We start from the raw sequence: 143,426 nt of genomic DNA on the forward strand, positions 1-143,426 counted from the left end.
CAGTCATTTGGAATGATGTAGTTCCAACCTTGTTACATGCCTCAACCATATCAACAAGGCTGGCATCTCTGGGTAATGCCATCAAAAGCTTTTTACAGTCCACATTTGCATTCTCTACTGCTAATTTTAGCGCCAAGGCATTCTGAGCCTCCACACTCGATACTTGTTTAGTTATTGCATCTCTTATTCTGTCAATGAAGGACATGTACGATTCCTGGGGACCCTGCTTAATCTGCGTGAACGACATAACATTTCTACCCTCTTCTGGCAGAGTCGTCATTGCTTTAAACGCCATTACTGAAGCAGTTCTCAAGGCTTCTATGGGAAACCTTGCCTGTAATCTTGGATCAGTAAATTTGCCAGTCCCAATAAGGTGATCCATTCCTATTGCCTTCATGGGGTCATCATCGGGTCTATCCAAATTTTTTATAGCAACTTCTTCACACAGTCCCCTCCATCTGTCTCTCCACAACATTTTCTGAGTTGGCTTTAATAGCATGCTGGCTAATTGATCGCAATCATAAGGAGTCAAAAGTTGAGCTCCGAAAATATTGTCAAGCAGCGCTTCAGTGAAAGGAGCCGTCAGCCCATAATTATGGGCTGACTTGCGCACTTCTTTTATCAAATCCCATGAAAAGGGATTCCATTCATTTGGATCATTTGCCCTCACTATAACAGGATAAGCATGAGGAACACCCACTCCCTCGCTTGCTGCTTTCTTACGTATTTCTCTCCAGTAACTTCTCGGGTCACAGCCCAAATCTTCAGCTACATCGTAACTTGGTGGCGGTTTTTCTTTTTCTAAAGAAATATCGTCTCGGGGAGGTTCTGACGAATTATCATCATCATCAGGTAAAGGTGGATATAAACCTGTAGATGGCTTAATCGGGTGTATTTCTTTCTCAGGGTTTTGTGGTAGAATAGGTGGCGATGCCTTTTTTGGCTCCAGTGTACCTTTTACTGAACCATCCGGTAATGTCATTTTATGACAAGTACAGTCAGAGGGACAATGTGAACAAGATGACTCATTGGTATCGTGTCTGTCCTCATCGCCATTTACCGACACCGATACTGTTGGATTCAAAATTGAATTTGCCTCTGCTGCCACCTTTTTTTCTGCCCATAAGGATCGTATATTGTCAAAAAGCAACAACCAAGTAGTAACCAGTTCTTCAGCGTGTTGATCCCCTTTAGAGATAGCATCCCATAATTTTGTTCCAATTTCCGCCCAAATACCAGGCTCAAATGCGGTAGCCGTTTCAGCAGGATAGCCCTGAACTCGGCACCATTTCAATAACCTTCTCACAGAGGATTCATTACATTCAATTCTTCTCTTAGAGGGTATATGCAGTAGGAGTCTGACTATTGCCCTTTCCTTCAAGGACATGTTCTGCCCCATACTGCCCCTGGTTGCTCACCTTCCTTTCAGGTGTCTTCTTAGCCTAGGCTCAGCTTCCCTGCTTCAGTCCTGCCGACAGCAGTACCTCCAACCAGGGCTTCTCCTGCCGCGTCTTCTGTGCTCTCAGGATCACGTCGGGGTCACTATTTGCAGGAGGTAGAAATAAACGGACGCCTGTAAAGTTGAAAGCAGACGACCTTTATTGCTAAAACACACACACATATTTATAATCACATATTCTGCAAAGTCACTGTACACGCGCACAAGCATAAAATATGATTGGTTATACCAACTCTGTACATGCGCATAAACATAGGACATAATTGGTTATACCAACTAAAACATGCGAAACTTGTCTCAGTCTAATTGGTCAAGATAAACTGCCGAATTGAGGTTCTTTGTGCCAAGTTCCCTTTATTGTGGAATGCGCACCTGTGTTCTTCTAATTGGCATCTTTCTTTTTTTGTCTTCTTGTTTATTCTGTTCAAGGTCTTCTAAAGGCGTCTGGAATGCTCTTGCGACCGTTAGCTAAATATGTGTCCACAGGGATGTTCTTGTGGAGGGGGACATTAGTACAGAAGCTGTACAAAGCTTTCTTTGCCTAAAGTCATGGTACTAGGCTGGCCACGAGAACAGAAGAACGAGACTGCTTCTCTGCTCCATCCTACCTGTTAGGCATACACAGCTAAAACAGGCAGCCTAGAAGGACGTTGACTGCTTGTGGATGGGTTTTCCAAGAGCTGGCTATATGATACAGGGATTAAGTTGCCAGTACTGGGCATCCACAGATAGCTGATAAGCTTTTAAGGTGAAAATAGCTTACCCTGAGGCACTTGAAGATGCATGGGCATTTTTTAATGAATCTTCAGACCATTTTCTAAGTGGCTCAACACTGAAAATGGTACAGGGGGAAAAGGACACACAAAGAGTGATTCCAAGGCTTTCCACTGCTGCTTGTCATCACTGTATCTGACCTACTGCAAGGAAACTAGGAAGGGAAGGGAGAGAAAGGCTTGGTGAAATTCCCGTCTGAATTAAATAAATCAGATTCACAGCAACATTAAAAGGTTCACAGCCAGCTTCCTTATCTGACCATACCTCATTTAAAGGCAAGCAGTAAACCAGCAATGTACAGGCTAAAAATGCAAACACCAAGTAGTGTCATTGTACAGCAGCAGAACATAAACTGAAAAATCAAAAGGTCCTCTTTCATCAGATGCTGCTTTTCTGATCAAGCATCACAGGCAGCATGTTTCAGTCACTGCATATGAACTGCTCTGAGAGAATGGAAACTTACTTTGTGGATCACTGGTGCTGCATCTGGAACACCATAAACCTCTATCAACTTTGGATTTGTGTGATTCTGGGAATTAATAAGAAGGTGAAGCACCAACTGCCTCCAAATCAATGGGTGGCCAAGAACCATTAATAATGCTGAGTACACGGTGGAAAGATGCCAACATGCTTGCAGTGGCAGTCCAGTTGGCAGTATCACCAAAGATGGCAACACTGGCATGGAAACAGCACAGGGAACAAAACTGGGTGAAATAAACACAAATTACGGCTCCACTTGCACTGTTCCTGTTCTCTTCTGATGAATGGATTCCTCCTAGGCAGATAGACAGATTTTCTCAAGGATTATATCAATAAAAAGCTTATACATTAGAGGAAAAATGCATTGGATCAATTTTTTGATTCCACTGTTTTGTCCAACAGCCTTCAAAATCTGTTGATAAATAAAAAGCAGTTCCTTCACCTGTTTCTCTACAAGACCAGCTCACATACATAGATGTCTGCACAAAGCAATTCAATCCCCCAAAATCCCACAAAGCAAGATCCTGAGATCTGTCAGAGCTCAACATCTGATTGCTTCTAAACTGTCCAGAATTTACAGAGGAAATACCCAGTAGTGCATTAGGAATGAAACCACAGGACACGCTATGTCACTAGCAATTAAAGGAATATGTGAGACAGGAAAACTGGGAAAAAAACCCCCCTTCACCAAAGGGCAAATTTATAGACAAGACTTTTAAGAATCTGACGACAGAGTATCCAAATGGCCCTGCGCAGGCAGGGTAGAGGGGTTTCATTTACATCCTAGTCAATGTTTGACTGAAACAGGATTAGGCAAGTCCAATTTTAAAACATACAGTAGGAGTTGTCAACTGTCTGTCAGCGTGTTTATCTGTGAGGTTTAGCACATGGGCTTTTATTTGTTTTGGAAAGCATGGAGATTGACTTATCAGTCAAGTGTCTGCTGCCCACACGGCAGAAGGCAGCTCATTTAGCAGTTGAAGTCACAGACATGGGTCTCAGAAGCATCATCTTCAATTTCTGGCCCTGACGCAGACAACTTCTACAAAACACTAATAATTCACCTTGTGTTCTCAAGTCTCCCAAATTATCAGCAGATTGTTGGCAAGCAGCACTGCTCAGGAGTTTTGCCTCACTCTTTTTGCTTTATGCATTGATGAGAGGTTGGATCCTCTACAGTAACTTATCTAAGACCCGGCATTTTTTTCTGTGAACACATTAACATTCAGAGTCAAGAAACTGCTGGTGAAAACTACTCAACCTATTCCATAGGAAAAAAAAAATCACCTGGGTAAAGGCAAAGGATATAGCTACAAAGCCTTCCCACCTCCCTGCCTGTGTCACACGCTGCATTTTAAAATGCTGGGTCACCAGCACTTCTCTGAAGTGCATGCAGCCCTGGCTAGCTTGGGCAATTTCCTGCTATTGAAATCTTTTGTTTAAGCAATCTTTACAGAAATTACAGAGCCAAGACAAATGATTTACCATCCAGTCCACCTTGCCACACAGCTTCTGTGGGAGCTGACCATTTGGTAACATCCACAGAGAGAAACAAGTGCTCATTCTGCTCTCCTAGGAAAGCTGGGAAAGAACACAAAGTCTCTTTGCTCTGAATTCTAAGTGTGTAAGAAGGCTGTTGGTCTGAAGAGGCACTAGCAAAGGATTAAACAGACCAAGCCAGAAGCGCTTGTGTGTAGGAAGAGGGCCAGCTGTACCATACTTACTGAACATACCCCTGAGGATCTTGTTGCAGAGGCTAGGACACAATCCTACTTTTTGTTTTTTGGGTTTTTCTCTCTTAGCAAGTTAGAAGGAACAGGAATTTTAAAGTTTGCTGATAAAAGCAAAAAAACCAGACAGGTTGCACAGCAAATAAGAGTCTGTTTCTCTCTCTCTCTCTCACACATGCAGTGGTCCATTTCCAAGCAGACAGGTAGAGCTGCCTGAGCACAGTACTGTTGTGGAAGAAATTATCACAGCTGCTCACATCCTGTTAGTTCAAAACCTCGAAGGGCAGCAGTACAAATTTCAGTACGTAAATGCTGTAAGTCCTAGCCTATTTATTGCTATTCACTCCTAGTTCCTTTACACATGCTTCTGCAGTGAAAGCCAGCTACGTATTCCCATCTCTTGGTTTTACTTTTGTACCTTTCCCACCTATTAAGCAGTGCTCTGGGATTATACTGGGAGAGTCAGGCATTAAATTCCCCATAGGTATTCAACATGAATTAGAAGTCTCAGTAAAACTGTTTGAACAGGCTGAGTTACTGAAACTCACCCTGCACCTGCTCACATCAGCATGACTAAAGAGGCAGTGTGTTTTCCTATGGTGGTGCTGCTTATCCTTCACATGCTGTTATCTATAAGGGATAGAAAGGGCCTGTAAAGTGCTTGACTAAAGCTATAGCAAATAGTTTGCCAAGGATTCCACTGAAGTGCCTGAGAACAGCATGGCAGAGATGACAGTTGTGATCCCACTAACTCAGCATTTTCAACAACTTTAGAGATGCTAGGGAGTTCTTACCACCCCCTCTCAGAGACCTTAAAGCCTAAAGCACAAGGGCTTAGTACCCAGCTTACCAGCTATGGCCTTTACTCTTTATGTACCTATTCAGGTGGGTTTTTTCCAATGTTGGCCACAGCCTTTCTTTAACACCTTTTTCTCATGAGTTTCATATCCCTTTTCCGCATCAGTTTTTAGCTTTCCAAGTTACTGAATGCCCTTCATTATCAGGTAGACAGCAGGAGACAGAAGTTTGGAGTCTGTCTGCTCTGAACCACAACTTCATGCTTTTCTTTGTGCTGCTGCTTCTCTGCCCAAGATTTGGTATGTTTGAAGATTGATACCGCAGAAGTAAACTTTTTGATCAGACATTCAAGCAAGAAGCAGCATAATTTTGTATTACTTTGATTTTTTTTTCTTTTTTTAAAAAGAAACTCCTTATCAAAGCTGACAAGAACAGGAAGACAAGTCAAAGGGGCTGATGTAAATACATCACTGTTCAGTACATCTACAGCCAGGCAGATCACAGTGTGCTGTAAAAGCAGCATAAGAATGGACACAGGACAGACAGGATGCAGGCCATGCTGTCATTTCTTGCAAAGAAAACACAGTTTAGCTCAGGTCAGCACCTCGTTTACTTTCCTTCATAATGAGATTCATTTACAATTTTTCAATTGTAATACTAGGGAAGTTTTAAAACCTTTAGCCAGATCCTCAGCAGATGATACTGAACATAAATAATTGCATGGGTCTTCCTAGGGTAGCACACATCTACATCAGCTGCAAAGCCAGACTGTGGAAGTCTAAGATGGTTTAGGAGATACTTCCCTGAAAAAGGTTTCCCCACCTGTCTATGCATGTATCTGGTCCTAACTTTAGCTACTCAGATATTGTCTTAATGTTGAACAAGGGTTGGAAGCTGTAAAAGATCTAAGTATAAAGGATTACTAAAGAAAGAGAAATATGCGTGCAGGGCTTCACAGCACTCTTGCAAAAAGAGAGGAAGAAATCAAGACTCTTATGTGACCACAACTGCTTACAAAGCTAGTTCATTTCACAGAAATGTAGAAACTAGTTCTTGAAAGCTCTGAGAAATCTTTATGAAATGAAACTGTAAGCCAATTCATAAAGTTCAAGATGATGGATTGTGCATTTAAGGAAAACTCATTTAAATAAAACCCTGTATTTCAAAACAAAAGATTACATTAGAATTAGACAATAAAGGCAACAGGGTGGTGCTGAGGAATGACAGTGAATAAAATTCTTCAGCTTAACATTGCATTAAATGAACAGAAATTTGCACCCACAAAGCACTAACTCCAGCAGGTTTTAACACAGGCAAAAAAGATACCTAGTGGCAGGAGAGAAGGGGATTTCTTGTTTTGGGTTTGGCTGGGTTGTGGTTTGTGGGTTTTCTTTCCAGGTAAAAATGAAAAAGAGCTAAAGTTTCAGGGAAGATACTTCACTTTGCATAGCCCATGCTTTACCCAGCAGAGTATAAAAGATTATTTATTGAAAAAGTGCCTGAAAATAAACAATTCTGATAGCACCATAGACGAGATACTTAATGAAGAATCAAGAAATACTGCAGTACGTACCTAATGAATTATTGAACATTTTGTTCATCTTAAAATGTGATCAGTGTTTACCAAGATCTCAAGGGGGAATTGTACCTGTTTCCTGGATTAATAATCTGATCCAAAGGGACAGATTTAATGTTTTAAACAGCTGTGGACTTAAAAGAATTTCAAGTTTAATCACAGCTGTATTTTTGCTGCAATAAAATCTGAAAAGAGATCTTGACTGCTCAAACCATGTAACAAGCAGGGGATTATCCTTGCTTATTCTAATATGTGATTCTATGATGACATGCACTAGTGTATTAAAATACATTTGAACAATTGGGCTTTACAAAAGATGCTTAGAAACAGAACTCAGGTCTGTCTCAAGCACAAGGCCTCCCCCAGGACAGGCCTTACAAGTAAGATGGAAGCAGGTTTGACTCATCCAGAAACACTGACAAGCATAACCCCTAGTATGAGGTGCAGAGATACCTATTCATGTTGGCTCAAATCCCAGGCAGTTCCAAAGGACTCACTACAGATTCCCTTTGCATTCACTTAAACCATATTGTAAACAATCTGTTCATCTGACAAGTTCTCAAATGCTTGCAGATCAGACTATTTGAGTTGCCACAGGCTCCTCTGAAGCATTACCTATGAGAATTACAAATAAGTTAGAGTTACTTCAGAAAGAACTAATGAAGACCTAAACTTTTAATTATATTATCCCTAGAATTTTTATTTTAGAAATTAGGGGTTTTTTTCTACCTAATGACAATTAGGCTTAAATGAACATAAGTATCCTTGATATTTCAGGGAACAGATGATCTCCAAATACAGGAAAATCTCCAAATACAGGAAAATTTAGTTTTCCCCAAGAGTCTACAGTACCTACCTTAATTGTTCAGTTTGGTCTAAGCTTGAGAGGGGCTAGTTTCCTCTGCTAAACTATGAACAGAGCAGCACTCGAGTAATGCTCCTCACCTCTTTGGTTGCTTAGGGAACTCCACTGAATCCTGCAATACAATTTGACTTTGGCTCCCTGTGTCTGTCATCCTTGCACTGACTGCAACATTTCTGGCATGTGGAGACCAAAGAGCACAGCCAAACTCATCAGCATGAAAAAAAATACTCCATGGAACCACCAAATTCTCAGTGTCACTGTGGACTTGCCATTCTTGGAGAAAACTCAAAACTTGTTTGGACTAGGCCCTGAGCAATCTGAAGTTTGCCCCATTTTGAGCTTGACTGTTAGTCCTCCAGAGGTCTCTTCCAAGCTAAATTTTTCTATGTGTTTTTAAGGAGCATCATTTTTAAGCAACACCAGCTGGCACATATGTATCAAAACTGTTCTTCCCTTCTTAATCCCAGTGGACATAGAACAGTCTTTTTCAAAGTCTCAGTATTTGTCTTCATAATAGTAAGTACAGATTTTGCTGTCATGGGTGAGGCTAAAACTTGCTGGGCACAGTAATATTCAAGTTAAAAGATGACAACTTGGAAAGCAAATCCCTAATATCTGATGGAGAAGCAAAACTACTTGAAATACATCCTCCTTAAATTGCGGTTAGAAGCTGCAGATCCTCAGTTTCCATGACTCAGCTCTATTTCTGGACCAGTACAAACTTGCTATAGTAGAATAAACTATTTTCTTCTTTGATCTTGCTGCATATTTCATACTTTACAATACACTCTAGCAACATAATAGGTGATAAACTGCCATATGGTATCCTGCAAACACAAGATAAACTTGAATAAAGACAAGGCCAAAAGAAAACTGTCAAATTACACTTTATTTGTATTGATAAGATAGGCAAAAGAAAGACTTTGTGTTCAGAGATACGGATTCATTATTTGCTGACAAAATGCTCTATACCCATGTTGGGTATTTCCACTTTCAAGACAATACTGAGTGGATCTTTAACAGGCAATTCTTTATCCTAGGATAAGGAAAAATACCTATGAAAATAATTTCATACGAAAATTTGTCACCTGCTTGTGGCTCCAACTTTACTGCTGAGTTCATGATTGGCAGCAAATAATTACATTTGGCCTCAAAAAACCCATATGTAAAACTAAGATCATTAAATAATAAGCATTAGCAGCATACCCAAAATACTTCTCGTACAAAGAACATTGCACTTGAACATACACAAGCATTTACCCTTATTTACACATTAGAATGTATAGAACAGCAAGACTGATATATACAGAAAAATAGCAGAAACCTTAACAGCCCTAGACAACAGCATATCTAGTGTTGACTCCTTAATTTTTCCATACAGTTTCCCAGGATGTCTCATGATTTTTTTCACTATATACTATTGCATAAAAAATAGACTTTACAAGAAGTTCAGTCCCCAGTTAACACTTCAGAATATGTCTACGTACTATTAAATGTTCACTGCACTAGGGAGCAAGGTAGTCCAGGTCAGCTCCTTATTCAAAAAAACATAACTTGACAGGCGCTATCTATTTAAACACTGTGCTTTGCTTTATAATAGACACTGAAATCACTTAGCTGTGCAGTATCTACCCAGTGAGTTCCAAAGGGAGTTCCCTACCACACAGGATCTCCCACTGCCTTGCAAGCAATGAGATTAACTTCTCCCTGCTTTCTGCGCTTGGAATAAAGATGTACCACTGGATCTCTCTGCTCCTGATGCCTTCTTGATTAGCATTTCCCTTTGGGGCACTATCAGTTTCTCCAAAATGATCCAGAGTTAAATTCTGCATCAGATCCTGATTCTGAACATCATCAAACACAAATGTAAGGGCCTGCGGATATGTCTGATAACCCATAAGTACTCTATCTAAATCCCGGATCCGTCTTCCATCTGCAAGCTGATACTTATCTCTCTTTGGTGGTTCCTTAGCAAATTCAGGTAGTGGGTAACTGATATAATCTTCATCAAAGAGGAACAAATCAGAGCTGGTTAATATAAGTGTTTTAGGTTGAAGTGAACTAGTGTTTTGGGCAGATCCTTCAACATGATTTACTTGAAACGCCAACACATACAGAAGGATGTTGAGGGACTGAAGATTAGTCAAACCATCCATCTTCTCTGCCACTAGAAAAGCAAGGTCCCCAATTTCCTCTTCATTTGGATAAATAAATTTTACTCTGCTAGAGTGAATCAGTTCATAATTCTCCATTTTTCCTGCAAGAAACATATATTATTACACTTCTATTCAGTACTATACAATACTTAATGCATTAGGATAAGCAAAAACCTTTGATAGTTGGCTGCAGCTGGAAGAATTCAAGTTTTGTACTTATTCATTTATGGTTTTACTTATATACAATATTGGAATAATTTTATTTGGATGGCAGATCTCTACTGGAGTCTCTCTTGCATTACCAACATACTTTTCTGCAGTTTCTAACCACATAACTTCTTCTGCCATCACCCTGAACTAAAGGAAATACAGCTGGATTCTCATCAGAGACTATTTACCTCCCTACCAGCTGACCTCCCCTGCCTCCTTCCCACTCCCCAGTTCTGAACTCACTGAAAGCATTATCAGATCACTGAACACAAACTTTTCTTTTGAGCAGAGAGAAAAGGCAGAAATACAATAAAAACAGAAAAAGAAGACTCTTATATCCCTACTAGATGTGGACATTCCTCTGCTCCATGCTACTCTCTGGCAGGAGGTGACACTGCAGTCGCTTACTCCCTCTAAGTGCTGAAATACAACATAGAAAAGCTTGAAGGAAGCATGCCTGCTTTTTTCACATAAACCAATTGGTCAAATAAAAGGTATGACTTCCCATCAAACCTTGCACTTTCTGGGCTTACACAGCTCCTTAAAAAAGTAGCAATAACAATCGTTCTTCACAAAAATGCCATTTTATTTCATGCCTTTAACTGGCTTTCAGAATTCTAAGCAAAAAAGTTTCACCTGATACTGGAATTGAACCTAACACACCTTAAAAAAGTCTAGCTTTCACTTCACTACATTCTCACAGAATGACAGGATTCTTTTATTTGACCAAGTGACAAAAAATGTAACCTTCAGACTTTATCTTCACCGTTCTTTGAAGGCTTACAAAACTTCATAGGTTAGGCTGAAACTTGCAGCGGGAGCTACACTCCCCAAAATACTGTATAGGAAGTGCTCTTTCTGCTGGACTCAAGAAGCCACCACTAACTTCACATGTACAAGACTGACTATATTTAACAATTCTGTTCAGATAAGACACATGCAAGATAACTGAAGTCAGGGATTTTGGTTGAAGTATCAAATAGGAAACAATTGATGCATAAATTTCCCTCGAGAGTTTTTAATCGGTACACTTTAAATGATGCCTTAAGTACGATGCCTAAATAACTCATGACATGCAGAAAAGACCACTTACCTGTATTTTTACTCCCAAATTCAGAGTAGAAGTCTTTATCTACTGGTTCAGGTGAAGGTGTGCGTGCAAGCAATGACAGAACTGCCATAAGCTGCTGTATGAATGTGTGAGTGTTGTAACTGTCTCTTGTCAGGCAGGTGACTATATGATCTGCAGAGTGTCCTGAAGAGAGAAAAGAATATAAACCACTCACAGATCTGTATGTGGCATTATCCTAATTTCTTCAACAAACATGCAACCGTCACCAAAAAAGATTTCATGCTAGGATTATTCCTCCTGAAAACATGCATCATAATTCAGAAAGCTTTCAAATCCTTGGAAAAGAATAATAGAATCCTTACAAATCCCTCAAAAAATAAAGAATATAATTTCTCTTGATTTAAAATGACATACACTTATGATTTAACTGTTCAACTATTGCTGTAGAGGTTCAACTTTATCATCAACTTATGTTTACAGTTTATCTTACAGAAAAAACTGCCCTCAGCTTTCTTTGTGTAAGGTACTTTAAATAATTTCTGCAAGAGAGATTCCCCCCGCATCAAGGTCTCAACACAATTAGAAGACATTTTAGAATACAGGAATGTATGGTTCACATGTAGTGGGACTCAGGCAACGCACCAGCCCAGAAACTTTACCCATGTTATTTACATTAAATTTTAAGTTGACATCATTACCTTTCATAAACTTTAAGGCCTCATTTTCTACCCAAAAAGTCAACCATCAACTACGCACTTTGCAACGTGGGCAGTACCTTGATTTTACTCTTTGTTGCAAGCCAACGCCTCAGAACAACAAGAAAGTCTTTAGAGTTCCCTTTCGATGTGTCCTTAAGACAGGACAATTTTTAAAAGCACTTGTGGGACCAATTAGTTCATTGATATTAAGCTTCCCAGTTACCTCAATTACAAGATGTTGCAAGACAGTATTATCAGCCTGCTAGTAGAGCACCAATGTTACATTAACTTGATTTTTTTAAGCAGCAACAAAATAATATACTCTTCCCTTTCACTAATAAAATAAAGACAGGAATCCATCTAAGACAAGACTAAACAGACAAAATAGAACTGGAAAAACTTAAAGCACAAGATGCACTCACCAGTAATTCGGAAGTATTGGTCAAACAGGCCAACATTTACTGACTGCAGGTCATTAAGTTTTAGCACAAAGCAGCAAGAGAGATGGAAAGAACTATTTTCACAATCCGAGTTTTCTTTGTTCCAAAAATCTGTTGAAAAAGGATATACAATAAAAAAGTAAAAAAAAAATTCTTCTTTCCATAAGCATATTTTTTTATATTAAAATCTTGTACCTATATCACACTTGAAGGAAGAAGTTAGGAAGAAAGTGGGAATACTAGCTAATAATTTCTCAAGCAAATACAACCAAATCCCCTCGTTAGCAGTGTTTCTTGAAGTAGCCATCACATCACAGATTTAAATCAGCAGATTCATTAACACACCACTCGCATGAATTGAAGGCACACCATGAGTTTCATTACCCTTCATTTACCATTTTGGTTATGAAAGAGCCTTTAGCTACCCAGGTGATGCTAGGGACTATGAAATGACATCCAAGAAAAGCACGGATACAATGGCACATGGAAGGGTCTCTTTTGAGAAGCAGCCATGACTCAAGACCCTGGTTTTTGACTATAAAATCCTTGTGCAAGTACTTTGCATACAGCAAACTGTGCCACTCTCTCCCTCAACTAGGATGTCCAAGTAAGAGTATCAACAAAAACTGGTACTTAAACTGAAGACAAACACACAGACAGGGATTAAGTTGGTAACCTTATTAAAGGATCAAAATAGCTATCTTACCTGACTGGTGCTCATCAGCATGAATGAAAGAATCATCCAACAGAAAGTAAATAGCTTTTGTTGAGAGAAGCACACAAGCCATCACTTCCACATTGGGAGTCTTGTAAAACAGAACTGAAGACCACATGAGATGTCTCAACTCTTCATTTTCCACCTAAGATGTAAATTGTATTTCATAAATCACTTGCACACTTTGATATTTCAGATAGTTCATCATCTTAGAGGCAATTTTAGACTACTAGAAAAACAATTTCAAAATCTGAAGCATTTGAACATGCTATAGTCAAAGAGCATAAGTTCACCTCAAAGCTGCTAAACACTGCAGCAGTCTACTGAAAGTCTCTTGTGTTTACATAAGAAAATTATTTTTCTGTTGTGGTCTAATTATTCCAATTATTCCTTGTTTTCTGACCAAAACTAGAAAAAATAAAAACATCTAGTGCACAAGAAAGGCTTTCTAGAATAGATACTGCATCCAAAATTTTAATCAATAGATGAGCAGTGACTCCCAAGCCTCAACTAGTCTATTGAGCCTTCGGATGCCACTGCGGGGTTGGATTCAAAGATCCTTAAGAGAGGACAGAAACAAAGCTTGCCCACTACAGCTGCTGTTCCAACTAGGCATCTTCCCAGCTTCTAGCTTGATGAGCTTACTGCAAATCCTCAAGAGAGTAACCTTTCTTTATCAGCTTCTCCTGGTGTAAGAAGAGAAGCACAACTTTAACTTGTGCTTACTTAAAAGATTTGGAAGCAAGGTAAGGGAATAAAAAGTCTCTATTTCTCAATAAGCTTTTCAATTGACATTTGTACTCAGACCACAATGGTTTATCACTCAAAAAGCCACGCTGTGAATTTAAGGTAAGATTTGTACTTTTAAATTTTATGTTCCCCATACAGACTATAAATCTGTTTTTCATAAATTAGGTTTATCTGCTCATGTTTCTGGAGTACCTACAGCCATGCACATGTGTTGTATTCGTGCACCAATACTACACAAAGGAGTCAGGATGCTTATTTATTGATTTAACTAGATATCATCCCAAAATAATTCCACTCCAGTTACTTCTTTAAAGTGGCAAAAGGAAAGAAAAGAGGAACATTCTTGGAGTAATCATATCTTCAAGATATACACTAATGTACTCTCCTGTTCTGCATTAAGGATCCTGAAGGCAAAATATCCCTGGCAGGATCCCAATCGCTGTAGCAGGGAACCCAAAATGGAGAAACACAAACAGGTTTCTGCCCAAAACACTTCCAGGTTTCACAGAGCTTAACTCTTGTTTTTAAGTTTGATTGGGAAAGTTCTTTTTAAAAGACTGTCTAGTACTGAAAGGCCACAGGCATTTTTTTTATACACCTGGGCTGGGCACAATACCTCTGCAACATTGCCATGGAAAAACTCAACTAGGGCATTTCCTTTCAGCCCAGCCACATACTGCAGAGACACAGAGACATGAAGGTGAACAGGAATCTGGTTATCTTCTGTTATCTTCTGCATGAGAAATTCAGATGGATATAAAGATGACAGCATCAGATGAGGCTTGCAAAAGCTAGAAAAGATCCAGAAAACACATCATCAAAATTTAAGGAAATACACAGCTCTTCCCCTGCAAGAATTAACACTTTATTTTTCATTCAGAAATTAGGAACAGGCAACTTCTATCCTTAATAGTTTACTTTAAATGATTTATCTTGAGCATAGCTGTCAATCTGCCATGATCTCAGCCTGCGAGCACAATAGGAAGTCTCCTTCCACAAGAAAATACATTTTATATTGCAACGATAAAACAAAACAGGAACAAAAAAAGAGGTAGACAGATACAGTCCAGGATAACCATTCACACATGCTACAGACTAGCAGAATGAAAAAGTACTTCCATCAATACTACAGGCCAAAAATAATTACAATGACAACTGCAAACACACTGGCTAGGCCACATTAAGTTCAGCACTGCGCAACAGACCTTTTATGGGAATTGTTACCTTGCTGACTGACCATGTCTGTTTGCCTCCACAACATGATTTCTTACAGCATCTGATTTGCTTGAAGCTTTGAAAATAATAATAGTCTTAACATCCTGCAGGAGTGTCCTTAAAAGACTGTAGATTCTTAGAAAGTGGAATTTCTCATGAGGTAGAACAAAAACTGCTCTAACAAATCTGTATCCAACGAGCAACTCCAGCACATGCCCATCCAAAAATGAACCCTTCTGCTGGATGGAACCATGAGTCGGATGCAACACAAGTGATGCTAACGGAATCCTGTTGAGCTTAAATACGCTTCCCAACTCTTCTGTGCCTACCCATTTACCTGGCAGTAAACTGAAATCCACCTTTACTATATACAAATGCTGGGGTGTTAGAAATATCCAACACGGATGGACCACACAGGGATCCTGGTCAGAAGATTTATACACTGAGGAATAAAGTGCAGAACACAAAACATTTTTTGACCATTCTTTGTTATTGCCAGCTGACTCTGGTTGATGCAAGATTTTCTGAACATTGGTTTTATTCCCATAAACAAGATATGTTGGGAAACAACCTTTTATTTCAACTTCTTCTGCTGAAATGCAATTCAATTCCATAAGCTGACAGAGAAACTCTTGGAGATTTGCTTTTCCACAGTACAATGTGGAGCTTGGTAACACTGATGTGTGGTGTTGACAGCAACAGGTGTGTAAACAGGAATAAAAGTCTTGAAGATTCTGGGAGTCTGAAACAATAAGCAAGCAGTTGTCACTGTTTTTCAGCTTCAGTGTTAAGCAGATTTCTGGCAGGAGGAAGCCAAATTCTATTAGATCAGTATATGGAAAACACAGTGTTAATTTCAAGGCAGAAGGGATGTGCTGGCAATTTCCTCTCAATTCCTGATGAGGAATCTCAAACACAGCTAGCATATCATTGGTCAAAACCAAACATGAAGCAAACTGCCTGAGTCCTTTATGAATGTGAATAGAAAAACTCCAGAGGATTTTGACTACGTCAATACTCTCCGTTATGTTGTCAGATGACCGAGTATCTGAAGTAGTGAACTCAAAAGTCTGATCTCCTTCATGAAGTCCCATTTCAAAATATCCATCTTCTTTGTCTGTGGTTCTGGAATCACTTCCTTTATTCTCTGTAAAGGAGGGGGGTGATCTCTGCACAGTCTGCACTATCAAGGCAGAAAGGTGCTGGATAAAATCTTGGTTTGTGGCAGTGTATGACATACAATTAAAAGGCAAGATGATGGTGTTACAGGGGTCAGGCACCGCACAGTGTTCTTCCTCTGAACAATCAAAACTTCAAAAGAGATAAGCCACAGTAAGTACAAGCTTCAGTTTAAAAACAGTCATAGCTACCTACAATTCATGGTGCTGCTGCTTAGAACTTTGAGGTTTACTCTTTTTAATACAGTTAAGTCAGTGTAATTTTGTAAAACATCTTTGTACTGCACACAGCCATTGATTTTAAAGGCTGGTAGCATGTAATTCTATAGAAAGTAAAAACTGAAATGTTTAACTCATCTTCCATTTCCCATCCCCAATAAGCATATCCTTACAAGTTAAAGCACTTTGTAGTACAGCTATTGCTGGTTTTGAAACTACCAACTGCATTCCATAGTTCAAAGGTTAAAAACACTTTACACCATGAAATTGATTTTGGTTAAAAAAAAAAAACAAAACAAACAGAGGCAGCATGCAATGAGACTGTTTTGCCTTAAAGGCCAGGTTTAAAAATGCAGCATCCACTTTTATTACCCAAAAGCTAACAAGGATTTAAACCAGAACTTAGACATCTAGCTTACCACGTATGATGACCACTTCCATACTCTTTGCATGAATCCAGTAGGGAGGCAGGTGCCTAAGGAGAAGAAAACATCAGGAAGCTATCAACTACTTACAGCTGCTGTCAGACTTCAGCATACATGAAAAGCAAAGTTAACATTGGCTCCCGCTTTTTAAAGCTAGCCGACTCACTGTAAAGTCCTGACTCTTGTACTCATGGGCAGCTGAACAGCTATCCTTTGAGGATCCTGAAACACTGTTTACTTTAGGTTGGGCATTCAATTAAGGCAGGAAAAGAATGAACTCCACTGCTAGCTCGAAAACAGATCCAACCTGTGACCCATAGACATTTCAGCACATGATACATTTTTACTGAAGTGAGGCAAAAAGGTGAAGAAACTTGACAAAGACCAACTATATCAGTAGCAAAGGAAGAGATTCCCCCAAGTCTTGCTGTCTCATTCCTTGAAGCCATGCATATGAAGAGTGTTTCCAATACAACAAATGAAATCACAATACAGAAGTTATCAAACAGCAGGAGTTTGAAGGAGACAAATTAAGGCCATTACCTATTGACAGGGAGAAGATCCTTCCACTCTACTAGCAAGAAAGTAGATATGATAGAAGTCTTACACTCAGTATCTAAGTGGATATTAAATGATGTGATACTAATATTGGGTAAGCATCTCAAAGTCATGACAAAGTGACAACAATTCTCTGCAACTCTGGTAAACTTGGATTATGCATTTAATTTACAAGGTGGACCAACCCCTTGATTCAAATTTGGGGCTACCTCCTTTTACATTATAATAGCTCTGAGAATCAAAAAACTTTGCTATGGATTACTATGATAACAGAAGTTTAATATCAGAAATAAGCTTGCAAAAACACTTTTTAAAGTACCATTAAACAAACAGAAGGATGGCAACTACCTGGTATTTACATCTGGAGTCTGGTATTTCAAAGCATCTCTGGGGAACTGTATGGTCTGTAGGAGTCGAACCACTGGATTGCAAAAAACTGCTGGCTAGGACTGTTTCTTCACAAATTATTTCTAGAACAAATATAAACAGCTCTTAAATCACTGAAGTAAAACCAAAATGAATGTCTAATAGCATTTGCCAAACAAGTGGAATTAAAATTGTATAAGACCTGACTGTAAACCTTTAACTAGACTCAGAAGGTCTGGTCTCTCAAATGCCACTTAAGACAATCATCTCGCCTTATTCGGAAACTTTTTGAAGGGTTCAAAGCTGAATCATCAGTAAAAACTTATAAATGCATATACACCAACATTCTCAGGCACATTTGACTTTTTGCCTGTTTGATGTTCACAGCATTACACTGACACAACAGAGCAAATCAATTTTCAATACTACCCCTGAGCCAGCCAGCTCAATTATATAAACGTGCAAATAAACAACAGAATTAGTGTGGATATGTTTCTGGCTTGAGCATAACAACTCCTGCACATATCTTTCTGGATTGATGGTAAAGTTTAGTAGATTACATCAAACCATCTCACAGAGGAAACACGAGAGTATTTATTATTTGAACAAAATACTGTGTTAGCAAGAAGGAAACTCAGATTGACAGGAAAAACAGAACATGACAGCATTATTTCTGGGTTTCTGTTTCCTGTAAAAATATTTAATCTTTTTCCATAAGCCATTTGCTAGTGACATTTAATTTGAATAATATGTTACGGAAACAGATGGTGTCTAGAAAAACTGCAGAGAAAACAATTCATAGAAATAGCATATCAGGAAATTAATTCCATTATTCATGATTTAAGGTCTAAGTGAAACTAATTGCCTAGCATATTTCCATTTTTAAAAATAGATTTCTCAAAATCAGTATTTTGAAAACAACCCTCAATAGCTAAATATGTAGTAAATAATCAATTTCTATTGTTAAAGCTGAGAAATAGCCTGCCCTAGTCCTCATTTTCCCACTATTTATAAAAGCCTTCCCCAAGATTCTACTAAAGGAACCTTATGGAAAAGGACTACAGTAAATAAACCTTGAATCTTATACCAGTCTTTCTATAAAACTCCCAAGTACTTCAGAAAAAGATCTAGGGGTTTTTTTTTTCTCCCAAGACTCATTTGCTCCTAAACATTTACTGTAACAGAAAAAGACTATTGATGAATAACTTTTAAACAGTCAGTGACTGCTAGTATGCATTTTTACAGCCAGTCTGGTATAAAACTGCATGTTGTTACATAGACAAACTGTCTCAATCCTGTAACTTAAATGCTTAATACTTTAAAGCTAGCATTGACTTCATTTTGGAAAAAAAACCATTTTATCTTCAGATTAAGTGATCTAGAAGGACTACAAAGGCAAATGATGTACATAAATAGCAACTAAATCTGTATCTAACTTGTCTGTCCTTTAATAAAATGCTGTCAGAACAATTCCATTTTTATAGAGTGAACTAAGAAACCTCTACTGATTTTGCAGAAATCACGGCAATGGACTTTTTTCAAAGATGAAGCTTTTCAGCCATGTTTCTCTCCCCCATCCACCAATTTATTGGTAAGAGTAAGCTGTTCCACCCCGTGTTATTGAGAATATAATCCCTGCTCTTTTAAATGGTTACGAAGTCTTCTCCCACTGTTCATATCCTACTGCACTTTAAGTTTTTATTAGGCAAAAGCAAAAAAAAAAAGTATCTTTATCTGTTCTTCTCAGTCACAAATGACTATTCACATAAGTCAGTCTTATGGGCTCCCTGCAAAAGACGAAAGATAAGCCACTCTTCTAAGTTCCTAATGTAACAGGCAACCTTATTTGAAACATACAGTAAAAAATTTTCAGGTAAGGTTAGCAGGTGCTGTAGAGCACAACAGATGTGCTGAAATCACAGGCTCAGCCAGAACACTAATCCCACAACCGTCTTTTACTCATCTCCTTTTCCTATCTTCCTTCTGGTTTGATAGAAATGCAGCTCTTGCAAAAAAGCAATAATGGAACATATGCTGCTTGACCTCATATTTTGCAGACCAAGAACAGGTAGAGAAACAATTTTAAAACATGTCTATACATGCCACAGTTTTCCATTAAGGTGTGTATCTAAACTAGGAAAAGATACATAGTCCTCTGCTGGTGATTTCTGCAGGATGGTGCAGTAAAAGAAGTCCTGTACCCAAACTGCCACTACAGTTAATTAACACTACAGCGAACAACAGGTCAGTTTTGCTGATTCACATACAACTTTCCATTTTCTAAGCCAATACTACCAGGTCTTTCTGCTTTGTCTTGATAAGCCCTATATCCATGCACATAATATTCATGTATATCAATGCAGCTTAGAAAAGCAGAACCAAGAGGCTCAGCCCAGCAGCACGATACATACATGATTACCTTGGCTGGAGCTGACAGGACGAGGCAGAGAGGGAGAGGAAGGACGAACAGTAAGAGAAGAACAGTTTGATTTGGAGCTGGCAGCAGTGAGCCTGGAGTCCTCACTGATCTAATAAAGAAAGTATGCAGTGATTAAAGAAAAAAACCTAAATACACAGGACACATTAGATCCTGAACTAAAGTAAGCCTACACAAGTTCTCAGTTTTACTAAAAGGAAAGTTAATGCCAGCTTTTTTTTTTTTGGGGGGGGGGGGGGGGGGTGGAATAGGCAGGGGGCAGTGCATCACATCCTCTGAAGTTTCTATTTTCACACTAAGTGGAATCCCACTAAGAATTCATTTAGAGAGGTCATTCTGATCACTGACTAATCACTGTATTGACAAAACTAGCAGCGAGTTTCACAAACCATGAGAGAATGAAAACAGGGACACTGTTGGGACAAGATAGGTTCTGATAATAAGTTTATTACTAAAACAAGACTAACCAACTACACAGCACACAGACACACATGAGAGAAGGCAAGGAGGATTCAGAATTCTGATTCTTTCCCACTGCTAAATATCCACAAGAAGAAAGTCTGGGAAAGTCATTTCAGTACTTTGCAACATAAGCAGTAAAATCACACCCCTACAGTACTTGCATAAGACAAAATATGGCTGTTAAGGTCAACTGCATATTCATTGTGTACACCATTAAGTCATTTTATCTTTTCCTCCCACTTCCTCTCTCCTAAGCCAGCACAAAAAGGAAGGTCAGGTAATTACTGAAATTACACTGAAAACTAAATAGGAAAAAGAGGCAACACTAAAAGTTCATACAACTTTAAAGCACGAAAAGTGTAAAAACTTTAACGCTAAGGAAAGTTTAATGAATTCCGTTTAGATCTAATTTGTAGAAGTCTTTTTGTAAGCTTCTGTTGTACACAGTGCATTCTACTCCTCTCACAGCAAACTCACCTTTTTATCAGAGTTGCTCAGTTTGTATTTCACCTCCTTTGCTTTTTGAATAGCTTTTAGCACTTCCACAGTATCTAGTTCCTTTTCTGTGGTAACTATGTTATCCAAACAGACCTAAAAAAATGTGAAAACATCCGAAAAATATTGAAAACAAGGCAGCTCTGCAATTTATTTTTATTAATGTAATAATCAAAAATCACCTCCACTCAATACAAACTATGTGCATCTTTGTAACCATTACACAAAAACAATTATCACATTAGACCTTGCTCCAACATGATAGGAATTCAGTGCAAACTCAGAAACGCTTGGTAAGCTTAACACCCTTCTAGCACAACTCTGTTTCAATATTAACATACTGTTACCCAATGAAGACAAGGTAGACCTTTGTTCAGATCCAGGAGCATAGCTGAATAATGTTAATATGGTTTCATTCTCTAAAGAAAGACCTTCTCCAACATACACTAAAGACTCATCAAGTTTTGGAACATTAACACTACTTTCCTCACCAGGCTTTAAAAAAGATTTTTTCAAGTTCCAGCTTCAAAGGAAGAAGTGCACCATGGCTTACCTCTGAGGCCCTGTCCCCAAACTGAGCAAGTACTTTGGTCCGGTAATCAGGGATGATGCTCAGTGGATTGCTGGATAAGACCACCTTTTCTAAGCACGGGAGGTTTCCTATATTTTTTACTTCATCAATCTGGAAGTTTTTGAATAAGGATGAATACAGATTGGCTAAATGAAAATGAACATACAGACTGAGCATTTCTTGCATAAATTACATACAATAAGCAGGAAAAAAAATCGCTACAGCCACTTTTATTTATTTGCAGTTTCACCCACTGAAAGACATTGCTTGTGATCTAAAGCATAATTCAACACTGAAAATCAAGTTACCTGTTCTATTTTGTTGTTGCTCAGATCCAAGTTGACTAATGAGTACAGTTTGTTAAGACCACACAGCCTTTCCAGCTGATTTCCTGCTAAATTCAGAGTTTTGATGTTTCCCAGTTTTGTGTGAACACCTTCTAGTGATGTAAGCTTATTGTAGGATAAGTCTAGGTGAACAAGGTTGTAAAGATGCTACAAAAGCACAGAAAATCCATGTCATGCACCAATTCATTAAAATTAAACAATATCAAAGACATTGTATTATGGCTTGATCATTTTTTTGTGCAACAGTGTTTTCTTGCTGGACACTGCCTAGCATGAAAAACATGACATGAAATTGTTGATTACACAGGTTCAAGCTTGTAGAAAGGGAACTTCCTCAACTACATTTTTACCAACGCACTAGATACAGCTGGCAGTGAATGAATTTAGTTAAAAACTAAATGTTTTATGTCAATATTGGCAAAGAAATTAAAATATCCAGAGCAAGTAAGAAGCGCACCATTAAAAGATTATTTGATGTTATGGCGGATAAGCTATTTGGGCTTAAACTATTCTCCATGAGAAAGATGAGCAACAAAATTCTAAAGCAAGAAAATCTGTGTTCTAAGGTCCAGGAAGTCTGGGGGGAAAAAAAGTCACCTTTGAAAGCATCACTTGCCTGTAAATTTTCCACCAGAGACACCCCATTGTGACTCAAATCCAGGAATTCAATCTTTGGAATTAATTTCTAGAAGACAAGAAAAAATGCATGTGTTAAATGCATTTTAGCTTATAAATCAGGCCATACTTCCTTCACTATCAGCTGACCAACAAGCAAAGGAAAGGTATCATCTGATGCACAGCCTCTCTTCTCAGCTTTTGGTATTAAAAAAGTATTCTGTATGACCTAGTGCAACAAAAGAGTTTAATCTTGCTTTTAAGAAAACCAGGTTACTTCAAGGAGCATGGTTAAGTTTTAATTTGAAACCTGGTTTCTCACTGAAGACAAGTAAGTTGCTCCCAGTTTAGACCCATTAACTATAGATCAAACACATTAATAGGTGTTTCCGTCTTATCTAACAAGTATATCTATGTTACACAAGAACGTGGATAAAGACGATAGTACCAAAAACCAGAATGAGTGATTTGTTTCCATGTTTTGATTACACTAGCCAAGCATTACAAGGTCACACAAACCTCTCGAAAATGCACTTTAACCCAGAAAGCCTTTTATTTTTGGAGGACTCAAACCTTGAATTTGATGTAGAATTTTGACATCAACGTATCTGCATCCACTTCATTTTGGTTGTAGTTAAGACCTGGACTCAGACCTGAAACACCCTAAGTCTACATCACAAAAAAACCTGAAGAAAACTGCACTCCAAGTCCATGATCTCTAGTCTATGTCTAGACCATGTATGTCTAGCTACAGACATAACTGCTTCCTGCTTCACAAGAGCAGCTCAAGTAAAAAGTCATGTTCATATTTGACACATTTTCTAGTGATGAATGCTAGATTTTTTTTTTAATAACTGATTTACAAAATGTAATTCTAAGGTACTGGCAAAATACTCCAAATTTTGTTTCCATGCTCTTCATATTGTTCTGATGTCAAGGCAGCTGCCAGCAAGCCACAGGTTTTTCAATATGCAGGAAGCTTCAGCCTTGATAACACTCCAAAGTTGAGCTGAAGAGGTGTTTTGCTCTTTTTAAAAAAAAAAAAAAACAAACACCCCCCCAAAAAAACCCCCAACTTTTGTAAGTGGCCTAAGGCCAATGCAAACAGTAAAAGCATGTTTCAAAAAGTCACTATTCATGGAAGTGCTGCTTACAGAGCACAGAATGACAAACTTTGCTCCTTTAGCAAAGAAAATACTGTCATGGTTTAATCCCAGTCAGTAACTAAGCCACTCACTCATCCCCCCCGCCACAGTTGGATGGGAGAGAGAATTGCAAAAAAAAAGTAAAACTCATGGGTTGAGATAAAAAGTTTAATAGTACAGAAAGAAAATAATAATAATGATAGTAGTAAGAATGGAATTACAATAATAATAATAAAAGAATTGGAATATACAAAACAAGTGATGCACAATGCAATTGCTCACCACTCACTGACTGATGCCCAGTTAGTTCCTGAGCAGCAATCACCCTCCCCAGCCAACTCCCCCCAGTATATATACTAGGCATGACATCATATGGTATGGAATATTCCTTTGGCCAGTTTGGGTCAGCTGTCCTGGCTGTGTCCCCTCCCAACTTCTTGTGCCCCTCCAGCCTTCTTGCTGACTGGGCATGAGAAGCTGAAAAATCTTTGACTTAGTATAAACACTACTTAGCAACAACTGAAAACATCAGTGTGTTAACATTATTCTCATACTAAATCCAAAACATAACACCATACCAGCTACTAGAAAGAAAATTAACTCTATCCCAGCCAAAACCAGGACAAATATCAAAGTAGTAAAAGAAAAAAATCTCCTAAGCATTAACTTGTGTAGCTAATAAGCATGAAGTAAGTGCAACTGAAAATCTTCCAGAAAAAAGATACATAAACTAAATGCAAAATACCTGCTGTGTAATGTACCACAGCAGATCAGTCATACTTTTTTCCACAAATTAAAAAATATTTCTTACCACTGAATCATCAATTTGAGATATGCTATTGTGACTCATATCCAAAGTTGTTAAAGTTCTCCAAGTTGGGATAACTGCTGTCACTGGACAACTTGAAGTTGCACCCTCTGGCTCCCACTGATCAAACTCAGAGGCCTCAGGCACAAGGATTTCCTATTTAAGACAAGCACACTAAAATATTATGCTTATATCTTCATTGGAAGCTAATAGTTTTGCAAACAATCCAAACAACCTTATGTAAGTAAGGAAGATTTCTAAGCTTTATAATCACCTAGATTAAAGTTGTAAGTCTTAAAATGTTAGCTGACTGGGTCAATTATTTTAGATCTACAGGCAGGGAGTTCCAACACTAGCAGCCAATCCAAATTGGGGAATGTGATAGAACAGAGGGACTGTGAAAATTATGGTACTGGATATCCCTTGCCAAATCAAAGCCCAGAGAAAAGAATAAGACATATGCATTTGGTTCTGGAGGAGTAACAGAAGCATACATTCCAATAAAAGCATCAGAAATGTCCCTGTGAAGGGACACACACAAACACTGTCTCCACTCAAAGTTGAGATTCTGAAAGGTTAGCAAACCCTTTCAGTTCCATGGTTTTAAAAGCAGAACCTGCAACAGGCAGTACAGAAAAGTATGTGGACTCCAAATGGAATTTCCACAATGGGCACATTATTTTTGCAGGTGCTTTGAACACTCACCAGAAGTAGGAACTCACTCTTACCTTCATTGATGTTGCTGAATATCGAACACTCATTGTGGCCAGAGCATGTTTTGATGAAGTCAGCCCTTTGATAAGCTTTCCCCCACAATGACTGATCTATTTAAAAAAATAGTTATACTACAAAGTCAGAAATGCTAGAACAGACAAATATGAGACATGGAAGAGGCAGCTAAAAGCTTCAATAGCAGATTCTCTACCAATTTGGAAAGTAGTTACAGCACTCCCTTAAAATTTTCTGAGATTATCAGGTCAGAAATACCAACATTTGGTAAAGCTAAAGCAAGAAATTAGAGACACGACCACAGAAAAGTGAAATTCAAACATTTATTTGAACAAAGCTTCTTCTCCATTGCCTTTCTACCCACCCCATGTATTCTTCAAGGTAACACGACCCAGGCAGTTTAACAGGGCACAGTATTTTACTGTTACCAAAAAGAAGTATTTCAAGCTATGGCTTTACCTGCAGACACATTTACTTAGGTATTGTAAGTTCTTTACTGTAAGAAAAAAGAAATGCCTAGGAAGTGAGGATAGTAATCCAAGCATTTAATACACTAGTGAGCTAATTGCACAGACTAAGTTTAAGATCACAAAGTCTTTTTTCTGTAGCTCAATTTGGAACACCACCAAAGGTCTGCTACAGCCTCTGTCCAGCAACCAGGTCCTTCTCTGTAGACGGTCACACACTGTGCAACCACAACTAGCACGTTTGCTGGTGTATCAGGGAAACCACACCAAACTGAGACACAGAGCTCCCGCCACCCTTGAAAAAAATATTCTTTCCAGATTAACACTGTTAATTTTTGGAAGTATTTACTACTAGATGAAAATGTCAGTCTGGTGCCAGTCAATCCAAAACTTTTCACAAACATACAATTACAAAAGTCTTCAAGACTAAAGCCCCTTTTTTTCCCCCCCACATGAAGCAAAGCTACACCTAAAACTATCTATGCTCACAGGAAAGGGGAAAATTGATACTATTCTGCAATATCATCTCTGCAGTATCTTAGACTCTCCCACTCTTCAGCCCACTGTAGTTTCTTTCCCACAATAAAGTGTCAATAAATCACTGACTTCAGAAATCCACTTCAGTTTTTAACCAAGTCAGTCTCATATCAATGAGACAATTGTGTTCATATACTAGAAGAGGTACAGCATCTGGAAATGTGCTGTGCAGCACACCAAAAGTGGACACAGAGTACAGACTGCAAGACAAAATCAGATATTATCTCTCTAGAAAGATCCAAAGTGGTCAGAAAAGTATTTCATAAAATACTCATTGAATAACTTCTACTAGAAACCCTGTCACTCACACTGAAAGCAGACCAATGAAAAAATTCTGCAAATTATCAAGCAAGAAGCACTATACCCAAAAGCATACTTCCACAAGCAAATTTAACATCACATTTTCACAAATATTTGGCACTTTCCAAAAAGTACTTTGTAATAAGAGATCCCATTATAGCCCATTTGTTAGACCTTCAAGGCAATGGAAAGCCACCCTGTTTTAGGTCTTGTGTATATGCTGGAAATCACATTCTTCTTGACACACACAGTACAAGCTATTCTAAACATTTAAATTTGGCATCCTTATTTCCAAGACTTGTGAAAAAAAAAAAACCAAAACCACACCCAAAACATTGTTTCACAAATGAAACAGCCCTTCTAAACATTGCAGTCCCCAACTCTAGCACCAAATCAAAGCATACAATTCTGAGACATGCAGCAGACCTGGCATTCACAGAGCCTCTATAAAATTATGAGCAGTATCTCAGTCATACCTCTATTTGATGAAGTGATTTGAAAATTGACAGATCAAAAGGCAAGAGATGCTCCTGAATGTTACTGGTTCCAAAAGGTCCCCCTGTTCCAGTGACCTAGTAATCAACATTTAAGAACAGAGTCAGTACACATAATCCAGCTTGTCCACATTTCAGATAGTCTTACACAGGCAATAGCAAAAATACAGCATCTTGGAAAGACAGCCAAAGTCCAACCAATTTTTCAAGTGTGGAATTATTCATGAAACTTGCCGATTAACTCTTCAGGAAAAAATTGTAGTTGCTCCAGCTAAGCACACTAATCTTGAAGCACTGAACTTGAACTGCCACCTTGTGCTTGTATTTTGTAGCACATGGGGCATGCAAAAAAAACCCCAAAAAGATACCATAGGCAAGACCGACCAAGGCTTCATTCTCGGCTGACCAAGCCAGAGCAGCATTCACTAAAAACAATTTCCTTGAAATATCTGGATCCTCCAAGACAGAACGGTCTTCAATTCCACTACAGGGGATGAAGTTCAAGGCATTGACAAGATGAGTTTGAAGAAAACATTAGACACTGGTACACATCTAATAAAAATGCATCTAGTATTTCCATGTGGTCATTGGATTCTGGCCCCACAGCATTTCAACAGCATAAGAGACAGGTGGTTTCATTTATGTTTGCTGTGAATATAATTTTGGGAGAAATATCTAAGGTCTTTTTCTGGTCTCATATGTATCTTACAAGGTCTGAAGGTGCCCACTCACAAGCATTCAGAAGTGCCAGAAGTTCTGAAGATTGGTATTTTTCTAAATTATATGCTCTTCTCCAGCCAGAGAATCCTCTGTTCAGAGCATTCTATACACAGAGGATGGCAAAGGCAACTGAAGATCCACAGAAATACGAGCACAGCTGTGGTTTTGCTTTCACAACTTCCTAAGTACTCCAGTGAAGCTTCCCCCAATCCACTACTTTGTTTCCCCTTTGAACACACCACACAGTTAAAAGGAAGCTCTTCTTGTAAGAAAGGGGCTAAAAAGAGTTTGAGCTATAGCAAGCAGTGCTAAAAAAATTACTCAGGAAAAGTCTTTCCAATCCACTTATTTGGTAGGAAAAAAAATTGGCTCCAGACAAAAATGATCTGTTCTGAGGCCATTTTACATTTATTCTGAAATGGTATTTTAGCTAGAAATTCAGGGCCATCTCATCTATGAAACTGAGGTTTTTGAAAGTTAAAAAAACCCAAACTAACAGATACAGTCAAAGGTGAGAAAGGGGACAGGATTTATATGCATGTATGCATATGTATACATATACACTGGCCTACGCACAGTGTCTGCAAAGAATGCAGGGTTGAAGAGAATAGTATTTATCTATCACCCTATTCCTACTAGCACCCACTAAGATTCTGTGACTGCATCTCTACAGAGAGCACTGCTGAAGAGACCACATCAGACAATCAACATCTCTTAGAGAACTATATGCTATTGAAGGTTGACAATAAACACCTGTTTAACATTGACTTCCAAATGCTTGCACTTGTTTACTATCCTTAAAGTTCTTGTGCATTCAAACTAGACTCCAAAAGTATGCTAAGAATCATGTCAGTCTGGTAGAAACAACATCTCCGGTATTTGTGCAAGTATAGCTCACCTTTAAATACTTGAGTCTACAAGTGAAATCTAGAATATGACCTAGATCTGTTTTGGCATCTCCATTAGCACACGTAGGCTTCCCCTGTAGCAACTGTTGAGTGACAGCATATAACTGCAAGGGTCTGATCGTGAAGACTTCTCCAGCCATTAATAACTGCTCTCCTGAAAAACAGAGTATGATGGTATCAAACACAATGCTCCGATGGCTACAAAACAATAAGTGGTACATGGAAGATGTGATGTTAGAGATTAGATGTTTGTCATTTATACTCTAAGCTCATAATTGAGGTACCAAAACAATGTCCTTTTTTGCCACTTTAAACTACAACAGCTGAATTAAGAATTTTTTTTAACACCAAAATAACCTAGGTGTTCAAATGGGCACTCATCATACAAGCCTGAAGCTCCTAACACAACTAATGGCAAATTTCCCTCAACCTTAACAGGACTGGAATCAAGGTTCACTTATATAATGTAAGAGATACTAAACTTTTTCTGAGATATCCCTAAGTTCTATAGCAGTTAGGACTTACTCTATTCAGAAAAAGCAGTGCCTGCCATCTAAAAACCAGGCCTTACATCTTTTGCTACACTGCCTAAATGCAGAACTGTAGCAAATATGTTTTCTTGGAAAGTATGAGGACTTTCACCACACTAATACCAATGCAAACTCCCAGAACAGGAAATGCATTATCTGATAATATTTTTACAATCCCATTTCATTCTAGGAACAGTGGGAAACAGCATCCAAAAGCCTCTCTGAAGGCACCATAAGAGTGAACATGGACTACAGCAGTCAAAACACACACATGTGAAATTAATATCCTTCTCCTCTTCCTTTTAGGGACATCAGTTTGACTTCATAGACAAGAGAGCATCAGCTTTCATGATAAGCAGAGTTCTCAGAAATGCTCTGAGGAGTAAAATTGCCTTTGGCTTCAGTGGGAGCAAGTCCAAGATTCCAGCTGCACATTACTGGAAGGCTACACTAATATACAGCAGTCAGACACCAATGATGCTGGTATCAGTGAGACTGCAGGCACTACAAAGTCAGGGAAGATTTCTTCAGGAGCTTCCTTAAAATTGTTCCAAAATTTGCTGAGCAGACCCTCTGAAATGGCTTCACCTAAAGTTAATTTTGTGCCAGAACAGTTTGAAATGGCATGCTGAAAAATGCATCACCTATCACCTCAGCCAACTGGAATTATACAGTAGCATCTAGCATGTCCTTCAAAACAAAATTAGCATTGGTTACTCATTTCACATGCCTCCTGCTGTTAATGAACCAGTTACAGCTGTTGCAGTTACAGTAAGTGCATGTAATTTTCATCTGCCAGCCTCAGAAAAGGCCATCCTTTAATTAACTGACCAGAAGGTGTCATGTTTCCTGAATTCTGGAAGAACAATATTAATTTAGATATGTAAAGTGGCCTCTTGCATTTAACACACACTGTATCAGGACTCATTGATATAAAACAAATTTCCTTACAGGTTACACTAAAACATACCAAGACAAAAAGCTTAACAAAAGCTTCTGATCACCAGTACCACATCCTATCCTTTAAGGACAGACTAGTAGGCCCTTTCCAAAACCTAAATTCACCAATTTCTCTGTTTTGTTTCCGTTACAGCTCCTCCCAAAATGCAGCTTGAATCAAAGTGTAAACAGCAACAAAAAGGTGAAGAGAAAGAAGGGGAAAAAAAAAATCTCATAGTCTGACATGGAAAATTCATCTCTCATTGCCTGGAGATTCAAAATCACAGGTATATGAATGTATGTACATAGAGGAAACCATTCCCAGTTAAATTCTTGCAGGTTCTTTACCTTTGTGGAATAGCTCTTCAGCCAATGCAGCAGTGATCCCATTGATCTCCTGCAAAGAATAAACTGTTGTAATCAAATGTTATTTACATACTTATGGTTCCAATTTTTCAACACGTACCTTTGCTGAAGTCTCCCTTTTTTGCTGTGGCACAGGACTTTTTTTTTTTTAAAACAGAAATCAACTGTGCTTGTGTCTTATGGATTTCTTTGTAACTTGAAAATACTTCATAAAAATGACCTGAAATTATTTAATTTCATATTATTTTAATTTCCAACCTGGAAGATACTGAACTACATTTAAATAATCACATCCTGAATATATTAGAAAAGGGCAACAGCAACTAGAGCAACTATTACTAGCCATCATTAGCCCAACTTGAAAGAAAGCTCGGTTTTGAAGAAACTATTACAAGTATAGTGTTCTTCAAATGTTAACGTTAAGACTAACCTAATGCATCAATCACTCAACATTTCCTCAGAATATCACTAATGCACAGAAAACTTTAGATTAACAGGTCTACAGGGAAGAAGAGATATATAAAAAGTAATTAGTCTTCTGGACTTCAACTCTATTATGCTTGCTGCAGAGCAATGCAAAAGCCCCTTTTCTCCATCCTACATCTTCACTACCCTCCTGGACCTACCCAGGTGCTCAGTCTCCATTCCAGGCACTGACAGCTCTAGGAGGAAAGAAAAAGGCTGAAAACAATGCAGGGATTTGTCCTTTCTGAATCTGAAGGTGCACAAAGATCAGTACCAGTATTTCCCATACAGGCATACTTCTCTCCACAAAACCCAAATGCTCTGTGGAAGTCCAGAAATAGTTCTGAACATTTCCAACAGTTCTCTCTAAGGCCCACAAAAAGAACAAAATAAAACTATTTGAGATAGTGAAGCTTCCCCTAGACACATGCATCTCATTTTAAGGTAGCCGCAAAGGATAAACGTATTATGGATCATCACAAAATGATTATTTAATGAGTTTACTTTGCTGACAAATCCCTCATGATTCATAACAAGGGAATAAATCCACAGGACATCTGCAGCAGACAGTTCAGCTCATTTGATGAGGCAAGCATTTTAGAAAAGCACATTCTTAGTATAACTGAAACCCCACTCACTGAGGACGAACAAAGCCTCCACACCAGTTTTGAGAACAACAAGCTAGAAGCTCCATTCCGAAAAAAATTCAACAATTCTGAATCATTTGAATAAGCCAATTACATTCATCTGACATGCACAGACTTAATTGAAAAACTATACTCTGTATCTCTTTCATCTTCTGGGACACAGAGCAGAAATTTCTTCTAAATCTATAATTGAAATGAGATTATGACTTGGACTGTTCAGTGACTAGCAGGCAAAAAAAGCAACTCTATTCCTCTGTCTACAAGAGACCTCTGTCTTAGCTCTAACTACTTATATGCATCAAACCCACAGAAGTCCATTGTTTGCAGGTGTCTCTGAACAGCAGTTTGTGGGTACTCAGTTCTTCTCTTGCAAAAGCTTCTCTTTGTAAGTTAACAAACCAAATCTTCTAAAATGACAAAGTATAAGACAGAGCAACAAAACAAGCATCCCCGTATCACTGCAGACATCCTATTCAATGTCAAAGTAACAATAATGTTCTACATTGCTGTCACATGCAACTGTTTCTCCTTGCTAAGATGTACCTGGCTTTTCCCTGTGACATGCAAAGGCTTCAAAGTGGTTTTAATGTATTTATTGTAGGTGTTTCTACTCCAGTTAGTTCTATTAACCTGGGAAGTAAAGTTAAATAATCCCTACTGGAAATACTACAAATAAGCATAGACAAAAAACATTGCAGCCTTCCTATATAAACTAATGAAGCAATATTAGGGACTATAATGGCTCAAGCATGCACATGGGCTGTCTGGTAACAAAAATATTTTAAAATAAGATCAAAGTTCTGCAGGAAGGTTATTTTCCAGTAGAATTGCTGTGGTAAATATTTAGCTTTTCTGCTGAATAACTAACTCTTTTTTGTAAATATTTGAAAGTAGTCTAAAGTTCCAAGCAAAAACAATTGAGTTTATACATCAAGCCAGACTCCCCTAAAGCAAAGAAATGCAGATTAAGCAACAACTTTGCTTGTCATACACAAGCACAGCATAGAAACAGGGAAGCATTCATATCCAAATAATGCTAGCTCTTTGGAAAAGTAAAAAAGGATGGATATTACAGCAAGAGAAAACAAGTCTAACTGAAAAACAAGAGAGGTACTAGGAAGAATTTCTGCCTGCATAAAAACCTTTGTTGAAGGTACAGCACTGAAACGTTAATGAAACAGACATCATTTAAGAGACAGAGTAGCCAGAGAACAGAAAAATGATGCAACTTCTGAATGATCAGGAAGCTTGCTCCATCTGAACGGAATTGTCCCTACATTATTTTTAATACATGTAATTTTTAATACATTTAAAAACTCTAATCCATTTTAGAGGGCTTGATCATGACAAACTAGTGCTTCCCACTCGAATCTGCAGGGCAATAGCAACACTATGAAGTTAACCTTCCACTGTTTAAGTCAAACTCTAAAGTCTCACCAGGATAATTATGTTCATGTAACAACTAAACCAGTTTTTTCTTTGTTGCTAAAACTTAATTAACACACCTAGTGGACTACTTGTGACTCCTTTCTGAAGCCTTTATATGAAACCATGAAGGGCCATCTCAGCACATCCCACCCCAAAGCAATTACTGCTCCTCCTTTCCATTGAGTTCTCCAGTGCATTTTCCTCTATGAAGTTCATTCTCTCCCTTACAACATGATACCATACTGCAAAAAAGCCTAATTATACACAAGAGATGAACAAACAAATTGCAATCTGAACATGAAAGCAAGCCATTGCTTCTCACTTCAAGCACCCTTTACCGTAACATTGTCTGCTGGCTGGAGCTATTTCTCCAGAGGCCACTCCATCAGTGTACTTCTCATGGAGAAGCACCATTTTTCTTCATTTGGGTTACTGGAAACTGTTTCAGTATGAACCACAGCTCTAACCATTAACCACTAAGTAGGAGTGTGTGTGGATCAATTATGCAATGCTCCTTCAGAGAGCCAGCACTATCAACTTCAGCCTAACAACCAATTCAGCTTCAGATTTATTCACAGCTTCCAACTATCCTGCCAGCATTTATTTTCTCCTCTTAGAGTCCCTATCCACATTACACACCAGCACAGTATCTACTGCAATAAAAAGTGGTGTCAAAAATCTCAAGAACATGCTTTGTTTGTTACATTATGCAAAATGCTGAAAAAGAGTAGTTTCACCTATTTTGTGAAGATTCCACACAATTCTCTCCAAGTCAGAGAACTAGGGAAAGACATTTAGGCCTCCATCTCATACGCTAAAAACATAACTTACGTATAAATGAAAGTGTAGGAAGTGTGACAAGACTTTTGGAGTAGTAACAGGGAACTTGAGTAGCAGGGTTTGCAGGTAGACCTCTAATTCCTTTTGTCTTTTCTCCACCAGGCTTTTGGAATTTTTTCCAATAATCTTCTTAGGAGGTAACAGATTTTTATCTATCTTCTTTTCTGAAACAAGCTGAAAGACAAAGACCAGAGTTACTAGCCAACTCGCCATCTGAACATGCACAAAAGATGCAATAGAACACATTAAAAGCTATTGACCTCAAACTATTAGGTATTTTCGGAAATAACTTTTTATCACAAAATGATGAGAAGTTCAACAACAGTGTTTTCTGAAAGAATCATTCACAGTACCACATGGTTGAATGTAACTAAGGTGATAAAACAACAGAATAACTGGTGCTTTTCTGAGAAAGCAGCCCAGTTGAATACAGTGGACTTTCCCTCATTTTCACTTGCTGTTTTTAATCAGCACTGGTTAGTAACTACCCCATGCTACTGTCTAAGGACAGTTTTATCATCCACCTCTCCCAGAAGAGAGTCTTTGCTCCAATCAAGCTTTTGGTTACCAGATCAGCCGATCATAAACATCACTCTTGGCAAAACATTTAACGACTCTAGCCTGAACTCCACTCTTTCTGATACAAGCTCCTAAGGCTAAAGTTGTCCAGGCCAACCTACCCCAGTTCAAGAGAGAAGTGTAACAGGGGCAAGTAATATTGTTCATACAAAAAGGATTTAGTCTGCAGTTCAGATGGTATCTGGCAGATATTCTTGCTCTTTATTGAGGAAAGAATTTACGTCCCATACAACAGAACTATACAAACTGCACAATGTTTTGTAAGAGACCAAGGTCACAGTTTTAATATCTTTACCTTTTCATGCAGGTCATGGAAATCGCTGTAACGATGTTTGACTGTCCACTGATGATTGCCAACACTGACCTGAATAATGTATACCTGAAAAGAAGAAATTAAAGTAAGCGCACTGCAAAGCATTTGTCTTAGAGAAGCTGACTGTGAGACGTGCTGTTAATGTAGCACTATAAGGTGATTCTACATGCTTAAAGTATCATAGTTAACTGAAAGCTAACCCAAACTCTAAGATGAGTTTGCTGATATAGGATGCCTAATCTCGTTTGCAAGGCTGCTCCACATACAAAAACATGCAGATGCTTCTTAATGTAAAGAAATGGCTTTTATTTTTGCAGCCCAAAGGTTAATAACCAAGATCTCTAAGCTACTTCTTTTTCTGAAGATTTCTGCTAGCTATGTTGGTATTCATAGCTATCCACAACCCTGAGACAGCAGCATCCCTTCTTCAATCTACCAAGTTCCACAACAGGCAGAGGAACTTGGCAACCATCCTGCTGTCGCTTCACAGTTAAGCAGAAATCTGGAGGCTTAACCCTTCAGAAATCTAGACAAATCCTTTGGTTGGCTGGATGTTAACTCTTTTATTCCTTTTAGGGTAAAGCACACAAGACAGCTTCCCGAGAGTTACAATCATGGCCAAATAATCACGACAATTATCTAAAGCAACCCAACATTTCTTTACACAAAACTAAGTATTTTTAACCATGCATGTACCAAACAATTCAAGATTTTCATTGTAGGTGACTTTGCAGATTGAACAATACTGGTTCTGCAGGAAACTCACAATCTACCTTTGGATATGCCAGAAGCAAGCCATCCCAAAGAAACTTTAAAGGTACAAAATAAAACAAAGTGGAAAACAAACAAGGCTCAGTAAAACCAGTTCTACAGCTACTTGAAAATAACAAATTAAATAACTTGTGTTATCCAATGCAACTATATTCCTTGAGAAAAAAAAAACAATTCGCAATCAAATCTTGAAAGCATTTAATACAGTTGCGAACTTGCTTACTACCACAGATCGCACAGACCTGACTCATAGCTGCTATGAGAATGATGCACATCTAGTTGCTAAACCCACATGAGGAAACAAAAAGCATCAACAGTTTCAATTCGTTATGTAAAAGGCCAGTTTTCACTTATTGTTAGTACAGACCAGCACAATACCAAATATTAAATAGAATACCACTTGCATTTTAAAAGACGAACTATATCTCATACCAGTTATATTTTTGTAAGCATCTGACACTGGCTTGCTGAACAAAAACCAAGTCCGACAGAGAACTGAATCAAGATGTCTGACTAGTGCATACAGCAAGTGACACGTCAGTGTTCGGATGAGTACTGAAAACACAGATGAATGCCTCCACAGAATTACAGTCTCAATTAAGGCCTGCATCTGCTTTCCCATCATGTTGTATTGGGAAACAGCAGATCATGATTATTCACTGTGCCAGTGACAAATTAGAACAGGAATAACCTGAGCATTCAAGTGTTCCTCATAACCCTGAGGAAAGCAAGGAGAGACTCAAAGAAACCAGAAGATTAAAGTTAGAACTAAAGTAGCACTACATTTATAAGCCATAGTAAGACTACCAGTTCTTTTTAAAAGCTGACTGTGCTAAATTACAGCAGATCAAGCATTACAGCTAAATGCAATGCAGATTGAGTATACAATGCATAAAACCTCAGATTAGACGTTGAAAACACAGTAAACTTCACAGCTCCCAGCCGACAGCTTATAAGACAGGAAGGAATGCCCCTTCTCTCTGTATACGATACAGTCAGAGTAAATATGTAATAAAGGTTTTGTATCCTTTTGCTGAAATGGCAAGCACTGACCACTTCTAAAAACATAGCACCGAGCCAAATGGATAGTCTGGTCAGGAAAATACCTGTTAAAATGAACGTTTACATGCACTGATACAATTCCTCAAAGTAAGTCTTTAAAAAGCCATAGCATTCCCCACGTAGAATGCAGCCAGAGCCAGCAGTACATATTCACCCCTCAAACAGCATCAGTACACAGAATGACAGCAACTGATTTCATAGCAATCCACGAGCTGCCATTATCTCAAAGAATAAATACAAATGCAATACGCTTATGTGCTCCGAAGACCTGCTTCAATAAGTAAAAACCCCTAAGTTTCTAAAAAAGTCAGGTATCTAAGTTCAATTAATTTTGAGTGCACTAATATGACAAGGCTGACAGTTTAAGATTCTTCAGTAACTGCCTACCTGTCAAATCAAATGCTAGAAGGCATACATGGAGAGATGAAATTCTCACACACTGCACTGTCTCCCAGACAAATACACCATGTGAAATCTCCACCCTTATTTACGCCATAAACTGCATCTCTATCAAGCTAAAATGCAAAAGTGTTTACATTCACAGGTTTTCCTCCTCCCTGCATCTCTACCAAACTCTGCTGTGTAATAAATTTTGTACATCTTTCTATAAATCAGTCATTTTGGCTACGCTTACTTTGTAAAGTGTTTTGCATATCTGCAGTGCTGTATATTTTCAGGATTTTCTAACCAGTCACTTACCCACCCATCTGAGTTTACATGGAAAACTTGCATTTCTACAGTATCCCTCATCTAACTTCATACTTCAGTATGACAACAAGCACCTCACTTTACAGATGACAGGCAGAGCTGCCCACAGGAAGCCTGGGACACAGGTGTGACTGCAGCCAGTAGGTCCCAAATTCCAGAGCAGTGATGCAACTGCATCTCCTCCTCTCCACCCTGTCAAGTAGTCAGTTTACACCCATTCAAGGAAGCCACAGTATTTTCCTTAAATATCAAGGCTAGTATTTATATTAAAAACAGCTGCAAAAGACAGGAAAAGCAGGAAGGCAATTTTAGGCCAAACAAATGCATAGCAGGAAACAAACGAAGCACTGGCAGCCTTGAGGCCTTCCAGCAATCAGCCAGTCTTCAGTCAGCATCTAGCTGGACCAGCACATGCAGGAGAAATACCTAGTAAAAGTGCTCATACATTTCTAACCCAACAGAAGAAACATCAACAAGTGCAGTATTTTTTCCTGCTGGACTTACCCATACCTTGCCTTCCACCCTAACAACTCCAACAAGAATCACATTTTCAAAAGTGCCTTCAAAATTACACGATATATTTTAGAGGATTTAATCTCACAACTGTCAAACGGATGTCATTAAAATAAGTCTCCTTCTATTGAGATTATGAGCTCTGAAATACAGAGTACAATGGGAAGCACACACGCAAAAAGAAAAACGACTCTTTCAAAAAACAAAGATGTAAAGACCACTGCCACCTTGACTACTACATGTTAATGGATAAAGATGCAGCTTGGTACTGCTGTATTTCCTTTCTCACCTTTACCAGATTTGACTGACTTTTACACTATCCAATTTCTTCACTTCTGTGCTGGTACAGGTCTTTATGACGTCCCTAGGTGCTGCTAACCTAATTTTGAACACTAAACACAAATGCTAATTTTTGTGAAACATTTCACCTTGTGAATAATTTTGTAAAATTTCTGTTTTCGTTTAAAGATTTATTCCTACATTTCTAATGGCTTGGGTCTATCTCATACAAACTGGCCGCAGGCTTGGAGTCCTGCTAACAGTTTTAGGAGGTTTACACACAGGTAAGCTTAATGCAACGACTCCTTCAAAAATGCAGCAAGAGAATCAAAGTAGGACCAAATACTGGTAAGTCTTGCCTTTCAAACACGCTACTTTTAAAGCTCCCAAGAAAAATGGCATTAAAATAGCATGGTATTTCCAGAACCATAATCATTAAAAAAGAAATCTGGCCTTGAAAAAATAAGCTTCCTTGGGATTAGCTGCAGCAGCTTAAAATGTTATCCCCAACTATCAGCTGAACACTACCTGCAGCGAAGTTATACACCTGAACTACAGCTCAATCTAGCAAATTAATGAATGGTACTACCAAAGGTAGTATTGTACCACAATACTAGCTTGCAGGCCAAAGCCCCAAAGTAGCTAACATTTCACCTCCTGTGTCCATAACCACCAGTAGAATAAGGGAGCAGATAACATTTTGACATTTTCTCAAGTAAATTCACTTGAAATTCTCATTCACTGGTATTGCAAAATACTACTGAAAATTCTCAACACCAACATTAACACTGCTGAGTCTTGGTTCACACCTGAAATCGAAGTTTCCAGTCACCATGACACACATCTCACTATGCCTCTTGGCTGATCAGGAACTGTGAAAACAAACTTACTTGGGGGATGAACCACATCCTAACACACGCAGTGGTAACATCTCAACAGCAGCAGCAGTATCATTTCTGTGAATACACATCATGTAACTAACATAAAGAGCTGAAGCAATTTTCAAGAATTTATTTTAAGCTTCTAACAAACTCCTTCACTGAACACTCATTACATTTTTGTCTGTAATTATGGCTACTCACCACCTGACAGTCATTCCTACACAATGATGTTTCAAGGGTTGTCAACTGGAAAGGAGTTAGGCCCTTCATGTACTACAGCTGTGTAAATGCTCTGTTCTATTAAAAACTCAGAAATCACTCTCCTGTTGCTCTGTTTTCTCTGGGTACCTTTTCAGAGACAGTAACCTGAAATATTACTTTTAACTATTACACAACTTTACAAATGCTACCTTTCTAGACTATTGCTCCCCCTTCCCTTTTCTCTTTTAGGTTCCTACCTCAGGAAGAAACCTGATGTCATTATGTGCATTCTACAAAAAAAAAAAAAAAATCATTCAAATCACACTAAAATAAGGTAGGAGCAGAAAACGTTTTTAGTTATATAACTAAAGGGTGGTGTGGTCAAGATGTTTTCTGTCTGCAATTATGCTGAGGTTTGTTTTATGATGAGCTTCTTCCTGAAAAACAGACCAATTAACTCAGTAGAATGCAGCCAGTTAAAAAACAAGTTATACATAATTTAATTCCTTCCCCAAACAAAAATGCTGCTGACAATCTTTCCTTTTTTTTTTGTAGGCTAAGAGAAAAACTGGCTATCCCAAATTATCTGATTTCCTCTGAAAATAAGGTTGGCTTTTCAAAGGGGACTTTTTACAGTATTTTCACCTGAAGGAAACGTTTCCTACAATATTTAGTCCAGCTTTAAAAACTACGTTTACTCAATAACAATTTTTCATAATCATATGCACATATACATGCATGTATCTGTATAAACAGACAGGGGCAAGAAGAACACGACATTTGCAAACAGCCTCCACTAAAACACCGGCTCTCCCAAAGGGCCAGAGCTGCGAGGAGCTCGGGGGGGGGGGGGGGGGGGGGGGGGGGGGGCGGGCGATTTTCGCCAGCTGAGACCCGCAGCCCGGCTCCTGCCCGCCTTCGGGGCCGATTTCCCAGAACACGCGTCCCTCCGCGGAGGCAGAAACCGCTCGGAAACTTCTGCCAAATTATTCTCGCTCTGGCTTTAACGTGGGTACCAAAGCGGGCCGAGAACTGTTGCTTGGCTTCCTCAGAGCCGGGAGGGAGACGGCGGCACTAAGCAGGAGGCAGCGCAGCACCCAGCCCGGCCTCAGCCCGCTCCCCCCGGCACCCCGTAGGCTGCCTGAGGCGGCGGCGAGGCGGGCCCGCTCCCCCACGCCTCTCCCCGCCGCTGCGACCGTCACCCGCCGCCCGGCACGTCCCTCACGGCCTCCCCCCCTCGGCTCGCCTCCGCGGGACCCCCGGCCGCAGCCTTCCCTCCGGCCCCGCACCGTGTAGGTCTCCACCAGCTCGGAACCCAGGACTCGGGCCTCCCGCGGGGGCTCCTCGCCGTCCTCGCCCCCCGCCGCCGCTTCCATGACGCCGCAGAGAAAGCGCAGGGGACCGGCCGCCGCTGCGCTCACGCCGTCACCGCTCCTCTCCGGCTGCTGCTGCTGCCGCCACCGCCGCCCGCACCGGCCCCCAGCCCAGCCCTCGCTCCCGCCGCCGCCGCCATCTTGGCCTTGCACCCCCCCTCGCCCCCCTCAGGGTGCGGTTCGTCCCGCCCGCCGCCTCTTCACTGGGCAGCCGCCGGCGGTGGCGGAGGCGGGGCCTGCCGCTGGGGGCGGGGCTTGCCGCTGGGAGAGGCGGGTCTACGGCCCATCGGGGCGGGGTTTAGGGAGTGGGGGCGCGCATGCGTGCTGGCTCTCACAGCGGCAGGCGCGGATAGCGTAGGGCGCTGCACGGCTGCGGAGCGCAGCGCGGGGTTGTGCGCTGCTGCGCAGGGCACCGCAGCCTTGTGCAGTGCAACGCAGGGCTGTGCAGCGTAGTGCAATGCTCTTCAGGGCTGTCCGCTGCTGCGCAGGGCACCGCAGGCTTGTGCAATGCGACGCAGGGCTGTGCAGCGTAGTGCAATGCTCGGCAGGGCTGTGCAATGCAACACAGTGCTTTGCCCTGCGGTACTGTGCAATGCAATGCAGTGTCTGTGCCATGCTATGCTGTACAGTGTAGTGCTGGGAAATACCGTGCTGCACGGTACTAGGCTGTGCGGTGCACTGCAATGCAGGCAGCTCAGGGAGGTTCAGGCCTGTCCAAGCTGGCTGAAGGCAGTTACAGACTTGGGTGCGCAACACGCACGGTGCAGATCTGGCAACGAAGGAAGGTGCAACGCAGGTGCATACTAGCAGGGGGCATTTGAGTTTGAACTGCAGAGGGCAAAGCCAGGCCCTGTCTGCAGAGGGCTGATCTTCCCCACAGTGGCGTGGCTGTGTTCATGAGCATCTGCATCTGGAAGCAGTGCTGGCAGCAGGCCAAAGCCTCTCCCTGCTGCAAACAGCCCTTGGTGGAGATCTGTGGCCGCCATGTGCTGCTGAAGGCTTGAACGCTGTCATCCTGGGCCAAGGCACCGCTGCAGTGGTTCTGTGACCAACATGCCTGTTGCCACCACAAATACAGACCTGAGGAGCTGGGCTGATGGGCCAGACCTGCGTGGACTCGGCCCAGGGCCTCAGGGATGAGCCCAGAGTGAACTCAGGGTGTTGTTTGGGGTGACTTCGCTGACGGTATGAACTTTGCTTCCCTCAGTGTGCTGCCCCATTGAGCACAGGGAGGTGTTTCAAATCTGTGCACACAAAAGGGATCTTGCCAGGAATTTGTAACATAAAAGTGGAGAATATTAAAGGATAGTGAGCAAATCCTCCTTGGCCTTTTCCCTGTAAACCTGAGTTGCCCTGGGGGGAAGTCACAGGAGGTTTGGGTAAAAAAGCACCTTCCAGCAAAATGAAGGTCACCTCTGTCCTACCTAAGGGAGGATGCAATTAGCTCCGGCATAGCATCATTAATAATAGCAGAAGTGCAAAATGACCTGGGTGCAGCTGTGGCTTTTAAATTTGTCTGGACAGAAAGGATTTCCGCGGCAGAAGGGAGCTGCGGTGCAGAGGGAGCAATGCTACAGGGGGCAATGCTGGCGTCTGGCAGATGCAGCCAGGACTGGGGCAGCAGGTAAGTGAACACAACTCTGCAAATGGAACTGGGTAAACCCATTTTGATTTTATTTTCACTGCAAAATGCTTTTCCTTGGTCAGGACTTAGCCAAAGGATGATGTGTGTAAGGAGAAAACACATATAGTAAAGGCAGCCCTAGAGGGATTTTCAGCAGGAGCTGGTGCTGAGCTCAGCGTCTTGATGAGATAATAAGTGGTTTCGGAGAGCAACTTTAATTAAGCTTCCTCTGAATGTCCCATCTCCTTAATTAAATAACAATTTGCAGCACTTGCACATCTGTCAGTTTTGATAGGTACCCTCCTCTTCTTAAAGCAGTTTCTGCCTGTGGGTACTGAGGTGGCTCTTGGTGTGACAGCGTGTCCTGGCTCTCGGAGAAGATGCTTCAACAGGAGCAATGCAGCTGGGGAAGTGGGCAACCAGGGGCTCGTTCAGCTAAAACCCTCTGAGGAGGATTTAGGTAGCAGTAAATTAAAGAGCTTCGATGTTGGTGGGTCTGGCCCTGCTCAGGGCCAGATACCCTGCGCAGGGAAGGGGGACACTGGAGAGTTTTACTGTGGTTTGGAGCCATAACAGACTGCCCAAGGAGCCTTGCAAACAGCCCTGACCTCAAATAAAGTTGCAACTTAATTGGGCTTCTGCTTTTTATTTCCTCATATTTGACCTGAAGGATGCCTCTGCTTGTTTTGCAGTGGGTTGCAGCTGCCTGGAAAGGAAAACCCGAACCGAGATTTTGGAGAAAAAAGTGCAAGAAACCCTTCTGCCTGCCTTGGTACCTTGGATTGACTGACAAGTGCAACGGCACGTCAGGATGCCGCTGAAGCCTGAGCTAACGCACCGTACCTAAGTGCAGTGGCAGCTGGTGTGCCACCCAGCCAGCCATGCTCTGGGATTAAGGGCACTTGTGTTGGCAGCCCGCCTCAGGCTATAGATAGCTGCACTCCGTCTCTGCTGTGGGTCTTGTGCGGGGAGGCAAGAGAAGCGGCAGGAGTGGATGATTTTCCCCGGGACACCCCCATACCTGCCGCAGCATCCTCCCCCTGTGCTTTGCATGGCAGAGGCTCTGGGTTTCTCCACAAAACCCCAATTCCCGATACTTTTATAAGCAAACTGCTCCAGAGAGCCAGGGCATGCTGGAAGCTTTGGCTCCAAGCAGCAAGCGGGGAGGCAGGAGTTGGCATGATGCCCCTCGCCTGCGCCTCCCTCCTGGGGAGGAACATCACCTCTTGCTGCCAGATGGATTTCATCCTTCCCCTGTAGGCATACCTGTGTTTTTTAAGTCTCTGATCGCATCAGGCGTTTGCAGAAGTGCAGCTTTCCCATGTCAGTGTGCATGGTGGCAGCGGCCCAGATTTCCTCTCTCTAAGCAGACATAGACCCTTCTTCCACATCCTGACCTGGATTTCATCCCAGCTGCTCCAGGAGCATGGCTGTGACCCTTTGAAGGCAATGTTAGCGCTCCTGCCATGCGTTGGCCCTTGATATATTCTGACGCATCCCAGGGGCTGTTTTCAGGGGAATGACTCAGAGCCGTCACCTCCTGGGACAGAGGGACAGGGCCGGGCGCGATTCCTTGCCCTGTGCCGCAGTGCCTGGCAGTGCCTGGGGCCACCTGCCACCCTGCCGGCTCTGCAGGGAATCCCGAGGGGGGGGAAAGCAGCCCGGGGCTGGGGTTTGCCTCAGGGCAACACTTCATTGGGGACATCTCCATGGGGGTGCCCAGGAGGGTTTGGGTGATGGTTCAGTGGTGGGGGACAGCAGGTCCCCCCATTCCAACCTGGGCCCTCACCTAAGGACAGGCTCCGATGTCCTTTAACAAAATAACTACTTCTCTTTGCAGCTTTTTCTGCCTTTTCTATGTTTAAGGCAACCAAAATATTAATACTGATAGTCTTCCAATTCTGAAGACTAACATCCTTCGAAAATTAATTCCTTAAATGCAACTATTTTCCTTTTTATTACATCTGCCATCCCCATGCTGAGAAGAGGCAGAGCCCAGCTGAAGCCTGGGTAAATCAAGGCCAGTGGGAGCCCGCAGGACCACAGTTCCTGACAGGCTCTGCAGCAAGTAAATCTTTCAGGACTGCAAAACCTGGGAGGACATGGTGTGGGGGCATGGGTCTGAGCTCACCCGCACCCTCGCTTTGTGCTGACACCACCCCGGGTCTCTGGCTAATGCCACTTTGGCTAGGCGTTACATAGGGGTGGCAGTTTTTTTCATGCAACTTGCTTTCTATTGAAGGGATAAAGGATTTTTAGAAGAGATGAAACCTAACAGCTGCATTCATCATATTTTCAGTTTTGTTAACTAACACCAATATATGAGCTAGCTGGAGGCGAGACTTCATCACCCTGGGATGCCAGAGCCATCTGTAGGTCCTTTGGACACAAGAGGGAGTCCTGAATCACCAAAAAGAGAGGTTTTGCTTTGGTTGCTGTGGATTAAAATGCTTTTCCCTGCACTGAGAAAACGCTGGTCATCACTTGGAGGCCTTTGGTGTGTTTTGCTCTCCACCATGGTGGGGTAAATCCACAGTAAATCCAGAAGCGTGGATTTTGCCTGTTTGCAGTGGGGACGGGTCAGCTTGCTGGTTGGGTGTAGAAGTGAGTCCTGGCTTCCTAAAGGACCGCGAATTATCCCTGAAATCAAGCACAGCTGATAGCCAAACCCCAGGCCCCCCCCCCCCATTTTGTAGCCCCAGCTAAATGCAGAAAATGGAGGCAAAGCTCCATCTGCCTCCACGCTTCTTCTCGCTGCAGCAATGGGACTGCACATTCCCCGTCCTTGGTGCCTGCACACACATGGCATCGGCTCCTCCGAGGGCATTGGCCCCGGCCGCATGTCCCCCATGGGTTTGGGGACAGCCAGCAGAGGGGACAGGGAGGCCCCCAACACCCCCTATTCCCACTGCCCCCAGGGGACATTGGCTACTGGAAAGGGATATTTTGGGAGGCATGCCTTTCCCGTATTACCCGATTTAATTAGGTACAGTATAATCTTTCTAACGCAGCTTCTGGGGAGGGGGGACACAGGAGAGGTGGAGGTGACATGGTGGCACACGTCCAGTCAGGACAGCCAAATACCACGATATATCAGCAAAGATCCTGCTGAAAGGGCTGGCTTGTTCCCACATCAAAGTCACAAGGAAACCTCCGGCTGCCCCGACGCGGGGCTGGGGCTGGCCCCGGACGTGCCAGCCTCGGGCTCGGCAGTGTCCCCATCCCAAGGCACGCAGGCGAGGCGTTCCTGCGGGGACGGGGATGGGATGGGGATGGGCGTGCGGGGCTGCCAGTGGGCTGGTCACATCCCCCGGGGTGGGCAGCCCCCTATATCAGCCGGGCTCGCTGGGGCAGTGCCGGCAGAGTGTGGCCGTGACGTCCCCCGGCCCCTCGTCCACCCTCTCCAGCCATGGATGACATTTATAAGGCAGCGGTAAGTGCCTCCCTTTGGGGCTGCTGTTGTGGGGTGTTAAAGGGCTTGGGGGGATTTTATAGTAGCTTCCTCAAAGCTGTGACGGAGTTAATTCAATGGAGAAGTGCAAATAAGAAATAATTATGGGGCGGCAACTTCTAGTCAACACCATCATCCAGGACACAGACCTTGTGCACTGATGGCTCTGAAGGTTTCACACTCCTCTTGTAAGCGTGAAACTCTCAACTGTGCTGCTAAATTGTTTACAATTACTCCCCTGGTTCCCTGCTGTAAGGCAGGGAGATGGCCCATAGGTGAACTTATAAATCTCAACAAAATCTTGAAAGTATAAGAGGTGTCTGCTGGTTTTAGCCCAGAGAAAGCAGAGCAGCGTTTCCCATGAAACGAGCATTATTTGTATGGGTTAAACCTCACTCTTCTTTCTGGTGCTTCATAATTCTGCTATTGCTATGTTTCCCCTTCCTCAGCTGAATATTTTTCTGGGACATTTAAAAAAACCCTTGGCTTTTGTAAGTTATTGCCGAACATCCCCTTCTGCTTTGCCGCTCCTGATATCTGCTCTGCAGAAATCCAGAATGTGAGCTATGCTCTCGGGGAACGCAGAGCATCCTAACGGCTATTTTAACTTACACAGCTGCACGCTGCGCTCACTGTGTAAACCCAAACTATTTGGTGTGTAATAAGAACACTGCATTATTTTGTAACATAGACAGACAGTGATACATGAGTGAAATAAGGATGAAAATAGATTTTGGATTGTGTGGATTGCTACTGTGTCCCTTCTGTAACTAGAGTTAAAATAAGAGCTTTTTGGTGATTTTTTTTTTTTAAATACATAGTTGATCAGGTTTGATTTTAACCAAGGCCACAGAAAAATATATCATACAAGTCCTATTTTAATTCCAAGGTTTTTAGAGGGAAGAAAGATAGTGCTTGATACATAACTGAAGAAAAAACCAAAATGCTCGCACCTCTCCTGTCCTTTGGTCAGCCCTGAACCTCATGAAATGGAACCCCCATAGCGATCCAGATAGTGTGAAAAGGCTCAGGAAAGGCTGTAAAGTAAAACACTGAGTCCCTCAACCAACACCTCTAAAAGGGAGAAAAATGTGACCTGTAAGATCAAAGGAAATCCAGGCCTCTCTAATTAAGCTTTTTAATTAAACATGTTCTCTGCCACTCCAGGGACAGGTCCTCTCCTTATTGTTTAGGGACATCATGCCCATAATTAGGGAGAAAGGCTGAAGTGCTTTGCAAGCTGGCGATGCCCGTGGCCAAAAGGGTCTGTCCATCAGCTGGGGCAGCACGCTCACAGCACAGGCAGAGCGCCCCAAAAAGAAAGGGTTCCCCACCCACAAGCTCCAGCCTCTCTCCAAATCTCTGCCCCAGGAATGGGGAAAAATCCACAGGTGAAGGTAATCCCTAGCCAAAGCCTGTGGGCTTTAGCAGAATTGGATCACGGAGGAGTTTAGTTGAGAAAAAGTAACTGCAGCAATAGAAAACAACCCCAAATTTCCTACCTCAGATACCAAAAACTTACCCCAAACATAGAGCCCTTGACCAGGGTAATGGGCCATGCAAAAGACTCGAGGGACTCCCATAAGGATTTTGCTGCTAGTTTGAAGGTGGGGACATGCTGGTAAATGTGGGGCTCCAGTCCTAGACATTAACTGCCAGCACCTTTACAGAGGCAAAAGAAGTCCAAGCCAGGCACAGCTGAGACAGCTTTTTTGTGGATCTATTCCCCACGATTTTTGACTGTAAGAAAACATTTACCTGGAAAAAAATTCAAGACCTTCAACTTCCCCTGTCTGACTTCAAATGGAAACATGGGATGAAGAGGAGAGCTGATAAAAGCAAAATACAGCAGATTTGGTGTTACCACGGCTGCCGCAGTGCTGTGAGCTTAGTGCTTGCCTTCCCACATCGCAGCCAGAGAAACCTGTCCCTGCAATGATGTGGAGGGAAAAGAGGAATAAAGCTGCAAACAGCACCCGTGTCCAGAGGGCACTATAAACAGCTCAAGAGACATCTCTGTAATAAAAGTGTCACTCTGTAGTTACAAGGCATTTAATTTACATACATCATAGCTCCACATCTATCACTTCAGTAGTCATGGAAGCTTCAAAAGTGAGTATTTTTTTATTTGCTGCATGCTGATGGCATGTATTAATATTATATCTGTGCCAAATTCCCTACGTGCAGCCAGAGAACCCAATGGATTTTCATCTTGCCCACTCATGCCTAGATAAGGCTGTGCAAACACAAAGCTATTTTGGGAACATTTTTAGGCTCTGTTAAGCACTGCTAAGAACAGTGCCAGGGACAAGTGTCCAGATAAAGGGCTGCAAGGGTAAATGACAAAGCCTGGGAACAATTGGGGAGCTCATCTTTATCTCCGGCACCTCTCTCACCCAGGCTTATAAATAGCGAATGAACCAAGAGGGTCATGTTACCCGAGCAGCAGGATGGTGGCTGCGGACATGGGCTGAGGGAGCGTTGCGGCTGCCATCGCTCTGCCCAAACGATAGCCACGAAGAGCCGGCAGCTGCCTGCCTGCCTGCCTGCCTGCCTGCCTTCAGCAGCACTGGGGCCACAGTGGGCTTGGGTTTCCTCTTGCAATGGCAAGCCTGCTGCTGTCCTTAGCACTTTCTGACTTGAAAGTCTTCACCTCCTGGTGTGTGGGGAGTGGGAAAAGGCTCTGTCCCACTAAGGAAAAGCACTTTCCCTGCCTCTCGCTGCAAGTGGGAAGAATTTCCAGCTGGCTTTTGCAAAATTGTTGGTCTTTGGGGCAAAAGCATCAACCTTCCCTCAAAGTCAGGGTGCCACAACCCTGGGTTGTGGGGTTCTGCCCCAACTGAAACGTGGCAGGGATGGGTGTTGGGGACTGCTTGCACAGGGCTAGTAGTAAGGAGACGTTAGTGGGGTCAGGCACCCTCCGCACCCCTGGCAGGGGTTCATATCTGGCTGACTCCAGTGAGGCTGTTGACCAGCATGGGAGGGAAAAGTCCATGTTTTCATGGATGCTACTGAAGGGGCACGTGAACACGGTGGTGGGGTCAGCAATTTTAGATAAGCAGTACCTGCAGGCAGGAATGAAGCCAAAGAGAGAAAAGCGCTTAAAGAGGTAAGATGCTGAGCTGATGGATTCCTCTTTGCTCTCCTCATTGATTATTTTCATTAATTCATGCTAACTAATAAGCTCCTGCTGATTGTCCATGGGGAATGAATTAGGGTAAGGGTTGGGAACAATCTGCCAGCCTGTTTTGGCTAATGCCTAATGGCTCCATGGGCCATTTCTTCGGGGAGCTACCCAAAACAGGCTAAAGGGAATAGCAGCTCCCTTCAGAGGCAGAAACCTTTGTAATAAACACTGACTCAGATGGAAGTAGACCAGCTCTTAATGCTCTGGATAGTGCAGGAAGTTTCCTGAATCTAGGGCTGAAAAACAACTACCAGGAATGGTCTTGTCCACCTCTTCCTCCCCAAGGACCTCTCCAGCTTGTCCCACCTCTGACCTGGCCTCAGCCCACATATGAGCAGCCCTCCGTGGCACAGCCATCCCGCTGTGAAGCCTGCCAGCAACAAGAAATTATCCCCAAATGGTTGACAGAGACAAATGCTTTTCCCAGTGGGTCTCCCCTGATTGTGCCAAGGCTACTTCTGCCACGTATCATGCTGATGCTCTAGAGAAATGATGCTCACTTCAAAGGACTTGGGAATAATTTTTTTTAAGGGGAAGAATCTCTTAGACTACAAAAAGTTGTGGTGTCAAAACCCCACTGGTTGTACATCCTGTGGTCCCTGAAGGTGACTGTTGTGAGGCTTGGTTGAACTTTGCAAAGGCTTTTGAACAAATGACATGTCCTTTTAACAATTAGCGATGCTGATGAAGAAAAATGACTTGATCTCTGTGTTTTCCTTATAGGTTGAGCAGCTGACAGAAGAGCAAAAAAATGGTAGGTGCATCTTTAACCCAATACCGCAGCTTAAAGACGAGCTCCCCAGCCAGCAGCTCAGCCTGCCTCAGCAATTACGCCCCAGAAAATGCTTTGGCCAGACTGGCCAAAGCAGAGCATGACCCAGGGATTTTGATCCACCAGCATTTCAAGCGAGGCAGTTTCTGTGCGTGTGCCCAAGTGTCCCCACCATGCCGTGCCAGGGCAGTGCTGGGGTGCACGGGCAGGAGACGCTGTGCCTGGGGCGAGGTGCGGGGCAAGACCCCCCCACATCTCCTCTCCCTTCTCTTCCCAGAGTTCAAGGCTGCCTTTGACATCTTCGTGCTGGGAGCAGAGGATGGTTGCATCAGCACCAAGGAGCTGGGGAAGGTGATGCGGATGCTGGGGCAGAACCCCACCCCTGAGGAGCTGCAAGAGATGATAGACGAGGTGGATGAGGACGGTGAGAGATTTGGGTTTCTTCCACTCTCCCAAGCACCATCCCCACATCCACAGACATGGGGGGCATGGTACAGGTTGGGAGCACTCGGCACCTGTGCAGCGCTGGCAGGATCCACGCTGGGGACAGTCGCAGCCTGTGGGGAGCAACCTGCAGTGCTGTGATTTTAAAGGACATTAAACATTCACCAAACTTCAGCGTGGTTCCTTCCGGCAAAGAGAAACTATAAAAATTATTATTCCTATAATGATCAGACTGCTTGAACTGATTTTGGGGCGATACTCTGAAATTGCACAGATCCATTTAAAAAACAAAATATAGGCTGAATGTAGCAACTGCCATTTCAGAAATGCCACAATTACAGGATTCTATCATCAGGAAAGTCTTTCACTGCTCAGGTGTGTACACGCACACATAAATGACTGTCAATATTGATTAAATCAGTGCACTGGTAATCACACATAACAAAATTCACTGTGTGCAAGTTGGGCAGAAATATCATACTAAATAACTGGAAAAGGAAAAAGCAGTTAAAAATCAGCCAAAAAAGGAACACAGCTGTGTCACTGAAAACAACAGTACTGTACTGCTGGTGCAAAAACACACTGCATGAACACCTGCCTTCTGGAGCTTCTATTATTAATACCTAGATGAGATGGACAGGTATCTCCATAGCAGGAATTTCCATTCATTGGTGCTTCCAGTAGGACTTTTGGTTCATTTTGCTTTGGCAAAATGACTGCAAAAGGCAAAAATTCAGTGAAGTGGTCAGTGCAGGGCCTCAGCCACTTACTCCAGCATCCTGAAAGCTGCCTCTTGCTGCAGGGCAGCTCTCCTGAGTTTTGGTCCTTGGTTACTAAAGGGAAGCGTGATCTCTTGCTTGGCATTGCCCATCCACCCACCGTAGCACCAAGTGGTGGTGTTTATTCTGCCTGCAGGCAGCGGCACTGTAGACTTTGATGAGTTCCTTGTTATGATGGTCCGGTGTATGAAAGATGACAGCAAAGGAAAAACCGAAGAGGAACTCTCAGATCTCTTCAGGATGTTTGATAAGTAAGAGCTGCGACTGCAGCATGGCAGGGTGGTGGGAGTGATGCAACCGCCCCAGCTCCCCCTCCCAGTGTGTCATTCTGCTCCTGAGCTCTTCCGTCCTTGCACAGAAACGCCGATGGCTACATTGACCTTGAGGAGCTGAAGATCATGCTGCAGGCGACGGGAGAGACCATCACCGAAGACGACATAGAAGAACTGATGAAAGATGGGGATAAAAACAATGATGGCAGGATTGACTATGACGGTAGTACTCTTTCTTGCGTGCAGTTCAGTCGTGAGCCTTTGAGTGTCCCCTGGGCAGCGCCCATGGTCTTGGTTGCCTTCTTGGACAGGCGTGAGCTCATGCAGGCAGTGCCGGGCAACATGCCTGACCGCAGCCAGTGTTTGCACAGGGATGGGGGGGGCTTCATACATTTGTGAAATGGTAGCAAGGGCCTGGGGCTGCCTTAACTGTCCCCATGCTGCGAAAGCCAGCCTGCACTGAAGCAATGCTGCTTTTCACCAGAGACCTGCCCGTCCCCTCCTGCCCCCTAAACACAAGCTCTGTCTCTGAAGGGCCATATCTTTGAACGCAATGCTGCTGAAATGACCCCCAGACCATTTCTGAGCTGAGCCCGTGGCTGTCCCTCCCCAGGTGCTCACCTCCGGTGTTTTGGTGGCAGCCAAGGGTGACGCTGGGCTCCAGTGACATTTCCAGTGGGAGTCACAAGGAGTCCCCGCCACGTTCAGAGGAGCAGTAGCCATCCCCCCTCAGCCTCTTGCACATCGGGGGGGTGGAAGAGGGGACAGGGCTGGGGAAAGCTGCCAAGAGTGCACTTGGCAGCTGCAAGGGCACTTCGCTCCCACCTCACACCCCTTATCTCCAATGTCTTCCCCTTGGCAGAGTTCCTGGAGTTTATGAAGGGAGTTGAATAAATCCAAGGCCAGACCGACAGCCCGAATCCCCTAAACCCCTCCAGCTCTGCATCTCATCTCCTTGGCTAAGTCCCCTGGCTACCGGCATGAAGACTGAGCGCTGAGAAGGGTGGCCGCTGGGAAAATAAAATGTGTTAATACCGAGTGCCTCAGATGGTCATTCCTTGGAGGTTTAGTGAGAGCTTCATCCTGGTCGCATACTCACGACTAATGGGGCTGCTCCTCGGGGTCGCGTCGAGTGCCTGTGAGCCGTGTCTGGCAAGGTGACATCAGAGCTGGAGCTTTAAGCCTCCAAGGAGGTATTTTTTTGCCAGCCCAGCGGCAAAGCCCAGCCAACGCGGCCATGGGTGCTCAGTGGGGAGCTGCCATCTTGCGTCTCTTCATCTGTGCCATGGTCAGCGGGCTCAGGAGCAGGCACTGGTGCCTGCTCGTTTTAACTGGAGCATTGGCAGCATTTTAGTGATGAAATGTGAATTAACAACCACTTACACCATCACTGAAATCCATGGGTGAGGGACAGTCCCTCTCCTCCCCGCTCTCACCCCAGCTCTTCTGAAGGGATACCCCTTCCTCCTCCCTGCCATCCTGATGGCCACCCTGTGGCACATGCAGAAAGACCACCTCAATTTTCTCTGGAAACATGAATAAAAGCCATTCCTAAGCTGGACTGAGTGCCTCCTTCCCATCTCACCCAGGCTGGCAGGAGGCAGGTGGTGGCAGCCCCTCAGCGTCCTCCACCAGCCCTGCGTGGGACCCTCATGGCAGTAACTGAAACACCTGACTTTCCCTCAGAAATCACATCCATTTGGGCCACAGGGGCCATGAGCAAGGCACAACCCTGCTTTGGGTCTCAGCCACCAGGCACGGGCTGACAGCAGGACCGAGGAGGACAAGCCATGCTGTCCTCAAGGGCTCCAGGCACCATCTTTTCTCATCCCAAGGAAGCGTGGCATTCCTGTGGTATTAGCAGCTCTCCCTGCACATAGCTGCCCCCTTCCATCAAATTACAGCCCCAGCACAGCTTATGCATTGCAGTCATGTTGCTAAAATCAAACGTTTACCCAAGCAAAATAAACATTGGCAGGGCAAGGTGCGAGACTGCACCAGTGCAAGCCCCAGCGATGCTGCCCTCAACCCTGGGTGAGCATGCTGCCATGCCAGTGTGCTCATGCCTGCTGCACCGTCCTTCTGCCTTTCCTCTCAAAACCAGATTTTTTTTTTTTTTTTCCCCTCTGTGGAAATAACACCCTGAGCAGCTGTATTTGATGTGATACATGCTCTCATTTGTAACAATAATGAAATATGGTAATTCAGACCAAACAGGCTTGAGGTGAAAACAGGCATGAGGGGTTGTCAGTTGTTTGGAAGGACACGGCACACAGTGTGTGTGAGCACCAAATATTTTGCCCACCAGGGCTTGTAACATCAGAGAAACTGAGGGAATGAACCCTTGTCAGCTAGAGTACCTGATTTTCCTTAAAACCCAGGGTATTTTGGGAACACCCCTAATGCAAACATCTGGAAGACCCACTCAGAGGGGTCTCCGTGAGGGTCCCAAGCCCTCGATGCCATAGCTCCTGCTGATTGAGCAGAATTGCAGGTGCACCAGAAGCCAACAGACACAGAAATGTGTTGGGTCAAACACCCCTGCGACAGGAAATGCTCCAGTGTTACTGTCTTCCGTTTCCAATGAATCCGTAGCCTAGAAATAAAAATAGTGATTTTCCACCTCCCCAGTGTAGCAGCAGTTCTTTCCCACCGCAACCTGCTTCTGAGGACACAGCTGAAGTATTTTACCCTAGCCCGGAAACCTCCACAGATTTGCAAATACCTCAGCTTCAGCCACAAGCCAAGGCCACACCAGCTCTCCCCACAGCCACGGCCGTCCAGCCCACAGGCAACCCACACACCCACATCTCAGCAGGCATCACCAACAGCCCAGTTACCTTCCTCTGTCCCGACCAGATCCCAACACCCAACAAGGACATCTCCAAGATATTCTCCACTGCTTACTGATAGGCTTTGGCTCACTGAAGGGTGAGCAAGAGAAGAAATAAGGTTAACCCCCTCCCTTCAGCCAACTTGGTGGCAGCTTGGACTCTGCTGTGACCCCAGGGAAAAGGATGGCTGCAAAGAGCCACCCGGCCACGTGTCTTGCCTCTCCCCGCATGGTTCAATGGCACAGGCAGCAGCGAGCTATGACCTCACTGGCTGCCCACTCTTTTCCAAGGGTAAAACAGGGAAGGTGGTGGCTGGAGAGAGAGGACAAAGGTCTTACAGCAGCTGAAACTCATCCCTAGAAGAGCAAATACACTGGTACCTTTTGGGCTTTTAGTACTTAGACCAGAGGTGCCAGCAGGTCAGCGTGCTCTGTGTAAAGTCAGAAAAACTGCTGCGAGACCCATTTGCCTTAACACTGACTGTCCTCCGAGAGTAAGACAGCAAATGCTGCGGTTGGATTTCACTGTTGGCTTAAACATGGGAACAACTGCATTAGGAATGTAACACGACATAACAGGCCAGTGAGTGGGTTAGATGGCTGAAAAACCAGTAACCAGTACAGGATCAGCCCGGGTGAAGCCTCCCCAGAGGGGATGTGCCTGGAGATGCGCTACAGATGAATGAACACTTCCCAGAGGAGTCCAAGTATCTCCCTGCATGTGTAATGAACTTCTGGTGCCTGAAGCCTTTAAGGAATGTGACACATCCACATGCACTGCTTGGGGGAAAAAGGTCATTGAAACAATCATTTTTTTTTTAAAATCGGGCAAAAAGCCACTTACCACTCTCTAGAACTACAGTCCCTAGATCTGTGTGCTCTTAAGCCCCCAGCTGAGTCAGGAGCTGTGCTGGCAGGTGACAGCTACCAGACACAGCCACAGTTCCCAAGTCATTTGACCTGCTTGCTTTCACTGGCAGTAGATTTAATCCCTGCCCTGGTCTGCAGCTTTTCCAGCATATTTGAGGTGTCTCTTCAGCCCTCAGTAAAACTTTGCTGTGTGAACTAAGTGATTGCAGGAAGATCTGAGGACATTTTTGTACACATCCCCCTAACAAAACCTCTGCGTCTCACCTAAAATCATACATCTGCCACCAGCAATGTAATGTGAACTAAGGTACACCAGATAAAACATTTCACCGTGCCAAAGCCCCTGTTGTGTAGAAAGACCTGCAACAGCCTTGAAACTTGGGCAAAGCAGAACTCATGTTCTGTTCACTGCTTTTTGCTTGAACACACTACTGATAGGTGGTAAAGGGGCACAGAGCAACACATATCCAGCCTTACTTTTCATTTTTACTGTGAACATCAACATCCCCAGTGAATACTCTGCCCCATCACGGTGTTTCACAGTGCTTTGATTTCTCCTCCCCAGTTCTGTGCTTTCAATGTGATGGCTCACCTTTGCAAATGATTCAGTATTTGGTTACATGCCCTTTGCTCCCTACTTTTTTTTTTTTTAATCAACAGGAAAAAAGGAGCCAAACTGAAACTTGATACTGAGTAATTTTAATTGCAAAGGGGAGAAATCATCTGCAGCAAGTATGACGTAGAGGAGCAGCAAGCACAAAATGTATAACCTGATGTACAGCAGTAGCTGAGCAGAGAGACGCTCTCAAGCTCATTGGCTTCCTGCAGGATACCAAGGACTTAATTGTAAGAGTTTTGAAGTTTCCACATGTCAAAGATGACAGAGCTCTGCATAACAGGAATAGTTTCAAGTGGGCCACAGCTGCCAGTTCTGTCTCCTGTGCTCTCTGTATACGTAATCCTTCCAAAAACAATCTTCAGTCTCACTTGACCAACAGAACTTAAAATGATTTCACCAGGCAAGCAAAGAGGATGAAGACCCACCATGAGGCCATGTCAGCACACACTCCCCTTTGCAGCTTTCCCTTCTGGGCTGGGGCAACCTCTGCAACAAGGAGGGAAGTCGTGGACTGAGCTGTCACAGGGTTAGAAAATGCAATAGGTGATCAACTGATGTCCCTGCAGTGTCCTCCGGGACCACCATGTGTGCAGGGAGCAGACAACAACAAACCTGACACCAAGCTGCTGTGGAAGCTCACGAAATTCCTGTCTCTTGCTACACAATGATGCCTGGATTAAGGTTATGTTCCTCTGCGCTGCATTTTGTCACGCAGCCGCTATTTTGGTCAGAAAGTCAGCAAGCCCATATTTGGGAAGCTGTCCCACTGAAGGGCAGCATGAAGGGCAGCGAGATGAAAAGGCTGCTTCTGAAGGCAGGCCCGGGGGAGCTGCCTGGAGCCACAGGAAGCCCAAATCTTCCTCTCTGCTTCTCGTTAACATGCCAACATCCTTTTCTCAGCCCGACCCTTGCCTCTCTCTCTTCCCTCAAACCGCATCCTGTGGGTGAGCTACTCTTACAACACAAGCACTCTGGGGAAGACACCAAGGGGGTTTAGAGATGAAATCTCCCTTCTTAGATAGAAAATTCTTAGTGCTAGAGATTAAAAATGCTTAACTTATAACAGATTGGAGATCTGCAAACAGGTGAAGGCGTAGCCTGACAAACACCAAGTCCTCTGTTCAGAAGCTTTTTCTTTCACTCTTCTTGTCACAACACATATCTGCACCAGACCAACCTTCACTTACACAGCTGGACCAGCCATTCTGTCTCCTCCAACACCAGCAGCAACCCAGGGGGACATCTCCCTATGCCAGGTCTCTCTGCCAGCCCTGATAAGGGCTGCTGGGGGCTGCCCGGCAGCTCTGGGCCAGTGGCTGAGGCTGCCAGATGTGCACGCTAACCTGAACCACAGCTATGCAATCTTGCCTTTGTAGACAAACTTGCTCAAGCAGGGCAGGCACCAGCCAGCTTGAGACCTCAGATACCCACAGGCACTCAGGTACCACTGAAGCCAGTGGGATTTAAGCGCTGTGCATCTGTCTCTGGGTGACCTACCACTTGCCAAAAAAACTCCAGGGAGGATTAACACCATGAGGAACCTCTCGCCAGGTGACCTTCTGCTGTACCTGAGGGCAGCAGGGACCAGATGACCTTTTTTTCTTGACTATTTAGCAGATTCTACCTGGTGGCACGAACGCTGTGACTGTACACTCTCTCCAGCACAGCACTCCTCCCAACCAGCACACTGCTCTCACACAGCAGGAATCGGACAGCCAAGAGTTGCAGACTTACCTCAGACTTTAAAAGCCCCTGACTCCTGAGTTTTAAGTTAATACATCTCTCTATATTTCTTGGTTTAGGGCTGAGTGGTATTTTTCATCAGTCTAAAACAATTAAAAAGTGGCAACTGGGAAAAGACTTTTGAATTCAAGCCATAAAGAATTAAAAATATTTACCTTGTTTCAAAATAACACTGCATTTTGGTAATTGGCTAAACTATTGGAAAAAAAAATCAATTACAGTAATTGGATGTTTCAGTTGAAATTTTTTTTTTAATCCAGCAGGTGTTTTCCTGCTCTACTGCAAAGTTAGAAGATAGCTGCTAACTTCCAGCTCTTGTGTCAATTCATGGATTTACACCACCGGGTGGACAAGTGTTGAAATTGCAGTTTGAGGAACAGTTCACTGCATTTTAACAGGTGACTCATTTCAGTAATAAAAAAGCACCTCTTTAACCAGCTTTGCTGGCTGGTGGGACCTGGAGAGTGAAGCCCTCTCCTGATCTACAGAAGGACAGCAGTAACAAAACTCTGCCACAGCACCTCTTGGGCTTTTCAATGTTACTCCCCTGACCTCACCAGTCAGCACATTTCATCAGATAGGTACTTTTTTTGTTATTGGCATGAAAGACCTCCACTAAAATACAGTAACTATGAAAAATACAGAGTTTTTTATATCGTTCTAAAACCTTACACATTTCCATGGTAGCTCCATCAACGCTTCAATGCTTTCAAGTATTTCAGAATACAACACACACCGATTCTAACACTAATCGCTATGATCTCCAACACTATAGCTAGCACTCAGTACCCTCCCATTTTTCAGGATTTCCGTAGCTGGAACTACCTTACCTGCAAAGCAGCAGACACATAACAGCCCTTGGAAATCTCACCTTGCTGTAACAGCACTAGGGACTATCACAAAAATTGCGGTACGCGGGAACTCTGAGCATACATGGCAATATAAAAAATAATTTTACCTGTATTGAATACTGTCACCTAAGAGTCCAGGCAACACTGGCTTCAATTTGTATGAAAATAAACACATTGTTTCTTGTTCAAATTTTAAAGCTTCACTCAATAACGATTTCACAACTTGAAAACAGACTTTGAACTACCATATGCTCATGACCTGTACCAACAGTTACAGTAGAAGAGCACTGAGGAGGGAGCAGCTGTTTTACTTTGTGGGTATGGAGGCTGACAGTATTAACACAAAACCTCTCCACAGCTCCAGCTGGCTTGATCTGCCAAGGAACAAAAACAGACGCTGGTCACCACACACAGGCTTGATGCACGACTGGCATCTAAAATACAACTCAAGACTTTTGGAGGGTTCTCAAATTCGGGACGTGAAGACTTTGTTATGTCCAATTTTATTTTTATAAAAATGCTGTGACATGCATGCCAATAGGAAAACTGGTTCTGTTGTCTTAAACCACATCAGTCCTTTTTCTGCTGAGCAGCCTGCTTGGCATTGTTGGCCTGCATCTTCTTCAGCCCCTTTTTGTTGTGTTTCTTTGCAAATCTCATGTTCCTCAGAAACTTGGGATCAACCTACAAAAATAAGGAAAAAATAAGCCATGTTGTAGAAGGGACATATGTAAAAACATATATATCTCCAGATTGTTCCAATTATTCCCAAATGCTGGCTGTAATTAAAAGATTCTTTTTTCTGATTTATTACAGCAACAAAATTATTTTAGCTGTCTGTAACCATCCTTTAACTAGACATTTTTCTTCATTTTCATAAACAAACTAAAAACCCCAGCAATAAACATACAGAAAGAATAGGACAAGTTGAATAAAGCTGTAAACAAGACAAATTTCATTTCCGTGTCACTACCTTCTGGATCTGAAGTACCACAAACCAACCTTGGCAGGTGAGCATGTATACGTGTAATCCTTGGGCAAAGATCAATGCCACTTCCTCAGGCCTTTCCATTTTACATTAAAGTAAAAAAGCACCAGCACAGAGAGGAGTGGCTCCCCGGTTTTTGTCAGCTAACAGCTGGCTAACACATCTTTTCACGGCTAGGACCAATTCTCAGAACTATCAGCTACTGTCCCACTAAGAAACATTTGCTATTTTACTGTAAACAGGTTTTTAAGTAGCACACATGAGCACCAGGATTTTGTCATTTTAACTCAGGTGCACTCAGTGCAAGGAGACAGACTCAGAGACTGCCAGACTACCTGCAGGAGGGGGCAGGACTGAACCCTCGCTGAGCTATGGGAAGACAAGCCTTTATGTCACATCCGAAAAGCTGATAATCACATTTACAAAGCAAACAGAATCTCAAACCTCCCCAAAGCCAAGATGTCCTGTTTTCACTTTCAAGTGCGGAAAAAGATCCACTTATATCACTTGTCTAATCTCAGAAAAAGCAAAATGCTGTCATTCTCATACGTGTTGTCCAGAAATGCCAATTCCTCTCATCTTCTGAGCGAAATTCTCTGGATTAGTACAGATAGTAAAATAATATTGAAGGGTACAGAAAAGTAGGAGACACAGTAACACTCAACAGAGAGAAGAGCTATCCAACTGACACGTGTTTCTTTCACTGGAAGCAGCAGTTAGTGACACCCACTTGAGCAGGACAGAGATGAAATTGGCCAGTAACTAAAAAGCAGTTTTATAGACATACAAGGGTGGATTTCATGTGGGTTAGAAATAGCACAGCTGCATGTAAGGTAAGCAAAAGATAAACCAGAAACCCACAATGGTTCTGACCATCTGAAACACAAGCCCTGTCTGCAAGAAATATGTCAAAATAATACAAATACTGGATTTTTTTCATGGTTAAGCCTCAATGGCTTAACAGCCCGGGACTATCAATAGAAATACTCACCCCTTTGAGAGATTCATATCTATGGGATCTGGGTTTCTTGATGCCATTTCTGTGCCACTTACGGGCTATGTGGAAGACCAGAAAACAATTCCAATTACCTTTTTTGCCATTATTAAATAGTTGCCTTAGATTTAAGTCCACCTGACCCCATCAAAATAATGTGGAGTTTAAAGTTTTCTAACCCTTCCTATCCAAACTAAACACAAATTAAGAAAGCACCTGTATTCTCATTCTTTTGCACACTGTGCTCTCAGCACCGCATGAGTTTCTAATCTAAGGATTTCTGGCTCCTCATTAACTAATAATATACCAACGGCAACACCACTAGCGCAGTAAAAGGCCTCAGTAACTAAGATGTTCCAGCACTTGTGGTTAAAGGGCACCATCGTTCACTGTGCAAGAACCTACTTGTGAACTCTGCTAACTTACAGCATTGATGAAAAAAACCCCAAACAAGAACTATTTTATCCCCGCGGTCATCTTTGGATGACAAAGCATCACAGGCTAAATGCCATTCAGTAACATGCTTAGTTCAAGCATGTCAAACTTGCCTTTTTTTCTGGTTATGTATTGTTTTTATATTGAGCCCAAACAAGTCCCGACTCTCGCAGAGCTCTCTTTTCACCGAACGCACCATTCAATCCCTGCGCACCGCCACCTCCTTCCCCCGTAAACTTATCCCCCTGCACAACGAGAGGAAGGCCGGGCTGCCATAACCGAGCAGCATAAAGCAGTCGCTCAAAACCTCCCTCCGGAGCGCAGACCTCGGCCACCCCAGGCCGCGCCGTCCCTCCCCGCCTCCTCCCGCAGCCGCAAGTCGCCAAGCCCGACTTACACTGGTTGTGCGTGGTGTGGTTCTTCGACTTGGCCATGGTCGCACCTGCGGGAGAAAGAGACACCCGCCTGGGTCGCGACGGGACGGGCCGGGCCGGGCCGCGCCTCCCCCCCACAGCCTTCCCGGGGCTCCCCCGCCCCGACCGCCGGCGGTACCGAACCCGAACCCGAACCCGACCCCGACCCCCCGGCCGACGACAACCCCAGGCTCGGCCTCGCCCCCCTCCCAGCCCGGTGGGGTCGGCTCGGGCCCGGCCCGGGGAACGGCTGCGCGGATGGAGCCGGATTGCGCGGAGAAGCGCCTCACCACTGGCACCGCCGCCGGGCCGGAAGAGAAGGGAGAGCGCGCCGCAGGGGCTGCTGGGAAATGGGGGTCATGGGACCGGAACCCCGCGCCGCTCCGGTGCGCAACAGGCGCCGCCAGCGGGGAGGTTCCGCCCGGCAGCCTCCCCTCCCCGCTACTCGCTCCCGTTCTGCACCGGCCCCGGCCCCGGCCCCGGCGGCCTCCGCTCCCGCCCCGGCCCCCTGCGGGGGAGGGACCCGTAGCAACGGGCTCCCGCAACACCCGGGCCCCAGCGGCGTGGCTGACCCCGGTCCCTTGCGATACAGTTCCCCCCAAGCAACACGGTCCCCCACCAACACGTTCCCCCTCCAACATGGCTTCTCCCGGGCGGTGGGGCGCGGGCAGGATGGCGCTGAGGTCCGAGGCCACCATTGCGCTTGGTGGCACTGCCTGATGGCGGGAGGCGAGGGCCCTCAGCCCATGCCCGGGTGAATTCGGACACGACTTAGCTGCACGTTCAGCTGTGCGTGCCACGCGCGGGCAATAACGTTACACGGGAGGATATTTTCTTCTCAGCTGATTCATTAAACGCTGTTCATTTTTATTTGTGTGGAAGACAGGCCCTTTCAGAAGGGCTGCGAACAGCTCTGTTTGTTTTCAAACCCCAACAATTAGCGGCTTTGGCTGTGCCGCCTCGGTGAGCCCCGAAAACCCACGGCCTCCCGGGCCCCGCACGCCTGCGGCTGTGGTAAAGGCACAGCCCGGGACAGGGAGGTTTTGTGCTGTGTCTGACCGTGCCCGGCCACGCTGGCCTGCGAGTTTAAAGTCTCACTCCTGCAAAATATACAGACCGAGACTTCGATACTTTCATATCCGAAAGACACTGAAATGATGACTGAGATGGGCAAATGAAGTCGTGTCTATCCACAGCGCAGCTGCTTTGCAAAAGTGCCAACTGAACTAGAGCACTAAGGCCGTTTTCCTTTGACGGCGGCAAGACCAGGCGTTGCTGGCGCAGGCAGCCCAGCTGGAGGGGAGTGGATCCGGCTGCCAACGGCTGAGCGTTGGAATTAAAGTCTCACGGTAGCTGCTGCTGCCCCAAACGCAGGAAGATTTGTGATACGGCCATCAGGCAGCCCCAGCACTGGCCGGCGGTGATGCCGCGGGCAGGCGATTGTGGTTATGGATTGAGGCGTCTCCCATGGGGAATTGTGAAAGGAAAAAGGGGAACCAAAGGCCGAGCTCGCCCAAGCCCATTGGGGTGTACCCATGTACGAATTGCAGCGTTTCAGTCCAGGATTGCTGTGCTTTCAAATGGGATCCTTTGAAAAATGGGCAAAAAAGGCCCAGGCTTTTCTGCATTGTGGTAGAATGGAAAAATACTGCCGTCTTTTTATGGCATTGCCTTTATTTTAAGATGAGAGGCACGAGCGAATTGCCTAAAATAACCCAGACTGGAATAAATAGCCCAGAGACCAAAGGCCCTGGACCAGTACATGGGAGAGAGAACCAGACATTTTTTTCAGCGACTCATAGAGCAATTAGCTACTCTGCCTCACGTCTGGATACCTGAGAACAAGCTCTTCCTATTACAAAAATGAGGAAAAATAGAATATCCTTAAATGTAATTTAATTTCAGTATTTCTTGTATTTCCAGCAAGACCTAAGTTGCAAAATGTATTTGGCGGCTTTTTTTTTTTTTTCATTCTGGGCAGCTGTTATTGGCAAACAGTGTAAAAATAGATGAAAATAGCAATATTCTTTTACTGGCGTTTTGTAGCTGGAATATGAGGTTCTCCACAAAATCCTCCTTGATACACAAACTTCTGACTTTTTACACTCTGTTTTTCTAAATTCTTTCCACTGTAGTGAGCTGCAGTCTTAAAATACTCAGACATCACTGTGGCCAGCTAACTGCAGCCAACAGCAGAGAGAAAGCCTGACTCTCCTGATAACCCAAAGAGCCAAGCTCAGTGGAAGATAAAACTGAATCCCAGAGGCATGTTCGCCTCCACTGCGTTGCAGAAGGCAGAAAGAAATAGGCTGCCAGGTCCCCTTATCTTGGCCATTAGATTATGAAAACTCTTTATCTTTTTCACTCATTTCCGAGCCTTCCTTCATAGGAAGAAACAGAAGGGGCTTATTTTATGGTTTCAGCTATCTTTTTCAAGTTCTTTCAGTATCTCGCTGCAATTACTGTTGTTGGAGCTCCCTGGGAGTCTTTCACAGCTGCTGCTGGGGCCAGATGAGAAAAGCAGTCAGACAGGTGGGATTAGAGAAGCTAGGTGCGTAATGCCCAGGTGATATACAAGACCTGTAAGCCAAATTACTAGAAGAAAACTCTGGAAGTGCATTCAGTTTAGAGGGCTGAGTATAATATATTGAGGGTAATTTATAAACCACTGCAAACCAATGCAGAATATCAGGTAAAAAGGCAGGTAAAATGATCCAAGGCAGGATCAAGACCCCTTGAATTTCTCCTGTGCTCTGATGAGCTGTCATGTCTCTAATTATGGCATTAGTGAGAAGGATTGGCCAGTTCGAACCTTCAATCATACTTTTAGTGATTACAGACTTAATTAGTGCATGTTAGCCCAAGTGTCAGCTATTAAAGGAGCTATGCTTATTAAATAGGATGGTAATTACTCCAGCTGCAAAACAATTATGAAAAAAGCACAGGTTAAACTAAAAATCTCGCAGTGCCTTTGACAACCGTGTTATCTCAGTCAATGTCCTTGCGTCACACACGTTTATGCAAATTGATCTCTGTTAGGTTTGTCACGGTTTTCATGCTGATGCCACATTTCAGCAGGCTCCTCTAATTTTGCCTCCACCCTCCCTGTGAGCTGATGTTTGGACTTGGGGCGATGAATTACTCTAACTCCCCCCTTCAGTAATGTCAATGACTCAGAGAAGCTCGGCGCCCAGGCCAAGTGGTCCGCGGGCATAAATCAGAAAAACATCACTAATTTCCAGGGAACCACTGCGATCCACCCCAAAAGGGATATGGGTAGGGTTTTGTTGACATCTGATGCAATATTTTGAAGCTATTCTGACATAATATATTCTGGTATACACATTTTAAAAAGATGTTATATGTGAGAAGCTTATCCCAACACGTCCCAAGGTGCAGGCAGCTGCCACAGCCCATGCTGAAAGGCAAATGAAGCACAGGGTGCCCAGGTCACCTCCCCTGGGCACTGCTTGCTCACAGGGCAGCGACAGCCAAGGACCACTGCTCCAGTGCATTTCTTCTGGGGACAATGTGGGGAAGCCATTCGGGCGGCCTTTCTCAGCAGCTGGGAGCACAAGGGGCCTGCTGCCATCCCCCTTGGACTGGGAAACAGCTGTGGGACCCTGCACTCCTCCTCGCTCTGTACTTCTGCTCACCCAGCACCGCACCAGCCCTGCCAGGGCGCCTGGCTGAGTGTGCTGTCTCACCTGCAATTACGGCAATTGCCTCAATTCATGGTTATATATAGTGAGAAAATAAGGCTGCTTCACCTGTGCACGGTGCTTTCTCAAACATGGGTGCTTGCGGAGCTGTTGGTTATCTAGCGCGGTGCTGATGCCAGAGCTGAGCTAGACTGAGTTTTACAAGAAGGGCTTGAACTGAGGTCGAGGCTCGTCATCTCCCAAGACATTGGGAAAATTTCTCCCCATTTCCATGGGAGGAAAAAGAGGCAGGGACATGTTCATGTAGGATGTCGGACACAGTGTGACAGCGTAACTCACCATACCAGTGCTCTGGTATGTGAGCGTGGTGTCCTCTACGCCAGACAAAATCAGTGATAACAGTTTCAGGTGTTGATTAGAAGGAGCCCAGCTCACTTTGCTTGACATGGACTATGGAGCATCCCTAAAAACTGCTCTCTTGAGGATGGGTATCAAGTAGTGGGCAGTGTGCAGTGATGCTTTCAGCTGTCCCAGCTGGCTCATGAAGAAGGTGCCCACCCCCAGCCTGGGCTGCTCCCAGGCCCTTGCCACCCATCACCTTCCCTCCTTGCTCTCCACAGGCACCATCAAAGCAGAGCTGAAGTGTGCAGGGTTGCGCCTGTGTCAGGGAGAGCATCTTGCAGGGTATGGACACCTTCGTCACCCTCCCTTCCCCTGGATTGGAGGCTGAGCCACCTGGCATGTCCCCATGAGGTCCCTGCATTGGTGGGATGCGGTGACTTTTGGCCAGCTTTAGGGATGTTCCCAGCTTGTAGGCAAATAGGGCTTAGCTGTGCTGTAAGCCCGAGCTAGCCATGCTGGAGGGGAGTGAGGATGATGGACAGTCCCCAGGGACAAATGGCCAATACGCCTCCAGAGAAGCCACCTGGAGAAGCAGGGACACCAGGACATGGAGGCACTAGAGGGAGCCTGAGCATAACAGATCCTGCTCTGGGCTCAAAGTTGGAGCACTGATCCCAGTCAGGGAGAAGGGACATATCCAGGGAATAGCAGCAGGGCACACAGCAATTTCCCCCTTGACCTGACGTCCTACCTGACCATGGCTTTTTGCCTTGATATCTGTTATAATTTTCTTAAAGAGATGAGGAAACACTGTTTCGCTTATAGAAAATGCCAGCCTGCCAGTGGGGAGACAGCTGGCTCTGTGCATTTGCAATAAGAGGTAACAAAAACCAGTGGCAACCAGTGGCAATCATCAGACTGGAGGTTCAAGAGAGCAGGGGTTCCTGCAAGGCAAAGGAGAGCAGAAGTGCTGACCCGCAGCAGTGGGTATCCCTAAGGGATTTGGGGACCCGGCATGGCGCAGCCCTGCAAGTGCTCCTGAGCTCATGGCAGGGACATGGGAACAGCAGCTGAGGCTTGTGTGTGCCACTGGGTGCTCTCCAGTTAGCACCAGTTAGGAGAGCTAGGGCACTGGAAGAGGCCAGGGAGCTGCAATCTTTTATTTCCCCCAGCAATATTTTCATTGCGTTGGCTTTGGACAAGGAATAGGGTCGCTGGCTCACCATGTAGTGTGTCTGAACGCCTGCCTGCAACCACTGTCAGCAAGGATCAGCACAAAGAGCAAGAGTGGAGTCTCTGGGTTAGTTGCAGATGGGCATCAGCGCTACGATGGGCAGGGACTGGGAAACAAATGCTTTGCACTGGTATTTAGCCACAGTGTGGAAATGGATGTGTTTGTTCCAAGTACATCTGCAAAGCATATCTTCTTTTACAGTGTTTGCAGTGGGCCAAAAGTTGCTTTCAACAAGGGTAATCAAGCTTAGCCCAGCAGAAATCAGAGGAGCAACCAGAAAAGAGGGATGAGCACGAACCGCCAAGAAAAGGAATAACAAGTTACAGCAGCTCCATCACTCCTGGCTGCATTCAGAGGCTTTTGTTCCCACATGGACACCATCCCTCAGATCAGCCCAGACCCTCTGCACATTCTCTGCAAGCGTGTTCCCATAAGCAGCTTCCCAACATGAAGGCGGGAGGAAAAATCAGGCAGCAGCCTGCAATGCAGCCCTGACCTTTCTCTCCAGGCCTGCTACCTCCTCCCACTCTCCCCAGAGCTGGCACTACTAACAACTGGTTTCCTCTTGTTGTTTTTCCACCTCCGCTCCTTCCTCCAGAGGGGAGGCTGTGCTGGTGGCCCACGTACCGGTGACTCACAGGCTGGGACCCGTGAGGAACCAGCTAAGCCTGGCCAAACTTAGTAACATCTCATTTTCCATTGCCTACACCCTGGAGGCTTCTTTTGACTGGGTTCATCACTGGAGACCTTCTCCAGCTACCTGCAGGGCCGGCGAGGACCAGCTCGATGGTGTTTCTTCTGAGTTTTGGCAATGCAGGAGCTGGGCTGAGATGGAGCAGCCCTTGATGCAGATAAATTCCTTCTCGGTGAACGTTTATCCATCTTGCTGATAGCTGCAAGCCACAAGATGCTCTGGACATCAAAGAGAGCTTTTCAGGCTTGGGAAACATGTAAATAAAGATTTATATACAGGACTGCATGGTAGTCGCATTTTTCTGGAGGCATTTGAATGATATGAGAAGAGCTTAGGGGTCTAAAATCTGATTCCCCTCTGTGTTGATCAGCCTGGTCCATCTGGCTGGATGTCCCCAAAGCAACAAATGACCACTGCAATCACAAAACCAAGCATGGGGCACCTGCAAGGTGGGGCCGGACAGTCTGCAAAGGTGGAGGTACTGCCACGGCTGGAAATGGAATGGAAAAGAGCTGGATGATGACCAGGGCTACCCAAAGGCTGCAGTGGGCTGGAAGCAGACGAGCAGGCAGAGCACAGAGACAGGGCTCCTGGGCAGCTGCAAGCCCATTGAGCGGGACCCCGTGGCTCCGTGCAGGGCTGCGTGTAGGGGATAATGCCAGGAAGGGAGCAGCCGTGCGTGCTCAGCCCACGCTTATTGGTTTAATGGGATTTTCCAGAATACTTTTTGCCCCGGTAACGGAAAAGGAAGCTCTCCTGCCGCTTCCCAAGGCCAGGGTGAACGTGCTCAGCTGACGTGACACCTGCTCAACCCGCGGTTCCCGAGAGCCTGGCTGTTCGGAAGGAGCGAGCAGATCCGCAGGCACAGCGTGCGTGGAGCAGCTGATCGCTGCGGGGAGGAGGCACACGGAGGAGGCTGGGAGAAATGGAGAGGGCTGACCTAAATAGATGTTGAGCTAATTTATTCATTTCTCTGCTTTATTATTTAACGCAACTTCGAAACAGCTCAGGACTTCTGGTTCCTCTCAGCTCTGCCGCTGACGTCGGGATGGGGTTATTTTTGACCTGATTTTTGCCTCTGTCGTGCTGAATAGCATAGCACAGCCTTGCTAAGCACCCCGCTCTCCCATCAGGCGGGCCAGGCACGCTATGGGAGAACTCTGACACAGCTGCTTTCTAGCCAGGAGCACAGGAAGGACTTATTTTAAGTTATTTTGAGCTTTTGCTTCACCTCCTGCCCTGGAAGGTGTTCAGATTTTGGCCTGCTTTATGTGTTGTTAATAGGGAGATTTATCTCCAATTTAGCTGGCTGGCGAGAGGATTGGTGAGTTCGTACAGCACGAGGCAGCCTTCAGCCTCCACCGACATCTCCCCCGGGCAGGCTGCCAAACGCAGCCCCAGGCTCTGCAGCACGGGGGCTTTCAAGGATAAACCTGAGGCCTGTCTCACTTCCAGCCAGCCTCCTCTCTCCTCAAATCCTAGCAATCCCCTGAAACACTGTCCGGGAGGAATTTATTATGAGAACGACACGGAGCCCCAGCTGTTCGGAGAGCTGTTCGGGCTGCGGTTCACCCATGGGCTGCACGTGTCCTCTGTGAGCCCACGGCATGTTTTAGCACTGCTGAGGTTTAAAAGCCACAAGCTGGGGAAAAAAATTGATGCCAGTGCAGGTTGTCTAAACCCATACACCGTTTCTGCGCAGGCGCAAAGGGGTATGGACAGAGCTGCTCCTGCATGAAGTGGCTGCTTACCAGGTTTCAAACCGTACACCACCCAGCTTGCACTGTGCAGGGCCCTTTAATTTTGTTTTTCATTAGGGTTCATCACCTGATGTATAAATGTAGGCCAGTGTTGTATCCAGTTACCCAGCACCTCTGTTATGAATTTTTTTAAATGGATTATTCATTGACCTGCTTGATTCCTTCAAGATCTCTAAGCAGTAAAACAAGCCCTGATGCTATTTAGCTCAGCAGCAAAGGCATTTCAGCTCACGCCGCCTTCACATTGCTGGAGAGTTTCGTGATGTTGCTGGGGGTGGGATAGTGCAAATTAGCAGAAATGAAGCAGTTAACGAGGCTGCAAGTTAGTCTTCCAAACCAGGAGGCTTGAGGCACTGAAGGGAAGCAGCCGGGCGTGGGGCTGTGAAGGTGCTGCTCCGCCTGGCACAGCCAGCCCCTTCTCCTGCCTCTGCCGGCTAAAGTGGGGGCTGTGCAGATCCTCGGCAGGGTCCCATCCTGCCAACCCACAGGGCGTGCAGCTTCGATCTGAAGGGTTTTGTGGTTTTTTTTTTAATATAAAGTGATACAGTGTTTAGATATGTTGGTCTGAGAGCCTTGTGAGGCCAAAAAGAGAATGAACACGTAAAGGCTGGAGGCGGCCAAAGTGATTCGATGTTTCTCTTTCCTTCCCTATATCCTGGACGTGGAGTTTGGTGGATGATGCCCTGATTTTCCTACTGAGGGCAGAAAGGCACTATGCCACCCCAGACCCTCCAGGGCCCGGGGTTTTGATGCTTATGCCCTAATTGCACCGGGCTGATGAGGACGGAGTTGAGGCCGATTGAGTGTCACCCTGGGGTTTAGGATCCTTCACGAGGGCACAACTTCTGCCCTTCTCCTCGGTGGCGGGGGCCTGCGATAGAGGAGAGAGTCCTTTAATGAACCGACCGCCAGTTTTGGAGTGGGCCGCAGGCTGGTTTTCAGCCTTGAGGCAAGGGACCCAGTTTGGCTGCCGGCTCGCCTTTATCTGTGCAGAGAGAATTATTGGGAAGACGTGTTGACAAATGCTGCCGCTAAAAAGGAAAATGAACTTCCACACAAAGATGGCTTGTTTGTGCAAAGTGGAGAGGGAATAAAGAAGCTGCCAAAAAAGCTGACATTAAACCTGCCGCTTACCTGCAGCTCATCTGATACCATGGCTGAAACCCTTCATTTGCAGCAACGTAATCCAAGATGTTCTTTCTGCAAAGCAAGAAAGTAGGTTATTGCTCAAGCAGAGCTGGGGAGGGGGAAGGAGATAAGCAGAGCCTGATCCCGGCAGGTGCTGTGTGCCCTGCACTCCCTCTGAGCAGGGCTGAAACCCTGGCTGGCAGCCTGACTTGGGGGTTTGGGAAGAGTTTGCATGCAAACCCTTTCCAAACCTTTGAAACGGGCTGCCCGCACTGCCAGAGGCAGGGCAGCAAGCAGAGCGGGGGTCCCCAACGCTGCCTTCAGCTCCTGCACCTCTAACCCAGGGAGGCAAGAGACATAAATCCAGTAATCCTTAGCACTCGTGTAGCGCATCTCGTCTTCAAAGTGCTTCACTGATGGGAGTGAATTAATGACCCCACATAAAAGAGGGCTGCACATCCCGAGCCCTGCACCGATGACATGCAGCAGTGGCTGAGGTATTTTTAAGCAGCAGTATAAGCCAGCAAACCTCCTCCTGGAGGCTGGAAACCCATCGCCGGTGCATTGGACTGCATTGGGTGGGTCCACATCAATTGGTGACTCTCAAATCCACCATCCAAGGCAGCCCTGGCTCCCCAGAGAAGCTGGGCAGGCAGGGAGGGATGGTCTCTGCCACAGCTGGGGATGGAGACAGGACCAACAGCCAAGGACACCTCCAAAAGCCTGGAAAAATTGCAGTTGCTTTAATGCTGGAAATACCACCAGGGCTGCTACCCCAAAAAGATGTTGATAACTTGGCCCTGCATGCAAACACCTCTTTTTTTTCTGGCTGCAAATTAAGTGGAAGGATAAAAAAAGAGAAAAAAAAAAAAGTGGAAGATCTCTCTTAACCCTAGCAGCTATCACCAGAGACAGGGAGGACTTAAAATCACTTGAGGAGCCTCCAGTTAAGGCAAGACCACGATACTGTGTCTGCTACATTCAAGCACAAGAGCTTTGTTTTCTGTACAATAAAAGCATTGTAGGCCTGTATGGCGTGTGGATTGAGGCAAGCAAAAATGCTGGGCAGGTTAATTAAGCTCCGTAGCCCTCCCAGCACCGCATTGTGCTGCGGCTCAGCCCCAGATATTTCCCAAGAAAATGTCCCAGCATTTTAATGCCTGGCTGCAACATGGGACATTAAAAGTGGATGGATCCCCTGTTAAAGATGGGCTACATGCCAGTGTATTTTATGCATTGATACATATACACGATGGCTCCTTATTTTGCTTGGCCCTGGGGGTTTCCATGCAGACCCACTTTGCATTTGTTTTCTGGTTACTCAGGAACAGAAGGAGCTGGGGCAGAGTCTTGGGCAGGTGGCCAGACCGCTGCCAAGGAAAATGCACAGGACCTGGTCCAGTATGAGCATCAGTATCTGTTGCTCCCAGGACTTCACCTTATTTGTCTTATGAGATATGGATATGGGCATTGGAGCCGTTTGGCTGCCAGAAATGGAAGAGCAGTGCAATGGCTGAAAACCAGCTTAGCAGGAAGCTGAACTATTAAATTTTTAAAGCTTTTCTTAAAAATGTCTCCTTCCCTGACTATCTAGTGCACAGAAATCAATAGGGTGGTAAGTCAGGTCCTAACTTCTGCAAGTTGGTGGTGGTCCCCTGCATCCCCAATACTTTCCTTTGGCCGGATTACCTGCTCCAGCCTCTAGGCCATCTCGGCTTTCCTGGGGTGCAGAGATAGCTGAACGGTTCGCTCAGCAGCAATGAAACCCTCCCCCAGCAGATCTTGTGCTATTCCTTTTCCTGCCTTTAAATGAGCAGAAAGCTGCTTGGCTGCGTCTGCCACTTGATTTTTAGGGTGCAGCATCTGCGGCTCGATTTTAGCCATGGTTTTGCACCGGGATCTTTCAGAAGGTCATGCTAATTAAGAAATCATATCCCCATCAAAACCACTAATGCAAATGCCTCTCAGTGTGCTCCATGATGCATGTTCTTAGGGCTTGCTGCAATCAGCCCATCTCTTTTGGAAGGCTGCTTCTCATCCTGGGTGGCAGCAATAGGAAGTTCCACAAACGCTGTCCTCTGATATTAAGGACATAAATTATTGAGCAGCCCAGTAGCACTGCCCTTTCATAAAGTCAGTGCTGAGAAATGACTGACACCCTCCTTTGCACATCATTCAGATGAAAACCTAATTGCAGCACGGCCGCATGGGAAGGGGCTGGGATTGGCAAGCAGGTTTGTTCTGGAGTTCATGGTTCCACTAAGAAAACCTGCATTTTAACGCCACTTTGTACATGGGTTTTGGCTGTGTTTCTCTGAGCCCCAGCATAGCACAGACCACCATATGTGCTGTGCCTGGGACATTTTACTGGTTTAAATTGCACCTGTGCCCAACCTGTTCCAGAAACGGTGCTTAAGGCCACCGATTTCAGCCTGACACCAGCTGCCCTGTGAGGAAATGGGCTTTATTAGGGAGATAACATGGGCTGTGGCAACATTTCCATTAGCCCTGCTGGCATCCCGCCCCCTGATGCACAGGTGTGGGACATCTGCACGGACACAGGTTTGCTCCGAGTACTGGCAATAACTGAGCTGGTCCCCATAGGAGTGGATGCACTGGGACATGGGACTGCCGAACGAAGGAGAAGCACAGCCCTCCCCTCTTGTATCAGCCACATCTCAAGCAGTCATTTGTATTAAGGATGGCCTGATTAATGATTTGGCTGGGATCAAAACACATTTCCTTCCACAGCGATTTTATTCAGGCTTTTCACACCACTTCATAAACTCCAATAAATCCTTAGGAAGTCTCTGGAAGGTGGATGCCTTTAAATCTCTGTTATATCCTTGGCACTCAGCAAACCTGACACATCCAGAGGTGGTGGGGAGGACAGGGTACCCGGCTAAGATCTGGGGGCAGGTGATCTTCAAACATTGTCCACTAAAGCTCCAAACCTGAAGCCTAATTCATGTGTTTTAGTGTACAAAATCAAGCCACAGTGGCACGGAGTCAGGAAGAGGATGCAGGACAGACCTCGGGAGTCCTTATCTCTCCAGGCATCTGAAACAACTCTCCTTTCCCTCCTACCCTGAGCCATCATGCTGCTACCCCTTCAATAGCTGAAGGATCCTGAAAAATTACAGCCAAAGCTTTTCTTGTCTGCTCTGGCCACCTGAAAAAACTTCTGTTCGGATGGAAGCACTGAAGCGTTTCTTAAAACAGCTCTTCCTCCTGCCATTAAATATTTAAGAGAGGAGCACCAGGGGAAACCATGTGCTGAGGCAGGATGGCACAGCTCTGGGAACCACGGAGAGCCCGATTTAAAGAGTAATGAGATGGCAGGTGCTTGCAAAGCACAGCTTGGCTTTAGCCTCCCATTGCCCCCCCTTGCTGCGGTGCTCCCCGCAGCATCCCCAGCATCGTATCCCCGTCCCGACAGCTCCCACACCGGCCCCAGCAGCCGAACAAGAGCCGAGGATCTGACCCAGCACTGCCTTCCCGCAGATCCCCGCAGGGAAGATGCCTAGGGTGGGAAGGCAGGCTCGGGGGGGTGGGGGTGTGCTCTGGGAGGCCATCCCTGGGTTACAGAGCTGGTGAACAAATTCATATTGACCTGGAAACCAAGTGCTCATCAGGACCGATGGGAACGCAGCGGTGCCCGGGCACTGGCCGTGGCAGGTCGGGAGCAGAGCACGTAGCAGCCCTGGCCCCGACTGCCGAGGGTCATCCCTACCAGCTGCTTTGTCTCCCCATCACCACCTCCCCTCTCTGCCTTATTTTGGGGGGGTGGAGGGTGGCAGAGGGAGGGTGTTGACGAGTCTCCGTGCTTTGCAGTTGCTGTAGCAACTGTGGTGTCTCTGGCGGCAGGAGCGCACGTTTCCTGCAGCCAGCCGGAGTGTGAGCTAGTTAACTGCAAGCAGATTTTTTTTTTTTTTTTCCCCTGTTAGAAAAAAAGCCCCCCTCTGTCCCCACCACCAGCAGCCAGAGCCCAGGAGGTGCTGCTGAGGCGGCAGCAGAGGCGCAGGGCGGCCCATGTGCCAACCCAGAGGGATGCTGCTGCGTCTTCCTGCTCCTGGGCAATCTTCTGCACATGAGTCAAAGCCTCAGCACCTCCTCCAGACCCTTCGCTGCTCCCCCTCGGCTCCTTGGCAAGGACAACCTGCCTTTCCCTAATCCAGTCTGGAGGCAGGGTGGGTTGCTGCAGCCATCCAGGCTCCTCACTGGGGCAGCTCAGACCTGAATTCATCTCCACATGAATTAGAGCATCTGCTTTGGGGGCGAGGGATCAGTCTTGATCAAAACATTCTCAGCAGCGGAGGATCAGCACAAGCTTTGCTAAGTTACTTCCCTGATTAATGACTTTTAAATAATAGAGCCTTTTTCACAGGCTGGATTCCTTGGGTGCCCATTTGCAGCCATCTTGTAAGACTTTGCCTCCTAAATCCCATTACTCCCCCATTTCCATCACCTTTGTACCTCACAAGCCCTGACCCGCTCTCCCTTCCTTCTCTCTTTGAGAAACCAGAGTCGGAGCTCCTTGAGCCAGCCCTTGAAATGCTCCGGTGCCTCTTCTCTGACCCTCAGCGACTTGGCCATCGCACTGGTGTTTGCCCTTGAGGTATGCTGCTCCAGCGTGCCGCCCTTGTGCCACGACCATCCTTTGGCCACGTGCCACTGCAGGTGCCCACGTCCATTCGGAGCCCATCAGCCGGGTTTGGGCTCTACCCTGGATATGTGACTCGTCTCTTTTTTCCTCCAGAAATATGACTTTATATTCAATTCAAATAAAGCATAACCTGCTGGCTTCTATCCAGCAGACTGAACAGTTCACATCAGGTGGTAGATACGCAGGAGAACGAAGCAAACAAAGCTTAGTGCTAATGCTTCAGTGTTGCTCGCCACCCATGGCTCTGGGTTGCATCTGTTTTGGTTTCATTTGCAGAATTAAGCCCCGGCCTTGCACAAATGCAGAGACCTGCCCTGCTTTTCCAGAAGGCATGAGCTCTGATCCAGCCTTTTCATCACTTGCCTTTGGGATGGCTGCAGCTGCTGCCAGAGAGGGCAAAAATTGCAAGTAGGGTTGTTCTTCACAAGAGGGGGAGGCAAAAAGAGAGTGAGTTGCTCCCACCTTTCCCACCTCGAGAGTCCACCCTCTAAGCGTTTCCTGGTGGGAACCAAATCTTCCTTCCTCAAGTGGTCACCTTCACCACGAGATAAGAGATGAACAATGCTCAGGCAGGGGCTGTTGTCACCCAAAATAGAGTTTTTTCACCCCAATCTTTGCTTGACGTGCCATTTCTTAGCTGGCATTTTTGGGGCTGCTGCTGAAGCTTTACGTTCTCTGGGAAGTTTTCTTGAAGAACAGGTTGGCCAGTTGGGGAATGTTTCACTACTATTTTCAGCCTGGGACGTTTTCCCTTTTTTTCTTCAAAGTACAACAAAAAACCTGTCAACAAGTCACAAAAGAGTGATCTCAGTCTAAAATATGAGCCCTGGCACAGGAGGGCATTTGACTCAGAAGCCACTTCCCATCTTTGGAGACTTGAAGTATGTTCCACTTCGTCATCCTGAAGGTCTTTAAACGCTTATAAAAACAGAGTTTATTTATCCGCAGTGAGAACAGCCTATCTATTATCTTGAAGGCTGAATTCAGAAAGTTTCTTCAGAAATTTATTGGTTTCATTCCTACCAGTCTGAACAGAAGTTTTCCACAGAGTCCGTCAAAATACAAATGTCTCAATTCCAATTTCCTTCAGCCTTTAGCAAGACATTACATTAAATGTGTTAAAAAGCACTTTTATTAGTTACTGAGAAAGCAGCAGTCTGGCAGCTCTTGACCACTAGCTATTCACTTTTGTGAAGTCTCCTTTAACAGCGGTTTGATCCAATGTGGTGGTTTTCTCCACCAGCAAGCTCAGCAGTGCCTGGAGCCAAAGGGACCAGCTCCAGGCAAGGATTATTGGCTTCAGGTTTCAAGGGCTCCTACTGCTGCCCGGGCGAAGCACTTCTGCCCCTCTCGAGGCTTCTCACATCCCCACTGTCAGAAAAAATGGAGCAGTGGAGGCACATGGTCAGCCTGAGGCCAGGGAGATCCATGAAAGCAGCCATAAATACATACAGAATGGGGTAGTTTCATCCACACCTGTGATGCTTTCAAGAGGACTCAGGGAACCATCTAAGAGCTTGCAGGAGTTTTGTTCTAGTCTGATTTTGCGTAAGGCTATGTTTTAGCCAACAGCAATAATGCGGCATCTACTTCGCAAGGGAAAGGCAGTCATGAAAAAAGCCAGCAATTCCCAGTCCTCCGAGGGGCAAGGAAATTGTCTCCCCCCATCAGATCTCCCTGGAATGCTCTGGGATTGCTCCTGCTAACATTCAGTCATTCTGGAGCTGCGTGGGCAGCCAGAAACCCAAACTTCCCACCTGCTTCCTTGCATCAGCCCTCCTGGCTTCCTTTAGTCAACACCAGAGCACACGGAGCAGGATGCCCACTGCTCGGGTCTCAGTGCATCAGCCAGCTGCAGGATGCACGCAATTCCCAATGATACAAGCACCATGGTGAGATACAACTGGGTCGTTAGCATTTAATGGAAAAACTCAGCTCTACTACATATTGGGTATTGACTGTCCCATTCTAAACAAGGTGACAGAAGTTAAGTGGCATTAAATGACACAAATTGAGGTTGGCCTTTCCCTCCTGGCATTTTTTTCAGCACCCCCAATGCCATGCCAAACTGAGTCCCTGCTTACGCTTCAGCTCCAAAAATACTTTAAGGAGTGCCAACACACACACACGCAATCCTCATGTGGAAGAAGCCAGTGCTCTGATAATTGAGACGTTAATGCTGAAAGACTGAGCAGGTTTCCCTTAGCCATCATGGCTTGGCTCTGGGGAGCTTATGAAAAGAACATAAATAAATTGGGACTTACATGAAATAGCCAATGGATTGAAACCTGGAGATTTCTGGAAGCAGCTATGCTGGGAAGGAGCACGTGTGAAGGGTCTGGTTATAGGACCACTCCTATAGTTGTGTAAATACATAAGCACTAACGTTGCAATTTGCAAATATTGGCAGGGCTGGCAGGATTGCACCCTTCCATCTCCACAACCACCTCCGTAAGCACACTCACACCATCATTTTCCAGCCAGGCATGTGCAGAAACCCCATGCACAAGGATGGCCAGGACAAGCACAAGTGAGAGCCCAAGAGATGTTGGGAGCAAAGATGTTCCTGCAGAAATGGTTTGTTGGATGCTCAGGTATCTGTGGAGGGATCCACCGGCCAACAGAAACCTGGAGAGATGAGCTATCAGAAAGGAGGAAAAGCTGTACCACCCGAAAAGCGCAGCCCAGCCCAGCTCTTGTCACAACCCTCTTTCTTTGATCCACCATCGGTTTAACACAAAGTCACCTGGGGAAAATAAATTCTCTCAGGCTTGAGGATGGGTATCTGATACACAAATCCTACAGCTACTGGAGTCATAAAGCAGCTGAAGATATTTTGATCAGAAAAATGCCTTCTCAACCTCCCTTGCTGTCAGAGTGCCCTGGCCCTGGAGGACCTGGACGCCTCTTACCTACAAGAGTGCAAAGGATCAAGCCCGTGGGGCAACGAACATCAGGAACATCAGGGTCTTCACTCAGCACAGACCCTTCATCTCTTTCTTTAATTTTAGGACTCCACTCAAAATTTTAGACCAGAGACATGGCAATTAAGGGCTGAGCAAGGTCTGCTGCATGGGACATGGCTCCTGCATGGAAGAGCAAGCACCAGTGCAAACATGTGCTGGAGGGACCTCATTGCCCTTAATTTAGTCTAATTTTGCTTTCAAGTGCTGGCCTAATCACGATTGCTGGAGGCCAGACGGCGCATTTCTTTCGGTGCCGGGCCCTGATGCTCTCACATGTGCTGGTTTTACACTTATATCATTCATCGGCCTCATCAGAGCCAGCCCTGACTTCTCCCAGCTGGATGGAGAGGAGAATCAGGCGTTTCCATTATTTAGCCCTCGGACACGGCCACATCCAGCCTGAAAAACAGCCTTGTCACATGCCCTTTGCGCGGCTGGGGAGAGCCGCAATTACACGGCGGTGGCCGTGCATGGGCCACCAGCCCCACTGTTTACAGGAAGTGCCGGTGCAGAGCATGGAATTAGAAAGACCGCAAGGAAGTGAGGGATTATTTACTGGAGATGAAAGGACACAGAAAAACCACAGGACAAATCAGTGGGGCCTAAGCAATGGTAGCTGCTATTTCAGTCTTCCAGCTGCTGGCATTCATACCGGTCATGCTGCGATGGGAGAATTTGGGAGGAATTCAGCAGGATGGATGGTCGCACTGCTTTTGGACCAGTAAAACACACCAAAGAATAGGCCCTAAACCTGCTGGAAGGACGGGAGGGATGTCTGCTCCACTCCTTCCCTTCCTCAATGATTCCCGTGAGTCTTCTTTCTCCCCAGGTGTGATTCCTTCTTTTGGACGGCATCTCCTGCTGGCAAAGCCAGTGGGACGTGCCCATGGGTTAGCCCAGATTAGTCAAGATAAAGCATCTCCTCAAACCTGGAAAGAAGTGGGGTAGGGGTTGAGGTCTGACATATCGAGACCGCTGCAGTGCCAATGGGAGCTGGTATTCCTTGGAATATCCAAGGAAAGGGGGGAAACTACTGGGTGAAGGTTAATCCTGATCCTCCAATCCAATCCAGTCTAGCCCAATCTCTCTCAATACTATTTCTTCTCCAGGCTTTTGCCTTTATTTTAAGCACCCACAACCTCCTTTCCTCCTAGAAAGTTCAAACCCATCAATACAGTCTCTGGTGGGAAGTGATGCAGGCCGAGCTTGTGACCAAGCAGAGACATCTTACAAGTGACAAGACACGCCTGTTTTAAGTGCCTCAGTCCGAGTGCCCATGAGTTCACCTATTTTTTGGTGAGGTCTGCTTTTCAGCTAAGACTGGCCACCAGGATTTCAGCGGTTGCTCATGAGCTCTGAAATTTGGGCCGTAACTGGATCAGGTCTCATGTCAGCGCGTGCCCACCTTTACCTGCAGCTGCAGATACACAACTGCTGCTCCTGTGGCTCTCCACGATGGCCACGTAGTCAACCACACTTTTCCCAGAAAAATCCCGCAAGATTTTCCAAATGCATTTCTCTAGCATTTTGCTCCTGGCAGGTAAAGCTGTTTGCAGTGCTGCCATCCTTGTCCCACAGCCACACTGGAGATTTTGCCCTCACCAGTCTCCTGTCACTGGCAGGGAGTTTTGGGGTAGCACCCAAACTCCTCCACCAAGCCCTTTCCCAGGGAGTCAGGCAACTCGTTTGCTGTCTCTCTTTCCAAAGACATAGATGTCACTTTGTTATCTTCCCCCGCTGGCTTCTGCTGCATCTCAATGCCACGCAACATCAGGCCACCACCACATGCCAAGTGACAGCATCCCCCGTCCATCCCCACACTTGATGCAGATTGAGCTCCCACCACCACCAAAACGGCATCTCAAGCAGCACCGTGGCCCTTTGCGCTCGGCGCAGGGTGGTGATTCAGCCCTGACTCAATGGGAAGGTGGCCATGGACTGAAACCCCAGCCCTGCTCCCTGCACGGTCCGTGGTTAACATGATCCTGCTGGAAATTACAGAGCTCCAGCAAGGGCGGTGGGAGGGAGGCTCCCCTTGGTGAGGAGAAGCCCACAAGAGACTCCCACTGACATTCCTGCCTTCTCCCTTGCTCTGCATCCATGCGGCTGAGCGAACACAAACGGCACGTTGCCTTCATGTTTGACCCAGAGCAGTGCTTGGCTGCTGGTGCCATACCACAGGCTCCATCTGGAAAGCAAACAGTAGCTCTGTAGATTCTTCTCGTCTTTTTTTTTTTTTTGGTTTTTTTTTGTTTGTTTTGTTTTGTTTTGTTCTCCCTACAACAAATAGAGAGAAAGGATGAATGAGCTTATTTTACAGCCTGGGAGGAATACCCAGCCATTGTTAGCTTGACACATGCTGCAAAAAGTGGTGGCTAAGAAAATAAAAGCTTATTCTTTCTTGAATGGGTTGGCTGACCGTCCCCCCCCCCCCCAAAAAACCCCTTCCATGGGCCAGAGGCAGCATTTCTATCAGCTACATGGCTGATCCACAAGTCAGTGACTTCCAGAGCAGGACCTAACCTGCTGCATGTAACAAAATGAAAGTGAAGATCTGGGTTTACATCATTTTTGAGGAGTCTGAAAAGCACTGTGCACCCAGCCTGCCCTCCCCTCACCGGTGCCACCCAGGACTATGTCCCCATCCTGGGCTTGCAGCGGGCGGAGGGAAGGCAATGCCATCCCCCTGCGGACACTAACATAGAAACTCGCCAAAACATTTCCTTCTCTCAATTCTCTGCATCTAGAAAATGTTGTCACAAGGTCTAAAAGTCTTCAGTCCCAGCTGAGGCTCAGGTGCCTGCAATGAGTATCTCAGAGCCAAGGGGACACTGAGGGTGACAACCTCTGCTTCGGAGAACCAGCATTGCCAATAAACGGGTTCAATGGCACTTCCTCTCCTTGGAGAGGAGAAGTGAGAGCCAGGGCACACAGAGAAAATAGCCATGTCACAGCTGCCCAATTAATTAACTCAATTAATTTTAACCAAGACCTCTTGGGTTATTTCACTGCAGCCGTCTCTGCTGGGAAAGCTGGGCGCCATTGCCTGCCGCAGCCTTCTCTCAAGCAGTAACCTGGCTCTGGAGCTGTGTTTCTGTCCACTCATCGTATAACTTGCTTCTGCCACCAATCCACATAATTTTCCCTATTATTGAAGTGGTAAAATCAACCTCAGGAGCTCAGAGTCCCCGAATGGGGATTGAGAGTTCGGAGTCTGCGGCCGTCTTGTGAGGTTCAGTGACACATGAAGGGAAAGAAAAAAAATCCCATTAATAGAATAAGTCCTCAGTAATTTCACCCAAACAAACTTTCCACCCAAACCAGTGCTTTTTAAAAGATCCATTAAAAAAAAGCAGGAAATGCTAGTGAATATACTCCTTCCCTGTTGCAGCTGCGATTCCACTTTCAAACACATCTGACTAGGGAGACTGGCTTGGATTTATATGGCTGCATGCTATTTTTCCTGTTTTATTGAGTGTTCAAAATGGCTGTAAAAGGAGCTAAACCAGAAGCCCAGCGATGCAGTCCTGGACACCGAGCCATTGCTGCCCTCTGTCCTCCTGCCCTGTGTACATGGGAGGTCCCAGGAGCGGTGATGGTCAGGACAGAGGCAGCTGAGATTGTGTCTGAGACCGTTTTCGTCCTATCGCTAATGAGTGCATCAGTGGATGTGTTAATTTAAGGAATAAACGGTGACTTTTTTTTTAAGTCTATAAAATCAGGAGACCAGCTCCCTTACTAATATCAGCAGAGAGCAAAATGAGGCCCAGGCAATTTTATCAGCTGTGGCTCCAACCCATCATCTGTCAGAGAAGCGATGCACCACAGAAAGGATGAGATCTCATCTTCTATTAAAGGCAGCTGCGTACCTGTTCATGGCTGCATAGCACTCTTAATAGCAAAACCACTGACCAACGTCTTCAAGGGGTTAATGTTCAAACAAATTACAGTGAGGAACAAAAAGGGGATTTTTGCTTTAACTTGGAAATTTTTTTTTTTTTGACCTATTAAATGGCCAAAGCTTTTAAGCTGTGCTCCACAGTCCGGCAAGAGCCTTCTCCCCGCGCCGGTGCAGCCGCCAGCCGTGCTTCATCATCCGGCTGTGTGGGGAAGGGGCAAGAGGAGGAACGGGCCAGTGCAGAGGGGACGTATCCTGACCAGTATTTCATGGATTCCCTTGCACTGAGTGGGGAGTGGCGGACTGCCACGGGAGCCTCATTATGTAGAGGCACAGGCAGGGGACTGGCTTGGTGACAGCAAGTCTGCTCAGTTGCAGATCAAATGGCTTAATAGAAACTGGATCCAACTGGTCCAGCCTTGCGGGTTTTGATTTAAACTGCAGTTATAAGGTGTGATTAGAGGCGGGGGAAGCTGTGCCAAGAGCTCAGATGTGAAGCAAAAAACATATATTAAAAAAAAATCCTTCCCCTAAACCTATACATATTTTTCCATTGTTAACTCTTTACCTGCCACTGCCAGATACTCGAGGAAATCCTGGGCCATCCGAGGACACCTTCGGTACCGCTGCTTAAATCCGGAGGCTGTAAGAGGTCTGTCAGCACCGCAGAGGAATTTGGCCACTGGAGTACTAACATTTATGGGCTTGGTATTAATAATAACCACAACAGAGCTTCGTAGGGACTAACTGAGTCTTTCCTGCCAGTGCGCCTGAGAGCGAAGGAAGCGGATGCCCTCCCTGAAGCCCTCGTGCTGGCCAGCGATGGCTGGAGCAGGGGCTGAGTTTTGGCTGCCTTCTTTTTGGGTTACTCCTATACAGTGGAGAAGGAGGTAGTGGTTTTCTGGAAACGGTTAAACGAGGTCCCTTTTTCCTGTCTCCAACTAGTTGCCCAAAACTCAATAGTTAATTTGGCAAATGGAGACCTTTGGAGATGTTAACACAATTTAAACCTTCGGCCCATATGGATAAAATCGCAATTCGATAAAATTGCTGGTTCTTTATCTTCATGTGGCATCATTACGCAGTTAATTTCAAGCTTTCCAGTAAGCTGTAATATATCTTTTAACCTAAGAGCTCTTTTGCATGACACTGAAATAGGTCCCAGTCTATATACATCTCCTGCCAAGACAAATGTATGGTTCAGCAGCAGTAAAGAGGATATAAAAGACTCCCACGTTACAAATGTAGGAGGCAGAGGATATTTTAGCATGGCAGTGGTTACACTTTTGGCAGCTTTGCTATAATAAACTTTGTTTTCAGAGCCTTAAAATATTCCCTGTGCAGCGAAGATTGACATATTTGCTTTCAGCAGAGATGTCTCAGGGGCCGGGGCTGGTGAACGGAGCTCAGGAACATGAGGGAACACTAAGAAGACAGAGTTAATATCACCCTACATTTAAACAGGGTATTTCCTCACAAAATGCAAATATTTACAAATGCCATCAGGTCCTGGTAGGACTATTTCCATGAAGGCAGATGGGCACTCAGGAGGTACCTGCACGCAGCGTGCCGAACCTTGGGGTGGCTTCAGGAGCTGGGGGCAAGGGAAAGAAGCTGAGCAGGCAGGCCAAGGGCCAAAAACAGGGGGGGAAAGGGATGTAAGACACCAACCTTGTGTAGGAAAAGTCTCTGGAGACCTCCACTATCTTACATCTGATGGAGATCTCAAGTCACCTGCCAGGATGCCCCTGCAGGGTGCCTGCCTGGACCTGAGACGTTACTGCCTCGGAGTGGATGGACCCCGTCTACAGCTGGCAGGTGGATGTTGGCTTCCATGTGTCTCCCAAGTCATCCTGGACTCTAACGATCCACTCAGGCACTGAGTCACCTATAGAGAAAACTAGCATGGACGACTCATACCTTAGTGCACTCTGGGATGGCAAGAGTAGCTCCAAAACTTTGATCCAGGCAATTTTTTGAGCAGGAAAGGAGAGCTTGTCTCACGCAGCTGATGGAAAAAGGAGGCAGCAGGGACGGCATCACAACTCAAGAGCTGTTGCCTGGTCCTGCCTGCTCTCTGCCTCCCAGTGAGGCAAGACAGAATTGTCGTCCAGGTTCCTGGATGCCATCACTGTGATGCTGAGGGCAATGTGCTCTGCGAACGACCACTGACCACCGTTTCCTTTTGCTCTGGGAACTCAGCCCAACAAGGGAGGACACAAGGAAGATTGCTTTGAAACTTTAGGATGGATTTCCAGACCCTTAGAGCTGCGGCTGAACCAGAGGCAGAGCAGAGAGGAGCAGGAGAGAGGTGTCTCCCTACTGCCTCCTGGACCCTGCACCCCCAAATGACATTTCCCAGGGTCCAACCTGCAGTAGGAAAGGGGTGAAGTCTTTGTGTCCGTTCAGATCAGTTTGAACTATCAATTTCTTGCAGAAGGGATATCCGAGACTTCAGAGGGGCCAGGTTGACTAGCAAAGCAAGCATGAAGCCATGTTCTGCACAAGAAAATACTGGGAAACGGGAAACTTTGACCTAGCCTAGGGTATGGGCTTAGTATCAAACCCAAGAGGAGCTCCAGTAAGTGGGTCCAGCAGGACTCCTCTGTGTCAGGTGCAGTCCAGACACTTAGAGATTTCTGTGGGTATGGAGGGCCAAGCTTAACAATGGGGTAAGTAACTGAACAATGCCATTTTGTGATGTTTTATGTATACATACAACCCCAGAAATTCAACCCTGCTAGTCACAGTTTCTAAGCCAGCAAGAAAAAAGACTTCTTATCATCAAGCCTCCTTAGAAAAGCTCATTGCTACTTGTACTGAACTTGGATGGAGTCTTGGCATGGAGGATTTTCAGAGCATGTGATGGCATTATAGCTTCATGCTAATCTGTCCTCATTGTGTGCTATTAAAAATAAATAAAAATCACAGCTTCCTAACCCACAGGTTACTGATTGTGGGAAAAACGTGTTTGTCACAGCCTTAGCAAGTGCTTAGAAGTGTCACACTTTTGTATTTATTTATTAGCAAGTGAATGTATAAACACATTGTTATATGTAACCTGAGTATCTGGATTGCAAAACCCACACAGCTCCTCTTGCAGGACAAAACCCTCACGTCTTCGGAAGAAACCCTGCACCAAGCAAGGCTGCAGTTGCAGGGCTGTGCAAGGGATGAACTGACCCCTTTTGTGCATGGACAACTGGGGAGGTTTGGCAGTGCCTCACCAATAAATACTATTGCCCGTGGCACGTTTGTTTGGGATTCCTAGGAAGTAAAAGAGAAAGAAAGAAGTTATTTTGATAGTAGATCAAGTATCAAAGGAATAAAAATAACCAGGTACTTTTGCAACCTGCAGGCTGAGCCCTCTGCCATGAAGCCAGGTGTATATTCCTGCCTGGGGTGAAACTCCCCCCGGTTCAAAGAGGCAGCATGACAGCACTGGGGCTCTGATCTCTGCAGATGTGTAAGGCCCAGGAGAAGGTCTCAAATTCAAACTTCAGAGAAGCATTTTTTATCTCATTTGCGCTCTCCAACCAGCAAGGTGAGGCAGTTTCCAAGGGGAAATCCCACGCGGACTGAGGAATGCCTTCCTCCTCTTGTCTTCGCAGCACAGGACAAGGAACCAAATGACTTCCTAGACATGAGCAATGAACAAGACAGTGAGTGTCTTCCACCAGGACTGCCAGTCCTCCTGCAGGGACACTCCTGTCCTCTATACACACACAGCAACGGGGTCCTGCACCCTTGGAGGGAGGACACATTGGCCAACATTTTGTCAACTGGCGAGTAAAGATGATCTAGTCCTAGAAATAAATCTAACCCCTGTCTCTGCTCCACTGAACAAACTTTCCTTTGAATACCTCTCACGCCAAGAAGACGCCTGGGTTCAGCCTCTGCTGATTCTTTTGTCGCAGCATACGGTGGGGCACCAGGCACCCACTCCTATTAGCTTGATGGGTAACTCAGCAGCACAGATCACCTCAAGTTACCTTGGCCGCGGAGCACAGCGTATCCTTCCACAATGAAACAGCATGGCAGGAATTATCCCAATCCATAATTGCTCTGAGCAAACAATAAACCAGCTCACACTGGTGGAAGTAGCCACTTGGAGGTAATAACCCAGTGAGTAACAATAATGGCAGCAGATACTTGATAAAAAGCAGGGAACAAAAGAGAAAGCTTTCTCCATTATACAAAGAACGGATGTTTTCTGTTTGCTTCCTTTGGTTTAGAAATGCATTTAGCTATTTGGAGAGCAATGGAGTACAGCTCATCCGCATGCACAGCAAAAGCGGGTTTCAGGCTGGGGGAGGAAAGCATCATTTTCCACTAGCGAGATCATGGGCAGGAAAATTAATTTTCTCCTTTTAATCTTTCTTGGTATTCTACTCAGCCACTATCCAGGCATTTTATTTGCTTCAAGAGAAATGTCTCCACATCAGTGGGGAAAAAACCCAAACCTGCTCTGGAGTGGTTAAAAAAGGGCATTGAAATACAGACATGCTTGTTCTCCCCACCTATACCCTGCGAGTGCCCAAAATGGGGTGATGGGAGGGATAAGCCATGCTCATCTAAGGAAAATCCCTAAAACCAGGGGCTTGTGTGTGCCTCCCGCTCCTGCATGTGGCTTGTGACCCCTCGCTGCCCAAGCTGCTCACACCAGAGTCTGGCCCCTTGCCATGTAACTGCTCTCCTGGCCCAGGCCTGGAGCTTACATGGGGCTATCACCTGCCAGCCCCTGCTGAATCCGTCTCTGAGAGCAGGACAACAAGCAGAAAAAGAAAAGAACCCACCCCACACTCCTCAAGCGCCACAAAGGGCACCGACGTGGCGAGGGCAGGCGGATGGCGACACAGCTCCAAGGATGTTTATTCTTGCGGCTCTGCCTCAGCAGCAAGCGCCTGGCACCAGCACTCCAGTGATGCCCATTTCACACTCGGCTCCCTCCTGCTTCCCCAGCAATGCCACCCATCACCTTCTGCCAAGCCACCCCCTCTGCCCCCGGGAGGGCTGCTACAGGCATGGGCATCGGTGCCGTGATGGGCTCCCATGAAAAAGACAGGAGCAGGACGAGACGGGAGTTACGACAAAGAGAAATCATCAAGATGTGAAAGATGAAATAGCAAAACCCAGGGGGATTTGCGTGGGGTTTAAAGATCCAAGTGCCAGCTGGGCACAACGCAACCACGCTCCAGCTGCGCCGAGCTTTGCCCTGCAAGATAAATAAGCCTGAAGACAGCCATCTGCAGTGAAGAGCGTACCAGGGGAAGGCTCTGCAGGACTGCAGAGGCTAAGCACTGCTCATTAAAGTGCCGGGGAAATGTGAATGAAGCAGATGAATGGATGAAGAAATGAATGAAGGAGGGAAGAGGAAGTGAATGAATATTGCATTGACTTGGTGCCTTTCATCCTGGGATGGCAGAGTTGTGCAGCGCAGCTGATGGGCAGGAACCGCGTCGGTACTCCCTGGAGAAACCCCTGGTCAAAACAAATCAGATTATTTCCTGTTGACAGAGCCCTTCAGGGGGAGGCAGACAGGGAGATGTGGCATATGGATTCATATTACTTGAAGCACAAGGCTTTCCCCAAACAAAATCCCTCTGACTCCCCCTTAATCGATGTGACAGATCATTACTTTTTGAGTTGCTCTTGTTCTTGCTATTCCAGACACCGCGTGATTTCCATGGCAACGACATCCCAGGCGTCCCAGGCCTTTTCCTAACCTCTGTCATCTGCTGTCAAGTCACACCAGTGCATAACCGGGAGAGACGAGCAGCAGGGCCACGAAGGTGCCTTTTGGCACTGAGGGGGGTAAAGACCCCTACACAGCCCAACCCTGTGAGTCCCTGGGAACCTCTTGCAGCCAAGCATGACATAGGGCTTGCAGGCAGGTGTGGGGGAGCACGTGGAAATGAAAAATAATTTTCTGGAGGTTTTATCTGGAGCACAATCAGCTGAACCCACTGGCTGGCCTGATGGTGACTGGGATTCAGGGTGATTTAAATGGGGATGATGGGAGGGAGCAGCTAGATGCTGCTGCTCCTTTGGTAACAGAGTGGTGTTGAGAAGAAACCTGGATGCTTTGGGGAGGAAAGGAAATCCAGCTTCACTTTTGGTTTGAAGGAGAAAGTGCACTCTCTTCTTCTTTTCCGCCTTCTGAAGGAAAAACTAGCCTTGGATGTGATCCTGATCCTCAAGCGCTGCAGGTTTGCAGGCAACCTGGTGTGACCACCATGAAGAGCACACACAGACTCAGAGGAATATCCAGCCCTCCTTGAACATGGCCCTGCCACCTATCACCCCTCAATGCCAGTTTGATCCCTCTCGGCTGTACGGATTTGGGGTGTCATTGTCCCTGTGACATCATTTAGCTGCTCCTCTAGCAGCTGGCCGCTCATGGCTGCAACACTGCTAAGTGTGGCCGTACGAGCCATTTTGCAAGAGTTTAGTAGGATATTTAAGGCCGGATCCAAAGCTGTGGGCTTTGAGTAGGTTTTCGAGCTGACCTCAAGAGCCCAAAGCCTTCTGCAAATGGGGGTCTGGGTACACAGACACTACTGAGCTGAATGAACCGGTGCTGCAAACCTTGCTCACATAGTAACCGCCTCCACTGCCGGCAGGAGCTGGAAGCAAATTGTTTGGTTTTTTCCTCTTTCGCTTATTCTGCTCCCTCCAGCGAGCAGCTTCCCCTCTGAAAGGCCAGGGAGGATTTAGGGTGGCTGAGTGCCACTGCAGGAGCCAGAGCCAGGCCAGGCAGAGCATCTCTCACCCTGCTGCCGGGAAGGGGCTGTGGCACAGCACACAGGGATGGCCAGGCATCATGCCTCACCTGAGCTGGCAGGTAAAGTACCTTTGTCTGTCCCTTCCTCAATCATATCACCCTTTCGATTCAAACACAGGTTTCACCCTGACGCAACACGCTTTTTTCCTGCCAGAGGTTTGCAGCCCTGCCTCTGCAACAGCCTGCATTTTTCATAAGCCGCATCAAATTTCATGGTAACCCTGCAGAGTTATTGCCCTATAACAAACACAGTTGCTGCACTAGACTAAGCGCACCACATATCTCGTCCAAATATTAACGAGCACCAAATGTAGGGCACTGAGCCTGCTTCCCTGTCTGCCCGCAGGGAGTTTGGCCACTGGGTTCGGCGGCTGCAGGACTGGACCCGGACAATGCGATCCATTTGCAGACTGGGCCAGCAGCTTCCTCGAGCGAGGCTGACTGCTCAAAAACTCTGTGCTGGAGTTTTTACAGTTGCTTGAATAAAGATCATTTATTTAGCTGCCCTTCACACCAGGACAAAAGAGATGCTCTATCCTGCCATAACTTGCGCTGAGTTGCTTTACCTGACTGTTAATGCTCCGGACCTGGCGGCCAGAAGGTCTCGGTTGAATTTTGGAGCAGTTCCTTGGCCGTGCACTGTGAAGCAGCTGGCTGGGTTTGGAGGTAGCATCCGTGCTCACGCTGCAGTGACTTCCTCGAGTACTTCAAGACAAACTGCTCCATGGAGGACCCTAGCCAGGGCAGCCAGAGCCGGGACATCTTTGGTGCTTGCAGGTCTGAGAAGGGACAAAGCTGTAGGAAGGGAAGGGAGTGTATTTCTGGAATGCCGTCAGCTACCCTGCAGGAACTGCTCACATTGATGCAGGGCTTAGCACCCAACTCAAATATATTCAGACAATTTAATCAAACCCAGGGGTTTAAAATAAATAACATGGTAAAATCTGGATTAAACAAGCTGTCAAGGTTCCCTTTATAATTAAAATAGGGGAAAGAGCTGTAACCCCTGGGGTTTATAAGGGGGTATAGCCCCTGTAGTGAGCTAGGGGTATAGCCCAGGTCAGGGGTTAACCCCTTTGCCAGCTCTGCAAAGGGATGGGTGGCCCTGGTGCTATCCAGCCCTGAGAGCTTTCCAGAAGAGGGCCAGCTGCACGAAGCACTGGGTGATGCTCTGGGGCTGCGCGGGCAAGACCAGAGCAAAGCGGCTCCTTTTCAGCTTAGCACCCCCTTAGTGTTAAGCAGACACTCAGGCAGAGCCAGCCCAGGCTGTGCAGAGCTGGAGCGCTGCTCCCTCCACCCACACGGCCACCGTTTGGGAGAGAGGAAGAGGGGAAAAAAAGATCAGAAGACAAATTGAGACTTACCTCCGTGTTTTTGCCTGCCACCCCCATCACTCCCCTTCAGCCTAATCATTCTCTTCCTCTTCAATCAAGGCCAATTTGCAAGAGGAGCAGTTCCCAGTGCCTGAGTGCAAAAGCCTTTAATTACTGTCATCTGGGAGGCTGTGCCAGGCTCCCCTCCGGTGCCTTTTCATACTTTTCGGAAGACAGTGCTCCAGGACTTGACACCCCCAACATGCCATTTGTCAGGCTTTATTTTAAACAAGCACTCACTGCCTATTAGGAGGCTGGGGAGAAAGTTCCTGGCGGTCCATCTGTGCTGCTGCTGCATCGACGTGGCAATTGCATCCGGGCAGTGAGCTGATTTCAGCCGCCTCGACTGGGTACCAGCCTAGCAGCAGTCTCCCGCGCACAGCAGCTTGCTATGCACAAACCCCGAGAACTGCATTGCTCTGTCTTTTCACTGTCTCTCCTGCTGTTTCTCGTCTGGGCTTACATCAGGCATTAAACTTGGGATGGAGGTGAGAGTACAAATGGGGCCAGAAAGGGACAAGGCAAATTTGGGGAGACCAGGCTGACTGTTGAATGAAGTGGCCCCAAAGCATCCTCTCCCGGACAAGTCCCCAAGTCTGCATCCCCGGGAGCACACTCCCAATTGGAATGCGTCCTCCTTATGTACAGCATGGGTTTTGGTGTCAGCCAGGGGTTTGTATTTTGTCCTGCATGGGAAAACACGAACACAGAACCTACATAAACCAAATTGGCACACCCAGCAAGCAGGAATGGGAAACCACCTTGTTGATGCTGCCTGCCCTGCCACGCTGCAGGCAGGACGCGGGGCCAGACAGCCCATTGGGGCGAGCCAGTATGAGTTGCCTTAAACACAGCCTGAGCTGACCCCTGGGACTCTGCCAACCCAGTGACCTTGCAGCTTGGGCTCAGCATACCCTGAGATACACTGGAAAGGATGCTAGAACTTTTTCAGATGTCCTGGACCAGCACCCATGGGACGTGCTCTATGAATTACATCCACCAGAGCCATCCTTCTAATATTTAATCTTTGGAGCATCACCTGTGGCAGAGAAAAGCTGCAGAGGATTTCTGGGGAGCTTCTGCCAGTGGGTGGCACTGCAAAACCAGCAGTACGGAAGATGCAGCAGAGGAAGGACCACGGGGTGGAACAGCAGCACAGTCCCTGCACACCCAGGTGCTGTGCATCTCTGGCTGGACAGCCCGAGGGATCGGGATACGAACGTCGTGGGGATGCCGCAGCCCGGCTGGTGGGAAGAGGAAAGCTGCTGGGGTGGGAGAGGGATGGGCACAACGGGAGGCGAGGAGGCATCAGCAAGGGGTTCAAGGGGGTGCGATGGTGTAGGCCACCTGCAGCATGGGGTCAGCCCGGTGAGCGGGAGTGTGAATCAATCCATGTCCACACAGGACAGAGTCAATTCATGTCCACATGGTCAACCTTCTCAAAGGTAGGAGCAGGTCATCGCTTTCCCCTGCTATCCTACTGTAACGTTCTCTCTGCAGCTAAAAATCATGTAATATGTCACTCCAAAATACAAGGTCTCATCTCTGGGAATTAGATAGGCTCCTGCCCCCCACCCTGTAACCCTGGCGAATAAGAACACGGGTGTGGTAGGTGTAAGAGCTTTTTGGCCATCTTGCCTGTAGGCACAAGACCCCTGGAAGCACCACAGCCACCAAAGACGTGCACCAGCCAGCATGACCTAGGGGACTGGGAGCCTGGAGGGAAAGCATGCTGCACTGCACTCACGTCACCTCCTAGCCAAGTGGGAATTAAGGATCCTGGGGCAGCTGGGTAAACCTGGTGAGCGGTAAAGGAGGCTCTAATCTGGAGGCTGGCCTGGTCTGAGGGTCCACGTTCAGGTCTAGAGTCCTGCTCCAGTTCCAAAGTGGCCGTGTTCCTGTGCCACACACCCCTCCCGGCACAGATTTCACCTCCCTTTGCAGTGCATCTACACTTGATGTCCCATCTCCAGCATTTCAGTGTTGCCTTGACCAGTTAATTCCCAGGAGGTCTCCAATCATATCCCCATCCAGCTAAAAATGCTCTGACCTTTCCGAGGCAGTAAATGCTCAGGTCTTCTTCCTTTCACTAACAGACAACGAACAAAGGAGCATCTTCTTCTTCTCTCCCCATGGTGTCCCAGTAGCAGCTGGGAACCACAAAGCATTAGAGGAATGGGCTTATGTAGCCCCAGTCTGACTCCAGGACCACAAGGCTTCGTGCTGGGGCTGGGATGCCTTTGAAGAGGAAGCTAGAGGGACGGGGAGAGGGAGCTGTGAAAAAAAAAACCTCTTGGGCTGTGCAAAGGGAATTTGGCTCTGAAGGGCTGTAACTGTCTGCCTGGCGGGTGGCAGCACCATCTGACAGCCTCTACCTCCATAGGAAGAGCCACCGTTTCCCTATGCAGCATCCGCACAGCCATCTCTGCAAAGGCTTCATCCAGCAGATTGTGGACTAGCAGGAGACATGGGAGTGCAACCTCAAAAGGAATTTGCTCCCATATCAGAGGGTTTAAAGATGTGGCACCAGGGCTTCCTCCAGCATCTTCCTTCTGCAGGGAACATGCTGACCGGCATGGCGGGGGTGGCTGCAAAATCCCATCTCCTGCCTGCCCATCTTCACACTTACAGAAATGCCTTGGTACAACCCACTCCAGACTGGGGAAGAGCTTCGATCCAGCCCTTCTGCTGCAAACAGATCTGATTTGCTCCTAGCGCTGAGCGCTCTGTAATTACACTACATCCCACTTAATCGGGATGTGCTTAACTGGGAAATCCACTTACCAGGATGTCACCTAGGGAACCGATTTAAGCTTGATAACACTTAAGAGCAATGCCTGCTGCTTTATAGGGAAGGTAATTCTCCTACAGGGAGATGCCTTCAGGTGGCTGAATCATGCTCCTTCTTCCACCAGCATCCAATGCTCCTGGCTGCTTGCTCCTGCAACAGATTTCAGCCTTCCCCTTAAGTAGGTTACAGTCAGGAAACGCACCAACTGCTACTGCCAGATCACGTCTGTCATCTGCACCAGCTGAACAGGCTGCCATCGCCACGTGGGCCAGCTCACGGCTGCCCTCTTGGCTGGACCCGCACACCTGCCCCCCTTCCCTGTTTGAAGATGGCTTTCCTCCCCTGGCTGGGACCTTTTTGAAGATGACGACATGCTTAGGCTTGGCCAAGCTGTTTTTTGCAGCACAAGAGGGTCCAAGGTGACCCAGCCGGCACCTGAATCAAGGCAGAGCAAAAGCTTTGGAGACAACCGGCATCCCTTACCATTAACCCCAACACTTGTCTTCCTCCCTCTTCCCTCCAACAATCAAACACATTAAGTGCCCAAGTGAAGAGAGGAAGGGGGCATGGGAACAGCCCTTAAAGACTGAACGCTGAGTCAAGCACTTGGAGAAGCAACATTTTTAGCCTAGTTTCCTATGGGAAGAGGGTTTATGTGACCACACTGAGTATTTATGCATGCACATACACATGTCTTACAGAGAGCGACGATAAATACCGAACCTCCTGATCAAACTAGGCAGAGAAGCAGCTTTTCTAAAGATAACAAATTCCCACACATTTGTAGTAATAAGAGCCAGACAGAGGAGAAAAACCCTATCAATACCCAACCCCTCACTAGCTCTCAGGGACTTGGGACAGCATTTTTGCAACCCAAAACCCCCATGAACCACATTTCCTTGTTAGGGGGATGTCAACTGCTCCGGGACCATTACTCCTCCAACCTTTTGGCATTGCCTTGCTTATCTCTGTCCTTTTCAGTCAGACTATTTTTCTTTTTTTCCAACTGCATGAAAGTATGCTGCTTCTCTTCTAAAGGCGAGCCCTTGGATGGAGGCTGCCTTTGCTACTGAAACATCTGTACTGTATGGCAACAACACAACACAACTTTTCAAGATGCTGTGCTGGTGTTTTTGTTCTCACCAACCACGAGGAGCTGGGGGGAGTCAAGCTGAACTCTTTGGATGTGTAACAGTGATTGCCTTTCAGACACTTGAAAATGTAATAGCTTGGCATCAAATGAGGGATTTTTATGGCTGCACATGTTTTGTGCTTCTCTGAACAAGCCAACTTCCAGATTAGCTACAATGGCTTTTTAAAGTGCTATAAAATATGCAAAGGCACTTGTAATCTATAGTGATTTCTGTAAAAACAGGAGGTAAGTGCTGAAATGTCTCCTGATTTATCCTTTTGCTTCTCCTAACCCATGCTGGGAGAAGGGGTAAATGCAATCCTCTACTCCCTTTTTGGCTTATCAGTCTTCCAGCCCAGAGATAGATGGGAGACAAAATGCCAGGTACTACAGAACTTGTGCTTTTCAGCCACTCTGATAATTGCAGAAGAGAAAACCCTCTCAATTCCCGAGTATTGCAACTAACGTCAAACACAGCAAATCCCTTTCCAAGGTGCAACACAACTGAGCGGCAAAGCTTGACCGTCACAGCAGCACCTGGCTGGGCAAGAGAAGCAGGGCAGCACCTCCCGCAAAGGTGCTGGACCTAATGCTAGATGGAGGGTCCAAAAGAGCAGATCACCACAATGAACTGCGTTAGCAGGGTCAGGTCTTTGCTTTCCTGCCAACAGGATCACCTCCTCGTCCCCTCCTCTTGTTCCTGCCCCTCTTTTCCTTCACGCTGCTATAACATAGTCAGAAACCCACGAGGCCGTGCCACCTGCTTGTGTTGGCTTAAGTATACATACTCAACCATTACCAAGCATCAGGTCCTCGACACAGATGTCGAGGCTGGGCTTACTTCTCACTAAAACTGAGCCGTGCAGAAGCTTGGCAAAGGAAAACATCCCAGCGACCAAGGCTCCCATTTTCTGAGTCTGGATGGGAGGAATAAAGCATTAGTTCAACTCCATTTTAGCTTGAGGAGAACAGCATCATTTATCGGAGCCAAACAGGTTCTTCCCCTCCCCTGCTACAGAGCTAAGCTGTCCCCTCGCCATCCCAGGGCCGCTTCACTGGTGCCAAGACAGTGCTGCCACTGGCGAGGGCTCTGCGGCCGCTGCCATGGCTGCTGCGTGCCGCCCAGCGCTTCTGGCAATCAACGCCGCAGTCGTTACCGACCGATGCGAAGGCGAGCATCGTAGCCCTTATTTGGCATCCCGCTTACTGCAGTCAGGTTCAGACGAGCGCCTCTAGAACAGAGAACGAGTATTTATGAGCTGAAAGTTTTTAAGCGCGTGCCTTAGTGCCATGCATGTTCAAACCCATCATCCCCGCAGAGCAACTGCAGCTCTCTGCTGCCAGTACGAACAGGTAAACCTAACCTGACTGTCCCTCACATCCATTTTTACACATATGAAAGGTTGTACAACAAGCTGGAGGGTCAGCAGACCTCAGATCTTTAAATCAACCTTGTACATCTTTATATAAAAGCAACACTTATCTTTAGCACGGTTTATGGGACATGGATTTTGTGTGCTTTGTTAGTGCAAATTAAACATAATTACTTAACAACTGCCAATAGCACTCTTTGCAACCAGCAAAATGCATCACTGCATCCTGAAAGCTGTTTAGCACAGCCAAGGTTAAAATGCAGATTGTTTTTAAGATTTTCAGTGCATTTACTGTCAGATAAGAAGTGCTACGTCTAGCACTGGTAAGTGTCAGCTGGCTGGATTGGGAACCTTCACGCCACCATCAGAATTGTGGAGGCTCATTTGAAAACACCTCAGTTACCTGGCTGTCATCATGTCAGTAAGAGAAATACGACGGGAGGGGAGGACGTGTGGAAAGAGGAGAGTTTCCTCAAACATCACAAGCTGAGTAAAGATGCTCATTTCCAAACAGATCTGCCCAAGCCATCCAGGATGAGAACATCTCATCTCAAAGTCACAGCAAAACCAAATCAGCCCCAGCTCTGCCTGGTGCCCTCCAGCCTGCACTAGCTTTGGGCCCCCCTTCGAGGACTGATCGACTCCTGCACCCCAGCTTGCGCAGGGACACCCAGGGGCGACAATTCAGGTGGTAAAAACCACACCAGCCTCCCACCGAGCCAGCTCTACCTGTCGCAGACACACTAGTGAAAACAAGCACCATACACGGGCACACAAGATCTGCAACTGATTTTACAAGACACGGTTTAAAAAAAGCACAGCAAAGGCAGGATCAAGCCTTAAGTGTTCAGGGCTCCTTCATTTATATTAGCAGCTCCTGCTACGTGGTCCCCGCTCCATCCTCAGGTGCCAGAAGCCTCTCCTACCGTCATTTCTTTTTGGGGGTGACACTGAGCCAGTGCACAGCAGAGGAGAAGCGGGATGAGCAGCTCTGGCTCGCTTGCTGAAGTCCTGGGACACGAGCATCCATCCTTTTGTTTCTGAAAAGACTGGGGATACAAATCTGTGTTTTCCAACTAATTGTAGAGCTGGAATGGCAACACTTAGCAATATTTGCTAATTGCTAATATTTGGAGACCTCAGTCCAAACTGGATTGATGCACTGAGTGTAAACATGGGCAGGGGCAGGGAGAGAGCTTTAGGCACTCCAGCATCTCACGGCTAATTAAAGCTGGGAGGAATTTGTCTCAGCAAGTTGTGAGCCATTTACTTCTCCGGTGTGACTAAGCCACTGTGCGGTATCTAATTTACCAGGAGGGGTGATGTGCTGCCAGCTAACCATGTTCCTGCAGTCAAGGTGGGCTAATTGAATGTAGTTTGATGCTTCGGGGCAATCTCGCTTGCCAGTTTACCTGCACCTTCCCAATCCCAATCGGCCTTGCAAACAGCAAGACAACCCAGTGGGAATTTTAATTGCGAAGGAGTATTCAAAAAATCCTGACAAAATCCAAGGGCCTGACCAGAACGACGGGTTCTTGTGGTTTTCTGCATGGCTGTTTTTCCAGCAATGCAAATTGGGTTCTTCTCTTGCAAACAAGCAATGCTGAAACATGCTCTTACCACTCGTAGGACCTCAAGGCTCTCAACCTCCTCTGACTGCTGTCCTTTACCATGGTAGGAAAGTTGTGGCACTGCCTTGTCTTGTACTAGTAATGCAAATATCAAGATGAATTTCTCCATAAATAGCTCACTACCAACAATTCTTTCCTTTGTATCTGGCTCCAGCTGAAGAGAAGGACGTCAACTCCAGCAGGAGCTGCACATCTAATGGCAAAAAGACGTTTCTCAGAGGGTACAACTGAGTTACAACAGATGCTGGATTTTGGGAACTGCCCTCTGCACCCCACTGCTCTCCTTGGGGAAGAGTGGAGGAACTCAGAGGTCCCAGTTTCCTTTTCATTTCCCCATTGTTTCCCTGGGCTGAAAATGCTTTTTTCCTTATTTTTTCAGCCCAACCTGACTCATAAACCAGGCTCATCCCGGTTGTCGGCTGGCCCCGTTTTGCAGCTATGCCAGTTTTGGCTCATTTGCCGAAGCATCGGCATGGCACAAGGGGCTCTGCCCTGGGCAAGGGTAAGAAACCAGCCACCTTTCAGGGTTTTCAGGGGGTCCCTGCACACTGGCAGCCTCCAAAGGTCCCTTTCTGAGCACCCGGCAATCCCCACCTGCCCCCGTTCCCCTGGGACAGCCTGCACAGAGGGGAGGTGACTTCACTGGCTGGACTGATGCTGTCATTGCTATATTTTGCATGGGTTCGGTGGCACATGTCCACAGCCAGCATTAAAGCCAGGCAGCCACCATCTCTGCAGCAGAGAGGCTCCTACAGGACAGGCTGAAACTGTTCATCTGGAGACAGAGATCATTTTTAGAGGGAAATCCTGTTCACTTCTCAAAATGAGGTAGGTTTTTACTGACACACGTCCCCAGCCAAATAACACTTGTGGTACCAAATACATCACTACAAGAAAAGGACTTGCTATGTCAAAATGGAGCTGTGGTTTTCAAAGCTAACAGGGAGAAAGCGCACTGTAAATACCTGGAGGAAGCGTAGGCATGGCTTATTAATAGACACTTGCTGTGAGACTTTAGGCTGTATGACAAGGCCTTCACTGTCCTCCTGTCCTTGGATGCCCTGTTCCTGTACTGAGCACTGGCTTCTGTAACCATGCAGCACACCCACCAGACCTGCCAACTTACAGATGGGGCACAGAAGATGGGTTAATGCAGCTTATACTAGTGCTTCAACCACCTGAGCATCCACCATCCATCCTCAGCTGGTGGGGAGAAGCTCCTGTCCCTGTTGCTGGTTCCTATAAAGGATCCAGCCAGGGATTTTGATGGGGACAGATTAGGGCCTGAGGAAGGCAAGCAAGGGTGCCAAGTAGGGTCATTCCCCAAAAACCTGAATTGCAGGGGTTTAACATTGCCTGAACTGCAAGTAGGACTTAATTTTGTTATCTTTACATGCCGGCTCAACCACTCATTCCCCAAAAGGCTGCACAAAGTACTTGCTCTCTGGTTTCTCTCCTGTGCTGCTGCATAGTGCTGCTGTCGAGACACCTCCTAAGTTTTCCGTCAAAAACTGCTCCCTGATATTTAAGGTTATTATGAACTGGACCAGATTTATGTATTCCTGCATAGCAAAGCCTTGCCCAACATAAGGTGCCTATACCCTTTGACTTCTCTCCCTGTGAAAGCCATAACAGAAAATTAACGCCTTCCTTACATGACGGAACAGTAACCAGTCCATACGCTGCCACACTACAGGCATCTCAGCATGGTCACACAAGTTGTGTTTCTTTTTTTTAGATACAGGCTTTTCTATCTAACAGAGTATCAGACAGATGGACTGTTTTCGGAGAGGGGTTGGCTACTTGCCTGGGGAGGTAGAGAAAACAGTCCTCAAACAGCCCTCCTGCCCCAGGTGATGCTGGTGAGAGCTGGTCCATGTGCAGTAAGGGAGCTTCTCAGAGTATCTTCAAACTCATGAGCTATTTCAGCATTTCTCCTCCCAGCTTGTAGATTGCTCAGGGCCCGAAGATGCACAGACTCATGTTATTAAACGGCTATTTCTGTTGACATTTTTATTTTTAGGAAACGTTACTGAAACATTCACCGTTACTGCTTAGAGGTAATGGAAAAAGAGGCGAGCTCCAAATTCTGGGCGATGGGGACCTCGAGGCAGGCAGCCAAGCTGGGCTGGGATGTGGCCCGGATTCCCTACTGTGTTTACAATCTGTGCCCTGAGCAGGGACATGAATGAATTGTGGCAGTGTCCTTGGCAGCGGTGAAGTGTGCAGCGGGCTGGCACTCCCCCCCTCCGGCTGGCCACGCCGACCCCTCCCTGAGGGGTTAAAAGCATCCATCTGCCAAAGACAGGCTGGGATCAGTGGCAGCCAACCTAAACAGAACCACGCTCAAAGAGACCGTTGAGCAACCAGGGATGCTGCCCTTGCCTGGGATGCCAACCTGAAGAGATGGGTAGCGATGGACGGCCTCTCCCCTTCAGTTTGCAGGGGCAGGGGACAGTAGGCAAGCTGCGTTTCTTTCTCAAAATTGGTTTTGTGGCTTCACGCTGAATCCCTCCCTGCTTTCTTCAGCATTAAATGTCTTTAAAGGGGATGTTTGCTTCCTCGGAGTGCTTGGAGCTGGATTCTCCCTTGCAGGGCCAGCTCTGGCCCCATCCCTAAAAGGGGGGTTTAAATTAAAGGTGAAATTTGTGGTCTCAGCACTCTTTTTACTGCTCCTCAGTGTTTGTGTTATAAGCCCAGCAGCAGGCAACACCTGGATCTATGCATTTGTTTCTTTGCTGCTGCTGGATGTCAGGTGGGCTGCAGAGAAGAATATCCTGAAAGAGAGAGAACAGGATTTGCCCCAGACTGAATCAACCCATTGCAAAATACATTCCTCTGACATCTGCTCACTGGTGGGGAAGTGCTGGAGGGAGGTGAGTCGGCCCGTTAGCAGCCCCGTGCCTTTCTGTGCTTCCCCAGTGTGGGCCTGGGCTGGCTCCATCACACCCTGACACGCTCTGGTGCTGCTGAAAGGACCGGTGGATACGTTCCTGATTTCGGTGACGTGGCTGTGGTAACCCATGGAACCTAGCACCAACCGCCCCAAGAAAACCACAGATCTCAACCCAGCAGCCACCTAGCAGAACCCATTAATGTACCTGGCAGTAAATGAAACCCTCTTGAGCAGCAGCATCAGGGTCCCAGAAGCTCAGCTAACTTCTTGCGGCCTTCTGTCCACCCCAGACTGAAGGGGACACATCAGAAGCAGTGCTGGCGATGTCACCCATTGCCTGGTGACTGCAGTGCTGTCACACAGGCTTTGCCCTCGCCCGGGCTATCCTCCCCTGCCTGCGACACCTGGCACAGGCAGTGAGGGGCTGCTTACCGCCCCAGGGAGCCACCATTCAGGAGGAACCACTGGGTGACAGCTGGCTAGAGAGGGAAAGCACATCTTTTGGGGAGGCTTTTGTGTTTTAGAAGCTTTAGCAAATTTTAAATAACTCCAGTTTTGCCCCTTGCAGTAATCAGCTGAATATTTCTGCAGTATCTGTCAGAAAACCAAGTGTGCCACCAAAACACAAATGTGATGGAAAGAAAATAGAAATCGTATTTTAGGTCAAAGTCATCAGATTCCTTCAGTGATTTTCATAAGCCTAGAAACCATATTACTTCACACGCCTACAGCTGTACACACGTGGGCACACATGCTAATCAACAGCTACTGTGTCCTTTTTCCAGAACTTCGCCAATTTCGAAACACTCCTGTTCTCTACAAAATCATTTTCCGAAGTACTGGCTTTGACCTGTGAGAGGCTGTTGAATAGCCCATCCTCTCTGCAGCCCAGAGCAGCAGGGCCACAATCGCCCCGTTGTGCAAAACGCAGTGCACTGGGTGCAACGCAGAGCACTTGACCGCAAAGACCTGAGATGTGCTTAATAGGACTCTTGCACTGTTCGCCCGCTAAGAGCCTTAACTTCTTACTGCATTATGCCGGGGTTTAGGCAAAGCAGGGTTCCCAGCAGGGTGCCGGATAGATTTCCTTTCCCATGAAAAGAGGCTTGCGCCTTCACATTTGTTTCTTGTCCCCAAATCCCTTTTTTTCCAGGTAGAGGAGAGAGCAATTTGATGGATTATAATTAAGGAGGTATTGTTCTGAGCAAGAGGGGGACAGAAAGGTTAATGCAGGATGTGGCTGCATTGCCTAGGGAAGAGATGCTTTAATGGGAAAAGCCTCAAGAGAGTAGAGCTTTAGGGCTCTTCTCCCCTGTGTAGCAGGTGGGTATTTACAGGCACACGCTGGTTGAGTTTATTTTGGCTGGAGGAGGACACTGGACTTTAGTAGGTCCCCCTCTTACTATGCAGTGATGCTCAGCAGCAGTGAGCAGCTACAGGAGAAGGGTATTTGTACTACTTGCGTTAGGAAGCCCCACTGCATCCAGGCATCAGGAAGGAGCTGCTATCAGGACTACAGAGCTCACATGTATAATAAAATATAAGTAACTGCCAATATATAATATAACCCTTCCCAGGCCTCCAGCACCATTCACTCCAGAGCCCCAAAGCACTGTACAAACAGTAATTAAAAATTCCCAGCCCCTAGCTTTGCCAATGGCACTGAATTAATTTTCCAGTGTGGGAAAATAAGCCTTGCATGATTAAGAGAGACAACGCAATTTCAACAGCAAGAGAAGTTACTGGTGAAACACAAGCTGTAGTGTGAACCCTGGTCCTTCACTTCCAACAGGAGGGTCTTCAAGACAAGAATGAGTGGTTGGTCTCTTCTCCGTCACGTACACTATGCCTATCTATCCCTGTAATGGGTGACACAAGACCAACCAGGTACATCTATTCAGTCCCAGGGGCTACAATCCAACTTGCTTTGCAGAATTAAAGTCTGCAGGGAAGTGAGGAGTGCTGGAAGAATATGGCAGGAGATGCCTGTGACAAGCCCGTTGTCCAGTTGCTCCTCCTGGACCATGTCTCTGCCCTTATCTAGCACTATCAAGTTCAGAGCTCCTGGTGCCGCCCTCCTGACCACATGGCTGGTTTCCTTCCCCAGAAATGTGTTACCAGAAACAGCCTCCAAGAAAGAAAGGGACAGTGGAACATGCAAGAGCTTGGCTTAGTTCAAAGCTTGCCTGCACACCAGAAACACTGACCCTTTGCCTGCTGGTTTACTTAACACAGTAACGAGAGGCCAACATCAAAACAGCCTGTCCCTCTCCTGGTTCCTGCCTGCTCCATGCTCTCCAGGAACCCCTGGAGAACAATCATGCAGTGTCGGGTGTGGACACAGCCCTTGGGTTCAGTATGAGCCTACAGGAGCTACTCAACAACATGTGCTGCTTCAGGTGCCAGGGGACAGACAGTAAAAAGCCCCTGGTGGGTTGCACCTGATGACACCGTTTTGCTTGAGCCCTTGGCCAACATCTCTCCCTTCCCATGGTAAATGTGCTGGTCACCAGTGCCGACCTGGGCAGTGCCTGGTCACTTCCCCTCTATTCCACCACCGCCTTGCAGGTTGGCCAGCTGGATCCTCCCCTGCCTCTTAACAGCTTGGTGAATGCTTAAGGACCTTTTTGGAGGAAAAAACAATTTTAACACAAAATTACATTTCTGCCTCGAGGAAACAGGGTATGTCCCCACTTTGCCGCCACTGACTTCAAATCACTGAGCCCAGAACTCCATCCTCCAGTGGGACTGCCCTGGGGCAGACATCAGGCTGCCTGGAGACCTCAGAGAGGCCGCAGGGCTTGGCGAGACGTCCCTCTGCAGAGGGGGAAAGGTCCAGACAACCAGAAAGTTCAGCCTCCCCCCCCACCGTCAGGCTGTTTCCAGACACATGCCAGCACCACCTGTGTCCGCTCCCTCCAGGGAGTGCTTCCATGGTCTCCCAGCAGCTGGGGAAGCGCTTATGGAGCCGGCAGCACTGCACGGAGTGTTATTTAGTTATTTGTAATGGATTTTCCATACCTGTCATTATTTCCAGCCCTGAGTTGAGAGGAAGGGAGAGACACTTTTCTGGGAGATGGGCTGGCTCGAAGGGCTTTGGTGAAGCCTGTGGTTTTGCAGTTTAGCTTGGGAGAGGGCTGGGGACTCGCTCCGCTTCTCTCATCATCCCTGCAGGTTGATCTCCAAGGAGAATGGGGATCCGGTTTGAGCTTGCTGTGCTTCATGTTTGAAGGGACAGCCTTCTGTAAAGGAAAAGAGAGACCTGGAAATCTGCTGCTGTCATTATTCTTTCTTTGGGGCTAACTTAGTTGTTGGAAATCAACGTAACCATGAAGAAAGCAGCCCGTGGGACTCTACTCAGGGCTCCTAATTCCTAATAAAGATCTAGGAAGAGCTGGGAGAGAAGTAGCAGCACGGCAACAGGGAATGTTCCCTGTGGACAATGTGATTTCAAATTAATTTCTCCACAGAGGGGGTTTCCTGCTTGCCCAGCAGGCTTTGGGGAGGCCAGGCAGGCGTAGCAGAGAGGGGACTACCCTGCACCAGCAGTTTCACAGTCCCCACTCCATCACCTTTCTAGAACTCAAAATGTTTGCTTTTCACTCCAAGCCAAAATGATACCAAGCTACAAATATCAAAACCCTTCAGGCCAAAGCCATGTTCTTTCTCTATTTCTGCTCTGGTCTGAAAGGTGATTTCCTAGCTCAAGATGCACTATCAGAGCAATTACTGTAAAAGAGCCATCTGTGATGCTCCCAGCAAGACCCTGCTGTCTGGCACAGCTGTGCCAGCACAGCCCCGCCACTGACTTCAGCTCATTTATAGCAGTGGAGCTGGTAGGCAGAAACTGGGCTGAGCTGGAGCCGGTAGGGGACAAGGTTTCTGCTTTGATGGTACCCACTGTTTCTGACTTGCAAAGGCACTAGAATTGTGACAAAGCCACAGGGAAACAGAAATGTCACTCCAGTAAAGCTGGTTTCATGAGAAACGGTTTCCCGGATGGCAGCAGAAGATGGAGGAGAGCCCACCCTCACCCAGAAACACTCAGCTGAGGGCCACTTCTGCCAGAAGAGAAGGTAGCACAGGGCTGAACAAGAGCATTTGTCTGTACTAACAGGCCATGGAGACACTGGAAGGAAAGTTTCCTTCGGAGTGAAGGGGGCAAGTCTCTGCTTTCACTTACCATCCATCCACTCTTTCCTCTTCTTGGCACATGGTTCTTATCCCTCAGCTGACATCCCATGGCAGAAAACACTAATCACATCCTCCTCCTAAGAAGAGACAATGGGGAAAGAGGCTTGGTAAGGGGACTAGGGACCTCCCGGCAGCCCCTGCAAAGCTGACCTCGTGGCCCAGGGTCCCCCCCAAGGCAAATCCCTATGCTTCTTGTTTGCTGAGCTGGGACAAAGTGGGCACCGGGGTTTTAGCAGATGTTGGTTAGAAAATAACCGTGAGAAAGGAATAAACCAATTAATTGCTGACCCACTGACAGCCAACACCTCTCCTCTACCTCCCCACACACAATAGAACCTGTCTCCATGGCTCAAGCAGATTTAGGGTGGCTGCAAATAACCTAGAGGAGGAAAAAAACGCTTTCCCACTCCAGCTAATGATATTTCCAGATAATCTGTTTGAGACAGCACCCTCTGCGAACCCGGAAAGCCTTTAAGAGCCGTTAACACCTTTATTCAGACTTCCTCATCCTCCCCCAGACAAGCTGTGATTAATTATCCAATCCACCCCGATCCCCCTGGGAAACAGTGCTCGGTCCGGGCATTCATCCGAGGATTTGCAGGGTCCCTCTGTGTGAGCGGCTCCTGCTCTCGCCACTGGCTCCAGATAAGCAGGATAGGGCTGACGGGGAATAAACTGCTTCCAGCCACGCGTTCACGTTGGCAGGGGTGGTGGATGGTGGGAAGGGAGGTTAATGTGGGGTCTAGACAATGTTCGTGACTTCTTTTGCTGGTGTCTGCAGGCAGCACCAGCCAGACAGTCCCTGGAAGCCCATCTCTGACAAGTTGCCGCTGGAAGTACAGCCTGTTTGATTCCCACCTGGATTTTCGCAGCCCTCCCTTCCAGCTTTGCCGCTCTCTGACTCAGCTTGCTCTGAGGATACGTTCCTTCCTACTATTTCCCAGTCCTACCAAAGGCATTGGGGATGGAGAAGGCAGGGAGGAAAGGGGAATTCCTGCCTCTCGGGTTGCTGCAGTAGCTGGGCTGCTTTGCCAGAGAGGTGCCCCTGTGTAGGCTATTGCAGACCAATGCAGCTCATAAAACTCATCCTGTACATGCACTGTTGCACCTGTGCTACCTTTATCCATCAAACCCCAGGCTTTTTTGCATCACAGGCTCACTCTCCCATCCCTAAGACTGCATACGGCCCCTCCTGGCCATGCAAAGGGAGGATATGAGCTGCTCCAAGGTCATGGTATCACCAAGCAATTTACCAAACCCAATAGCGGCAAACTCCCTTTGTAACAAATGCCAATCTCCACCGCATTACAGATGACACTAAGTCCCTGTTTGTCCACCACAGCCCTTCACCCATGGTAGCTGCAGCCCTCAGGCTGTGTGAGGATGAATGTGTTAATGCCCACCCTGCCCCAATCCCCTTTTCTATGGCAGGGTGGAGGCATGGGTCTTCTGGGGGGACTATGGCAGCATCACACACATGTTTCATGACTTTTCTCACTATGCAAAGGCCCTACATATCCCCCATCTTCAGGGGAGACCTGCGTCTCCCCATCGTACCTGCAAGACCTACCCACACGCATGCTGGGAGGGTGTGAGTGAAGGGTGCACTGTGGGGCTGGCATGTCCCCATTGCGCAGCCACAGAGAACCTGTAATTAATGAGTCAACTGCTATGGCAGCCTTCCTTTCAGGTCTTGAGCTGAGGTTCCATGGTTTCATGACACTTGGAGGAGCTCCTTTCCATTAAACCTTTCCCCTTTGCCACCCAGGGCTGTCCAAGAACTCACCCCTGTGCACTGCATGTTGTCTGCTGGTCTATTTACATCTGCCAAGGGCAAAACCTCAGAGACATCCTGGTATGCCATCATGAAGCAGTATTTGCCATCACCATATTCTACCAGCCACCTCTAGAAACCTTCAGCCAGGAAATAAAAGCAGAGAGCACAGTAGCAGCTTGGGGGTCCCAGCCAGTTTTGCAAATGAAAACTGTTGTCCTCTCCTTGTCCTCTTCTCCTTATAACCAGAACAACATTCGTAGGTCATTTTCAAACAAAATGACTTTAGATTCGTCATCTCCTGTGCTCTTTGACAAAGTGCCAAAGAAAGAATGAGGAGAGAGAGAGAACATGTCTGCCAGATGGGTGCCAGCTCCTGCAGGACACTTCACAGCCCCGCGTGTTGGTTAGCATCACACCTACACACTCTGCTTTGTGGGCTGGGCTTGGTTTCGATACTCTATTTTTAGCCATACTGTCAAGAAAGGAGGAAAAAAAAAATCTCTCTGAATCTCTGCAGCTTCCTGAAGCCCTTGAGAAAGAGAAAGCTGTGGAGCAAGCAGGCAGTTGGGAGGGCCACAGCCCTCCTCCCTGCTGAAGGCTCCAGCCAGCCTGAGAGATGTCTCTGCCTGTCTTCCAGTCCATGTCCAGGAACAACAATCATCAAATCAGCTTGACCAGGTGCTGGGGAAGTGTGTGGGAGTGCAAAATGCCCACAGCTTGCAGATCTGCTCTGCCAGGTCTTCTCCAGGCCAGGGAGCAAGTGGGACACTCAGGTTCCTTCTCCAGGAAGGAAAGCAAGGCAGGACCTCCATTGCAGAGGGCTCCTGGCTCTGCCAACAGTGCACACTGCTGCTGACTAACTGCCTGGCAGAGTCAATATATTGAGAAAATAATGACCAGAGGGAATCACTGTGGGGTTTTTGTCTTTGGCGCGTGAGTTGTGAACATGCAACTCCATGGCGATTGAGGGACCACCATTGTATTGGGCTGGGACCCAGCTCAGGAGAGAAGGTTCTGACCAAACCCATGCCCTTCCTGGAGGAGCTGATTTGGAGAGGGGACCTCTGGTGCGGGACAAGGGTTCACATTGGCTGTCCATCCTTATCTGGATTGATGCATCCAAGATCTGAAAGCTGGTATCACTTTGGCCCCGAAGATGCTTGGGCAGCTCTCCTAAATGACCACTCCTGATGCATTTCATATCTGGCAGTACCCTCACATCTCCAAGAGCCTGTGAGCAGCCACAAGTGCCTGCGTGTCGCCTGTCTCCATTGAGGACTCTTACAAAGAGTTGTACTCTGACAGGCTCCAGGATGGAACAGGGCCACGCTCCGGCTTTGCCTGTGGCATGGGCACAGGCATTACTCCTTCTGTATGTTACTTGTCCTGCAGCTGTCCTGCTGGCGATGTGTGGTGTGGATCCAGCAATCCCCAGCCCAGCTATTTCAGCAGAGACAGCATTTTTTACATGGGTCTAGCCACTATTTGGACAGGAGACGTGAGGAAAAACCAGGTGCTGCAGGAAGTGGTTTGGGTGATTTAGTAGGTGGCATCTTCCCTCCAAGTTAGCAGCACACTGAAACTCCTTGGCAGGGAGTTCAGGGCTCTGCACCATTGCAGGTGTTGCTATTTTAATGACATCCCAAGCTTACTCCTTGTGGTCACCCAAGATCCCGCTTCTTGCAAGCGCAGAGGTGTTAGCTCCAGTGTCCTGAGCAGGCTCCAGTCTTCAGCAATTATGCTCTGCTGAGCCAAGAGCTGCAGGAATTTCCACTGGACACATTATTCTTCACTCTTTTTTCCCCACTATGACTAGTGAGCAGTTTTCCCAGGTGCCAGAAAACAGCATTTACAGAGGCATATCAAATACAAATGCTTCCCATTGCCTTGAAAGACCTTTTCTTGTTTTGTCCCGTGCTCTCTCTCTAAGGTCCACTAACCCTCGTGTCTACTTCACCTTGCTTGTATAATTTCTCTGCTCAGCTGTTGGCTTCACTCTCTTCCAACTCATCCCGGGTTGTACAGGTCACGGCCATCCCTAGCTTTGGCTGAATTAGTGCATCACACCAGACCCCATCTGCCCTGCTCTCCATCACCACCCAGGAAGGTACCAACTGCACCTTGGTCCTTGACAGGAGATCCCAGCTGCTACCAGAATAGAAATAATCAAATATGAGACTGACATTAATGACATGGGATTGTGACTTGGGACAGACTAAAGCCACAGAAAGCATTTTAAAAAATTCACCATCCTGAAAGTAAAGCATATTAGCGGGAAAGATGTTCAGGTCCTTTCACAGTGGCATTAACTTCTATGTACCAGCGCTGATGCTGTGAGCTGACAGCAAAATGGGACTGCTGCTCGGTCGGAAATCCTGTAATAATCCTGAAAATGTATTTGAAAATCAACATTTCCCCCCCCAGCCCCCCCCCCAAATTATTTGCAAACATTAAAATATTTTGTTTTGTTAGTATCTTGTGCAAGAAAACAAAATAAAAAATTAAACAAAAACACAAAATGCTGAAACAAATTGCAAAACCCAGAGACACATGCTGGCAAAACATTCAGCCAAATCACTGCTTTCTGCAAAAATGCTTCTATTTTGGCAAACCCACATTTTTGGGGGGGCAGACTGATCCACCAGAGACTTCTGAACCCACAGCAAGTGGCAACAGAGGCTGAAGAGAGACACTGCGTGGGAGGCAATGTTTAAAATGTCACCGTTTTGTTTTTGACTTGAAATTACTCCAAGGACCACAGGGAAGATGTTCAAGAGCAAGAACTGTGCTTTGGCTGTCTGGAAAAGTGGCTGTCAGTGCCTGGGTAGAGCATGGGGTTACCCAGAAAACCCCTGCTCATTCACAAGTGCCCCTGGAAGGATGAATGTCACCTGGGCAATTATTTTAAATTTATCTCAGCAATTAAATGCAATTATGTCCACACAGCAGATATATTTGTATTGGTTAAGCTAAGCTCAGCCCAAGAGGTTGTTGAGGATGTTGTGCTGGTGGCACACACTTCAGCTGCAGCAGGAAGGGACTGTCACTGCCAGGCAAGGGACATCTTCATTATCTTCAGTATTCCTATCTTCATTATGGAGGCAGCTTTTCCTGGGGAAAAGTGTTTCTTTGGGGTTGGTGGACAGGAGTGAATGAACGATGCACAAATGGCGTGAGTTTGCTAGCTCTGACCCTATGCAACTCACATGCGGGTACACCGTAGGGCTAGATTACAGTCTGCCCCAGCGATGTCTACTCTGGGATGGCAGAACATTTCCAGCCTCCTTTGGAGCCCATGTGGGCTTCTGGGCATCTACGGACACCTGTGCAATAACAGCCTCATGCAAAATGCAGACTCAGTTCCTTCCCTTGCTATTGAAATCACTTCAGAAGTCCCAGTGGGAAACTCCTCCGAGATGTGACAACACTTGTGGGACAACACTCCTGCCTGCTTCCGCCAGGCCAGGAGGTCCTGCTACTCACAAGGATGCTCTAGCCAAGCAGAGTGAGGGAACACCTACGGAAGAAACAGCTTTTGTGGTTTCACCTTAAAAGGTCAGTTATGTTACCTGTCATGCAACGTGCTCAGAACCTACCACAGGTGATTAAACAGTCGGGAGTTATTAGATCACACATCGTATAATCCTCCCTGTACCTGGCAACACAATTAGTTATGTTCATAAATTCCAGCTGTGTTACGATTCCCAAATGGACGCAGCACGCTGAAAACTCTCTTCCGCAGCTTTCGCAACAGAAAACCATGAGGGACTGACACAGGCAGCAAGTGAGACCCTCCTTAGGCTGATACCCACATCTGGGGGCAGCAGTGAGAAGGTGGGGTCCCACCTTCTTAATTTTGAGGACATAACTGGGTTCCCCGCACCCTTCTCCACCGAGACGCTGTGAGATGCATGAGCCACCGCTCAGGCTGGGAGGTGTCTGGGGACAGAGCAATGACACTTGAGGGGTGAGGGGAGGCAGCCTAGAAGGGAGCACATAGGAAGGAGACGTTATTAGCTGGTGAGGGAGGGAGAAGGCAGAGGAGAACTGAGATCTGTCCTCTCTACCTCCACAGCAGTCGGCTCTGGGCTAGGGGTAAGTCACAACAAGACAGCTTGATTAGAGAGAGCTTGATTTGCAAAGCGGATGCAATTAAAACCTTGGATCCTCAGGGTCGTTTTCAGCAGCCATGTTAAACTGAATCAACTCCTGCCTCACTGTGTGCTGACAAGGGGCTGTTTCTGCTCCTCTGCTTTCTTTCAAATGCTCTTGCCGCAGCTCTTCAGGCCAAGGGAAGATTCAACTGAGCTGGTGAGGATGAGCAGGAGCAGTATCTGTCTCCCTGAGCATCAAAATGGGAGCACCAAACTGGCCTGGGAAGAGGTGAACTAATCCAGGGAAGAATAATTCTTCAAAGACTATTAAATGCAAGGACAAAAACGATGGCTCAGGAAGATCCCGAGTGCAAACTCATGCAGGTGGGCAGCACATATGCAGGAGAACACCTGAAGGAGCTCCTGTGTCGTCTTCTTCCAGAGGCATCTGCTCTGGCCACTTTGCAAGAGAAGGAATGGGGCTAGCTGGATCCTGGATCTGATTCCAAGTGCTTCTTACCTTAGATGAGATGAATAGCTGCCTGTGGATGTGGCTGGACCTCTGGAGAGCGCTGCAGCCACCCTAAGTAATACAGACAAGTGAGAAACATCAGCTTTGCCCCAAGCAGCAGTATTGGGTCTTCAGGGGGAAAAGCAGGAAACTCTGGGGTCAGGAGCAGCCACCGCTTTGTAAAGCTCACCTGCCCCTGACTTATGCACCACTCAGGCCGGATCCAATACTGACCCCAAAAGAGAAGCACCAGTAAAGCTGGGGAGATGATGGCCCCATGCCCATCCATTCTGATGTCATTAAAATTTTGCTTTTGAGATGCACCAGTGTCGCCGAGTCCACAGGTATAAAACCCCATTAAATATTTCATTTTCATCAATTGCTTTCAGTAAGTGCCTGTTGAGGAATTCATGGGAACGTTTTCTCTTTGACACAGAGATACTTTCAATTATGAAAGATGGCTAAAAATAAAAGGAAATTATACTGTTCAGACATCTCTGGAGGTGGAGACAGGAGGGGGAACCATCAAGGAGAGCCAGGGAAGAGATTTTTGTTAGATGTAAAGAGAGGCTACTTATTTTTATCGATAGAAAAATGTCAGGAGGCAGCCTGACTTGAGTATCTGGAATCCGTCACTTACCTTCTCTATTAATAATTTGGCCTCAACTACTTAGGGTCTGAGCCAGAGTACCAGAGTTAAGAGTCATGACAGTCTCTTTCTCTGACTGCAGGGGGTTGGATCACCCTCCTAAAGCTCTCAGTTGTACACTTCTTTTTTTTTTAACGTGCATTTTCCATTTTTTTTTTTTTTTTTAATGCAGGAGTCCACCCTGTGACACTAAGATGACTCTTTTTGGTGTTTTTTTTTTAATGCGAGAGGTTTGGGCTGGTAACCTAGGGCTTCTTATAGACTCAGTAAGTCTACAGGATGTCCTGATGCTTAGCAAAAATGACCTGGCTGAAAGCAGGGTGTGGACCATCAATCTTTTATGGATGAACCCTTTGAGATAAGAGACTTATTCCTCTGACAGCCACAACAGGTTGCTTAGCTCCTTCTACAGACCATCATCAGAGGGACATGGCTGAGCTGCAATAACCATCTCTCTGCACATTTTTAGCCCTTCGCAACATTTCCAAGCTTAAATCTCTTTTAGTGAGTAATACAACTTGCATTACCAAGGGTAATACCTTGGGCTCGCAGAGTGCTCTCCCCCAGCTCCCCATGCTAACGCAGTGCGATGGAACCGCTCTCTGATACTCCTCTCTCAAGAGGAGTATCCAGGAAGCCCACCCCTGTAATTTCTAGGTGATATAAGCTGGGTAAGATGATTTCCCATGTTCTTCAGAAAATCTAAGTCTTACAGGGTGTTTTGCAGGACCACTCACTGACCTGGCTGGCAGCCAAGTTGCACCATCATTTGATGGGCAGCCCTACTGCCCATCATTTTCCTCTACTCAAAGTCAATTTTCAGGTCTTGGGATTTTCTTAAGTACGTTCAGTCCACTGAGGCCACAGTGAAGCTTGGGATGGCCTATTTCCCAGACACCATTAGGCCAGTTGGTTGGGAAACATGGAAATAAACCTCACTTCTACAGGAGTCTGACCTTTCCCAAGCACTGACCCTAAAATAAGTTCCCAACAGATCTCAGAGCTGAATCACGTTTCAAGTGCTAAGCTACTCCTTTGCTGATGCCTGTTTATCAGCAGCGATAAAAAAAGAAAAAGTTAAAATAAACCACTCACCTCTGTTATCAAGTCAGGGACACGGAAGTAGGGAGAGCCATGGAAGATAAATGCAAGTCCTGTGATAATGAACTTCTTGAAGAGCTCCAGTATTGCTGTGATCAAGGCAGCATAACTACCTGAACAATGCAGAAAGGAGAAGACGTCATGGAAAAGTAGCAACTTCGGTGCAGCAAGGAATGCACTGAAATACCAAACAAAGGTTTAATTACAAGGGAATATAACTAACTGATAGGCGTGATTGTGTGTGCCTGTGCTGTCTGACTGCTGATGTTTTCTCTGCCCCCGACATGTACAGCACAGACTTTGGGGCTCTGGGTTAACATCTGGATCTCCAGTTCCATGTGAGATGCAAATTCTGCAACAGTTTTCAAGTGCTCTGAAGGCTCCAAGGCTGCTGTACGGACTGATGATGTGGGCTTGCCTCTAAGTGAACCCTATAAATTTGCCGCCAGAAAACTAGTTGACTCATTCCACTTCCAAAGGACAATATTTTCTCTTTACGTGACCTTGTTTTTTTTCAAGCCACATCCTCCAGCAGCACTACAACTTACATTGTGGATGCTCCTTGATGATGACAATGTCAGGTTTGAAACACCATCAGTGCACTTGTACCTGAACCTGTCCAGCTTCCCTAAATACTCCCCCCCCCCCCCCCACCCTATAGTTTGGAGGTTTTTAACAGCAGGCTTATCTGCTAAGAAAGATGAGACATGTGCCATGTCTGAGAATATGGCTAGACTCATCTGAACAAACATGGTGCTGAGCAGCAGTCACCTTTCTGGGCAGGTCTTCAGAGGGCAGACTGCCCTGCCCACAGCCACGAAGAACATCAGCATATTGAGAGGCCCCTGGTGGAAAGAAACAGGGATGTGTCCATTTGCTTAATGAGATCTGAAATCAGTTGAAGCCCTGATGCAGCTTGGCTCTAGAGCACGTACTAAGTGGTCTTAAATTAGCTATTGCTTTCAAAGCAAACCAAATTGTTCCAAGGAAGCGCTACACAGATACCAATTTGCCAGAGTCCAAACAAAATATGGATAACCTACCAGAAGTCAATATCCACAGGAAATTTCAGACACATGTTTGCATCATCCCTTTAATTAAATGATGCATGCTCAGTACAAGCTTCTATATTTAGTAAAAATCAGCGTTACTAATAAAAATGAAGAGAAGACATCAAATTGATAGGGGACGGAGCCAAATGAGTCCCCCAGACTATGGGATGTCACTGCTGAGTGTCACTGAGCCACTGATCCAGTGTATAGGACAACAAGAAGTGACAATACAGAGCACTTACCAATTGCTCCATCACTGGGGCTGTGCTGGGAAGAAAACCTTGCTCCGCCACCCTCCACAATACTGAACTACCACCTAATTTAAGTTCCTAACTGGACATGTAGGTAACATACTGAGTGCTTTTGATCTGGTCTGGCCTTGAGTAAAGTATGGAGCCTTGCACTCCATACAGGTGACCAGTGAAAAGAGCTGGAAAATATGACACTGAAGCTGTAGAAGATCCATGAGTGTTTGTTATCTCTGTTTCTTCTCCAATGCAAATCAAAGTCACAGGAAGAATATTAAAATTACCACAAAAGGGCACAGTCTTATTCTGTAGATGGGAGCTGAAAAGTCTCTAGACCTTTATTCCCCTCCACAGCACCTGTTTTTATACATGCCTTTAGCAAAGCACTCTGCTCTGACTGGATTGGGCTGTATTCTCTGAGCCACATGCACTAATTTTAAATGATCAGAGGCTCAAATAGCCACACTCTTCCTTGCATTTTAAGCAGCCATTTTGAGTTAAAAATATTGCGCATGTTCAGTGTTTTTGGAGAACATTCCTATGTTAACCCAAATGGAAAAGCACATTCAGCATAGAGCATTTTCTGCAAAATCACCGCTAAACAGTGAAACGGTCCAGCCAGTCCCTGGTACAACTTGTTCTATTAGCAGATGTGTTGAGCCCTGGGAGTTTAAGGTGTCATTGCACACACTTGGGGCCTGCAGAGTTAGTGTGAATAGCCTTGCACTTTTGCTTGTTCTCAGTTTTCCCGAGATAGCAGATAACCAGTGCTTTTCTTCTAAAAAGCTGGACTCAGTAATTTATTCGGGGGAAAAAATTTTTTCTGCTAGCCCGCAGTCTTCACCTGCCTGCTGTCACATTTATAACGGACTGCAGAAGACGACTGCGGAGTGATTTCAAGGTAGGCATCTTCTCATTGCACATAAACAGCTTTTTATCAGGACTATTCCCTGCACAAGAGGTTTGCTTATGAGGGCTCCCTTTCCTCATAAGCAGTAGTGAAAGTGCAGTATAACATTGCCCTGGGAGGCAAGAGAAAACGTGAACCATAATGAAGCTGGAAAGCAAGGGAGAGATGTTCTGCAAGACCTGTGCTGTAACTGGGCTCATGATTGACAGTGACCTTCAGAGAAGAAGAGGGAAGAATTCAGACCTCCTGTGAAGAGGGGATTATTTCCCATTACTTTTTTTTTTTCATAAACTTGTCATCTCTCTGCCAGATCTAAAGAATAATGCTTCAAACGAATGTGCTTCATGCATAGTCTTGCCTGGCAAGTCACAAAACGATGGGCACAAAGTACAATTATGAAGTAATCATGCAAAAAGTCTCTGCCACTGGAAACGACCCAGCATGGCACAAGATCGCCTGGGGAGTTCTGCACATTGTAAGCGTGGCTTTCCTGGGTGCAATAAGCTGGCAAAGCTGCAGCTATTTGATATATGCATGCTCAATTTAGCTCCTGCACAACCAGCAGCACTATGTGGGGTTGCTCTGGAAATCACTCCCTGGATGTTCTGCAGCCTCTGGGCCGTCTCTTTGCTTTGAATTGCAAACCGTGAACAGTCAGCCCTGGCTGCAAAGGGAAGGGATGGTGCTGGCTTCTCAGAGCATGCTGAACTGGGATTTTCCTCCCAAAGGAACCCAAATCCCTTTACAGCTCATTCACCCTGTGTTGGTCTTGAAGAAATACTTTAGACCTTGGGAAGCACTGAGGAATAATAATAATTAGTCTCTAGAAATACCAAAGATAGAGGATAAATAAATGGTTCTAGAGATGAGAATTGTGCATGTCACATCTAAACGAGATGCAAAAGACTTTCCCGTAACTGATGTGCCTTTTTCCATGTAGCAAACATGCAGCCCATCTCCTTACTCTACTGATGCCAGCTTCTAGCTGTGAGAACTCATTTAACTCCAAGAATGCAGCACTGCCTTAACAGACGAGCTATCTGAGGGCACTGGTTCATGTGCTCAGCTTGCTGCCATGCTTTATCTAGGCAGCAGCTGGGGCATGCTCATTTCAGGAGCGCTGCTGGATTTCAGCTGGTCCTCAAAGGACCAATAATGCCACTGCTTCAAGGCTAGAACTAACCAACAACAGGCACTGGGGTACAGCAGAAACAGACTGGCTGCTGGGAGAGGCTCTTTGCTCAAAAAACCCTAAGGAGAAGGAGTCATGTCTCTGTGCCACCAGTTACATTGAAGCTAGATAACTGTGGCAGCAGGATTCTCATCTTCTTCACTTTGCTTTCCCCTCTTTCTCTTTCCGTTCCTCTTTTTTTTTTCCAGCGAGACAAGGCAACTGTAACACCACCAAAAGCATTTTTACCATTTTTACCTGCAAAGCTCTGTGCAACCTAAGCACCTACGTGGAGCTAGAGATGTCTTCAGATGTACTTCGCGATGGAGGGCATGGTGGAGCATGCCCTCCATCAGGAATCATGCCAGCATCAGGAGACATGTGACAAGGGAATGGTACAAAAATTGCCTGGTTCAAGCAAGTCCTTTGCAAGGTTTGTGCTCGTATAGGCAGGAGAAGGTTTGCTGAACTAGCTGGAGAGGCAGCCCAACAGCAGCTTAGCTCTTCCAGAGATGTACCTGGATCCTGCAACAGACACAGGAGGTCATCTCCAGCAAAGGACCTAACATATTGAGAACAAGGAAAAAAAAAAAGTGTGGTAGAAATGGAATGATAAGGAAGATGCACCAGAATGTGATAGCATGCTCCAGATTCATTGTACACCAGCTAAGGAACTCCAGCTCCCCCAAGTCCTTGGAAAAAAGCAAGTCTAGAAAGGATGCAGTAAGATTGCTTGGCATGTAGTAAAGCATGTGTTTCATTCCGTGCTGAACCAAGGAGAGCACACAGGGTTCCTGGTCAGTGCTGGTGCTCTGGGGCAAGAGCAGCCTTCACCCTCAGGGATGTCCATCCCAGCATCTCCTCAGCAGAGGAAGCCCAGCTTAACTCCTAGAGAAGAGCCCAGGGTGCCTGCAGGAGGGTTAGTGCCTTCAAGCTGGAGACAGCAATGAGAGGAGCCCAGCACTTACTCCTGTTTCACTCCTTGGTCTGGAAAAGCAGAGTGCCCCAGGTTGATGCTGACTGGTGAGCAAAGGCTGGAGTTAAAACCTTGGCCTGAGAGAGGAAAAAAAGTCTTTGTTTCATGCACCAGTCTCCAAAGAGCATCCCTTAGAAGAATGCAGCCAGTAAGATGAAATTGCCATTCATGCTTATTAGAGATGTTCAATGAATTAGGAATTCAATTAAGAAAATGTTCCACTGCAGGAAGCTCAAAAATTAAGATTATCATTATTGTAGAGGAAGGAAACATTTTTAATGCATTAATTTTTTAAAATGACATCACTACAGACAATGCACTTATTCTTGCAGCCAGTAAGGATACCAGTTTTCCTCAGTGATAGGGAATGGTGGCAAGAAGGTTACAGGGAAGTAGATGATACAATGGATATTTTCTGTGGGACGCAGAGCTCTGGAGGATGCCAGGCTGAATAATGGGCCCTGAACTGTTGTCTGAAAGAGATGACAGCACCGGATTCCTGGATTTGACCTTTAGTCTTCACCTGTAACTAGCTCTACATATTTTCACATCAAGAGCCTGACCTAGATGGAGGCAACATCAGTAGCCATCATTGATTCAAACAGGGCTGTGAACCCGAAGTAAAATGTGTTTCTGGGAACCTCCCTCATATCCCCATAACAGGGCAGGGATTTACTGCCTACACGTCTTTTTGTGGTGTATTTGCATAGCGCCAACACCTGATCCAGGGAGTGTGTGTGTGGGTCCCTGCTGCTGCCTCCGTATCTACGAAAGCAACGATGCAGTTCAAAGCAAAAGGTGTTCCCAAGTATCTCCCCAAAATAAGTCTGGATGGGGAAGGTGGGTTGTTTGGTTTTGTTTTTTTTTTTTGCAAGGAAGAGATATCACATGAAAAACCAGGAATAGAATAAAGTGCAGGGGAAGGAGAGGAGGAGGAAATCGCTCACAGGCCTTTTGCGTTTCTTGTTCCCTTCCAAACCTTGTGCATGCCACTGTTTTAATTAATAACTCTGTCACCCCTTCTAGAGTTCAAACAGAGGAGCATAAGGAGAATGTATTCTGGGCACGCAGGTACCTGGGGAAATGAAGTGATGGTTTTAGCATTTCAAGGCCTCATTATGAGGCTCTAGCTCTTACTCAAAAGTTTTCCTCTGCTAAGAATTATCTGAACCACTACCTCAGGAGGTCACTGTGAAGCTGGGCTCAAATAATATTTAAGATGAAAAAAAAAAAAATCAAATACATTGTTGCAGGTTAGTTACAATAAACACACACACACAAACACAACCACCAGTGATAACATGTCTCTGCAAGGCTGCTTTGTCACTTATTTCCTCCACCTGACACATGCCCACGTGCAACCACTGCCATCCTCCCCCGGCACAAAGGTTGGGAGAATCCTGCTCCCAGACCAGCTCCCAGAGGAACAGATAAGTATCGATGCCCACTTTGGAAACCGCAACCTGCTGAGCGTCAGCGATGCTCTGTACACAGCAGCAGCACTCAGACCTCCGTGCGGGCAGCGTGTTGTCCCCTAGCAACGGCTGCCTGCTTGGCGCATTCTCCTTTGACTTTGTTTTGGAGCAAGGAGGACCACAAGGAGCTGTGTCCTGCTCTGTCTGGGAGCCCCAGGAGCGGCAGCTCTGCTCAATCTCTACCACGTGTGGTTTGGGTTCACGGCAGACCACTGGGCCCGTTTCCCTTTCTCTCTGCAGTTAGGTACCTGCCAAACTCGTGCTGCACATCTCGATGTGCTTCCCACCTCAATGTGCTTCCCACCTCCATCCAGTAAGAACACCCTCCTTTTACAGGCTGGGAAAACAGGACCTCCCAAGACCACATGGAAACGGAGGCAATCTCTGGAGGCCCCAGTGACCTCTTTATTTTTGAGCAACTCTTTCTCCTTTGGGCAAGACAAAGAGTAACTAAAACTATCTGCAGATAACTTCTGTGGAGGTAGCAAGTGCCTCGTAGGAAGTTGCTGATATGATACATTCAGGCTGTCACTGATCATCACATTCCTGCGCAGACAGTTCGATGATACTGCTTTCCTTAATTGCATAAAAAATATAAGTCAGGAGATTGACAGTGCCATGAAGAATTCATGGGGAAAAGAGACAATATCCATCCACCTAGGAAGGTTGCTTCAAAGAGCCAGACCCTGCAATCAGAGCTCAGATAGTTGGTGAACAAAATGACAGAGACAAAATTCTCTGAAGCTGCTGTTTCCATTTTAATGTGGTTTTAACAGCAGGTAAGATTTGATAACCCTGCGCATCCAATGCAGAGGTTGTGCCACCAGAAGAATTGGCTGCGGTTACCGATTGATTTCCTTCTGGCCGTTCAGAGCGCCAGCTCTGTCTCCACGGTACCAAGCGAGGACCCATCTTGTGATGGGGACATCCTCACTCGCAGCCCCACTGGCTCCTTCTCCCCCACTGCGTGAAAACTGCCCCTGAAAAATTGCTTTTGTTGACCTCACAAAAAGGAGCTTTCTGAAAGTACTGAACAAAAAAGGACATGTCACCATATCCAAAGCACCAGAATCAGAGAATAATATGTGATAAGACCAGCAGACTCAGCCTTTCCCCAGACACTCTCCCAGCCGAACCTGCCTGCCAGCACACGAAGGCAGTGGCCTCTTTGGTTCAGCAAATTCAGGACTTTTCCCTGGCAGCCAGAGAAGACACGAACTTGTGGCCCACTCTGCGTGGGGCCTTGGTGGGAACTACCTCCTCTCCAGAAGCTTCAGAGATGCTTGGATGAAAGGCACCAGCACAGCTCAAGTCTGGGTGAGTTCCTCATCCCAGCCTACAACGTGCTTTTTGAGTGGGCAGTTTAAAAGGATGAGTCACGGAAGGGATTTCACAACAGACCTGCACAGTCAAATGGTGGCTAAAGAGAAGCATGCTGGCGTAGGAGACCAGGCCAGTCGTAGGCCTGGGGAGCTGCTAACAAATAAGAAGTTTCCAAATGGATTCAAACATTATAGTGCAGAAAACCAGGGGCACAATTCTTCAAAATCAGTATATAAGGAGGCACCAGGGACTTCTCAGGAAGGACTGGGAGAAACCCATGCTAAAAGCCAGAGACATGGGAAAAAAATGCACAAGAAGCAACCTCCAGGACAAGCACGGATGGGTCCGGGCAGAGTCTCTGGTAACACAGAGTAAAGAAAGAGCGTGTAACGAGAGCACCGTGGGCAGGACACGGTATGGCAGATTGCCTCATGGAAAACTGCAGTGTGGTTACCATCATCTCCATGAGAAAGGATTAAATGGACTTCAAGCCAGGCGGATGCTGCCCTAACAGAGCTTCAGAAATACTCTGGGGGTGTATGAGAGCATGAATGCTTACGAACCAAACCCCAAAATACCCAGGAAAACGTAAAAGGCAAATCTTGGCTAAGGGAGCAGACAATATCTCGGAAGGTCTGTTTTGTGAATCATCGTGCACTGCTTCAATTGCCTTCCCCCCCCAAATCACAGTCTACACTGTAGTTATGTGGCCTGAGCCAGTCCGCAAGGACCCAGAATTCAAAATCAGGATGAAAGCCCCCATTTGCTTTCATATAGCGGAGAAACTAGAAAAAGCACAGAGCAGTCAAATGCAAAACCATTTGCTCTTTCAACACCTACGAGCACATTTTTCTTTTTACGATCCATTTGGAAAACAGTGTCTTCTGCAAAGAACAAAAATAATCCTCCCGTCAGGCACCCCGAGGCATGGCAGTGGTCCCAGAAGCAAATCACCAGCTTCAGATCTGTGTGACGTTAACGAAGCTTAATGAGGGTGACATGTACCGCCACGCACTGAACACACCTTTGGATAATGCGGTGAGGCAACAGCCCTTCTCAAAATTGTGAGCTGCAGCTTAATTCTGGCTGATCCCACTTGCTTCAACCGTCACAATGATGACACCCCACCACCCCACGCCTACTGTGCTCATGAGAGCTTGAGAAACCCTCCTAAAACGCAGTGCTTTCTTTTTTTGGCATTGCCAGATGAGTCTCCAGTACATCCCGATCTCTGCCTTGCGGCTGTTGTTCTGAACAGCCTCCAGTATTTCTTCCAGTGCCTGGTAACTGGTAGAAATTGAGGGTGCATTTTTGGGGTGCCCTTGAAGGATTTCAAAGTCTAGAGATCATGTAAACATGAAATAAATGTGGTTTTATGTTTGAAATACAACCGTAGGGTGCTTCATTTCGAGGGGGGCATTACTACCAGTGCAGCCAGGCAGAACAGTGGCTTCTCATATGAATTGGGATCCCATTTGCATTCAGATTAAAGCAAGAGAAAATTGCCAGCAAAGCGGAATTAAGAATATTTATGGATCCTATTGGCATGATGTATATGTCTCCCAAGTGATGGAAACTGAGTACAAAACTGAGAAACTACAGTGGGGGAAAGGAGACAGACTGCAATGACTTTCTAATGCTTTATGCAATTTTTGTGTGAATTTGGTGCTCACAGAAGGCAGTTATAATGAAAGGTTTGAAAGAGAGGGTGAATATAGCAATGCTTTGTCTTTCTAGAAAGACTCGACCATCTCAAGATCTCAAAGCACTTTTCAAACTCAGGGAGGTCTTAACTGCATTAGGGCAAGAGCAGTAAGTAAACTAAGGTCACATACGAAACCCATTGCAGATGCAAGGATGCCAGCATCTTATACCTGCCCTTCAGGCACTCTGAACATTGGAACACTGCTTTTCTTCTCATAATGCAAAAACCTGCATGCAGAGAGCTTGAATTTCTAACCTTCAGTACTTCCCAAGCAGCATCAAGCAGAAAGTGCACCACAGTACAGATCTGGGATGAGAGGAAAGAAGAAACACACTTGTTTCCCCCTCTGCATAGAGAAGGATTTGAACACAAGCTTTAGGGGGTAAGAGGTTAAATGCTATTTCCAGTAAATGTCCACAGAAGAAAACCTACTAGAGAACAGTTATCTAAAATGACTTCACAGGCACAGAGAAAATAATAGAAAGGAAGTCTGAAATGCAAAAGGAAACTTAATAGAAAACTGGATGGGCAGAGATGCAACCTGGGTGTTCTAGATCCAGTTTATTACCTACTTAATTAATTTGTATTGCTTCCTTTGTTTGAGAGTGGTTTATTGTGGTTCAACACCAACCTTTTCTTAATCAACTTTAAATAAGTCACAAGGAGCCTGATTTAAGATCTAGTGAATGTCTGTACACCAGTCTTCACCAATATAACTGGTGTAACCTCACCTCCATTTCTACTTATGGAGCTACATGTGTTGGCAACCCTTTTAAAACTGAATTAATATTCCAGCATGAAGCACTTTCAAAGAAGACCTGCATACTTTCCTATTTCCAGGAGTACACAAAACTGTATCAGATTTGGCTTTGAAAGCCTCAACACTGCTGGTAGGATCCATGCATACCAAGGCACATGTATATTGCTAATTGACTTAGGTAAGCTTACTCCACAAGCCTCAATGTGCATTATGAAATCATACACCTTTTCGTTTACGGCCTGTTTCCCAACACACTGGGCTTCCAGTGTAGCTTCCACTGTCCTCAAATGGGATTCCAGAGTCCAGCATTCCCCCATCACATGCCTCAAGGATCAGAAGTAACTAACTGCCTTTCCCTGCACTTCTGCAACTCAGATGTAGCTCCACCAAACTCTCGTTCCTCCAGAGTTTTGTCTCAGCAGAAAAGGGGCACCGGCTAGAGAACAAGCAGCCATGAGGCACCCATGATGCCACCCCAACACCCAACCATGTCCAGAAGAAGCTGCCATCAATCTATGCCAGTGCCCAGCCATGCTGGAGCTGCTAGTGAGCAGCAAAGTCCTGCTACTGCTGTCTTTTCCTTCCACCACCATGCCACACCTCTACCAAGGGGCACCACCGGACTGGCATTTAAAGCCAGTATGTTTCCACATGACCATAAAACCAACAGAAGAACTACAGCCCGGCCAAGGTCCCTGTTGAACCCCTACTGAACCATTGGCCATTGTGACTGTTGGTGGGTTTTGGGTCAGAAAAAAGGAAGGAGGCGACAGCATTTGACTGGAGCCCCAGGAACACAAAGCAGCTATTTCCTTCATTATCCACCACATGGGATGGCCAAGATGTTTTACTTAAACCAGTTGCCTTTCCCTACCATAGCCCTCTGTAAGCTAAAGCTGGCTCCCAAGGGCCAGGTCACCCTTGTAACCCCTACCCATAATGTCTTTCTATGCATATTCTGTCCAAACCCACACTTTTAGGTATGACATCTATCCTTGCCTGGTTTGGTTTTGTTTTCAGGTTGCACAGACAATTCCCTGGGCTGCTCCAGCCTTGGGTACCGTGGCAGCTCCTCATAAACATCTCCGGCACAAGCAGGGGCTGCAGCTGGAGTCCTATCTGCTTGGCCTGAGACCAGATTACAGGAAACAGCGGCCTGCCCCGCAGCAATCATTTCCACCTTTGCTAGTTTTTGGCTCCAGCATTTATTTTGATAGATGCCAAGATCTGAAAGCTGTTAGTAAGGAAATGGAAGATGGGAATGGCCATGCTTTAACCCTTGCTTGGCAGTAACATTAGCCCACAGCGCAGTTTCCATGCACTGGTGTTGATACATTTAACTAAGAAAAAAGAAGAAAAAAAGGAAAAGAAAAAAAAAAAAGAACAGGAACTACTTGCACAGAAAAATCAATTACTAAGCCACGTTCCAGTGCTGATCTGTGAACATGGAGGCAGGAGCCTCACCAAGGTTGGTTGCTCACAGTACAACTCATTTTTGTGCACTCCCATTTCTGGACTGGGACAGCCCTGTGCCAGCACCCCACTTCCAGGGAACTTCGGCTAATGCATAAATGCCGAATTTCCAGCCGGCAACTCTGACTCAAGAAACACCTCGGTAAGGGCAGCGTGAGCTCCTCTGCTTGCCACAACTCTCACCAAAGGAAAACACAGCCCAAAGCACCAGCACGGCAGCTCTCTGCAAAGACAGAGCAGGGAGAGAACGGCCGCAGCCCCGCACGCTGCACCCCACCGACTTCAGCCAGCACTCTCTCCTTTCGCACTGACCCTGGCCCTGCAAAAATGAACACCCACAGAGCTTTGCGTCCACTATCAGGCAAACACACATAAACTTTTGAGTTCCCTTCACATTTGCCAGAGAAGTGTAAAAAAGTTTCACTGTCCACAGAACATAATCCTAAGGTACAAAGCCATGACAAGAGGAGCCCAAGGGTTAAAGTTGGGCTTTACTTTTCTGCTGGCATTGCACCAAAAAACATTCCACCCCCAGCATTTCAAATTACTACAGATAAGGCAGTAACAAAGATGCAAAACTGGTTTAGAAAGTACCTGATAATTTCCCTTTAAACTTCCACTTCAGAGCAAAAACCTTCTTGCTTTGAAATAAATGGCTCTGGACAGGTGGAGGCTGGGGACACACAATGTGTCATTCTCCTAAATTCAAGTTTGAACTGAGAAAAGGAAACAAACCTCTGAGGATTTACAACCCAACCAATATTTAACACTCTTGCCCATCTCAGTAGCTGGGCATATTCCTCCCTGCACTCAAGGATCGCTTTATCTGCTCTTCCTCCATCACAGATCTACTCCACAAAAACCTAAAGAAAAAAATACACGAACTACCTGATGTAAATAATCATATGGGCGGGTTTTTTTCCCCCTAGCTGATAAGTTGCAATTTAGTTTGCTACAGAGTTAATCCAGAAAACGCTGAAACAAGGGAATGAAACCCAGGACCACAAAGTTAAAGAGGAAAACCAGGAAAGTGAGGGAAAAATAGACTAAACTGCAACTGCCTAGTGAGGGACATGCAGCAAATTCCATCTAAATTAACGAGTGGTGGAAAGCCCTTAGTTCCTGTGCAGTCCATGGGAACTGGGAATCCTGGGTGCTTCGGCTTCCACAACGTAAAGAAAAAGTACAGAAAATGTATAGAAAAGCCCAAAGAGGTTGTTCATCTTTGTACCTCCCTGGCCACTGAGCACAACACTGAAAACATAATGGGAAGTTATGGCTTGGCAGTAACAAAGGCAGGAAACCACCGATTTAGCATCTAGCTACTGCCCAACCTAACACGCATGAGAGCGCTTCTGCCTCCTGGAGCAGGTGACCCCACAAAATTGATGGCCCTGGCAGAAAAGTTTTGGCAGGGTCTTGACCCCTGTCCCCTGACTAGCACTTGCTCCACACATGGCGAGCACAATGAGGACCCTCTTGCTGCTTGTGGCCTGTGTGGATATCCAGCAGTGGGGATGACCACTGGCGCAGAAAATGGAGAAGAGCATCTGTCACTCCCAGGACCCTCTGCATCACCATCACCTCCCAAGCTTTGCTGCCCTCCTATCTGCCTCCTAAGTCAGAGCAACACATTCAGGAGATGAGTGGCTAGCTAAGCCAAGGCTGGTTGCTCCTGGGGTATCAAAGACCATCAGTGGTGCAGGGAAAAAGCCTCTTGTCGACTTTTTGGCAAGCAGAAATTCAGAGAGAAGTCATCTGCTTGAAATAGCACGTGTGCATGTCACCTGTCAGCCGGCGTGGGGCACGGCAGGCTCCACAGGAGGAATACCATCTCCGCTCAAATAATAGTAACGAAACAATGCAAACAAGAACAGGGCTTAGTCACTTGTTCGAGTCTCATCCCCTTTTGTTTTTACAGATGTGCAGTTCACGGAAATGAGATGATTAGCTCATCAAAGCATCTGTCAAGGGGAGAGACAAACCAGCTTTTTACAAATGCATCCAAGTGACAAGACCTGTCGGATATGGGCTGCGGGGAAGCTCTTTTATTTTTTGATCTATTATAATCAGCCTTACCAGCTTATTAGTTATCTCCAACACAACAATGGGGAAGGGAAAGATAAATACATAAAAACTAGTCAAACTGGCAATCTGAAAATGGTGGGTTTTTTCCTGAAGAATGTATATACTTGCACTTCTGCAGCACTTTCTTTTAACAAGAGCTGTAGAGCTTGGCCTCTGCTCCCAGAAGATTTAAATGACTTGCTAAATTATTTAAATGGACTAAGTTATTTTATTTTCGTGTTCTTAAATTGGGACACCTTAAAAGGAATGATTTTCAGGCATCTGGTGGTCATCAGGCTTTGCAAATCAACAGCAAAACTACTCACATGCTTAACATTGGACACGTGCTTTGCCGCTTTTCCAGATCAGGTGAGAAAGAGTGGTCAGAAGTTTAAAAGCTCTCAACTAGGGCTCAGGGGATTTGAACCAAGCATCAATCTCTACCTTGGGCTTCCCGTCCATCTCTAGAAAAGCCACATCTACCCTCTGGAAGATGGGGAAAGGTCCCCCATCTGCTGTGCCCATGTCTGGTGACACCTCAGGACACCCCTGCCGTATTACGCACAATGCTTGTGAGCACAGGGAGGCTCTAGGTTCAGTTGGAGCCATGCTCATGATGGGGATATATGGTGGCAATCAAGCGCAAGGGGCCATTTAGTGGCTTTCAGGAGCTCAGCAATACGGCACAAAGGGATTTTTTTTTTTTTCTTTTTCAAATAATGAAAGGTGAAAGAGCTGGGACTGAAAGGGAGATTACTCATTTGTTCTTAGACCTTTGTTGTTAATCACACCACACCTACTATGAGAGCAGTGGCAAGCTGTCAGCTTCACCGCCTGGTTGGCTTGGTGCCACTCAATGCTCGCTCAGCCTGCACCATCTCTTCATCTGGGACCAAGCCGGCTGGTGCAGAGAGGAGCGAGCACTCAGAAACCCAGCGCTACAAGTCTGCACAGCTCTGGGCACAACCGAAATTTCACGTGTGCTCAGCAGGCGGTGAGGAAGCGAGTCCAGCCAAAGAGAGATGTAATAGGTGGAAACAAACGGAAATGACACAGCCTGGACATGAAGAGACATGCACAGTCGGCGTGGGGGAAAAAGAATGAGTTATAATGTAAAATCAAGCATTAGCTGACAGTTCTAACTAACTCATGACAGCATGACAGCTCCTTGCACGTGCAGAGACACCGTTCAGCCTCAAACAGCCACAAGCATGAGGTGCTGGTGCAGGGAGAGGGCTAGGAACTTCAAAGGACTAATTATTAGTCTTGCTGCCTAGTCTGCTAAAGACACAACAAAATAATCATGTTTAGGAGGTGCAGGCTGGCTAACAGCCTTCATTTCCCCTTTACCCACTCACGTCACAGGGAAGACGAAGCAGCTGCCATACACTTCAGGCCACCAGTTTCATCTTGGCTCATCCTTTGACCAGATGCAACAGTAGATGCCTCCTGGTGATGACCATGGCCCTCTAAAACGCCCATGGTGTCTACCATGCTCAGGTACTTCCTTGCTGCAACAAAACCAGCCACTCTTCTCCCCAGGGTGCTCCACCATGGCACAGGCTGAGGCGTAGCACTGCTCTCCCAGCACTGCGCATTATCTTCTGAAGCAGAAAAGACAACATTTGTGTTGGGTGCTGCCCATCAGTGTGTTTAACAAAGCTTTCTGACCTCTGCTTGCTGCTCTGTGCACCTTTCACTAGTTTTCTGGTGAGCACTGGAGTCTCTTTTGTGTGACAGGGATGATGGGAAGAGGCTTTTATGTAGGCAGCTGCGCAGGCCACCTGGCCAAAATAGCTCTCCTCCTTCCATCCCTATTCTCATCCTTTTCTCCCAGTTTCTATTCATTCCTTTCCCCTTCCTAAGCCTAAGAGCATGTCTGAGATGTCCTGTTTACTCTAGGCCATACCTGCTTGTAAACAGACCAGGATCAGCAGAGCGGTGGCAAGATGAAAGTCTCCCTTTGTTTGGTGGCTTTTCCCAGCCAGCCAGCCCAGCTGCCTTGTTCCTGGGATCTCCTGAATCACAGTGACTTTTTGTTGGGACCTGCAGCGTGAGATGATTCAGTCCAAGCTCACAGGTACGGAGCGGACACAAGAGCTATGTGGAGGCTTTAGCAGGTCCTTCCTAATGACTTCACTAGGCAAGACGTGGAGCACTTGCGCTGTGGGTGAGCGGAGGGGGAATATTGCACAGTCACCTTGCGCGACAGAAACCAGCGGCTCGGATCTTTACATCCTCTTCCAGCTACACAGTGCCATTCAATCAGTGCTAGCCCTGGGCCCAAACAGACAACTAAGGCTTCCCTGAAGGTTAGAGGTGCTCATAGCTTGTCAAAAGCAGCATGGCTTGCTTCTTCAAAACAAGAGGAAGGAAGAGGAAGGTATTCATCAGCTCCCAACCAGTTCAACCCTCCTGAGGGTTGAGCTATTTGTAAGAATTGATTACCTGTCTCTTTCTCTTGAAGCACAGCTCAAGTCCCAGCCCAGCTGCTTCCTCGTGCTTCAACATCTCCTTCCAAATGTACCCTTGGCTCGTTCAGCAAATCTCCTCTCCAGTGGGAGCACATGCACCAAGTTAACAGCTCAACAGATAGACCAGGCAGCTGTGGCGGTAAGGAGAGGAAGGAGGAGAGGCCCACAGGTGGTGATGATGCCCTGAAGATTGTGTGCTGATCACAATGAATTAATTGGCAGACAGGAAAAATCCCGTTTTCCTCTCGTTAAACATCCATGAGTGATACTAGGAGTTACCTAATACAAGTAACTGAAAGGACTGAAAAATCTACAATGTCTAGCAATTTACTGGACTCCAAGAAGAAGCAAGTCAGTAATAGACTTTACATTTTCACCATTTTCTTTCTCATTTCCCTTTTTGTCCTACCCATAAAAAAGAATGGAAATACTATGGCAATTGTTGAGCATCATGATCCTTTTGTAGAAAACACCACACTGGGCCTGCAGTGACACAAAACTGGAGAATCAGATTATATAGTTTTTCATAAAATTGGGAGAGCTGGTCCCCAAGGGCACATACCAAGTCACTTAGCAGCTATCCTGCCATAATAGCTTTCAGCTTTTCAATATAACTTTTCCTGGGTTTCCTCCAAAAACTAATAAGACTAAAGCTGCCTGGAACAAGCTCACTCTGTAGAATTTCCCCCACTCACCACTGGACAGCAGATGTGTGACTGCAGGGCTAATGCATTTGAGGATTTATTCGTTAACTAGGTGGTCTGGCCAGCAGTTCCTCTGGGCACTTCCCCTCCTGGACCTCTGTGCAGTTGGGCAATTTCCAAAGGCAGCAGCGGTACCCCCAAGCATGTCTGACCATACCATGTATTATCAGTGCACCTTGGCCATCCCTCCACATCACACAACTTACAGTCAACCCTCTGTAAGGCTGCAAGTAGAAATGCAATGAGCAGTGCGAGTGGTAACAGCTTGGATTCGTCAAAGGAGCCTAAGTGAATACGGCACCTGTCTGCTACCAAAGTTGGTGGGAATTGGGCACCTCATTGCCCTAAGTCTGGCCAGAAATTGCTACCCAGGCACACCCATCCTAACCAAGCCAATCCCATAGGTAACTGCTCAGGTCATCAGTGTGATTTGGGGATTAAAAATCAACCATCTACCCACAGAATTTGCACCCGTTGTCTAGAAGCCAAGCAGTACATGAAGTGGTCAAATCCCAAAAGCAAATGCCTTTGCTTTTCACATTTTGCTCTCAGTGACTTCTCAAAGAATGATTATATTGTTAATATCTGCATGAAGCTTATTCTGAGTGGTTTACTGGAAAATTACAACTTGTCAGCAATTAGCATTGAATTGAAGGCAGGACAGTCCATCATAAAGGACTTTTTAGACACAGCTCTGATGCTGGTACTTTAGAGTATTTTAAGAATGATTCCTAAACAGCTACAGGTCAAGCAGATATTTTCTACAATGGATGCAAGGACTGACAGTCTGATTTACAACTGGAATCCAAAGAGTTTCTTGCTTTTGAAAAGACAGTCTTTCTCCTTGTCTTATAATTTCCATTTGGAAAAACAAATCCCCCTCCAATGCACACCTGGCTTTTCATTTGAGCTCTCCAGAAGGTCCTAGGGAGAGACTGTCAAAGACAGCTGAGTGTCTAAATACTCCAGGCCCCTTCTGTGCACCTCATTCTTTAGAAGCCAACTGAAATAAGAAGAATAATTTTACTTTACTCTACGGGGTCTGCATAAGCCTTCAGAAAAGGTGGTATTTCTTGAAGGCGTGCATGTGGATATAATCCTTTAGTTACATTCTTCCTGCTCTGATTTGGACAGCTGGTGGGTTTGTTCATCATCTGTCACACTGGGCAAAGGAGATGTCGTCAGATCTCCCTGGGAGTCCCCTTTGGGCCATCAGGTGGTTCTCCTCCATGGCTGATCCTGAAGTTGGGACCCCATCCTCTCCCATAGTAGGGCTTTACATGCAATTTAATGCAGGGAAGGAGAAGGCTTAGCAGCACGAGAGCTTGCTCTCTTCCATGTAAAAACACTAGATAATTAATCTTGTTACCATCACAGGGGTAAGGATATGAGAACAGACACAACAGCCCAGAGACAGCCAAGACACCACACGTGTCCTTCACCCCATTTGCCATTGCTGAAATCTACTAGCTAAAGCTCCTCCTGTTCCACTTCAAGCCCCAAATTCTGCCAAATCTCCAGTGCCAGAAATCGCTGACTACTTCTTCTGGGATTATGATGCATTCCCTCCTCAGACTTACATACCCATTTCCTTTTCAGTGGCAGAGGATTAAATTTCTTTCAGAATCAGCGGAAACACTCTGTGCTCTTACAAATAACGTATTAGTATTAGGGCAAATTAATCTCTGATCCCATTCATCATTTGCTTCAGTCCTTTTGGTAAACAATGTATCAGTCTTTTGACAGTCAGCACAGACTTCTTACTGTCTCGGAGAAAAAGCTTTGGCATCTGGTTTAGCCACTGCAGCTCCAGCAGCATGGGAGTATGGGGTGTCGAGAACAATCCTGACACCGTTCTTGGATGCCAGCAATCCAGTTGTAACGACCAGCAATGGCTCTCCCTGCACAGACAACAGCGCAGGCCCTGCAAAACTACTCATTTTCACATGGCTTCCTATTAGTAACCTTCATGAGAAACCTGAGGCTTCCTCACTGCAGGTTCATCTGTATCAGCCTGCTTACGCGAAGGCTCCACATGCTCCCCTGAATGACTTTCCTTCCCACATTTCTCATTGTCTGTAAAGTGGTGCAGAAGTGGATTAAATAAGCTATCATCTCGGTTAGTGATAATGAGAAAATTGAAACAAGCTGTTCCATAGATGTGATCATTATCTAGTAAATTAAATGAGATATTCAAAGTGTCCACCCAGCAATGGCCAAGGAACTTGTCTTACTCTGCATTTCTTTTATCTGGGAGAAAGAGGAAATGATCACAACCTCCCGAAAACTGGAGACTTCAATGGACACACTGTCATTAAAATAATCTGGCTTTCCACATTTGCTGCAATGGACACAACACGGTAACTACTGGCCATTCAAAGACCGAGGAATTCAACTCTGGATATTGCTGGTGCTAATGGCCAGTTAACAGGGACCAGATTTTTGAGGTTTGTTTTCTGGAGAGCGGGGCTGGGGACACCATATGTCACCAGGGTGAGAACTGCTGTCATGCACATACTGCCTAGAAGTCTACTGCAGCTAGCCGGGGGCTGCGGGGATAGCAGGGGGCTGGAAATCTACTGAAGATGCTGGGGAAAAAAAACCCCAAACCACCACAAATTCAAAGGGCAAAGTATAAGAACAGTTTTCTGATAAGCAGATGAAGGAGAGGAGCAGTCAGAGCTTCATACCTGGTTGTTACTGGGATGTCACTGAAGATGGGGGTGGGGAGGTGGGAAATCAGCCTATCTACCTCTTTCTGTCTTCTACCTAAATGCCTGAAACTCTAAGCCTCAGGAAATAAATAAGTTTAAAAAAAAAAAAGGCTGCGGAAGTCAGGGGTTTGTATTTACTCTCTCGTTTTACCATGCAAAACATAGAAAATTATTTTGCACTTTGTCAATTTTCATTGCATTTTTCTTCTTGGTTCTGTCAATCCCATTTCCTCTTCTGGAGAGGAGGATAAAAACATGCCCCCTTCAAACCAGTTCCTCCTCATCCCCTGACAAAAGCTGACTATTGGGGAGTGCCCACTCCAAGGCCGGTCCCTTGGCCCCGGCTCTCTGCTCTGGGATGTGGAGTGCTTTGCAAGAGACAACGCGAGCGGCCTGTGGGCTTCCCCAGGGCAGGGTGGGCTCCCACAACAGCAGCCCAGCAGGGCCCAGGGTGGCTGACGTGTTCCCAGTCCATGCCAGGCCAATCTGCTCTCTTCACCCCAGTTACCGGCACACCCCGACGTGGGGTTGCTCAAACGTATGGGATCCGCGAGGGATCCGGCCCTAGAGCGGAGAAGCGATCGCACAACGGGATCCATGCAGATGACATGTCCAGCGAGCTTGTATGTAACAGTGCTTCAGTCTGCAAACGCTTGTCAGATGCTCTCGCAGAAGCATAGCAGCTCCGGGTATTTTGTAGCTTATACAAGAGTCTCAACAAACCGCAAAGAAATGACCAAACTGTGAAATGCAGAGCAGGCCCGTGGTATTTCCAAGCAGCCAAAACTGCCTTCAAGGAAGCGTGCTGCTGGAGAAGGAGAAGGCGCTGGGCACTCTCCATGAGAGCACTTTGCTCCAGCAAGACCCCTGCTCTCCCTTCCTGACAGATTATCCTCAGGATGAAGTAAAGACGCAGGCAAGGAGCACAATGCACTAATCCAGAGTCCGGAGCCATCTGAGCTGAAGGAGAACCTCTGTGGCAGCGGTGGAAAGCAGGAGCTGCAAGCTCCAACTGGCCATTGGAGGGCAAACTGCTCCAAGCATTGCCACACGGTTCAACACCGGCGTTGCTAACTTTGCTTGCAGTCAGCCTCCTTTCTTGAAAGATAATCCAGGCCTGCCTTCCAAGGAGTTTTAATTGTTTGGAAATTTTGGAAGGGCTCTTATTTCAACCAGACAGAAGCATTGGAAAAGGCAGTGAGTGAAGCAGGACACGCTGGGAATGTCCTGCAGCTCCCGGGCCAGCACAGGAATTCCTCTTTTCCCCAATGGCAGAAACATTACGGCAGGCCTTCAGCATAACCCAGTCAAAGCAGGCTGCTGTGAAACGTCGGAGATGGTTATAAATAGGGATTGTGCTGATTTGGTGTTAACTCTTAACGGAGAAGGCAGTGATTTCTTGTTGGGTCAGGGAGGCACTCTGGAAGGGATTGCTGGGTGCAGACATCACCACCTGTCTGCTCTTATTTAGCAGTCTCTCCCCTATGCTGTCTTTGATTGCTCCAGCTCCCTCTCATATTTTCCTTCATACCTCCCTTGTTTTCCTCCTAACACGACAGAAATCAGCCCAGAACAGCCATTTTCATGGCCAGCCTGTTTTCAGCACACTTTCTGGTTGGCTTGCAGTCCTGATAGCAATAAGCAGCATCAACTAACAAGGAGTGGATACTGCAGCCCATCACCACAGAGAAAGAGCGGGGCAGGCTGTCAGAGCATGGCCTGAAGATCTATCTCCCTGGGTTTGCCCAGCAGCATTCTCATCTGTCTGCATGCACATCTCCACTTCTTAATTTCATAGCTTTTTAGCATGGAAAAGCAGCAAGGTGGCTTCCTTGCCAATATCTTTGCCTCCTTTTATTTATTGGTGAATTTTAAGATGAAGATCAATTGAGCTTCATGCACCTGGGCCAATTCCCAAGCGCTTTATTTCTTTTTATGCACTCTGTATAGCTCACAATGTACAGCAATATTCTAGCTGGAAAGTGGTGAGGATTATTAACATCAAGGATAGCCAAACTTAAGAGCAGAGTGCCACGACAGCCGGTGAGCTACTGACTACCTATCTGCAGACAGTGCCTCCAACAAACACGCCTTACTGCTGCATAATGCTAGGATGGAGAAAAGCCTGTCTCATCCTGAAAAATGAGAAATGTCCCCAGTATGCCTCCTTCCACTAGCGAGAAGACAGGTCATGCTCAATAAGCAGTGAAACATTTGGAGTTTAGTTAAAAAATTGGGAAGCAGGTAGAATTTTATCTGCTCTCTCAAGCCAGCTATCACTGCCACCTGAAAGCCCTCAGAGGAAATAAATGGAGTTGCTCTATTTCTCCATTCCTTGAAGCATCATGGAGCAACCGATGGGCAAAGCTCATTCAAACACCACTGCTCAAATGGATTGTCATGGAAATATAGTGAGTTGAAGTCAAAAGGCATAGATTGCAACCAGGTTTTGACAAGAAGGTTTCCAAGACCAGAGAGAAACAAAGCCAATCTGCGACTGACTGACCTGCTATCACACCCAGAACAAAAACCAACCTACGAAACCTTTGAAAACTGCCAAAAATTAACTCATCTACCACCACCTCTGCTTGGCTGGTAACAACCCACCCTGCGCATGCACTAGGAAAGACCAAATAGTCCGGGCTGCAGTTTATCTCAGTGACCACGCGGAGCTGGAGGTGCAAACCTGGTGACACTTCTTGCAGACCTGGCAACCTTCCCAGTGCCATAAACAGTTTTGCTCGAGTAAGCGCCCGTGAGGGTCCAGCAAGCTCCAGTAAGCACCAGCTTTGCTTGGCAAGCGGACACCTTGCGAGAGCTGAGAAGAGAGGTACTCATGCAGAGAGGCAGCCCAGTGAGAAGCGAAACTAGTTGGTATTCAGTGCAGGAGGGCAAGGAGAAACCGAGCGCCAGCCACAAGGGCAGCTGCCCTGTGCTTGAGCTGCTCCTGGCCGATGCACAGCTCAAATCCACCTTTAAATCCTGACAGCGAGGAGCTCAGGGCCCTGCTAATCCTATGCTCTCACATCTGCACAGCTCCATTACGCAGCAGGGGGCAGCTGCTGGGACTGCTGTGTATTTAGTACCAACACTTTCGAGGTGGTTTTGGTCCTTTTGGTCTGCCCAGTCCTTTTCTGTGCCTGAAGGCTAAAGCCACACAACAGCAACACCCATATTTTGTGATAAAGCCTCAGAGTCCATATAAAGCATGGTCCACAGTCTGGGGGATGAGGGACAGGCTTTCTGGGACTGAGTCTCCAGCCTACATGCCAAACCACAAAATCACCGACCAGCCATGAACGTGGCAAAGTCTGGGCATTGTGCACAACCAGATCACTCGGGCATCGTGATTTTCAGGCTCAGGCACCTCGCTACTGCCAGAGCTGGTCAGCTAAGAGCGAGCATCGTCCTCGTGCTGACCAGCACAGCAGGGTTTCAGTAGCAAGCCCTGGCAAGCCATCAACCTTCAGAAGCAACGTTTTGCCATGGTTTCTGCAATGTGATGGACCAAGCCAGACAGGATGTCTTCTATTTTACTTCTGCTCTAGCAGGAATGGGCAGCTGATGGCACCTGATCCTAGATCACGGTTAAAGTGAATGCTTCCAGATCATTGCACAAATAATAGTAATATTCACAGAATTACAGGAAAACCTTGCTTTTCTAACTCCAATTCCAGGTTGAAAGGCGGTGTTATCAGCAGTCAAACATGAGCCCAATTGCTTTGATTAAACAGCAACTGTCTAATCTCTGCCTGGACTCAGTCCTGGGTTTTAATGCCTGATTAACTACCCCCTGCCAGGATTATTTTGCATCTTTGCATATTTTGGAGCTCTACGTTTCTGTCTGTCACTACAGACAAGGAACTGTTTAAACCAACTCTCATTCGCACTGTCAATTTAAAGCACTGTGTGTGAGTTTGTGGCCGAGTGGTGGCTAGAGCACATTTCAAGGGGCTTCTAGGGCGATCTGCCACTTCTCAGGGAGCAAACCTGGGACAAGACACTCTCAAATCAAGGCAGGGTGCCACTGTACGTCTTAGCCCTCATGCGAGACACCAAATGCCACCTCCAGGAAATCAGCAAGTTACCACCTGTTTCAGTAGAAGTCATTGGAAAATTGACTCTCCATCCCGGGAATGTTCAGGCCTTTCATAAGAAATAAAAAAAATAAAATAGGTTTTAGGTTTTGAGTTTTTCATTTTCCAGCACAACTCAAAATTACTGTGGAAAACACAAAACTTACCGTGGAAATTGTTTATGTATCAAATTCTAGTATTCCTTCTAAGAAAAAATCAAAACTGACTGGAGAAACTTCCTGAACAGCCGTAACTACCTGCCTCCTAAATAGTTTTCTCTGAGCAGTTGGGTCTCATTATTTACAGGCACTTGTCCAATCTGTATCCCACACCTAGATCTAGCATCTTCCTCCTCTACAACTATGATCCCTCACATCCCATTTGAGCTCTCTCAGGACCATCTGAGATCTCCCTTCTCATAAAAGAAGACATCAGCTCAGTCTAATGGAGCACAAAGTGCACCACCTTTTGCTATTGTCCTCCAGACTGTAGCCCTAATTGTGCTGCTGCTGATCCAAAGCTGCAGTTCTTCAAGAGCAGCCCATGCTGGGCTTCTCCCTTGGGCCAGCATAACTGCAATGCATTAACCCTGGGGAAGAGCAGCAGCTATTCTGGACCGAATAAGGACCTTAGCTGGACGACAGTCAACAAATCCTCAGCCCCTTTGGCACAAGACAGCCAGATTGTCCAAGGTTTGGGGCCAAGAGTGTTTGCTGCAAGCAATACCTAATGCCTTAGATGACCATTGCTTCTACACAGCCCTCTCCAGTTCTCCCATCTTCTACATATTGCTAAGTACCATATTTAAGGATGTAATTTTTTCTGCAACCAAGGCATTTCAGTGCAGAACAACAGGATTTACAAATTGGGCAGGGTGGCATGGGATGGGATGGAGGAAGGAGAATGGGGCTTAGTCGCTGCCTCAATATCAAAGAAGCAAAATGAATATTTTCACAAGGGTGCCCTTAAAAGAGAACAAAATGTCCCTGTTAAATCGGGTAACTGGGTCACAGTACTGAGCCAATGAAACGCAAAGCCCTGAAAGATATCCATGCTTTGGGGTGGCGGTGTGGAAATCTTCATGCAACAGCTCAATGAGTAACAGGAAAATGAAGCAAAGAGCGTATCAGGTGATTCACGTACAGCTCCTGCAGGTCCACACCATGCTGCAGCCACCGGAAAAGGCTCACTCGTGTGTTAAGGCAATTCTGCCTACAGGCTGCCCCGAGCCTTCAGCATTTTTTTCTTCCTTTGTTTTTGCCTGTGTCTAATTACTGAGGACGTTCATAGAGAAATGGGATTTCTGGTCTCTGGAAGCCCATCTGCTCCCACTGTTTATTTCCTGCAGTTGTCACAGTCGTCTCGTAATGAATTCCAGCGTCACGACCGCACTGATGGCTCTTCCCATGGGGATTGCAGAGGGAAACCACCCTGGTCGAGAAAGCAGGCCTGCAGTACCCAAAGGACCCTGAAGACATGGGAAAGAGCAGAAGGTGGCCCCATGTTTCATGAGGCTCCCACCAAGGAAGGAAAATCTGGGAAACAGGATTTGCTACAGCAACACACCCCTCCAGGCTGAGAACTTGGGGACCCACTCTGTAAAGCACTGCTGGGACACTGCACACTTCCAGTCCATCAGAGCTGGCTTTCCACTCGGGTCACTGGTTGGGCCAAGAAGTTGTGCTGGCTTGGTGCTGATGCAACCAGTCCTGGCTGACCAGAGAAGGCCACAGGAACTGGCTGAAGGGATAAATCTGGCACTGGGTTTTCAAGAGCTCAAGAGCTTTGAGGTTGATCTACTCATGCCCTCCCTCAGTGTAAGCGTGCCACGAGCAGCCTCCATGACTACCTCCTACTCCAGCACCTACCAGAGCAATAAACTCCTGGAATAAAGAACTACAGTAAAAGGGTTAAAACTACCAAAAAAAAAGATTAAACCAAACTCTGCTCCCACTCTTGCCTTGAAAGACTAGTCCTTTCTTTTAGGCTTGGTTTCCCTGAGCCTTCTAGACTACTGTGAACTCAATATAGTCTCCTCCAGGTGCATCTTTCTTCCCACCAGCTCTGTGACCTGGCTTTGCACCCACTTTCTGCTCCTCTGAGGAGCCTCCAGCTGGTTTCTTCAGCAGCCGGATCCCTTCTCAGGCTGGGCCTGCCTCCCTTCCCCATTAGGCTCACTGCCCTATAGCCAACTCAGATGTTTCTCCCCAAGAGCATGCTCCAGGGCTCTCTGGGAAGGCAGACCTTTCCCCCTTTCAGAGCCAGACCTAGAGCACACAGCCATGGTAGAGCACACTCCGTGTGTGTGTCCACACTCTGCCAGGACAGAATCAGAACTGGACACAGAGCAGACTACGCATACCATCAGATGGTTGGAGAAGCCAGATTTCCTAAGGGAATTAATCGTACCACTAGTGCACATGCTGCAGGGTAGTTCATGGGGTGGACTCGAAAGAGCAGAGAAAGAAATACTCCAAAGGTCTCTGAAGAAACTTTCAAATTAACCACGCTCACATCTGGTTTCCACCTGTTCTGCATTCCCCTTTCCTGCCTGCTGCATGCCTTGAATGTCTGCGTAGACTTTGCAAGGTTACCGGCAAGTAAAACAGAGCTTTGCTCCCCGCCTCTCCCCAGCTCAACACTTGGCTCCACCAGCTCAAAGGGGGAGCTGAGGTTTGTCCCCAGCTTGTATGTACCTGCCTACTCCATCCCATCTGCACCTTGCAGCAGTGACACCTTCGTGGCAGATGACCTATCCCTCCTCGAATGCTCCCAGAGGTATGGTAGTCAGCCCAGAAGTACAGGCAGATTGGGGGCATCCAAAGCCCTGTGGAAAGTGCACAGGCTACCCCATCCTGCCCTAAGGACTCACGCAGGAGGGATAACACCTTACACTTAAATTTTGCTTTCTACAAGCATGGTGAATTAATAGGGTTTACTGAAAAACACCCAGTAAGAGACACAGTTAAGGTCTCCTTACAGCATCCACATACTGCTCGGCTGGGCTGTCTTTGGAGAGGCCTATATGATAGAAGCAGCACAGCAGGTTATCCTAAGTGAAGCATAGCTTTGGGGATGATTTGCTGTCCAAAATACCAATTGAAGACGTGACACTATGCAGGAGGAAGAACTCGATCAGGACTCCTCATGACCCCAACCGGCAGGATGAGCATGGGCAGTATGGGAGAGTGAACAGATAGTGGGAGAGTGAAATGGAGAAAAAAAGGCAGAAGTATGAGAGGCAGATGAGTATCATCAGTTTAACCATAGAAACACCATCAGCTCTGATGGGCTTTGGGTCATTTAAGAGGCAGTAAAACAAAACAACATATGAGTTTGTTTTCTTGCTTTGCTCTTTTTCGAAGCAGTATTGGTAAATTCAAGCCAGCTCATACCAGAGTACAACAGCATGTGCGCCCAGCTTCCTTCTCACTTGCAAGCTTCCTTATTTCAAGATTATACATCTTCATTTCTCCACTTTTCCAGAACAAAGACAGCACTGTTTTGTTACTATACCGCTACTTAGTCATTGCTGAACCAAGCCAGAAAACCTGGTATGTCACAAAAAGCATGAATAAAGGATTTGACTAGGGCAAGGGGAAGAGGGAAAAGGGAATAGATACGAGATCTGCGTTGCTGCCGCACACAGTTATCAGAAGCAGTGGGGACACTTGGATTGCATTTGAAAAGTTTACAATAAGGTTAATTTAATCACCAAATTCTTGGCTGATGTACACTAATATAAATTCAGGGACTTTGGTGGTAATAAGGAGATTCATACTTGCTAAGGGTGCAGCTCCTAAGCTGGACTGTTTCCTAATTTCTTTACCTAATTTTTAATAGAATGCCATTCACAAAGCTAATACACACCACACTAATGGTCCTGTTCAGCCGCTTAGGACTCGCTGCCTGTGGATCTCAGCGGGGCTCCGAGGCAGAAAACACAGCATTTTTGGCCTTTTATTTCTACAGGCTGCACTACTACTCACTTCAAGTAGAGAGCTTTCCAAATCCGAGCTGACCCATTTCTGCGTGTGGCACTGAGGGCACCTCTTCCACTAATCTCATGTGTCAGCGTGGTACGGTTGGTAATACTTGTCTCTGGGACAGCAGGTTAGAGATTTACTGAGTCCCACACATCATGTCCTTTAATTCAGTGTCAACCAAGGATAAGCCAAGGACCTAGGGCAAAGCATGATCTATTACAATTTCATGCTGGGTGGGTGCTGTATTGTTAGAAACACAGTTCCGGCTTTCAGATGAGAAGCCAAGTCTAAACTGCCGCCTGGCTGTGTGTGCTCCAGATTTGAGGAGTACGGTATATTCATATTTTCTCCCGCCTGTCACCCAACAGAACTTAATGTGGATGAATGTAACAGTGATGCAAAAAAATTTAATAAAGTATATACGTGGCTATAAAATCAGAAACAACACAGTTGCAAAACAGAAAGTAGACAGAAAGAAATGCATTTTTCTCAATGCCAAGAGGTTTTTGTCACAGTGCTCTGGAGGGCTGGGTGTGCAGGGGCAGAGGAGAGAGTGATGGGCAGTGACGTTTACACTGTGGAGAAGACTGCTCCCATCCTCTGCCTGCCGCGCTGCCTCCCTCCCTGCTCATGGGACACCTCCACTAAAGACATCTTTCCAAACGGCTCCAGTTTGCTCCCGCTGTAAATGGCAGCGGTCTGGCTGACCTTTCTTCGGGTGGCAATTGCTGAACACACATATGGCTCTGCCCATCCTGCCCCACACAGGCATCCTCTGTAACTATTCACTGAGATGCGCACACACAGATACTTTCGGGGAGAGGCAGCCCTTTTCCGCAGCTTTGGACCTGACTTCTTCACACCCTGCAGACATCTGGGTGCAGAAAGGAAAGTGGGAGCAGATTTGCCAACACTTTAAAAAACCCCAGTGCCATTTCTACCCTGGCAACATCCTCCAGCTTCTGTGAAAACAGCCTGGAAGGTTATCCGATCGTTAATAAAACCCACGTCTTTTCACAGCTAGCCTCTGGGGCTCGCGTTAGGACTACAAAGCTTGTTTGTATACCGGAAAGCCAGGAAGAATTATCCCATCTGACTTCCTGCACATTCCAGCCTATTCATTTTCACTCAGTTACCCTGTATTAAGCTTAATTACCCCAGTATTAAGATTAATGGCTTGTGTTGATTACGGCCTATCTCAAAAGAGAGACTATTACAGCATTTGAGACAAAGCAGCCTCTGCTGGGGGTGATTTGTCCCCAAGGCTCACTGTCCCCACTGCCAAAAACACAAGCCCTGTTGAGCTTTCTTTGCTTCATTTTACCAGCCAGGGATGCTCACGCTGACTTACCTCCTGAGATTAAGCAGCCTTTTCCTATGTGGTGTTTTCTCTCTGTGAAAGTACTTGGGCGCAGAAGTCAAATTGCTTCTCACTTCTCTTTGCCTTGCTAAGCAGGTCTCTCACCCTTGATGCCTATTTTCTCTAGCTCTCATCTCTCTTTTTGTGGCTCTGTGCTGTACCTTCTCCAGATTTTCAACCGACCTGTTAAAAACCCAGAAGCAGCACTGCATCTGCGACTCACAGGGGTGTGAGATCTTGGGACGTTGCAGCCTTCAGCATCACCAGAGGGAACTTGCTGCTCTACACACTTTAACCAACAGCAGCACCTTTGCCAAATGAATCCACCTCCAACCAAGGTGGGTTAAAATAAAACGGACGCTGATAAAAAGGAAAAAAAACCAAACCAGCTAGATTCTCCTTTGCTCCTGTTACACAGGGACTTGGGAAGCCTTTCTGTAGAGGAATGTAATCCTTTAGTGTTAGCTGTAGCTGCTTTGGGCCAGTATTACGTAGGGAACATCTTGACATGGTTCAGAAACTGCTTCCAACATCACTCCTGAACCAGACTCACTACTTTGTGGCCTGGTATGCAAGGGCACATATTGCATTCCTGTATTTCTTAGGGAAATTATTTCATCTTCTGATACAGTACTAACCATCACATTGCCTGTTTTACATAACTTGTAATCCCCTTACTTTCTTATGATCATTAATAGGTGCAATTCAGTGCTAGTTGATCTCCTAGCATGGCAGCCAGGCAGCCCTGAGAAGGACCATGGACTGTCACGTTGTCACGTACTTGACTGCTGTGGTGGAAACTGCTCCCTCCCCTCCTCGCTTCCAGAAACAGAAAGAGGATCTAGGTTTCCATGGGGGTTTTTTTGCCTTTGGTCCAAGAACAACTAAATCTTCGGTGAGTGAAAGAGGTTTCAGCTAGGTGATGTGAACTTCCTCACTAGAGACTGCCAGCACAGACAATTTGTCCTGGCGAGCTATCAGAGTGGGGCTAACCAAGCATAGGTCAGCGAGAAAGGTGCATTTTAAGCCTTGCTTTATCCCCTCTCTTCCCTGCTGCCTTGTGCCAAGACTAGAGAGTCACTTTAGATGGGATAAACAGAAATAAACATCGCTGATCCCTTTTTTCTGCCACAGTCCTTCCTTTCCCCTGAGCTCAGCCCCAGCACTGAGCAGCCACACCAGTCATGGCACAGTTGAACAGATTCCCTGGAGATCAGGTATGCTTGCACTGAGTATATTTAGGAAATGCAAAGTAATTTGCTTCATTCCCCGTAAGTGTTGACCATACAGTGACACACACACATACCCAAAGCTGCTCCAGGTTTTGGGCATTTGTGTGTGCTCCTAAGCACAGCAGACAGCTCATGTCTTTGCACCTGTACCAGACCCTCTAAGGTTTCTCTGCTCAGATCTCGGCCCTTTTCTGTTAATACTGCTATTCAGTATTCCCCTGCCCTGAAAGACTGAGGCAAGGCAACTTTCTTCTTCTTACTCTAGTTTTTTGTTGCTGCTATTTGCTTCCCTCTTCAGACCAAGCTGAGCACCAAGCCATCTAAGGCCACTGCAATGGCACAAGAAACACATTTCAATCTGGTGAGCAAGCAACACCTTGAAAGCACGTAGAAAGGAAGATGGGGTGTCTTCCTCTGGGCTTTCCTGCAGCTCTGTTGTGGTGCTTCAGCCTGCCCAGCAAAGTCTCCTCAAGTTCACTCCAGCTATAAGCTAATTGAGACCAAGTTTAATACAGTCCCTAATAAAGGACTGTGAAAGCAAAGTAGCCTCAAACCTCATTAAAGTCCTTGTTGAACCATTATGCTTGCTTAAGTCTACCTAGAGGATGAGACTGTCTGGTCCAGACAAATCTCCTTCCCTTGTTGCTCAATCCTATCACGTTTTTATGTCAAAATAATACTCTTCTATGACAATGATACCATGTTCCCTTAAAGACATGGTTCACAGCATATAAGCAGGCCAGTGCTTATTAGGTGGGTATCACCACCGTTCTTCTGAGCTATTTATACCGAGGGTCGCTGGAAACACTTTCAATGTGAGGAAGCAGCCTCCCTGTTTTCTCTTCTATCCAACCAAAATGGTGCTACGTATATAAAAATCAGGGAGCAAAAGCAGCATCCCTGGATGCTTGTACAAGTGCAGGCTGCTCAGAGCTGTGGCCCAAAAGGTTCATTACCTGGGGGCCAGGGGGCAGAGAGGCTGCAATCTGGTTCCTGCTCTCCTGCGTGTCCTGACTGTCTTTTCCACTCTCAAACAGTCTGGCAAGAGCATCTGTAAGGCTCCATAAATTAACACTTGTGAAATGTTTTGAGATCTCGAGATAGGAGTGGCTATAAAATCCCCCGGAACTATTGATGTCTTTTATTATTTATTAATGCTGCTGTCATGCACTTAGCCTGGGGCTCTTGGAGAATTTTGAACAAAGAAAACCACCGCGCCCGGGCAGAGGCTCGAACTCTGCAGGAAAGTGACCCCCGTGGGCTGCAGAAGGCCATTTTCACGAGCAGTTTTGCATGGGACAAAGCCAGCGGAGCAAAGCAAAGCAGAGGGCAAATGCCTCCTGAGATGTCGAGTCAGGCGCTGGCTGCCCAGGCCTCCGGGAGCAATGTGGGGGCTTTTGGATGTGGCTGCTGGGACAGGGCAGGGTGTCACCCGTAGGTGGGAAGCATCGCTCCATAGCTGTGTCCCAAAATGCAGCCTTAAAATGGCAACTCTTGCCCATGAAGCTCTGCGTCCAGCCTCGGCTCAGCAGGGACAGGTTTGTCCCAGCTGGGAGAGGTCAGCGTGTCAGGAGGGCAGGGCAGCACCCACGACCCCTCCAGCCGCAGGCTGGACCTTCCCCAATGGGAGACTCTGCAGCCAGGCAGGCCTGTTTTTCTCTGCATTGTGTCTTTAATCAAAGCACAAAAGCCATTTGTTTAAGTGGGCTTAAATGGTTAAAGGCACTTGTTTGTCTGAAAAGAGAATGAAATTGTTATTGACACCTCCATAAAAGAGAGGCTTTTCAGGCACAGTACGAAAGCAGCGGACGAGGAGTCTTCCTCACTTTGCATGCCTGCAATTAGATCTGCAGCCTCCTCCTTTGCTCTCGTTATAGAAATAGATACCGGTATCTTCAAAGGAAGAGAAACTTAATGGCCTCATTGGCGGTTTGATGAATAATTAATGCTGCTGCATTAATTGGGAAGTTAACTAAGGCCTGGAGAGAGACCATCTTTAATGCAGAAAAGCATCTTTGGGCAGTCACGCTGTGCGTTGGGTTAGGGAGACGCACCATGATCTACGCACACACTACATCAGTCAGAGCGCACAGACGAACAGACACTAAAACATTCCCCTCGTTCAGTACCATACACCGGGGGACTTTTTTTTAATGAGGGTAGAGACTGGCAGGT

The 143,426-nt window shown here is 46.2% G+C and overlaps 3 protein-coding genes and 2 long non-coding RNA genes across 8 annotated transcripts; 1 reads left to right on the forward strand and 4 right to left on the reverse strand.

Annotated features, from left to right (window-relative positions):
• Positions 1 to 8,553: 8,553 nt before the first annotated feature.
• Positions 8,554 to 40,754, reverse strand: NISCH (nischarin). Of its 4 annotated transcripts, none has more exons than XM_052776465.1 (21): positions 40,531 to 40,754; positions 34,809 to 34,892; positions 33,926 to 34,108; positions 30,537 to 30,585; positions 28,710 to 28,873; positions 27,074 to 27,169; positions 25,293 to 25,388; positions 24,568 to 24,720; positions 22,613 to 22,681; positions 21,958 to 22,143; positions 21,632 to 21,760; positions 21,061 to 21,174; positions 20,104 to 20,212; positions 17,667 to 17,788; positions 16,755 to 16,810; positions 14,948 to 16,249; positions 14,340 to 14,514; positions 12,965 to 13,118; positions 12,241 to 12,369; positions 11,142 to 11,303; positions 8,554 to 9,939 (listed from the first exon to the last, which is right to left on the reverse strand). In XM_052776465.1, exons 1-21 carry the CDS (start codon positions 40,615 to 40,617, stop codon positions 9,311 to 9,313), a joined length of 4,248 nt encoding a protein of 1,415 aa, XP_052632425.1. In that variant the 5' UTR covers positions 40,618 to 40,754; the 3' UTR covers positions 8,554 to 9,310. The 4 variants fall into 4 exon arrangements, 3 of the variants coding, with proteins under 3 accessions (XP_052632425.1, XP_052632424.1, XP_052632426.1); XM_052776464.1 differs by having other exon boundaries at positions 17,664 to 17,788; XR_008233433.1 differs by lacking the exons at positions 8,554 to 9,939; positions 11,142 to 11,303; positions 12,241 to 12,369; ... (1 more) ...; positions 14,340 to 14,514; positions 14,948 to 16,249 and having other exon boundaries at positions 16,749 to 16,810; positions 20,096 to 20,212.
• Positions 40,755 to 42,266: 1,512 nt separating this feature from the next.
• Positions 42,267 to 43,810, reverse strand: LOC128137261 (uncharacterized). The gene is made up of 2 exons (XR_008233643.1): positions 43,505 to 43,810; positions 42,267 to 42,944 (listed from the first exon to the last, which is right to left on the reverse strand). It is a non-coding gene; the product is annotated as an uncharacterized LOC128137261 (long non-coding RNA).
• A 1,662-nt stretch (positions 43,811 to 45,472) lies between these two features.
• On the forward strand, positions 45,473 to 52,181 carry TNNC1 (troponin C1, slow skeletal and cardiac type). Its single transcript, XM_052778931.1, has 6 exons — positions 45,473 to 45,671; positions 49,600 to 49,630; positions 49,926 to 50,072; positions 51,008 to 51,122; positions 51,230 to 51,366; positions 52,006 to 52,181. Exons 1-6 carry the CDS (start codon positions 45,648 to 45,650, stop codon positions 52,035 to 52,037), a joined length of 486 nt encoding a protein of 161 aa, XP_052634891.1. The 5' UTR covers positions 45,473 to 45,647; the 3' UTR covers positions 52,038 to 52,181.
• A 6,362-nt stretch (positions 52,182 to 58,543) lies between these two features.
• On the reverse strand, positions 58,544 to 61,295 carry RPL29 (ribosomal protein L29). Its single transcript, XM_052778461.1, has 4 exons — positions 61,180 to 61,295; positions 60,874 to 60,918; positions 60,039 to 60,103; positions 58,544 to 58,743 (listed from the first exon to the last, which is right to left on the reverse strand). Exons 2-4 carry the CDS (start codon positions 60,908 to 60,910, stop codon positions 58,630 to 58,632), a joined length of 216 nt encoding a protein of 71 aa, XP_052634421.1. The 5' UTR covers positions 60,911 to 60,918; positions 61,180 to 61,295; the 3' UTR covers positions 58,544 to 58,629.
• A 20,238-nt stretch (positions 61,296 to 81,533) lies between these two features.
• Positions 81,534 to 84,501, reverse strand: LOC128137687 (uncharacterized). The gene is made up of 3 exons (XR_008233792.1): positions 84,301 to 84,501; positions 82,911 to 83,127; positions 81,534 to 81,929 (listed from the first exon to the last, which is right to left on the reverse strand). It is a non-coding gene; the product is annotated as an uncharacterized LOC128137687 (long non-coding RNA).
• Between the last annotated feature and the right edge of the window lie 58,925 nt (positions 84,502 to 143,426).

This window comes from Harpia harpyja, chromosome Z (genome assembly GCF_026419915.1).
Source record: "Harpia harpyja isolate bHarHar1 chromosome Z, bHarHar1 primary haplotype, whole genome shotgun sequence".
Taxonomy (NCBI): domain Eukaryota; kingdom Metazoa; phylum Chordata; class Aves; order Accipitriformes; family Accipitridae; genus Harpia; species Harpia harpyja.

Excerpts from the sequence above, each read along its gene's own strand:
- TNNC1 (XM_052778931.1), top strand. The coding sequence starts at position 45,648 with ATGGATGACATTTATAAGGCAGCG. Across the intron at positions 51,123-51,229 it reads CTCTTCAGGATGTTTGATAA|AAACGCCGATGGCTACATTG; the intron begins GTAAGAGCTGCG and ends GTCCTTGCACAG. Across the intron at positions 51,367-52,005 it reads TGGCAGGATTGACTATGACG|AGTTCCTGGAGTTTATGAAG; the intron begins GTAGTACTCTTT and ends TCCCCTTGGCAG.
- RPL29 (XM_052778461.1), bottom strand. The coding sequence starts at position 60,910 with ATGGCCAAGTCGAAGAACCACACCACGCACAACCAGT. Across the intron at positions 60,104-60,873 it reads CCACACCACGCACAACCAGT|CCCGTAAGTGGCACAGAAAT; the intron begins GTAAGTCGGGCT and ends TCTTCCACATAG. Across the intron at positions 58,744-60,038 it reads GATATGAATCTCTCAAAGGG|GTTGATCCCAAGTTTCTGAG; the intron begins GTGAGTATTTCT and ends TTATTTTTGTAG.
- NISCH (XM_052776464.1), bottom strand. The coding sequence starts at position 40,617 with ATGGAAGCGGCGGCGGGGGGCGAGGACGGCGAGGAGCCCCCGCGGGAG. Across the intron at positions 22,682-24,567 it reads CTCAAATTGATGATTCAGTG|AAATTAATTCCAAAGATTGA; the intron begins GTAAGAAATATT and ends CTTGTCTTCTAG. Across the intron at positions 12,370-12,964 it reads TGCTGATGAGCACCAGTCAG|ATTTTTGGAACAAAGAAAAC; the intron begins GTAAGATAGCTA and ends CTTTTTCAACAG.